The 144,179-nt window shown below is 39.9% G+C and overlaps 1 protein-coding gene across 1 annotated transcript; it reads right to left on the minus strand.

Annotated features, from left to right (window-relative positions):
* Positions 1-3,535: 3,535 nt before the first annotated feature.
* Positions 3,536-98,206, minus strand: LOC103241700 (collagen alpha-4(VI) chain-like). The gene is made up of 36 exons (XM_008009171.3): positions 97,592-98,206; positions 94,808-95,395; positions 93,511-94,116; positions 90,028-90,657; positions 81,202-81,747; positions 80,070-80,624; positions 75,717-76,051; positions 74,410-74,488; positions 72,303-72,448; positions 72,059-72,151; positions 70,422-70,475; positions 63,251-63,322; positions 61,912-61,938; positions 60,464-60,508; positions 58,131-58,184; positions 55,108-55,170; positions 54,687-54,752; positions 48,494-48,547; positions 48,341-48,376; positions 44,703-44,765; positions 42,689-42,751; positions 41,533-41,595; positions 40,969-41,031; positions 38,605-38,655; positions 34,239-34,274; positions 34,072-34,134; positions 32,731-32,793; positions 31,526-31,561; positions 30,169-30,205; positions 27,862-27,873; positions 27,279-27,772; positions 16,816-16,906; positions 13,355-14,038; positions 11,187-11,283; positions 10,314-10,543; positions 3,536-4,207 (listed from the first exon to the last, which is right to left on the minus strand). The coding sequence occupies exons 1-36, from the start codon at positions 97,938-97,940 to the stop codon at positions 4,035-4,037; spliced, it is 6,717 nt and encodes a 2,238-aa protein (XP_008007362.3). The 5' UTR covers positions 97,941-98,206; the 3' UTR covers positions 3,536-4,034.
* Between the last annotated feature and the right edge of the window lie 45,973 nt (positions 98,207-144,179).

The following is a 144,179-nucleotide window of genomic DNA, read 5'->3' on the forward strand; positions in this document are numbered from 1 at the left end:
TCTGAGAACTTGGATGGCACAAAAATGATTTTCACTGTGTCCTGTTGGATTTTGGAAGCTAGGGAAATTTGAAAACAATGCAAAAGGAGACTCCAGGTAAAGGAACTATGATGAGTGTGCTTTGTGCTCTGCCGTTCCTGCTTCAGGGAGGAACTTGTTGCACTACCTGCTAGGAGTGCTGTGAGCAGAAAGCCTTCAGCTGGTCCCCTTTAGAGCCTGCCGCAGTTTCAGAGCTGCCTCATCCACAGGTATGCCCTTCTGGGTGATGGAAGCAGGGGATACAGACCTAGTCAAGTCAGTCCACACTGGGGCAACTCACACAAGCCCCCTTAGGTCCAGAGATCCCTGTGGGGTTGACTGAAGCTGCCATTACAACTGATCTGCACTGCAGTTCAACTTCTCTTTCAGTCCATTCCTACTTCCACCCAGGCCAGAACCACAGGGGTGGGGTAGGGTGGGATGGGGTGGGGTGGGGGCAGCAGATGGAAGAGCAGGGAATCTGAGGCAGAGATCAAGCCCATCCTCCTACCCCTGTGGCTCTGACTTTCAGAATTCTTTGGTGGCAGCTAATGGTTTGGAACAAATGCAGTATAGCTCAAGGAGCCCTAGTCTCAGGATAAAAAGGAGTTCAAGGCCAGTTTCTGTAACGGCCTTGAACTCCTTTGACTTTGAGTCAAGTCACATCACTTCTGTAAGATAATTTCTTTATCCCAAAAAGGGGAAGAACAATGCCAACATTCCAGATTTAGTGGTGGGGCTGGGCAAATACATGACATAACATGGGAAAGTGCTATATAAACTGTGTATACCAGAGTGGGTATGAATATTAAAACAATAGACAATTGTTTCTGCCCTTGGCTATATTGTTGCTACCATGGAATTTATGGTGTAAGGTTTATGCTGAGAGTCAGAGGAGCTCCGTGAAGGGTTATACCGCCACCTAGTAAACACAGGGAGAACTGCAGTTGGATCTTGTGCATGTGTAAACTTGCACATGTGTAAACTTTAAAATCCTAAGCCCCTATCAGCTGAATTGACTCCCTCTTGGCAAAGGGAACCCCAGAAATACCTTAAAACTGAATTCCCAGCCACGACGGGATGGAAAGTCAGACATGCCTCGTTATACCCCCTCCCTTTTAGAGTTTAGACACAACTGACCAGCATTAATGTTAAAATAGGGATCATAAGACTGACAGAGGAGACTTTTCATGGCAATAAGATACCAAATTATAAACAGGACCTAAGACCATGCCAGGTAAGGGTTAAGTCATACACTCCTGCACTTAAAGAATCAACTATGTTCTAACTGCTAACTACCACAAGGTTTCTCTTTTTCTCTAGCAACTAAACAAACACTGGCCTCCAGATAAACAGCATTAAAACAATTACAACTCATCCAGCTCACAGGTGCTGATTCACTGAACTCCCGTTCCACCAACCAGAAACAGCTTTGACTGGACAAGAGGTTGATTTCAGTAACTTTCTGCTGATGAGAAGACCACCAGCCATGGACTGGTTCTTGCTGGTTTACAGAGACTGCACACCTGTGTGCCTTCATGTCCTGAAAAGATCTTTTGACATATAGGGGATAGATGTAATACATTTCATCTATTCATTTCAAAGTGAACATTGGTCGTAAGTTATGTGTATGTTTATCTAACATGCCTGTGTCAGGACCACTTTCTCGAATACTCAGCTCCTCCTGCAACTTGTTGAACGTGTATGTTTAGCCAACCTGTTCAGCATAAAACTCCTACCCCAAGCCCTCCTCCTTCCAAACGCCTATCTCTGGTCTTGGCTAGAGGCAAGTGGGACAACCTTGCCTCTAGCCAACCTGTGGGACAACCACCTTGCAGGCTGTCACCTTTTATAAGAATTAAATCCTCCTCTCTCCTAAATTTATAAATTATGTTTTTTCTTCAGTTAACAAATGGGGACAATCAACACACTTGAATGTTTCCTTCCAATGATTCTCTTATTATTGAACCTTAGCCTTGGTGTTCCCAACTCCTGGACATAGGAAGGGAAGAGTGGGAATAAGAAATAGAAAATAAATCACAGTTCAGATCAAATACCGTCTTCAGGATAGATCACTTTGGCCACTTTATGCTCAGGCAGCTGAAGCTTTTCCTAAAACAGAGAAATACATATACCCATTCATATGATGAGTGGCTCTGTGGGACGATGGAGCATCTGCCATTTAATTCCCATCGAAAATCAGTTACATGGACTGTGTTAAGGAAGAAAAAGAATACAATGAAGATAGTGTGTTCATTCATTAGAAAAAGCCTAGATTATATCAAAACGGTTACCTTTGAGAGAAAAGATGATAGGTGATCTTTATTTTTTCCAGGTGCATTTCTGTAACTTACAGATTTGCTACAATGAACACAGTCATCGTTTCGTGATCATATTAAAATGATTGTTGTAAAAATAGAATTTAAAATGTGCTTCTTTGAACACTTTGTATAAAGCTATTTCCATCCCACCTGCTATGTCACCAGACTGTGCGGAGGAACACACGGATTATAGCAATCACACTTACGGAACCAGGAACTTACCAGACAGCAACTCCACCCTGTGTCCCTGGAGGACAACCAGCTGCTTGTGATCAGTTATGGACTGAATGTTTGTGTTTCCCCAGAATTCATATGGTCCCCTAATGTGGCTATAGTTGTATTTAGGGCCTTAGGAGGTAATTAAAGTTAAATGAGATCATAAGAATGGTCCCTACTCCAATAAGAGTGATGTGCTTATAAGAAGAGACATCAGAGCCAGGTGCAGTGGCTTATGCCTGTAGTCCTAGCTACCCCAGGAGACTGAGGCAGGAGGATCATTTCAGCCCAAGACATTGAGGCTAGCCAAGGCAATACTGATATAGTGAGGTCCTGTCTCAAATGAAAAAAAAAAAAAAAAAAAAAAAGACACCAAAGAGCTTGGGTTTTTTCTCTTGTGCTGTCTTTATGAGCATGCACTGAGGAAAGGCCATGTGAGGACCCAACGGGAAGGTAGTCATTTGCAAGCCAGGAAGAGCGCCCTCGGTGCTGCGATCTTGAACTTCTAGTCTCCAGAACTGTGAGAAATAAATTTCTCTGGTTTAAGCGCATGGCATTTTGCTATGTCAGCCCCAGCTGATTAATGCATGATCTTACAAAGGCCCCAAGCCATGCATCTTCAATGCCCCACAGATCTCCTCCACGTAGTTCCCAATTCTGTCTGGAAGCTGGGCCCATGGTTAGAGGCCCAGAGAATCAAGCCATGAGGCAGAGGAAGATCTCACAAAAAACACAGTTGTCCTTAATGTATTTGCTGCAAAATGTTTCATCCATGGTGAATATAAACCTTTCATTTCACTTTTCATTAATAATGTCAGCCTTAATTGTTTAGTCACCATGTTTTGAAGGACAGTGATCACTCTAATGGATGCCAAAGGGTTGGTCTCATGGAAAAATCACTGCTGTCTCTTCATCAACCACTATGTCACAAAGTATAGCCCAGATTGCAGTGAGCAAGAATCACACAGTCTCATGCCAAATGATTTAATAAAGAATGCCTTTATTTATCTGCATTAAGTAGTAAGGATGAAGTTCATTCACATTAGATGTCCCTTTTTCCATGCCCTGTCTTTGACTAATATTTCCCTATTCTCTGGTGGAAAAAAAAAGTTTCAATTCATTTCTGAATTAGGTTTTTCTCACTCCTTACACTGATTTTTATTTTGCTACATAGCACCCCAAAATTTTTTGAAAATATCATAGGTCAAGTTCAAGTTTCTTTTTCATTCAGTTCTAATTCATTTAAATATCTTTCAGTTACTTTTTTAACTATTAGAATTCAGTCCTCAAGTCACAAATCATCTGGCCCAAGTCCTTGCTGGCAGGAAAACATTCAGGCGTTTAGGAATCTGATGTCCAAGGTGTTGGAACGGGCTGTGTCACTTCTGAGCTGTGAGGTCCCGCCTCAGCCAGGGGAATCTCCATTTCATCAGCATTAAAAGCTCTGCTTTTAGCAGTAACAGGGCTCTGCCTGGACTGTTACTGTATTGGGACACACTGAGCCTCACATTCTTCCTTGGTTTCAAACTGGTTGGCATTACCCCCACAGCCGCCATACCAGAACTGCTGGCAAACCCGTTCCTTCTTGTTGTAATACCACTTCAGGGTGTGATCCTGGCACTCACCTTCTGTTGGATCCATGGAACAAGGACCTGCAACAAAACAGAGAGAGAGCTGAATTTCCTGCATAAGCATGACAGAAAAAGAGCAATGGTTTGGAGTCACAGGCATGGGAATGAATCTCAGCCTCACCACCAACTAGTTCTGTGACCTTGAGCAAGTAATTTAACCCCTCAGAGCCTCAATTTCCTCAGCTATAAAAGCAATATTTTTAAAAACTTCTATATCACAAGTATGTCATAAAGTGTCATATAACATATGTGAAAGGTGCAACATAGTTATAGCTATGACTTTGCACAGTACCTAGAAGACATGCCACAGATAATCTATAAATGAGTGAATAAAGGAATGAACATTAATAAATCTTTCTGATACTGAGCACTCCTCACTTGCATATTATGCTGCTTTCCCTCCTTTTGCAAACCATCCCAATCCCTTGCCTCCAGTCTTCTAATGACCTAAGCAAATCTAGCTTATTTACTATTTACAGTACCCTGACTCTTGCCTGAAAAATTAAGACATCTATTAAAGGAAAAACACGACGTTCCTGAAAAATTAAAAACAGCATTGAAAATCAACACATTACAACAAAGCAAGATCTGGGACTCCCTGAATTTTACATGAGGCAATGATTTTCCCAGGTATATAACCCTCCCCACTTCAACTTCTAGGGAGAACAGATTTCCTTGGGTATCCTTTGTATCACGTAGAAGTATTTCTGACCCAGGTTGGCCCTGAAGCACAGAATGCTGCCATCCTCCCCGTAGTTCCTCCTAGGCCTTCCAAGTACCCTTAAATAAAGAGAAGACTGTCTTCGAAAAGCAAGCCTTAAAATTCATGGTTCATTTCTGTTAAACTATATGCTAACCTCCCAGTAGTATAATCGGCACAGACTAGTTTTCTAGGATAGGTGACCGGAGGTACTGTACCCACAGGGATGAGATATGCTCTTAGTATGCTAAGAAATTGATCATGGAAATCGCCCTATGCTTTGAGTAGTCATATTTGAATTTGCTCACTGCATGACACCTACTCTGGAGGGTATAAGACAACAAGCAGTACAGGCCCAGGAGAAGTAAGAGAAATACTTATTCAAAAACCTGTCGTTGTCAACAGAAAAACATTCCAATGGTGAGCTCTTTGCTATACTCTATAGAGCCAACAAACAGACTCAGGGCTCAGTTATCAGCTGGCACCATCCTCTGCCATTACAACTGATTCTGAACTGACACACCGAGAACTCATTCAAACATATCCGTCACTTTTCCTAGGGACACTCTGTCATCTTTAGAACCTCCACCCTTGCTTTGGGTCTGGGAGACAATCAGACAGGGACTGCTCTTCCTAAATTAGACTTCTAGAGTAGCACTGTCTATAATGATGAAATGTTTGAAATAATGGAAAATCTGTGCTGTCCAGTACAGTAGCCACTACTCCCATGTGGCTGTTGAGCATTTGAAATGCGGCTAGTGCAATCAAGGAACTGAACTTTTAATGTTATTTAATTTTGAATTATTTACATTTAAATGTAAATAGCCAATGTGGCTAGCAGTTACTATATTGGTCAGTATGGCTATAGGTGAATAAGTCCTTCAGGCTTTATGCTAATTGTCTCTAAGTTATCTTTGTAGCTTAACACTCAGAATACCACTAGTCCTAATTTTTCTTTTACCAGTATGTTGAGGCATTGAGGGCCAACAAATTTTTACCCAAGCAATTATTACCAGGCCCCAGTCTTATATTTGGCTTTATTTTTTACCATGAATATTAACCTTTGCTTCTTGGAAGAACCATGCAGTGGCAGTAACAATTTTATTCACAGTAGTTCATGGAAACCAGGAGTAAAGAAAGATAAAGGTGAAGAAAAAGAAAAGAGTTGGCAGATACGAAGAGGAGCTACAATGAAATTACAGTTTTGCTCCAGCTTATCCTATTTCCTGACATATATAAGTCTTATAGCCCTACTTGGAGGGGAAAACCAAAAAAATTGGTCTGTGTGCTTTGGATATAACACTGAAATTGAAAATGTACCAAGATCAGCCGGGTACCTATGAAGAGAGATAACTCATTTAATTCTTCACAGGTAGGCACAATGAAAGGTAGCAGGTGCTATGGCAGAATTTGGCTTAAAATTCAGGGGCACCAAGGAGGCTGTGAAAATTTAAAACTACCTGGGGGCATAGAAAAAACTCTAAGGAGAGGTGAAACTTGAGCTGAGTAGTAAAAGATGAGTAGATATAGTCCACGTGGACACTGCAGAGGAAATACAGACAGTCAGGTGAAGGTAAGCAATGGTACGGAGATTTGGAATAAATCGCAGGGCATAAGGGCCACGAAAGGCATATGCAGGGAAGTGGTGGCCAGTAAAGCCCCAGAGGACCAAAGCAGGGGTCTAATTGTAAAGGCCCGTGTGCCTTCCACAGGCACCTGAACATTATCTTATAAACAATGAGGAACCATAGAAGAGGAGAAGTGACACAACCATATTTGTGTTTTAGAAATGTCAATCAGCTGTTTAGAATGGAATTGGAAGGAGGACAAATTGGAAGAAAGGAGATCAGTTAGACAGCAGGAGGCAAGGGAGAAAACGTCAACTAGAGTAATACTGGGCAATCAGGCATTTTTTGAAAGAAGACATCCAAGCAGCCAACAAATGTGAAAAAATACTCAACATCAATAATCATCAGAGAAATGCAAATTAAAACCACAATGAGGTAGCATTTAGAGTAGTCAGAATGACTATTATTAAAAAGTCAAAAAACAACAGATGTCGGTGAGAATGTGGAGAAAGGGAACGCTACTGGTGGGGATGTAAATTAGTACAATCGTTATGGAAAACAGTATGAAGAGTTCTCAGAGAACTAAAAATAGAACTACTCGTCAATCCAGCATCTCCACTACTGAGTATCTGCCCAAAGGAGAAGAAATTATTCTATCAAAAAGACACCTACACCCATATGCTCATGGGAGCAGTATTCACAATAGCAAAGTCATGGAATCAACCTAAATGCTTATCAACAAATTATTGGATTAAAAACATGGTATATATACTATGGAATACTACTCATGCATAAAAAAGAATGAAATCATGTTTTTTGCAGCAACATGGATAGAACTGGAGGATATTATCCTAAGTGAAATGATACAGAAATAGAAAGTCAAAAACTGCGTGTTCTCACTTATATGTAGGAGATAAACGATTGGTATATGTGAACATACAGAGTGGAATAAGACATTGGAGACTCCAAATGGTGGGAGGGTGGGGGCGGGGGCAAGGGTGTGTAGGATGAGATACTATCTTTTGGGTACAATGTACACTATTTGGGTAATGAGTACTCTAAAAACCCAGACTTCACCAATATGCAATATATCCACATGTACTTGCACTCCTAAATCTAATTAATTAATTTTTTAAAAATAATACTGAGTTTTGGCTTTCCATTCCTGGGCCAGTGGTGGTTCATACCAATAAAGACAGTTGGTCTTGGACTCGGGAAGGGGAACATCACACACTGGGGCCTATCATGGGGAGGGGGGAGGGGGGAGGGATTGCATTGGGAGTTATACCTGATGTAAATGACGAGTTGATGGGTGCTGACGAGTTGATGGGTGCAGCACAGCAACATGGCACAAGTATACATATGTAACAAACCTGCACATTATGCACATGTACCCTAGAACTTAAAGTATAATAATAATAAAAAAAAAGTAAAAAAAAAAAAAGACAGTTGGTAAAGGAAGAGAAGGAGATTTGAATGGGAAAGACAATGAGTAGGGATGGTTGAACTAAGTTGGTTTGATGTAACTGCAGGCAAGTCCAGTGGAACGATTTGGAGGGTAATTGAATACACTAGGCTATAGCACAGGAGAAAGTTAAAGTGGAAGATATGGATTTGAGCATCACCAGCACAGAGGGGATAGTTGATGTTGTGGGTGGATTGGGGAAGCACGCCTAAGTAATGTGGTGTGTGCAGAGTGTTTGGAGAACCGAAGAATGAATCGTGGGGAAGGGTGTGGCAGATTCATTATAATATTAATAAAGCCTAGGCTTCAGAGTAAATCATTTGCATAAGCCTCTTCTAAATGAATATTCACTTTTCACTTAATTTTAATAAATTTTTAATTTTCTTAAAGAGGGCCCCAAAATTGTATAAATTCCACAAAACCTGAATCCCCCTGTGAAGGTGGATCTGGGAAGAGGTGCCCACAAAGACGGACTGGCCAGAATAGAACAAGAGGAAAATGTTGTCTCCAAAGCTGTGAGAGGAGAGGCTTTAATGAGGAAGGTAGTGGCCAACAGTGCCAAATCCCAAGGAGTGCAAGTCAACAAGGTCTGGAAGAGCCCTTTGGTCTTTCATGACAATTCAGAATAAGAGAAGGGCCAGTTCTTTTCTCCAATGGGAGGGCAGGAAGAGAGGCTTGCAGAAATATAGGAAGTTGCAGGATGTTGTGCTTAGTCACCTTTATTTCTTTTGAAAAGAATAAAAAAAGAGGGGGCATATCTGCTAGAGGAAGAGGTGTGGAGGAAGGACCTTGAGGAGGTGGTGAGGGTTTTGAATGGCCTTGGAATGAAAACAGAAAGGAAACTGGCCAGAGCCACATACCAACAGAGCAGCTGAGTATTGGGGGCCTTCAAACCTCAGTTTTTGTCTGTGAATGGAATTGGATTAGTTGACTGGGAAGCTCTCCCCCATCCTTTCCATCTTGATTTTTATGAGAAAGAATGCCTTAAAGCAGTAGTTCTCACTCTTGGTTGTTCAGTGGAATCACTGGGTAAGTCCCACAACCAGAGATTGACTGATTTGGGCTGAGGGCAATCGTTAAAGATCCCCAGGTGACTCTAATGTACAATCAAGACGGAAAATCACTACCTTAGTAAGATTACCTGAGGATATTCTATACCGAAAACATAAGAACCAACAAGGTAAGTTCTTCTGTGTTTAATATTCTAGCCTAAGGAGGTGGTATTCCTATGTCTGTCTAATTTTGTTATTTATTTTGGACGTGTGTTTGCTTTGAAATCTGAAAGGTTGCCTGTATCATCAGCATCTTAACAACTAACTTGTGTGGATATATACTATGTGGCAAACACATGAATTATCAAGTTGTATTCGCACACCTATGAGGGAGGGACTCATATAATCCCCACTTTACGGAGCAGAAAACCGAGTCACCGAGACAGTAAATAACTCCCATGGCCACTTAGCTAGTAGCCCCAGATGGAGAATCATCTAGGCACATTCAAAACCTCAGATAAATGATCTCTCCCTTAAAGTCACCAGGACTAACCACACCCCTCACTAGAAACTCTTTCAGCTATCTTGAATCACTTTCCAAAACTTCACAGAGAAGTTTTCCTGTATCTCTTTCTCATGTGTTTAGTGTTCTGCTTAATTTGTTGATCACATATAAAAAGTAACTTGGTGGCCCAGTGCAGTGGCTCATGCCAGTAATCCCAGCACTTTGGGAGGCTGAGGTGGGAGAATCACCTGAGGTGAGAAGTTCGAGACCAGCCTGGCCAACATGGTGAAACCCCGTCTCTACTAAAAATACAAAACTTAGCCACACTTAGCTGGGCTCTTGTAATCCCAGCTACTCAGGAGGCTGAGGCAGGAGAATTGCGTGAACCCGGGAGGCAGATGTTGCAATGAACCGAGATCATGCCACTGCACTCCAGCCTGGGTGACAGAGACTCTGCCTCAAAAAAAAAAGGAACTTGGCATTTGCATTACTGCATGCTGTAATCCAAAATTGAAGCTACAGTTGTTTTAGATGTATCCAAAATGTAGAGCTTTTCTCCAGGTAGGTGCATTTCAAGGTCAGGAGTGTCTTCACCACTTCTGCAATAACTCATTGCTTCTCTGCAAAGGTAGTGCAGACCCTTCATAGAGTGTGCCTTCATAATATGCCCTGAAATAATTTCCATCCAGCTCCAGTTTGACAGCAGGTGAAAGTTAGCCTTTGTTTGCCTTCTTAAGCTATTTTCTTTAGCTGCATACATGAACCTGTGGATTTGTAAGCAAAGTGAATAAAAAAAAATTGCATGCTAACACAGTGCACAGGATTTTTTTTAAAGAAAAAGTTAAAAATGAAAAAAATTAATCCAACTTAAGGGCCAAAAAGTAGTTTGGTTTTTACCATAGGTAGTGCCTGCATTTATTTCTTTTCCAGTTTCTTTTTGTTTTGCTGGTGTTTCTTGTTCGTTTTCTTCAATGTCATATTTGTTATTTTCATAATTTTCAAGCACTTCTTGCCGAGTTATAGATGTTGTCATGTCTTTTCTCTTCTCTTCTAGAAAAATGCCTGTTGCTTCAAGTGCTTCCAAATCATCAGCCAAGCCAGACATACCAAACTGGTGCCTGGGCAACCTGTTTGGAAACAATCCATGTCAAACTGCATGAAAAAATCTCAAGAACTGAGAGGCTCAACTCCCAATTGTTATTGCTGTGATTTGTAAGCCTTATGTGTGGGCATTTCCTAATGACTGTGTTATTGCATTAACTATTTTCTTAGCTTTGTAGACATGTTTGAAAAATCAGACTGATATGTTTAGCATTATTATTTTTACCTCTGGGATATGAAATTCAAGCTTGGGGTGATATGGTAGAATGGAAATTGGTAGAAATTGGTAGAATGCCAAGACCAGCCTTGGCAACATGGTGAAACTATCCCTACAAAAGGACAAAACCAGCAGGGTGTGTTGGCATACACCTGTAGTCTAAGTGACTTGAGAGGCTAAGGCAGGAGGATTGCTTGAGCCTGGGAAGTCAAGGCTGCAGTGAGCTGAGGTTATGCCACTGCACTCCAGCCTAGGCAATAGAGCAAAACCCTGTCTGAAGAAAAGAAAAGAAAGACAATCCATATCAGAACTGTCAAACCCAGGAGCACCCCAGGCCCAGTGGTTTAGGTCAAGTTGAGGACTAGCATTGCATGTGACCTTTCTTTAGGGAGAATGTCTCTTCTGCCTTGGGGCAGAAGTATGGACCAATCTCAACCCTGTCCTCAACCCACCTGTTGACAGGCGTGACTAATTGCAGCAGAGTGTCCCCACGGTGTAGGCCCCTACATTCTTCGGTGAGTTCTGGGGGTGGGTACTGGTTTGTCCCACCTAAAAGTAAAACAAAAAATCAAGTCAAATATAGAATAATATAAAATTCTAAAATAAAACAAAATAAAACAAAATATTATTCATAAAGGCATCAAATTCAAAATATAAAATCAAATAAAATAAAGTATAAAATATAACAAATAAAACAAAATGTAATAAAACATAACAATATAAAAATAAAAGCAAATAAAACATTAATTTTTTTAATCCTAGAAGACATAAAATCAAAAAGACATAAAATATATTCACATAAAGCATAAAATAAATATAAATGTAAAAGCAAATAAAACAAAATAAAAACATAAAGTGTATCCTATTATGTAAATAATGCAAAGTAAAATCCAACCTAAAAGAATAACAAAATACAAAATACAATCTAACATAATACCACATAAAAAGTAAAGTAAAATTAAATTAAAACAGATTAGAAAAGTGATTCCTTCGGGCTGCTTCTCCTTCAAAGAATCTCTAAGCCATCAGCCTTCTGTTACCGCTCCCTACATATGTAAGAAACCTAAGGTTCAGAGACATTCATTGACTTTTCCAGGATCACATAGTTCACTAGTGGCAGATCCAGGACTGGAACCAATTCACTGATCTTTGTACCTCTCAAATTGGAGAGGTACAAATGCTGTGTTCGTACTTCTAAGATGTCCATCAGACTCCTTTATTCTTGGAGTGAAGGCACAGATGTCCCTCAGGGCTCCCAATAGGCTATCACAACCACCTATAAACTGAGAAACTAATGTCTCCCAGCAACGAGGGCAAGGGGGCGTCACATGTTACAGCAAAGCACCCCGCACATAAGTTGAATTATGCACAGGAGGATGAAACCCGAGACAAACTACTAACAATGTGACCAGGATAATACCCACACCATCCCAATTCTAAATCTCCATTATCATGTTAGGGATACAGATTGGCTGCCCACAAATTTAATTCATCTAGTTCTTTTTTTTTTTTTTTTGAGACGGAGTCTTGCTCTGTCGCCCAGGCTGGAGTGCAGTGGCCTGATCTCAGCTTACTGCAAGCTCGGCTTCCTGGGTTCACGGCATTCTCCTGCCTCAGCCTCCTGAGTAGCTGGGACTACAGGTGCCCGCCACCACACCTGGCTAGTTTTTTGTATTTTTTAGTAGAGACGGGGTTTCACCGTGTTAACCAGGATGGTCTCGATCTCCTGACCTTGTGATCCGCCCATCTCGGCCTCCCAAAGTGCTGGGATTACAGGCTTGAGCCACTGTAATTCATCTAGTTCTAAGAGAAAAAACAATAACAATTCCACTAGTTCTAATTGGAGGTGAGGATGCTCAAGCAGGGGAATGGGAAAGAATTCCGGCTAGGACCCATTGGCACAGCCCTTGCCCCTTAATCTTCACGGTTGGTTTCATCCACCCAACCTGAGATGGAAGACCCTAGACTTTTGTCCTGTCTCCCTTACTTTCTAGTGAGTCCCTGAAAATCCCTGACTCCACACTGCCATGTCAACCTCTCTTTAAAATAAATATCAAATAAACTAGGATCATTGATATCACTCTCAAGCTTATAAGAAACGCAACTCTTGTCTCCAACGCAGACCTACCATATCACAATCTACATTTTAACAAGATCCCCAGGAGATTCACGTACATGTAAAAATTTGAGAAGCACTGTCAAATACTATTGGAAACTGTAGTAATAAATAGTAATAGCAGTAACTATGCCCTAGATGTGTACAATATTGGTGTTTTCAAAGCCCCTCCATGAACATATGGCTTCATAATTAGGGAAAAGACTGCAATTCTCATTTTGACAAATGAGAAAATTGAAAAGTTACGTGGAAGTCTGAGGCTCCCAGCCACCAAATGAGAGGTTCCGGACAAGAAACCATCACTAGGCTTGACACAATGTCAGGGCAATAATAGAGCAGGCTTTTCAGAAAATGGGGTGCTCCCTGGCACTTCCCAGGGATGCTGGGCTGCAAACATTAGGCAATAGTGAATGTGCAACAGGCACCTGCATGCCCAAATGCCAGGCTCTGTAAATTCCTCTCCCCACTCCACCCAAGGTGCCCCAGTACCCGGGGACTGCTCACTTTTTAGGACGGTCAGGAAGGCCCGAGTGAATCCCCGAGCGTAGTTAACCTCTGGCTCCGAGACCCCTTGTAGGCGCAGTAGATGCTGCTCAGAGGGGGCACTGACCAGCTCGGCCAGCTCGGCTAGCTCATGTGTCCCCACACCCGGACCCAAGGCCAGCACAAAGAGAGTGATGCCCTTGCATTTGGCCTCCAGGGACAGAGTCCATAGCTTCTCCCTGTCCCAGCTACTTGTCTCGCTGGCCACGATGGCGAAGAGGACTTGTGCCCTCCGCGGCAGAGGGGCTGCCAGGAGCACATTCTCCAGCGCCCACTCCAGGGCGTGGCCCAGAGCGGGGGTTCCCTGTAAGGGGCGGGCTGCAGCCTGGCGCACAAGTCTCTGCATCTGCTTCCGGTTGCTAAAGGTAGTCAGGCGGAAGCCCTCGAGCACAGGGCGGCGACCCACACCCGGCCAGAAGCTGGGTGTTGTGTGCATCACCAGGGCCACGCGTGCCCCACGGTGGGACGCGCTCGGCTGCTCAGCCACCTCCAGGTCTTCTAGCGCGGCATCCACTAGACTCAAAGACCCGCGGTACACGTCGGCATCCACTCCATAGGAGCTGTCCACCAGGAACACCAAGTCCACGTCCACCTCCTGGGGCCCCGGCGCGCCAGCCGGGCATTCTGGATCTGGTCTGCATTTGTCTAGGAAGTGCAGGGAGAGGCCGGAGTTAAACCACGCATCCCCTTCTTTTCCATGCAAAACACAGTTCCAGACCCTCAATAAGGACAGCTGTCTCTGAGCACTATCTTCCCGGCATTGTGGTGAAGTGGCAAGCCAATGGGCACTGTAAATGAGCTTATTTCTCATAAGAAGAATTGAGATCGATTGCACACTAAATATTTTCAACCACTAGGCCACATGGCTTCCCAGTCTCTGTGTTCACAGACATCACCTCTATTTCCTCCTCCAGAAAATAATTGTAATCTAATAATAGATTATAATCTAACAATAGATAAATCAAGAGTAGTGGGAAACCACGTAAAAAAACATTGATTGCTAGAGCTGAAAGAGACCTTAACAACTACATGAAAGTGCCTTTTTTTTAAGGTTAAGAAAAAAAGATCAAACATTGCCAATTTTAAATGAGAAGCTAATAGTGTAGTCTTAGAGCTCTCAAGCTGGTTCAGCATTAAAATGGCATGTAGAATTTTTTTTTTCTTTTTTTACTGTAGATTCCCAGGCTCTAGCCACACCAAGATTCTGGTTTGGTAGTGTTGGGAGGGAGTTCAGAATCTATCGTTGAAGTGTACGCAGGTATTCTGATGAACAACGGTGTTAGGGACCCACTGCTCAGGCAAAATCTTTCATTTAGAACTGGCGGGAGCAGGTGTTCTTAACCTGGGAACCACAGTCCCCCACAGTGTCTGTGAATGAGGATGGGAAAAAATTACATCTTTATTTTCACTACCTCTATTGAAATGACTTTTAACATTTCTTTTCACTGTGCATAAAGACAACAAGCAACTATAACACTAGTGATTCCGACACCAATAGAAATCACTGATTTCCTTATCAGTGGTTGCAAATGGCTCAATATTATTTGAACTCATTAATACTTTGAAATAATAGTTATTAGACCTGCTAGATCTTATCGTTTAAAATGCTAATAAAGAAGCACATGACAAATGGGTTAAGAATGTGGTATATATACACAACAGAGTACTATTCAGCCTTTTAAAAAAGCAGGAAATTCTGTCATTTGTGATGTGGATCACATTTGTGATGTAGAGGACATTATGCTAAGTGAAATAAGCCGGGTACAGGAAGACAAATATTGCATGATCTCACTTGTATGTGGAATGTAAAAAGTTCAAACTCATAGAAATAGAGTGCAGGGAGCGGGGGAGGGAGGTGAATGGGGAAAGGAGGTACATTAGTCAAGGGTACAAAGTTTAAGTTAGACAGTAGGATAGGTTCTGGTGGTCTGTTGCACAGCATGGTATTACAGTCAATAATAATGTATTGTAAATTTCAAAATAGCTTTAAAAATGGATTTTAAACATACTCACCATACACAAATGATAAGTATTTGAAGCAGTTGTTATGTTAATTGGCCTGATTTGATCATTCGACAACATATACATGCATTGAAACATCACCGTGCCCCATAAATTTATATAATTATTATTTGTCAATTAAAAATAAAACTTTTAAAAGTATATATATTACTATATCAAAATTTTTGAGTATCTCGATAATTTCAATGTAATCATTTTCCTTTGTAATCCTCTGTTTCTTATTTTATGCATTGAAAAACAATATTCTAAGGAGAGCATAGGTTTGACCAGATACAGAAGGGATCTATAATACCAAGAAAGGTTAAAAACTCCTAATTCAGTCATTAGCAAAGCACAGGGGTAATAGTCAAGAGTTCAGCAAGCTGGCTGCCTGGTTCAGTCCGGGTCTATTCCTTTACTCAGCATGTGACCTTGGGTAAATTGCTTAGTCTCCCCAGAACCTCAGTTTTCTCATTTGACTCATGGAGGTAATGATGACAATAATAATAGTACTTCCTTTTGAGGTTGTTTATGAAGTTTAAAAGAAAAATTGAGTTCATATATATGTAAGTATTCAAAACAATGCCTGATGCATAATAAAACCTCGATGAACACTAGCTAGGTTTAGGTTTCTAGAGGACAGGGAACTGAGGCCCGAAAAAGCAATATGTCAGATTAGATGATGGATGTGAAAGCAGTTCATCACTTGTGACATACTCACAAATGGCAGTTACTACACTTGACTTGACCCAGTTGTCATAGCTGAGTATCTTGTGGTAGTACTAGGCTTAGTGTGGATCAAGGAGAGAAAACTATGACATCCCCTCAAGTTCACCCACTCTGATGCTGGGTAAAATGGATGTGGACAGGAGCTCTTCACATATGGGCATGCATGCATTTCAGCAGAAACTTCTCTCCAGCACAGGTTGGTGTGGGATATAGCAATGGGGCTTGGGAACCAAGACAAACTGGATGACTGGCCAGTATCCCACTGCTGGCCAATGGTGGTTCCAGGCCTAGAACCCATCACTCTTAATTCTTAGTTCAGTGGCCTGCCCATCACAATAAGGTGCACTAAGGCAGGAACCACAAGCCCAGCCGACCCCAGCAGCTAGCAGGACAGATAAATGAGCAGAGCATGCCAGAAGTAAGATAGGGTGGGGTGAGGACTGTGAGACTCCTCACCCCATTAAGAGAGGTCAGGCCCAACTCAGCTCTGCTGACTGTGCCTAATGGGAATGCAGTATCCGTGACCCTCAAGACAAGTCTGACTTCCTAAGAAAAACCAGAAATCCAGACTTCATAGGAAATTCTCTAGATTTTAAAACCCTGCACATGCCAAGTAAATACACATCTGCTGAGCAGAGCTAGCCTCTGGCCACCAGTGAATTAATCCTGTTTTAAAGGCTTTCCTGGCTTACCGTAGCAGAGAATGCAGCGGGCCACGTGCTCCACATCCTGCTGGCGCTCTGTCTCCCAGATGAACAAGTAAAATCTGTTGGTTCCATCCATCTAATTCAAACACACACACACACACACACACACACACACACACACACAAGTTTATGATTAGCTGGAGTAATTTCAGGCCATCTTTTTCATGTGTTTTCTCATTCAGATGAGAAAAACATGAATATGATTTTAAAGGATATATAATTATATAAATATGTGCACAAATAACTCAGCATTATACATTCCAGTTATTTATTGCTATTTAGTTCCCTAGTTCTAACCTGGAGGTTGGACTGTCATTGGTGTGGGCTACGTGTATCGTGGGTCTTCAGGCTCCCAATATGTGTAAAACTCAGCCAACATCATGCATCGGAATGGGAGTAAGGAGACAACATTAAATCATTTGTAAACTTCATAAATCTTTATTAATTGTTCACAGGATGCAGTGTGGCGGGAGCTATTGACCCCAGTGGCAGACTCTTCAAAGGGGCAGTCATAAATGTCAAACACTATTAGAACGGAAACAGTAGACGCCACGTGGGAATCCCCTCTAGAGAATTCCTGGTGGTCAGAGCTAGACATATCACAATCAGAATGTAAGAGTGAAGAGGGATCAGGGAAGGCTTTATAGAGATACAAATTTATCTCCTTTACTTAGTTTGCATCCTTTACTTAGCCTTTTCAATTATGATCAATTTAACAACTAATAATAATGCTTAAAAGTGAAATATTAACAATAAATTCAACAAGGTCCATGGGTCAACTAGTTAGATGATCAGCAAACCCCTTCCTTCTCCTTCCTAGGGCACAGTTGGACTATATTTCCCAGCCCCTCTTGCAGCTAGGTGATGCCTACTGACTGGGGTCTGGCCAATGGGATGCAGGTGGAAGTGACGTATGTCATTTCCAGTGCATGCACTGTACTCCATTACTCCCTCTCCCCTCATCTGCCAGTCAAGTGTAGAGGATCCAGAAAAAGGCTTTGAGGCCCTAGGGTATAATGGGGCCACTGACAGAAGCAGCCCACATCCCAAAACAGTGGCATGCCGCAAAACATGCCTTCTCCCACATAAACATATGCAAGGGCCCATATCCACTTATGACAGGTGGCAGAAATAACCACTTATTATGTTAAGACACTGAGACTTGGAAAAGAATGGTTTCACAGTTAACCTGCCCTGACTTATACAGACAATTTGCAGAATGTCAAACTCATGATGAAACTAGAAATGCTTTCAGAATGCTTCTCTCATGATCTGAGGTGTGGTTTCCAAAGAGGTGGATGTCTGAGCCTAGTCATGTCCATCTTTGTATCTACTCTCTGCCAAAGCATGCGGAAAAGAGCCCCACTGAGGGTCAGCTTCTCCTCCTTCATCTGTGTGGGCAGGAACAAGCAGGCTCTGGGCCCTCCTCCAGGTAGCAACATGCTGAGGATGTGAAGATGTTAGATGCTGAGGATATGAAGATGTTAGGCTAGACCTCAGCAAGATAGATAGTCAAGGGTTAATTTGCAAATAAATTTTCTTAACATTACAGAGCTCTTCACTCTTGCTGTTCAGGAACACTTATCTTTTTAAAAACTTTTCTCACAAACAATAATGTGTATCCCAAACATTGTTTTTCAGAGTCAGCTTACTTGAAGAAAAAATCCTAGTGGGAAATGAAATATGAAGAGTTCAATGTTTATGCTAACGTAACACAAAAAACCATGGGAACAGTCGTAAGTCTCCTAAGAATAAAAGCAAAAAGCATCCTCTCTTGTTCCTCATATGGCCAAAGCAACCTTAAATTAGGCTTTTTCCTAACTTAGAAATCCAAATTAATCAAGACTGATGAAACAGATACTACATGAAAGCATTAACAAGCCATTTGGAGATACAAAGATGACATGGCTACATCTTCAAAGAGATTAAAATCCAAGTAGAAAGACAGATAAATGATTTTCAGACAAGAAAGAGCTCCAATAATATATTTTAGGAGCACAGGAAGAGGAGATTCATTTCAAGGGAAAGGAACAGAGGGAACCTAATGAAAATTATGGCATCTGGCACTTTTGAGATAATAAGTCAGATACTTAACTGGCAAAGAGGCAGGGAAATGCATTCTAGTGTGAAGGAACAGCATGTACAAAGGCCTAGAGGCGGACTGTGCTTATCTCTGGAATTCTGCTCAATGTTCTCGCTCCCACAGTTTAGCGTACACCCACCTCCAACCTGCAGCTGCATGGCGCACATCTGTGGAACTCCTTGCCACGTGGAGAAAGCTGGCATGGAAAGTGAGTGCAGCGCTGCCAACATTCAACACTCAGATCTACTTCACATGATTATCAGATCTGAGGACTGACCAAGACAAATGGACCTAATTAATCACCAAGGACTGAGAAAACAGCGTAGGGAGGAATATGACACATTGCTAGCCATACTGGAAATCACACAAGGCAATCTGGAAGGCTTCTGAACCCAGAATCCATGGCAACGTGTCAGGAGATATGAAGAGGCTGTGATAACTCTGGTGCATCAATTTTACCCCAACAGTTGTAGGGAAATGCTAAGTTAGTGTACATTATTTTTTAAGCACAGGAAACACGGGTGAAGTATATTATAAAATGCAAAATTTACTTCACATGGGTGAAGTATATTATCAAGTGCAAAATTTCGGTGACTTTTAAAAGTAATATGAAAGACTTCAAACAAATTTGAACATTCCCCCAAGTCTGTGTAAATTCATTCTCCTTTATCTTAGAGATGGTTCATAGGGAAACTTCTGTGCAACACTAACAGATTAGAGGTCAGGAACCTGGGTCCTAGTCCTTCATCTGCCATAATTGGCTATGTGGCCTTGGATAAACCTCAGGCTTCAGTTTCCTCAGCAACAGAATTTTAGGGAAAGAGTCAATGCCCCTGAGTTCTCTCCCTTTTCCAACACAGCCTGGTCCTAGGTTACTACCTTCTCTATTTGCTTCTTGATCAGGACAATGTGCCAACTTTTCCACTTTGAGCAGCTCAGAGCACATAACTCTTCTATCTTTGTTCTATTAGTATTTGCTGGAAAACTATCAGATTCAACTGAATTGGAACACTTACCTTTTTAAAAACTTTTCTAACTAACAATAATTTTATGATTATGTTTAAAATTTGTACTGTTCTTGCAAAAACAAAATTGTGGGAACAAAAGCACGATAAAAGTCCACAGGGAAGCTATGATTCAGTATAGATTCATCTGTACCTAGTTGTTATTAATAAACATTTAATTACTTTGACTTTGGACTTGCCAGCATGGTCCTTGTCACTGATAAAATAGACAAGATACTTCCTGAGAAAGTTCAAGCAGAGCGATAGCATGGAGGAGAGGAGAAAACTGTGTATGATTCCTACTGCAAAGTCCCATCAACACCAGAGAAGGAAATATCAGTAGAGTATCTTTAACATAAACCAAGAGGTCTGCTTGGGGTTACTATAGTTTGAATCAGCACCTATAGCAATTCTCTCAATCAACTTCATTCCTAAATGTTCAGTTGTGGTTTGTTGGGACTAGTTGTGTACTAAAGAGAGGAGTATGTTGAGGGTAGAGGATATGGCAAAGAGGGTTATATTAACATCCTTTTTTGTTTGATAGACAGAAAGACATTTCTCAAGGAGTACAAGGATGACTCTCAAACTTCAACTCTCAATATTTAAAAACCTCCCCATGATCCCTGACTCAAATTTAACCCTGTGGGTTAAAGTCAATGCATCAGCTGTTGTACTAAGCTGTCAGAAGCCATGGGATAATGTTGATCTCTGGGACTGAGTTGGGGGAGTCTCTTGGCTTGGAAAGATGGAAATGGAGTGGAAAGAAGCAAGTGCTAGAAAGGAGGATTTGCCTTGGACAGAGGAAGAGCTAACTGGACCCTAAGGAGAGAGAATTAGAAACCATCTGTCATCAAGTTTAAGTAAGGCCTTGAGAAACAAGGACAGCAAACTGGAAAAAGTAGGGGGAAGGAGACAGAGTGAGAGAGTAGCCAGGTAACCCGTCACTGACCCCAGGAGCTTGAGTCCAGTTTCAGTTCCTTCGAGTTGACATGATCCCACCAAAGACTGCTATGAAACAGCCAACTCTTCCTAGATTCCTTGGAAAACATTAGGTGTCAGCATTGGGTTAAGGGTGTAGGTTGCATAGTGAGACTTAGGAACCAGCCATATCTGAATGCAAATTTCAGGACTGTGTAGCCAAGAACAAGTAACTTCACCTCTGGCCTTCACATTTCTGGGAAATGTACAATTATCATTATTAACTTGTAGCATAGCTATGAGGCTCAGACCAATACTCCTAAAACTTTAACATTTAGGCAAACCATCTGAGGCTCTTGTTATAAATACAAATCCTGACTGCTTCCATCAGGGGAAAGGCATCGCATTCTGGGTGATGCTGCTGCTGCTGCTGGTCCCTGAACCACATTTTGAATAGGGAGGGGTTGGGATGATAAGGCATGGAAAGCATGTGGCATGGTGGCTGGAACTCCATAGGCACTCACTATCAGATTTAATAAATAGTGGGCAAAGGGCATTCTTACAGAACTCAGGAAGATGGTAATAGAGTGACCCATCTGAGTAAACACATAGAAAGTGTCAGATATCCCTGTGGGTACCATGCCTTATAATTCTCACAACAATCCTGTGAGTTTTCCCCCATTTTACAGAGAATAAATTAAGGGGGCCCCATTGCCAAATAACATACCCAGATTACATAAAGGACAAAACCAGGGTTTGAAGTCTCATTGCCTAATTCTTTCCTTTGGTGCAGGTCCTGGCCTTAGGGCATTAACAGTCTAGCGGAGAACAGAGCAGCCATAGGCCTCCTCTGAAAGGGCCTAACTGCATAACCCAAAACCATCTTACTTCAAAAGAAATGTTCCAACTTTAGACATGTTGATTCCTCTGATTTGATTGTTACATGATGTATATATGTATCAAAATATCACTTTGTACCCCATAATTATATGCAATTATTTGTCAATTAAAAATAAAATGAATGTGTATATTTATTGTCTCCCCAAAATAGAAAAGAATGTCCTACTGAAATTATCTGAATTTTGAAATTATAGAAAAATATGCCCCAAAAATTCATTTAGCCTTTCTCTTAATGTTTTCATCTTCTAAAGGTGAATTTTTTTTTTTTTTTTTTTTTGCTTCTCATTATAGCTGTAATTCCATTGCTTGGCCTTCTTTTTTAAGAGCAATACACATAAACAGAAATAGGGCCAATTCATAGACCTATATCATTGTGTTATTATAAAGATAAAATGCATAAATACAGGGAAAGAACTTAAATCTTCTAAAGTCTCTCTTCTTTTGCTGTTTTTGATTTTTGAGTTGAAAATCCCATTGCTAATGAGAATTCCAGACCTTGAGCAAGTTATTTAACTTCTCTGTGTCTCAGTTTCATCATCTGAAAAATGGGCTCATCATAATACTTATCTCATTGGACTGCTGTGAGGATTAAATGAATCAATAAGATCTTAGAACAGTGCCTAGATCAATAAATGTGAGCTATTAGGCATTGTTTCAAGGGAGCATGGGCTAGACTTTTTATAAAGAAAAACAAAATTTGAAAGCTGGCCCACAAATTGCAAATTGCATTTTCCTTGTAATCCTCTGCTTTTTAACTTTAAAAACATGGGTCTAATGAAGTCTTGTTTTGAGACATAAGGCAATTAGACATTTCTTAACAAGGGTACTAGGCACAGAAAGTTCAAATGTTATAATGTAGTTTTATTTAGGTCTGAGACAACTCAACGGATGGCTTTATAAACCTTTTCAAAATGCACCACAGCTTCTAAGCATGTTTAAATGGACTGGGAAGTTAGGACATCTGTTTACATAATTGCTTCAAATTGAACAACCATCATTTTTCCACAAGCAGCATGTGGGTGTTGTTCGGAAAATCAAAATAATATAGAGGTGAAAGACAAAACCCCACACATAATCAAACAAAGCCTTCAGGCAGATAATTCAGAAGAAAAACCACAAGATATTTCCACTCTCCTAACTGAATTCCCCTAAGGCTGAGGAACAGAGTAGGGGAGGTTAAGTGCTGAATTTTCTGCCCAGTTGTGAAGAAATGAGGATTTTCTGAAAGGTCCTGAGAATGCAGTTGTCATTTTTACAGTTTCTCTCCTTACCAGTGTCACCAGAAATGAGGTTACTCATTACAGCTGAGCTGGCAAGTATCATTTAACATCCTTTGTAAACTGGAAAATTTAAAGAACACGAAGTTGTCTCCCAGCATCCTGGGGTAAGAATATGTCCAATAAATGAAGAGAAGAGCAGATATGTACACAAATCAATAAATGTAATCCAGCACGTAAACAGAACTAAAGACAGAACCCACATGATTATCTCAATAGATGCAGAAAAGGTCTTTGACAAAATTCAACAGCCCTTCATGATAAAAACTCTCAATAAATTTGGTATTGATGGAACATACCTCAAAATAATAAGAGCTATCTATGACAAACCCACAGCCAATATCATACAGAATGGGCAAAAACTGGAAGCATTGCCCTTGAAAACTGGCACAAGAGAGGGATGCCCTCTCTCACCACTCCTATTCAACATAGTGTTGGAAGTTCTGGCCAGGGCAATCAGGCAAGAGAAAGAAATAAAGGATATTCAATTAGGAAAAGAGGAAGTCAAATTGTCCCTGTTTGCAGATGACATGATTGTATATTTATAAAACCCCATCATCTCAGCCCAAAGTCTCCTTAAGCTGATAAGCAACTTCAGCAAAGTATCAGGATACAAAATCAATGTGCAAAAGTCACCAGCATTCTTATACACCAATAACAGACAAACGGAGAGCCAAATCATGAGTGAACTCCCATTCACAATTGCTTCAAAGAGAATAAAATACCTAGGAATCCACCTTACAAGGGATGTGAAGGACCTCTTCAAGGAGAACTACAAACCACTGCTCAATGAAATAAAAGAGGACACAAACAAATGGAAGAACATTCCATGCTCATGGATAGGAAGAATCAATACTGTGAAAATGGCCATACTGCCCAAAGTAATTTATAGAGTCAATGCCATCCCCATTAAGCTACCAATGACTTTCTTCACAGAATTGGAAAAAAACTACTTTAAAGTTCATATGGAACCAAAAAGAGCCCACATTGCCAAGACAATCCTAAGCCAAAAGAACAAAGCTGGAGGCATCATGCTACCTGACTTCAAACTATACTGCAAGGCTACAGCAACCAAAACAGCATGGTACTAGTACCAAAACAGAGATATAGACCAATGGAACAGAACAGAGCCCTCAGAAATAATACCACACATCTACAACCATCTGATCTTTGACAAACTTGACAAAAACAAGAAACGGGGAAAGGATTCTCTATTTAATAAATAGTGCTGGGAAAACTGGCTAGCCATATGTAGAAAGCTGAAACTGGATCCCTTCTTTACACCTTATACAAAAATTAATTCAAGATGGATTAGCGACTTAAAGTTAGACCTAAAACCATAAAAACCCTAGAAGAAAACCTAGGAAATACCATTCAGGACATTGGCATGGGCAAGGACTTCATGTCTAAAACACCAAAAGCAATGGCAACAAAAGCCAAAATTGACAAATGGGATCTAATTAAACTAAAGGGCTTCTGCACAGCAAAAGAAACTACCATCAGAGTGAAAAGGCAACCTACAGAATGGGAGGAAATTTTTGCAATGTACTTGTCTGACAAAGGGCTAATATCCAGAACCTACAAAGACCACAAACAAATTTACAAAAAAGAAAAAAAAAAAAAAACCATCAAAAAGTGGGCAAAGGATATGAACAGACACTTCTCAAAAGAAAACATTTATGCAGCCAACAGACACATGAAAAAATGCTCATCATCACTGGTCATTAGAGAAATGCAAATCAAAACCACAATGAGATACCATCTCACACCAGTTAGAATAGCGATCATTAAAAAGTCAGGAAACAACAGGTGCTAGAGAGGATGTGGAGAAATATGAACACTTTTATACTGTTGGTGGGACTGTAAACTAGTTCAACCATTGTGGAAGACAGTGTGCCGATTCCTCAAGGTTCTAGAACTAGAAATACCATTTGACCCAGCCATCCCATTACTGGGTGTATACACAAAGGATTATAAATCATGCTGCTATAAAGACACATGCACACGTATGTTTATTGTGGCACTATTCACAGTAGCAAAGACTTGGAACCAACCCAAATGTCCATCAATGACAGACTGGATTAAGAAAATGTGGCACATATACACCATGGAATACTATGCAGTCATAAAAAAGGATGAGTTCATGTCCTTTGTAGGGACATGGATGCAACTGGAAACCGTCATTCTCAGCAAATTACCTCAGGAACAGAAAACCAAACATCACATGCTCTCACTCATAGGTGGGAATTGAAAAATGAGAACACTTGGACACAGGAAGGGGAACATCACACACTGGGGCCTGTTGTGGGGTGGGGGAGCAGAGGGGGGAGGAAGAGCATTAGGAGATATACCTAATGTAAATAACGAGTTAATGGGTGCAGCACACCAGCATGGCACATGTATACATATGTAACAAACCTGCATGTTCTGCACATGTACCCTAGAACTTAAAGTATAATAAAAAAGAAAAAAAGAAAGAAATGACAGAACTGAGGTTCAAGTACATAAGCTGGCATGTCCTTCTCACATACCATTATATCCCTTTACTCAGAACCTACAGCAACTAAGAGGGCAAGAACATCACAACAAAGGATCATCTATATGCAAGATCCCAACACTGTCTGCCCAGGATCCCCTCTCAGAGAGCAGCACTGATGAGCATTGGAGGGATGTGATCACACCCCAGGAGTCACTCTCCAAATGTTAAGGAAATCCCTTCCTCAGAAATAAATGCTTTGATAATTACACTTGGAAGGGAGCCTGGATAATAACTAGTTGCAACCCCCTCTCCATTTTTGAGCTGAGTAAAATAAGACCAAGAAAGGTGAAGAGACTTGTCCAAAGGCACCTCATTATTGATGAAAGAATCAAAGACAAAAGCTGCATCTCTAATTTAATTAGTTATTTGTTTATACCCTGTCTTTATAAATCCATTCTAGCAGTTGTTGAGGATTTACCCTACCAACCCACCCTGTACAGACATCACACTAAGCAACAGGGATGTAAGGATGAACGAGGAACTCATCCTCTGCATTTTAGCTTCCTCAACTCAAGATATTTTGTCCATCCTTCCCTACAGTTTGCAAGCTGTCACAACTTTATTGATTCTTAGATGCATATTCAAAGCTATCGCAACAAAATCTCTCACCTACCACTTCTGCTGCACACTGAACCTTCAGAGAAAATTAAATGGGCTGAATTGATTAGCTATTATGTTGAGCCACATAACATTTCAATTTCTGCAGCTCAAAACTGGTGAAATATTGTCAACATCCCATAATCCAACCTAACATTCATAAGCAGCCTGGAATCTCTTAAGAAGAAAATCGCCCTTCGTTCTGATAAATCATCCCAGATCTTCCACGAAAGTGTGTTGCATGGGTTTCAATTAGGAAAGTAAAGTCTGGAGAATAGATAAGTAAATAAAGGGTTATGTATACATACAATGGAATACTGCACAGGAATAATAAAGAACGAACTACCCACACACACAACATGGAGGAACAAGAAGACATGCCATGTCCGCTGGAAGAAGCCAGATACAAACAAGTACATGCTGTATGACCCAATGTATATGATGGTCCAGAACAGGCAAAAAGTACTTGATTGTGATAGAACTCAGAGAAGCAGTTACCATGGGGAGTTGCATAAAGAACTTGAAGAAAACTTACAGGGCACTGAATGCTGAATGTGTTCTATGTGTTGAACTACGTATCAGTCACAGGGATTTAAACATACATAAAAATTAATCCATCTGTATATTTAAAATCGCTGCACTTTGTCCACTTTGTTACATGAGTATGTATGATATACTCTAGTTTTTAAAAAGGAAGAAAATTATATTCTCTGGCCCCCAGTGATATAGTTTAGCATAGTGGTTAAGCACAGGCTCTGGAGGCAGACAATATCTGCTGCTAACTATTTGGCCTTTGATGATATATTTAACCTCCATAAGCCTTGGTTTTCTTATCCCTGAAATGGAAATAAACAATAACACCTACATTACAGAGTTGTGGGACTCATTAAGTAAGATAATATTTATGAGGCACATAGCACAGAATAGGTACTCAAGAATAGCCAGTGGCTACTAGGAGTAGTACCAGTATATGGGCCATACTGAGAGCCCTTACTCCTGGCATACACATCAATTCCAGGGAAATTCTTTCCCTGAACACCTCTCATTCCTCATGTGGTCCTTGATGGAGAGGTAGAAACCAAGTGTTAGGGCCCCCAGCTCCCTGTCCACTTGTGGTTCCCCCTACATACCAGCAGAGTGTCTGGGAGGTTGTGTCTCTTTGTGAAGGTGATGACCGCGGGGGTGACGTCCACTGCAGCAAGCTCCAGTGTGGCTGTATTGATGGAAGCTGCATCATAGGCCCAGCCCGCCTGGAAGAACACAGCCACCTTCCTCATGAGAAGACCTGAGCGTACACGTTTGAACACGTGTCTCGCCATAAACCTCATGGTGGCCCCAAGGTTCCTGTGGCCAGATGAGTGCTCCAGGGGGATGTTCCTGACAGCCTCCAGGAGTGCAGCCTTCTCCTTGTAGTCTGAGAAACGAACCAAGTAATTGGTTTTGGCATTGTAGGAAACAATGGCCACACGGGCACCTGTTGGGCAGTTACTGTCACTTATTTCCATCTTCATCAACAGAGACAATAAAATGTTTCTCATCCTCTCAAAATCCAACGGGGAGACATCATTTGACATGTCCAAGGCAAAGGCCACTTCGGTTGGGAACACTGGGCATTTAGAAATACCTTGAGACAACAGATATACAGATTTAAGATGTTCTGTAATGCCTCAAAAAAGGTAAGGATTAAAGTGAGTAAGAAGGATTATTATTTACCTCTTGAACAAGCTGGAAGGGAAATTATTTTGGAGAGAAAAGAAGACATTGTTAGCTTATGTAGGCAGTGGCACCTTTCTCATGTGTGTGCTTCAATATGAAAAACCATCTCCTTTGAGAAATTCAAGCATGGCCTTCTCAGGCTCCTGCTGAGTGTGGCAGAGACCTCTAGTTGTCCCCCAGAATCCATTCTCCCTTTTTTTCTATAGTCATGGAACCCCCAGTTTTGGATTGGCCCTATGGATGACTGGAACAAAGACAGCATTTCCCAACTTAGCCATCTTACAAGTTCTAGGTAAGAGAATAGGAAAGATGATAGGTAAAACTTTGAAAAAATATTCTTCTCCTTTCCCTTCCTTTCCCTGGTGGCTGAAATATAGATGTGATGACTGAAGCCTGATGTATTTTCAGACCATGAAGTGATTTGAGGAATAGAACACCCCATATACACACAATGGCAAAGCAGGAAAATATAAAGGGACTGATCCCTGACCACCACAGGCTCCATATCAACCTGAACTGACTAGTTCCAGCCAATGGTTTCAGAAATAACATTTGTACCACTGTTACTGAGGATTTAGGTCACATTCAACTGAACTTAAACCTAACAAATACGTTGAGTTATTCTGAAACTATATTATATACATGTATATAATATATACACATATAAAATTACATATATAAATTATAAACTATATGTATTATATATAAGTGTGTGTATACAAGTAACATATTTTCAAAAAATACTAAAAAAAAAAACCCAAAAAATTAGAATTACCCTTAATTCATCATGTGTATGTATGTATATAAATAATGAATATAGAATTATTTCATTTCATTTTATAAAACTTGGAGCTTAAGATATATTTATTCTGAATCTTTATTCACTTAGTATGTAATGATTTTTTCCATCAATAAATTTAGAGCAATATCATCTATACTACTATATAGACGATCCTTTATGAGGAGCATACTTGTACATGTATCTGTGCACATTTGTCCAATCATAACCCTATAGAAATCTCTATAAGTATTGATTTTATATGCATGGTCCAGCCAATTGCTCTTCAGAAAAGTTGTATCAATTTATACTCACACCAGCAATGTGTAATCTTATACATTTCTCAATCTGAATAGGGATTTTTCTGACATTTTTAAAACATTTCCAATCTGAGAAACAAAATGGGTATCTCATTGTTTTAATTTGTATTCTATGACTTCTGGTGAAGTTGAACATTTTTACAGGTTTATTGTACATCTGTATATTTTCTTTTCTGTCTTTTGCCCATTTTCAACTTAAAAGTACTGTTTGTTTTTTTGTTTTTACATTTAAGTTTAGCCATTATGCAATGTCTGTGTTTGTAGATAAAAATGATTGAGCAGTAGCAATTTTTTGTATTTCAACATGTTATAGTAAGGAAGTTAGTTCCTTTGCCTGTGTCCTTTGCTTATATTGCAAATTATTTTTTCTGACTTTTCTGTTTACTTTTGACTTCATGGTATCCCTCAATGTAAAAGGGTTTTAACTTTTTATATGGTCAACTCTGACACTCTTTTAATTCATAATCACACTGATGATATTATTCTTTATGATTCTGAGGGAAAAAAATTCCAGAATCTCCCTGAACAGCCACTGGATGGGAACAGAGAGAACATAGAAGGGTTAGGGTAAGAAAGGCAGGATGATTGTAGAGAAAACTCAAACTTCCAAACCAAGCAATTTGCCAAATCAACATTCTCGCCCCATGGCCGTTAGTAGATAAACGTACACATTCTAGGACACAAATATCCTGGAATGCATTCAACATAGTAAATAAATTCCAACTTGGGGATGTGACAAAACATTACTTAAGATTGGATTCTTCATAATTCCATTTTTCAAACACAACTGTAACTAAAATAAGACAGATTTCTTCTCAAAGGGTGACTATTGATCCCTCTTATTTAAAAGGGTTACATAAGAAGAACAAAGCTCCTCTGTTTTGTTTTGTGATAAGAAGCAGCGAGATGTAGGCACACAGGTGTGCAGTTACAACATCTCCTGGGGCACAGCGCTGCTCAGTGGAGCTTCTCTTCATTGTTGAGATGGCATGCTCTCAATCCATTTTATTTCTGAGACCACACTGGGAAAGACTACTTACCTAAAGGGGAACTGAGCCCACTGTATGAATTTATAAGAGCCTTTCACAATGAATAAGGCATCTTCCAAACCTCAGCCAAAGCCTCAGGTGACTTACGCCCCTAATCCGTAATCCGTCCCCAGCTCATGCCACTGGCTCCTTTTAGGCCTTTTTCAAAACAACTTACGGCAGTTTTCACGTGTGAAATCAACAATTTTGCAAGGCTGTTAAAAAGATGTGGGAAAACAGGAAAAAGGAAAAAGTATTTAACTTGAAGCATATTTTTATTCACACTTGTCACTTAGGAATGTCATATGGATGTTATCAGTGCCTATCTGAAGCTTTTTAATCTACAACAGAAAACCCCAAAATTGTCAGAGCAGATGAGACTATTCTACAATGACATTTCTAAATCCAGTCGATATTTTAAAAGATTTAAAAGATGTGCATGCAATATAGTGCCCATACTTTTGGAGACAGGTAGATAAGGGGTACCCATTTTTAAATCTGCCTTACAAAGTAATGGAATCAAACCTGATTTTGAAGAAGTTGAAATCAAAGAATCTCAGCAGAGAATGCACGGAAATGCCTTCAATTCTTGGCACTCTATATTATAGTAGCAATTCCTATATCACTTCTTTAGAATGACTGCCAAGACAGGCACTCCTAACACCTCACCTAGTCATTATGCTTCTTTCCTTTGATCCCTTCCTATCTGTTCTGTTCTTCCCTCCATCCCAGACCTCATCACTTCCTGCTCCTCAGTTGCCTCCACACCCTCCACCCCCTGCCTAATAGTATTTTTGTACTTGGGAGATGAAACACTATCATAACTTTTGAGACTGTTTTCAAGTGTTCCATGAAACACAAAAACCTGTGCTATACAAAAGTCTGTGTGTGGGTTTATAAATACTTTATAAGCAGTTTTTGAGCTTTACAAAAAGTCACATTACAGAAAGGTAGTAGCCTCAAAGTCTTTTCTTTTTTTAACATCAACTAGTGTTGCTCCAAAACATCCCAATTCCCTGCTGGATTTAAAATATCATTCTACTATTTTTATTTGACTTGGTGATAACATTTCAAAGTAAAGTCTATAAACTTAAAGTACTAACAGAATTTGTAAGAGGAAAAAACTAAAGAATCTTTAAGATTAACAGATTTCTATTTTGTGAAAGTGGAAAGCTTTGTGTTCTAAGAAGAATAAAGTTTTGGCTGGGTGCAGTGGCTCATGCCTGTAAAATCCCAACACTCTGGGAGGCTGCAGCAAGTGGATTACTTCAGGTCAGGCGTTCAAGATCAGCCTGGCCAACATGGTGAAACACTGTCTCTACTAAAAATACAAAAATTAGCCAGGCATGGTGGCACACGCCTGTAATCCCAGTTACTTGGGAGGCTGACGTAGGAAAATCTCTTGAACCCAGGCGGTAGAAATTGCAATAAGCCAAGATTGCATCACTGCACTCCAACCTGGGCGACAGAGCGATATTCCACCTCAAAAAAAAAAAAAAAAAAAAAAAAAATTTGGAATTAAAATCTTCACCTACCGTCATTTCTACCAAACCTCTGGGGCCCTTGATACCCTGGAAAGAATGGAAACTTGAGTTTAAAATGCAAAATTTTGAGATCCAACACATCCTTCTACGGAGTTGGCAAAATAACTCCACCACACTACATAGACCATCTTCTGTCCTTCACTCCCAGCCCCAGAGTTCTGTCTGACTCCTTTAAGAAGTGCCTAAGAAGTGTATCCAAGACCTCTGAGTCCAGAAGGCCTAGACAGAAACACTTTTAGAGGACCAGGTCATTTTGAAACCATAGCTTAGGATCACATTCAGAAAAAGGGCTATCCCAGATCCCAGGACCATTCATCAATAGTTCTAAAGTAGACCCCAGTTCCTCCCTTATCTTCTCTTCAGGCCATCCAGCACCACCCTTTTTCTGCCCTGATACTGAACAAGAAGTCTTCTCTGCAAACCTTCAGATTAGAGCTTCATGGCTCCAACCTCTGGGAGTCTAGAGATCATTGTTCTTATTTAGAATCTACAAGGTTATAATTTGTGACCTCAGGCAGGTCACTATAATTATCTCAGCATCTCAGACTTTGTTTCCTCTTCTGTAGAAATACTATGAATGGTCCTTTTAGCACTAAAATTTTTATTTTCTGACTTTGTCACACCTCTCCAGTAAACCCTAGACTGCAGTGAGACCACCAGGTTCAATCCATGGCTGACCTACTGTGCCATCCCTCGTGGATTGATAGTCTGGCCTCCTAGGACAAGGCATAGAGCAGAAGAATCATAGCCTCAAAGTCTTTCCTTTCATATCAAATGATGTTCCAGGGAATTTTAAAAATATTCATGGACTTGCAACATTGTTAGTTAAGATTATATAAATACTGTATTTTGTTAGGCTTTCCTGCTGGTTTTTGCATAAATATTGTTGCTCATCTTGTTTGCAATGATAAACTCACTCTCCAGTGAGTTTTATGAATCATTTTATTTATTTACACAGGTTCATAAATCTCCAGCCACTCTAATATCTTCCCCATGTTCAAGTAAAAATATATATTGAATAGATATACTGTATAACGACTTGAAGCTAATATGCTGTAGGAAAATTTGCCCCATTCTCTATGTCAATCCCACTGTATATCCCAAATGTTCATTTCTTAAGAGATGCCTCTTATCAAATCTTTATTTATTTTTATACAACAGTTGAAAACAAAAGGAAAAAGAAGGGTACATGTTACCATTTGTCCTGGTGGGCCTTGGTAACCTAAAGTTCCAACTAATCCAGGAAAGCCAGCATTACCCTAAAAAAAGACCAAGCCAGAAGAATAAGATTCCTCCTTGATTACAACCATCAGATCCACTTTGATATGTTATTATTCCTAATACCAATGAGTCTGCTATTGACCAGTTAGTTTATAAACTATATCTCTGTGGGATAAGACATGGAGAATAGAAAGAGAGGGAGGTCATTTTATGGGAACCATCCAAATTCCCCCCCATATGCTCAACCTCAGTCATGCATATGTGTACATACACACACAAATACACACTTCTAGATAGATCGTTAAAAGATGACTCAATACACTCCGTTGAGTCTTGAGGTTATATAATAAAAATAATGCAGGACGTCTACATTAAGGGCCTGACATCAGGAAAAAGGAAAAATTTCCCTACCACCTTCTGATTCTTAGTGTTTCAGAAAAGGCACATGGTGGCCATAGGTTCACTGCTCATCTTCCAAGTATTTGAAATGACACAGTGTTATCTAAATACAGTGAATCCTTTATCTTTTTTTATTTGAAACTAGAAATAAAAGTTAGTTGATTAGAGCAACCATAGCCAGCAGCAAGCCAAGTTAGGCACAGATCAAATATTTCTTTACGTCCTTGCCAATGTATGAAAATACTAATTCTTGAGTACCTAGAAAACATACATTCTCTTTCCTTTCCTCTTTCCTGCAGTAAACACTAGTCCATTTCCTAGAAGACCTTGGTGTCTAACAATGATCAACTAAACATTACCAAGATGTTAGGTATCCACAGGCTTACTCTTTTCAAAAAGAGCTGCCAGTGATTGTGGCCATTCAAGGCTGACTGTTCAGAACATAAAGGAATTGGTTTTTAATTGGAGACTGTATAAAGCACAGTGGACTCAAAGTCCACCAAGATGGCAACTACATTCTCAAGAATCTTTTCTAAAAATAGCAAGAGAAAGTTAAGGCTTGGAAGAATCCTAAAGAAACAGCAATGTTTGCTCAACAGCTAAAACAATATCCTTCCACCTGATGTCTAGACTTACCAAAGACAGAGGTGCTCCCAAACTTGGTTTTAAAAGCTTGGTATTGTAAAACCAAAACTCCCAACTTGGATTTTCTGTTGTTATGGCTTGGTAAACTGTATTCGTATTCAGAAGATAAATGAGAGTGGGATTAAGTGGGGAGTAGGATAGCCAAAGGAAGGTGTGGAATGAGCATTGACTGAGCAGGAATAGGCTTCCTGCTAAGAAGTCCTAACCCAGTGAAAATGTACTTCCGTAATGATATAGGCTTCTGTAGATCTTAGGAAGTCTCTGATTCTTACCCTCTTCCCTCTTATTCCCTTTGCCCCCTTTTCTCCTTGTTGGCCCGGGTCACCATCTTCTCCCTTAATAGAATCAAAAGCAGAATTTTGAGTGTAAAGAAAAACAAGCACAAACAAATGACACATGCTGCCTACCAGTTGCCAGGCCCAGAAATATATCTTCTTACTTGGACACCAGGATAGCCAGGGAATCCACGTTCACCCTAGTGCCAGAAATGAGATAAAGTCTTGCTTAATATCATGTGATTAAGAAATTTCCTTGACATGCCTTGGGGGAAAAGAAGACACTATAATCCAGGTTCACCCCAGTGTCAGAAATGAGATAAGGTCTTGTTTAATGTCATCTGATTAAGAAATTTCCTTCACATGCCTTGGGGAAAAAGAAGACGCTATAATTTTGAGGAAATACACTCAAAACAAGTGCCAGGAAAAACAACTATAGCAACAGTTGTTATCTTGAGCTGCTCTCAAGTGGCCATATTTCATATCTCTAATTCAACATGAAACAACTCATTAATAATTTTTACAAATTTCCCCCCTCTCTAGTATATTGTGTAATGAAACTTCTTCTGTAGGGCATTTTTATCTCTCAGCTTAAATAACCTGAGGTTTAATCCAACAGAAACCAAGTGCGAGGGCACCACATTGAGTGTTGGGAAGCAGGTGCTCATTGTCAGAACCAAAGGCATACTACAAAGCAATCATTCATTCAACAAATATCCATTTGCATGTCCTATCTTCCAAGCACTCCTCTAGGCACAGGAAATTCAGCAGTGAACAGAACAAAGACCTTGCTCTCATGGAACTTACATACTAGAGGGGAAGAAAATGAACAAAGAAATATATAACATGTGAGAAACAGATCAATGTTATTCCAGAAAGGGGATTAAGGAATAAAGAATTATGTGTATCAAAGGATGAGGAGGCACTATTTTATATGAGGTAGTCAGGCAAAGCCTTTTTATAAAGGTGGCATTTGGGTGAAGACCAGCATGAAGTGAGAAAACAAGCAGACTTCTGGGAGAAGAGCATTCCAGGCAGAGGGAGGAGTATGTGGAAAAAAAAAAAAAAAACCCTGAAGTAAGAGGAAGAGTATGTGCTGCCATGTTTGAGGAACACTGAAGCAGAATGGAGCGAGGAGGGCAGGCAAGAGGAGATGAAGTCAAAGAGTTCACAGAGACCACATTGTATAAATTCTTATAGGCCATGTTAACAGTGGGTTTTATTTTGAGTGACATGGAGAATGACAGAAGGGCTTTGAATAAAGGAATGACTTGATCTGACTATGTTTTTAAAGATGTCTCTAGCTGATGCATGGAGAACTAACTATATGAGGCAAGGGTGGAAGCAGAGACACCAGTTCAGTGGCTATTGCAATAACACAGATGGAAAATTATGTTGGCTTGATCCAGAGGGTGGCAGTGCAGTTATGGGAAATGATAAAATGCTGGTTGTACTTTGAAGATAGACTTACCACTATTTCTTGATGGATTAAATGTGGGAGTGAGAGAAAAAGATTTATCAATGACAGCTGCAAGTGTCTGTCTTGAGCAACTGCATGGATGAAGTTTCCAGTCCCTGAGATAGGAAAGGCTGGAGGAGGGGCAGGTTTTTAAGGGAAACAGTTTTGGCTGACTGGATATTTGATAATATTAAAGGATTATTATTAATTCTTTGGTGTAAGAATGGTATTGTGGTTACATTTTTAAATAATCTTTTAAAGATGCAACCTGAAATGTCTATGCATGGAATATATGTCTATCTTGAAGTAAATCCCATATATCACATGACCTACAGTAGGTGAACATATGTAGAGGTTCTCTCCTCACTCTTATTTTCTTAATGAAATACGAAGCATGATCATCTGCTTTAAATATGGACGACAAAGCAGATCTTGGAGGTTTGAGGAGGAAGGAAGGGTATGAAATCAGCATGGTGGGAGGATAAGTGAGTGGGAGTATAAATAAAACAAAACAAAATTGGCCAGGGGTTGTTCATTGTTTGGATTAGGTGATGGGAACATGGGGTGAGGAAGGAAAGTGTCATTATACTAGTCTCCACTTTTATTTATTTTTGAATTTTTCTGTAATAAAAGGTTAACAAACAAAAAAACTAGAAGAAATGTGTTTGGGGACATGCCGATTTTAAGATGCCTGTTAGATGACCAAGTGGAAATATTTTTAGAGTTTGGGATATTGGTCCAAACTGGAGAAATAAAGTGGAGATAACAGGATAGATGGTTATTGATGACATGGAACTGGATTTCCCCAAGAAATGCCACCTGAGAGGTGAGTAAAGAAGGAAGAAGGTATGAGAATAGAGCTTTGAGTCTTCCAATACTTAAAGGTCAAGAACATCCAGAAGATCTAGCAAAGCAGGATGAGAAAGAGAAGACAGTGAAAACCAGGAAAATAGAATGTACTGGAAGTTGAGTGAGGGAAAAAATCAGGAATAAACCCATGATCAATCTGTCAAATGCTGCTGAGAGATGGAGCACAATGAGGGCAAAGAAGTGACCGTTGAATTTAGCAACATGGGGTTTACCTCAACTAAAGCAGATGTAGTTGAGTGGGGAGGGTCAAGAAGTGAAGGCTCAAGTGTCAGTTTTTCAACCTCAGCGCCACTGGTATTTTGGGCCTGATGGTTCTTTGTTGGGAGGGGCTGTCCTGAGTATTGTAAGATGTTAAACAGCATCTCTACCCAGGAGATGCCAGCACTCTCTCCTTGAGTTCTGACAACCAAAACATCTCCAGACATTGTCAAATGTCCCCTGGAGGGCAAAATGTCCCCTGTTGAGAAGCACTGGTATAGACTGCTCCTTCAGTGAGTTTTCCCCAGGGGGAAAAAAAAAATGGACGGAGAGCCTCGGAAAGCAAAAGGGAGTGAAATCCAGTCTAGGAGGCAAGGATTAGTCTTAGATAAGACTGTGGACCCTCGTCCATAGCAGTAGGAGAGAGGGCAGGGTGTATGGGTACAGAGGCAAGTAGGTTGGCCTACTTGGTGGTGAACATTTATAGAGGTTCTTTTCTCACTGCTTCAATTTTGTTCATGAAATAGGAAGCCATGATCATCTGCTTTAAGTATTGAAGACAAAGCAGATTTTGGAAGTTTAAGGAGAGAGGAGAGGGTGTAAAATAGTCAATTCAGAGAGAAGGGGAGTGAACAGATTAAGAAAATGTAGTCAACTGGTCAATCAGCATTTTAAATGTCCATTACATCTTGGACATTTAAAATGAGGCCATTACATCTTACAAAGAAAAATTCATGCAAATATGGACTGAATCTGTGTTCCATAATGTTAGCTGTATCACGATAAACAAAAACTACCCTTGTGCTTAGCTCCAAATTGACATGTAGCCCAAACAATGCACATTTGAATTCTACCCAGAATTTGCCTGCTATGCAAACTTGCCCAAAGCAAAGAAAAATTTAGTTTACCTGGATGGGATTTCAAGGGACTAGCTTCCACATTCAGCTCTGCCTCTAACTAGCTGTGCGACCATAGGCAAGTTATTTCACTTCTCTAAGCCTCAATTTTCTGAAATGTAAATTGACAAAGCTAAGCTAGATGATCACTGAGGTTACCCATAGCCCATCATTCCATAGTATTTACTGAGAACTTACTATGTTTGAGGCATTTTTCTGCTCAATAAAATGGCAGTGGTGCCATCTTGCAGCCACAGGGAAACAAGAGAATTGGAGAGAAGCCAGCCCAGAATCCTGACATCATTAAGCAACTAAGCATCACTAAACATCCTAGTGATTTCTTATTTTGTGAGGCAATACATGTAACTTGAAGACTAAAGCATCCAGAATAACAGTGGGTATTAAGATTTGATTTGCTCAACAAGTTCCATGTGACCTCCATGCTTTAAGACCTGTCAGTGACCAATTAACTACATATTAAAATACAAGCTGCTTATGAGAGTGGCACTCATTCATTCAAATACACTTATTGAGCACCTACTCTCTGCCAGACTCAGTTCCAAAAAAACAAAAGTGCAATGCTACTGTCAGGTTTACAGCCTGGGGGATACAAGAACAAATTATAATACAACCTTGACAGAAAGGAGCTACTGCAGAAATATGAACATGCTTTAAGAACACAGAGTATAGGACAGCAAATTCTGTCCAGGGAAGACCAAGGCTGCTTCCACAAGGAGAAGTTGGTACTTGAGCGGGTCTTAGAAAATGAGTAAAAATTGACCAAGAGATGGAGATCAGGAAGCACATTCCAAATGAAAACACGAGCGTTTGTAAAGGCAAGGAAGTTGAGAAAGGGTCTGGCACTCCCAGAGCTGAGGTGGGAATATCTGATATATATGTGGAAGATGAGAGAAGAAATTTGACTTTTAAATAAGTGAGCTACAAAATCAATTTTTACTTTTTAGGGAGGGAGCTCTGGTGGCCAAAACATTTTGTAAATATGTACAAACTGTTCCTGGCATACAACTTGGAAAATAACACTTATTTTAACAAAATAAAATAAAACTATAGTCCTTAGTTCAGAATGTCCTGTAAGGTTACCCTCACCTTTGTTCCTTTTCTTCCTGGATGTCCATATCCATCAGAACCAGGAAGACCCTAAGAAAATGACATATAAGATGAATTGTAGAGTCATGCAGACCAACACTTGGTTGATAATAGTATCTGAACCCTTGGGTAAATCAACAATGCAAAGAAGTAGGGATAACAATGGGGCTTGATGGAGATTGGGAGACTACCTTCATAGGACAAATACTCAGATTTGGAGAAATCTTTGAAAGACCACAATAGAAGGAAGTTTTTAGGGTTTTTAAACCCCCATCTGTACATCAGCAAGATGATACCTTGGTTGTAGGAAGCTATACACAACTGTACAAAGTTTCCCTTGGGCCAAACTTGCTTTCCTTGTAAGATAAAGTAAAATAGAAGCTTTAGAATTGGTAAATCATCAGACAAAAGCACAGACTTTGGAGAAAAAGATTGGAATATAGGCAATATAGTTTAGTGGTTAAATGTACAGACTATAAACCCAGACAGACCCGAATTTTTATTCCAGTTCCAATGTTAGTTGTTTGAGTCATCCTAGGGAAGTTGCACAACCTCTATAAACTTCAGTTTCCTAATCTGTAAAATAGGGATAATAGTATCATCTGCATTGTATACTTGTTGGGAAGATTGAGATTGTGTATGAAAAGTGCTTAGCACAATGTCAGGTACAGAGGCAGTACTTGATAAATGGTAATTAGTCTGCTGCTGGTGGTAGCAGTGGTAGTGATGGTGTCGGCAGGAGGGCAGTAACAGTAGTGGTGCTGATAGTAATAATGAAGGTGGTGGTGATGATGGTAGTGATAGTGGTAGCAATGGTGATTGATGATAGTGATGGTGATGGTAATGATGGTGGTGGTGGCAATGGTGATGATGGTGTTGGTGGTAGTCGTGATGGTGGTGGTAATAATGAGGATGATGGTGATAGTGATGGCTGTGGTGGTGGTGATGATGACAATGGTGATAGTGATAGTGGTGGTAATGATGGTAGTGGTGGTGGTGGTGATGGTGATGGTAGTGATGGTGATAATGGTGATAGTGATGGTGGTGATAGTAATGATGGTAATGGTGGTATTGATGGTGATGGTGGTGATGGTGATGGTATTGATGATGCTGGTAATTGTGATGTTATTGCTGAAGATATTGATGATGGAGGTTGCAGTGGTGGTAATGATGATAATCATGAAAATGATGATACTACAAGGAGCTTAGCATCTGTGTAGACAGATAATGAGCTTCCTGTAATAAAGAGTAAATTCAAAACCTTATAGGTGTTTTATCTGAATGAATAAAGAATTCCCCTACCAGGTAGATCAGTTGAGAAGAAAAATTAAAAATTTGAAGACACAAAAAGATTCCTATGGTCTAAACAGGAAAGTCTGAAAGACTAGAAAAGAAAGAAAAATAAGAGAAAGAAGATCGCCAAAAATGAATTATTGGCAGGGGCTGGTGGGGGTGATAATGAAGTTTATTTGCTGTTACTCCATCTTCTCCTTGCTGAAGGATGTGCAGAAACTCCAGCATCTGCAACCCCCAAGACCCAAACTCTAATTTTGGAGATGTCTGTTGAAAATAGTCATAAAATAGCTAACTTGTTCTCCTGTTCACGGTGATAACTAAGGTAAAAATGCATAACCCTGTGTTTGAAAGTGTTATTTTGTAGAAGGAAGTCTTTTATGATCTTTGGTCTCCAAAGATTATTTCTATGCTCTGAATAATCAAACCCATACTCTTAAAAGTTTGCTGATCTGGCTCTCTTATTTGTTGCCCTGGAAAAAAAAAAAAATGTTTCACTGAACATCTCTGTATTCCTAAAAGGCTCAAATGCTCATAAAATATCATTGTCAAACAGATGAGAGACATTGGCACTTTGCTCTTTGATATGTGAGAAGGCAAAATAAATTCCAAGTCATCTTTGGAGTGTTAATTTATACAAGAAGTCTGAGAAACTTTGACTATTTCAATTCTTAAGAACTCTGGTGATCATGTCATATTTGTAACCACGAGTTTAACTCATCAAGAATATTAAAATTTTGTGTTCACAGCAATGATGTTAAAGCCATTTCAATTTATTACATCAAGTTGATGCCATTTTTGTTTATTAAACCTTTTTTTCATAATTTCTTACTGGAATCTAAAAGACACTTTAATGCTGTGGTAGATGACTCCATCAAAATTTGTCTTGGTGCACACTGAGATTTTTCAGACTATATCTCCCTGATTTGCCTGATTTCTTGTCTCTGGTATCTATATTCTGAACTAAATAAAAGTGGTTTCATACATTTAAAAAGTTAGAATTTTATGTAAAATAAGAACAAATGGCAAACAAATTTAATCAAGAGTCCAAAACAGAGAAACTGGACTTACAGGTTGCCCTCTTGGTCCTTGTCGACCCTGTGGGCCTCTTTCTCCTGCATCACCAAGCTCTCCCTTTTATTATAAAGAGAAAAGATCAAATTAATTTTCTTCTGTGAGATTATGCAATTTTGTGTCATTTTCCTCAGAGATTTTACAGTCACTGTTTTCAAGTTTTGGTAGCATACCATACAGCCTAAGGAAAACACTTTTCTCTAGGCTTTGTTAAATATGAATAACAAACAGAGATAGTCACAATTTTGGTTCTGCAAATTAGAAACACCAGGTATGTAACATCAATTACAGAATTTTATATTACTATGGCTTTTTCTAAATTTGGATGTGCACATTTATATTTGTGGTTAATCCATATGTATATCTATCTGTTGATACATCTTTGTCTACTTATACATGTGATTCATTTTTCTATATGTATGCCTTGCCTTCAGTCAATAGAATCACCAACCTATCAGAAATGTATGCTGGAAATGATGATATAAGTAAAGATTTGCTTAAGAAAACCCAAGGGGTTCTCCCAAGCTACAATCAAGAAAGAGCGGGTTCTCTGACATTTACCTTCACTCCTCTTGGTCCAGCTTTTCCTTTTGAACCCTTTGGCCCTGGAGGCCCAGGATTCCCCTGAAACAAGATCAAGGCCAAAATCACCACTAGGGCCACAAAGTTAACTGTCTGTCTCTCTTGTTATTATTGAAATAGTCTGTAACTGGAATATGCTCATGAATCACCTTAGAGATGGAAGCTTAGCCTTTAATATTTAATACAATTAATTAATTCTATCCTCCAACATACAAAATGCATAATATGCACACTTACACTATGGGCTGGGGGATTGGGATAGGGGAGCAGGAGGCCACATCTACCACATACTGAGAATTGAAGGAATCATTTCTATGCGACAGGGGGAAACATTATTTGATTAAGAGATTCAGAAAACAAAAGCCTAGACTTTCACCTGCTCCAAATTGAGAATATTTTCAGCTGAGATTGACAACAATATAATCAGTTATGAGGCTAGATTTTTTTTCCTGATTAAGACAGAAAAGAACAGAGCTATGGCTTTGGCCATCTTCGAGCTGCTCTTTTCAGTTTACTGATGGAGACTCATTCCTGACTCTAATCATGCTGCTCATGTTTCTAAGCCATCTCAAATGCTCACTTCCTCAGGAAGCCACTCTAATCATCGGTCTCAATCTATCTGAGCATCTTATGAATCATAAGACATTCCCCCAAGATATTAGGTGTGGAGTACAGCAGGCACTAGAAAGAACCAAGTTGGAGGTCATCAGTTCAGACACTTACTATCTGGATGACAAGTCATTTAATTCCCCTTAACCTCAGCTTCCTTATCTATAAAATTGGTATAGTAATGCTTCCTTACGTATTTGTGAGGAGCAGATTCGTTACTGATACTTTTATATGGTACTATTATTTCATCTTTTACTATAGCTAAATATGAACTTGTATTACATACCCTTGAGGTTTAAACCCATATCTCATTGGTCACTATATCCCCACAACTTACCTAGAGTAGAAGGAGACACATAGCAGATGATCAATATCTACCGCATCAAATTAGCTCTTCTGGAAATTCCTGATATCCCCATATCCCGAACAAACAGTGTGGCTTTATGTTATTTATCCAGGAACACTCAGGGGTATGAATCAGCCAGTGTTAATGACTAGCTGCATGGTAGCTGTTTTACAAACCTACCTGAGCACCCACTAAGCCTTTTTGTCCAGAAGTTCCTGGTGGTCCTTGCCTTCCTCTTGATCCCTGATCCAAAGATGAAATTAAAATTCAACCAATTTTTAAAGAGTCATTTATACTCCATGTAACCACAAAATCATCTTGGATGCCAATGGAAGCACAAATTAAGGTGCCCTGACCCATCACAATCTCATTTATCAAACTTTAATCAGGGAGCATCTGCACTCTGAAGCACCCCAGAACACTCACTTCAAACTCACTCCATCTGAAGCAGAGGGTGTGAGTCCTCAGCGCCTCTATTTTTAGCAATCTCTCCAGGTGAATCTCATGAGTACTAAAGTTTGAGAATATTGCTTTTATATTTGAATTCACTCAACTAATTTTAAATCCTAAAAGGGTGGTGAGAGGGCAGCGAAGCTATTGATCTCCATCGAAGAATGAACCTTTTCCTTGTACACACAAGGGTTAAGGACAAGAGATCGTGTTTTCGATTTGATCAAGAGCCAAGGGTGCATTTAAGTGGCTTAATCTCTCTGACTACACTGCTGGGGATTTGCTCATTTTCTCTCCAATCTATTTTACTTTGCTGATTTTTGACACTTTAATATTTTTCCAGCTTTTCTGAGAAACACTTTCCTATTAGAAGTATTGATTGATCATGGCTTCTACTCTCCTAGGTGAGGTATTGACAATCATCTATTTAAATAGACCGTCACTCTCGCATCCCAGCGGGAAGGTGAGAATTAAGGAGAGGTTTTATTGATTATCTTGCTCATGGTTCCCAGCATTCCCAGCATGACTTGCTTCCCTTCCAACCAGCTGTGTAATGAAGTGGATATAGACAGGAAAGCAGGGACACAACTGTGGTGGGGGGTCCTGAGCTAGTCATCAAAAATAAAAGGGAAAAATATACATCTTTTTGTTGCTTTCCCTTCAGTTCAGATACTATTTTCCATCATAAAATAAGCACAGTCTCTAATTACACGTTGACTACCCATTTTTTTTCCCTCAGTTCCTTTAGCAAGTCTAAGAGCAGCAGATACCTTCTGAAATTATCATCTGACACTCATAGGATTTTTAATTATGGAGAATGATTCGATATGTTAGTAAAATTTATTGTTCCAAAGTTCTTCAATTTGAGTATACTTAAAAACAATTTGACTTTTAAAATAAATACATATAAGGTGTTCCAGGAGGGCTATAGAATGACAGGTTTGGGTTATGCTTAGACAACGCCAAAAGAACTGGTTGAAAGTTTAAATTTCCAGTTATCATTTGACAACCTAACAAAACCCCACTGGATGAACTTCTTGAGGGCAGGACCTTTGCCTTAATGGTATGAATGTCCCAGGTCTATTAGCAGAGTGCCCTGTGCATAATAGATACTCTGTAAACACTTTGCTGATTTTTCCTACCAAATTGAATGATGGGGGTCTCACTGTGTTGCCCAGGCTGGAGTGCCATGGCACCATCATAGCTCACTGCATCCTTGAACTCCTGGACTCAAAGTGACCGTCCTGCCTCAGCCTCCCAAGTAGCTGGGACGACAGGTGCACACAACTATGCCAAGATATGAATACAATTTTAGTAAATTAAATAATATTTGAATACACAGCTTCAGCGGCAGTAATCAAGAGCACTGATTTTGTAACTATACTGCCTGAGTTTGAATCCCAGCTTTATCACCCACTAGCTGTGTGACCTTTGTCAATTTACCTAACTTCTCCATTCCCTCTTTATTTTTCTCCTGTAAAATGAGGATAATAACCTCCCTCTCATTGAAGAATTAAATTAGTTAATACAAGTGTTTTAGGCAGTGTCTAGAACATGGAGGTCAATAAATATTAGCTATTGTGGTTTAATCTTTTCAGAAAAGGGGCTGTACAATTTTCTTTGGGAGGCCCTGGAAAGGAGACATCCAAAGCCATTCTGATTTACATCAAATTATGATCAAACAATGAAGTTAAAATTTCAAACAAATATCCTTCAGCACTAAAACCAAGCTCCCAGATACAACCTGTGAGCCTGGATACCCAAGCTCTCCTTGGTAACCCTGTTCACCGGATTCTCCAGGTACACCCTGTCAAAATAAATAAAACTTATAGTGAGTTCACCAGCCATTTTTAGTGTTCATATTGAAAGTAGCTTTTTCTGCAATATATCACTTGAAACCACAACAGAAAGATTCAAACAATATTTGACTGGTTGTGATCAATCCTCTTAGGAGATGAAGTTGAAGAGGAAATGTGGGTGTTTACACTCATCTTGGGAAAAGGCAAGACCAGATTCTTAGGGCCTTTCTCAGTCTTTACACATCTCCTTCCAATGTCTCAGCTAGTGATGGGAGCAAAAATACTTTGTTTAAATGACCCAAACTCGGCCGGGTGCAGTGGCTCAAGCCTGTAATCCCAGCACTTTGGGAGGCCGAGACAGGCGGATCACGAGGTCAGGAGATTGAGACCATCCTGGCTAACACGGTGAAACCCCGTCTCTACTAAAAATACAAAAAATTAGCCGGGTGAGGTGGCGGGCGCCTGTAGTCCCAGCTACTTGGGAGGCTGAGGCAGGAGAATGGCGTGAACCTGGGAGGCGGAGCTTGCAGTGAGCTGAGATCTGGCCACTGTATTCCAGCCTGGGCGGCAGAGCGAGACTCCGTCTCAAAATAAGTAAATAAATAAATAAAAATAAATGGCCCAAACTCTTATTTTGTGTAATAACTGGTTACTAAACAGTCCTTCCTTTTAAGATATACAGACTAAACGTTCAAGGGCGCTAAGGTCTTTTATTTCATACAAGGAAACTCAGAATGTTGATCACAGCAATAAACATGACACTCTGAGACAAAGGCACACAAAGTGCTCGAGAAAATAACAGAAAACTGGCTTTAAAACCCTACAGACCTTTATGGCAAGAAGCTAGCTCTCTAGGCAAAGGGTGAGTTGTTAAAATGATTCATTCTATAACTGATTTAATTTATCCTGCAAATTAATATTTTCATTTCTGCAGAGAAGATATGTTTTCCAAGATTGAGGATAACATCTATTTTGTGAATTGTTCTGCCTTCTTTTTCATGTTGCTCACATGTTGACTAGATTATTAATTATTCATAGATATGCAAAGAGCAAAAACTTCAAAGTCAGAATTCAATCAATATGTGGATCAATTACTTGTGCTTCATCAGTTTTTGAAACTATGCAGTACTTCTATTAATCATTCCTGTTACATTATTCCACTCTTTAAGGTTGATTTCTAGATTTATAAATATGAACCAAATTTTAAAAGGAATACAGCTAGAAATTTTGAACCAGGTTATGAAATGTGGTCTAATTTGCATATCACATTAGTGATATTCATAGTGCAACATTTATAAAAACAATATGGCTATATATAGCAATGTTCAGACTCTATCATAACTCTATGCTTATACATTTATATTAAAAGAATAATTTGAGTGGAGCAAAAGTGAAAACAAAACAAAAAAACCTATAACACACATCTCTGACGTTCTTCACATCAATTACCATGATACCCAACAAAACAGAAATTACCTAAACGCTCAATATAAGAAAGATTAGTAAATCATAGTACTTCAATAGAGTGAAATATAATGTTCTAAAATGATAATAGGGAGATTTGGAAACAGGAAAAAGCAGAATATAAAACGTTACATACACTGTAATAATCCTCTATTTTTTATACAAGAGAATAGAAAAACGTGAAAATACTGGCACAGGGGTGGTGGGTTTATGTACCTTTAAAAAAATTAATAATATTCTCAATTTTATCATCAACAGCAAATTTAAAATCTTGCCTTATTGCCAAAAAATGTATGCATCAATTTGTTTGGCATAAATATAACCTTTTCCATAAATAAACGTTTATTTAGAGTTCTACTTTATTATATGTCTTGCAAAGGCCAGCAGATCTAATTTTGTAGATAATACTGAGCCATATTTTCCCAAAGTCCAAGGAATGCTGTAATTTCGAGTTATGGGCCTATATGACCAGTGCTCCAATGTTGAGTCAACTAGCAAACCACTGACATGGTGGATAAACCCAGTTCATCCTAAAGCCTGCAAATATTTGTAATTATATCTCTTATTTTAAAAATCAACTATACTATAAGGCCATAGTCACCAAAACAGCATGGTACTGGTATAAAAATAGGCAGATAGAGCAATGAAACAGAAATAAATGAAATAAAAAATAGAAATGAAAGCCCTACTCTAAGATATTAGGATATTAGCTTCTTTTCAATCTAAATGAAACTTTATAGCAGAGTAGGGAGGAGGCAGAGAACCATACAAACTTTCCCTTTTGCATGGAAAAAAAATCGCCATGGAAACTTTCAGTGAACCTCAAGCAACCTCAGATAGCCCAGCCAGCACTCCCCTTGACCTCAAAGAGAACAATTTAAAGCCACAAAAGATAGACAAATGGGACTATATTAAACAAATATCAGAAAAGCTTCTGAACCGAAAAACAAAAACAAAATAAACAAACAAACAAAACAAAAAAAACAATGAGTGGAGTGAAGAGACAACCTGTTGAATGGGAGGAAATACATGCAAACTATTCACCTGACAAGGGACTAATACCTAGCATATACAAAGAACAAACAATTCAATTGCAAAAAAAGCAATCCCATTAAAAAGTGGGCAAAATATCTGAACTGACATTTCTCAAAAGATATACAAATGGCCAATAGGTATATGAAAAAATGTTTAACATCACTGATGATGAAAACCACAATGAGATATTATCTTATACCAGTTAGAATAGTTTTTATCAAAAATACAGAAAACGACAAATGCTAGCAAAGATGCAGAGAAAGGGATACGTATTTTTGGTAAGAATATAAGTTCATACAGTCATTATGGAAAACAATATGGAGATTTCCCAAAAAGTTAAAAATAGAACTACCATATGATCCACAAATCCCACTAATGGGTATTTATCCAAAGAAAAGAGAGTTAGTATATCAAAGGGTTACCTGCACCCCCGTGCTTATTGCAGCACTATTCACAATAGCAAACATGTGGAATCAACCTAAGTTTCCACCAACAGATGAGCAGATAAAGAAAATGTGATACATATACACAGTGAAATAATGTTCAGCCACAAAGGAGAATGAAATTCTGTTATTGGCAGCAACATGGATGGAACTAAAAGTCATTACATTGAGTGGATAAGTCAGGCACAGAAAGACAAATATCACAAATTCTCTCTCACACGTGGGTGCTAAAAAGGTTGATCTTATGAGGTAGAGAGTAGAATGATAGTTATCAGAGGCTGAGAAGGGTATTGGGGGTAGGGAGAATGAAAAGAGGTTGGTTAATGGGTAAAACATACAGTCACATAGAAGGAATAAGTTCTAGTGTGTGATAGTACAGTAGGGTGACTATAGTTAACAACAATATATTGTACATTTCAAAATAGCTAGAAGAGAATATTTGAAATGTTCTCAATATAAAGAAATAATAAATGTTTGAGGTGATAAATATCCTAAATACCCGGGTGTGATCATTATATGTTGTATGTATATATCAAAATATCACATGTACCCCATAAATACATGCAGATATTATGTATCAATAATAAATACAGTAGTCATATGTGTGGAAAAAAAAGCAACTCTTTCCAGAAAGCACTGACCTTTAATCCTGGCAGACCTCGCCTTCCTATTGTCCCCTAAGAAAAATGGAAAGCAGAGACCTTAGAGAAGGATATAAACCAATTTTCACCCCAGCCTACCATCCTCTTCCACAAAGGCAGGGGAAATACATCCCTCCAGCTGTTAACACCTACCCAAGGGCCGACATTTCCAGGTTCTCCCTGAGGTCCATCAAAATTAGAACTTCCCTGAAAAGTAAAAAATAAAGGGAAGATCATAAACAAACACCAACAAATGCTAGCAAAACTTTTTGTCCAATACAGAAGGCACTAGGTAGACGTAGCACTTAAATTCGCACCAAATTAAATTACAGATGTAGTTTCTTTGTTATGCTGACCACATTCCAAGTGTTCCATAACTCCATATGGCTAGTGACTACCATATTGGACGGCACCGACACAGGGTATTTCCATGATCTCAGAATGTTCTGTTGGTCAGTGCTCCCCAAGAAGCAAATGGCATTAAATTCTGATGTTTCCAAATATCCGTGTCGTAGGCATCTTTTCCCAGAGACTGCTCCTTTGATGACTCCTTACAGTTCACCATGCTGGGACCACAGTCACACATAGTCTCCAACAAGCCATGCTTAATATTTGAAAATATTGGCACTTCTTTTTCTACCTGTATCATTTAGGGTCCTGAGTGGCAGATAGAAACAGAAGGTAGAAAAGCGTCTCTCTGAAGACATGGGTGATCAATATATACAGATGCTGACAGAGAGAGAGAGGTTATACAGTCACAGTGAGGAAAGATTCCAGTGTTCTCACTTCTTCGGGGTCAGAAGTGGAAAAATGAGTATTGTCCAGAGAAAAAAAATGAGTCTATCTTTTAAGAAAAATTGAAACCATGTGAGATCCCAAGTAGAGGTACTTCAGATAATTATTTCATAAAGCTACATGCTAACTCAATAAGAATACAGAGATAGGGAAAGAATGTGAAATAACAGAAACAAAAACGTTTTGTGCAAAGCTGTTCACCCAACTGTTATTCATAATGGATTAAATTATGGGGAAACAATCATACAAATCCTAATTGAGGGGTGTTTAGCAAAATAACTGGTGTACACTGTCAGTGCCATGTAAACAAATAACTGAGCAAATGTGATGAAAGGGCACTGATGACACAGGACAGCTAAAGGCACCGCTTGGTCCTCAGCTGGATACTGGAACCACAGCAGCAGCCACAGAGGACATTATTGGGGTGTCATGGACTCAAGGTTTGTGTTCCCCCCCAAAATTCGTATGTTGAAATCCTAACCCCCAATGTGATGTTATGAGGAGGTGGGGCCTTTGGAAGGTGATTAGGCCATGAGGGGGGAACCCTCACAGTAGGATTAGTGCCCTTATAAAAGAGGCTTGAAGGAACACTATAGCTCTCCTTCTGCCACGTGAGGTTGCAGCCAAGAAGATGGCTATGAACCAGGAAGCAGTTCCCCACCAAACACTGAATCTTCCAGGACCTTGATTTCGGACTTTCCAGCTTCCAGGACTATGAGAAATAAATGTTTGTTATTTAAGCCACCCAATCTATTAACTCTGTTACAGTAGCCCAAACTGCCTAAGACATGGGGCAAGTGGGAAATTTTGAATATGGACTGCGCATTAGAAAATAATATTGGCCGGACATGGTGGCTCACGCCTGTAGTTGCAGCACTTTGGGACGCCGAGGCGGGCAGATCACTTGAGGTCAGGAGTTCGAGACCAGCCTGGCCAATACGGTGAAACCCCATCTCTACTAAAAATACAAAAATCAGCCAGTGTGGTGGTGGGCGCCTGCAATCCCAGCTGCTCTCAGCAGGAGAATTGTTGAACCCAGGAGGTGGAGGTTGCAGTGAGCCATTGCACTCTAGCCTGGGCATCACAGTGAGATGCCATCTCAAAAAAAAAAAAAAAAGAAGGAAAGAAAGAAAGAAAAGAATATTGTATAAATGTTTAATTTCATGAGGGTGATGATTGTATTATGTTTATATAGAAGAATATCTTTTGTCTTACTTGTTGAATATTTAGAGGCAAAGTGTCATGAAGCCTTTAATTAATCCTCGATTAGCTCAGTCACACGCACATACCCGTAAGTATTTGTATAGAGAGATATAAAGCAAATATAGCTAAAGGATAAAAATTGGTGTTTAGACTTATAACTACATTTTTCTGTAGATTTGAAATTTTTCAGAATGAAGAGTTAAGATAAAAGGTAACAGGTTAATCATGGACTATTTCAACAACACAGAGAATAAAATTAAGGTAAAGAAACACTAGGGGCTGGCATGTTGCTGCTACAAACAAGTTGATTTTTCGCTCTCCTTTCACTTCCTTTCTTTCTTCCTTCCCTCCCTCCCTTCCCCTCTTTCCTTCCTTCCTTTCTACATTCCTTCTTTCTTACTTCTATTCCTTCCTTTTTATCTCTCTCTCTTTATTCCATACAAGGGAATGGATACAGGCTGCCAACTGACAGTACCCACAGCCTCCACCATAAGTGAGCTGAAGGCAAACCGAGTTCTACTAAATACTGAAAGAAAATGTAACCCACTCCTTCTGAAGGAACTGAGGGTGCTGACGATGGACACTGTGTCCCATGTAAAGCGCACCAAATACCACATGTTCTCACTTATAAGTGGGAGTTAAATCTTGTGTTCACACAGACATAAAGATGGGAACAATAGACACAGAGGACTCTGAAAGGGGAGGGGAGAAGGGGGCAAGGAGTGAAAAACTCCCTATTGGTTACTATGTTTACTACTTGGGTGACGGGATCAATAGAAGCTCAAATGTCAGCACCATACAATACACCCTTTTAACAAACCTGTACATGTATCCCCTGAATCTAAAATAAAAATGGAAATTAATAAAAAAGAAATACATAATTTTGGTGATATAGAAATATTCTACAAATTTGGACTCACGTTAAATATGGGGTTGTAACCTGCTTTTTTCACTTAATATTACATCATGGATGTTTTCCATATCATGAAATCGTCTTCTACATTATGTTTCATGGCCTAACACTAGTCCACTGTGTGGAAGAGCATTGTTTACATAAATGATCCTTTATTATTAGGTATTTAAATATTTTCAATGTTTTACTACCTTAAAAATCACTGCAATGATGATCCTTGGAGCTAAATCTTTGTGTTGCACCATGATTAGCTTCCAGATAAATTTCTAGGACTAGAAAGGGTAGATCAAATGACATACACATCTTTTTTTTTTTTTTTTTTTTTTTTTAAGACAGAGTCTCACTCTGTCACCCAGGCTGGAGTGCAGTGGCCAGATCTCGGTTCACTGCCAGCTCTGCCTCCTGGGTTCACGCCATTCTCCTGCCTCAGCCTCCCTGGTAGCTGGGGCTACAGGTGCACGCCATCACGCCCGGCTAATTTTTTGTATTTTTAGTAGAGACAGGGTTTCACAGTGTTAGCCAGGATAGTCTCAATCTCCTGACTTTGTGATCTACCCGCCTTGGCCTCCCAAAGTGCTGGGATTACAGGCGTGAGCCACCGCGCCCAGCTGACATACACATCTTAAAGCTGTGACAGACTCAGTTGGTGGCCTATCAAACAGGCCCTCCCTTCCTCTGTGCTAAGAAAATCTGTTTGGTCTTTTTAGTTTTGTTTGGGGCAACAACATACCCGGCTCCAAGGGATGAATTACGACAGGCCTAAGCCAACTGTGAGGATCCCATTTCCTTTTGTGGGAGACTTGCTTTCTCTGGATCTCTTGAAATGGGTCAAGGGCTGGTGGGGAGCACAGGGCCTATTTTAGCTAATGAGCAATAGAGAGAATATTGCTGGCAGTAATTTGATTAAAGGAAAGCCCCTTTTCTCCTGGCATTTTATGTAAAGGTGAAGACAAAAACACGTGGAGCTGCTAAACCTAGGGACCCAAGGCTGACATGCTGAGGATGGCAGTATGGGAGGAAAGGCGCCAGGTCCCTGACGACATCACTGAGGCTCAATGGGACCATCAACTGATGTGCCAAAGTTGTCATCACCTATGCCTGGGGTTATAAAACACGTGTATTAGCTAAACACTGCTAGTCAGGCTTTCTGTCATTTGTATATTTTAAAACACTAAAAAAAAAAACAACAGTAATCCTAACTAATGACTGATGTGCATTGCCTATTGCCTTCCAAAAAGGTTGTATTGATTTTCCTTCTTCCCAGAAGTGTTACTTTCTCACTTCTGACTGGCATGATTGGTTCTCCAAGCTTTCTCCAATATTAGGTATATAATAAAATTATTCTGCTTGGTCAGCAAGACTGCTTCATCAGGAAACCCTCTCCAACCAGACTGCAACATTTAATCCGCTCTTTGGTTCATATCAGAAAGGAGCGGTTGCCCCCTGAAGAGCTATCTCCCAACAGCACTTAACAGGCTAGAACAGGGGTGTCCAATCTTTTGGCTTCCCTGGGCCACATTGGAGGAAGAAGAATTGTCTTGGGCCACACATAAAATACACTAACACTAACGATAGCTGATGAGCTTTAAGAAAAGAAAGAAAGAAGGAAGGAAGGAAGGAAGGAAGGAAGGAAGGAAGGAAGGAAGGAAGGAAGGAAGGAAGGAAGGAAGGAAGGAAGGAAGGAAGGAAGGAAAGAAAGAAAGAAAGAAAGAAAGAAAGAAAGAAAGAAAGAAAGAAAGAAAGAAAGAAAGAAAGAAAGAAAGAAAGAAAGAAAGAAAGAAAGAAGAAAAAGTAAAAGAGAAGAGAAGAGAAAAAAATCTCATAATGTTTTAAGAAAGTTTACAAATTGTGTTGGGCTACATTCAAAGCCATCCTGGGCCACGTACTGCCCATGGGCAGTGGGTTGGACAAGCTTGGGCTACAATGTCAGCATCTACCAGCTGCAGGGTAATACAGCTGGTGGGAGTGATTTATGTTATGTAAGTCTATTAAAAGACTGTTTAGTTACTACCATTTTTTGGCCCAGCATGGGAGCAGAAACCAGAGGGAACACAAATGGAATATGTCACGGCACTGCCCCAGAGGGTTGCAATTTTTGTTTGCATGTACAAGTTAGGGTTCTGGTGCTCAAGGTTAACCCTTGGCTAAACTCAGTGATGGAGACCTCAGAAAGCCGTGAACATGCAGCTCTTGCTGTGGCTGCGGTGCTGTGGTGTACACAGCGCTGTACAGTTTGTTTAGAGGCTTAGGTTCCTTCCCAGCAGTAAAACCTTGAGCAAATCAGAGAACTAGCCTGAATAGACAGATCATGATGTTTCTTCTCACGACAACCACAACTCATGGAAGTTTTGAAATGGTTTCTCTATCTTCCTTCCCTCCTTCCAGATGAGTAAACTGGGGCCCACATGGGTTAAGGGTTGCTGTCCTGCTGCTCCCTTAGCTCAATTCCGTAGCCAATTAAGTGGCTATTCATGGGGCTGTCTGATGTCAACTCACAGGAGAGGGTCTCAACAGGAAACCCTCTCAATGGGGTTTGTCCAAAACAACTGCAATTAACAACAGGATGAGATTCTTGCAGCAAGTCATGCTGGTTTTCTCACAAAGCAACATAATAATGACCTTGTTATAAACGGTATTTAACTCAGGCTCTAGACATATATAAAAGGAATGCAAACTAGCTAGAGAAGAGAGCCTGTGTCCTTTGAGCCTATAGTTTTGTCAAAGGATGAAAAACTGGAGTTCAAAGTAATAGAGGTTCCTCTCCAACTGCAAACATTTTGCTATGCAGACCTCATGCTTGGAAATTAGGAAAGATATGAGGACTGAAGCACTTGGGTTATTTTAGTCATTTTTCAGAATCATACATTTTAATGCCTAGGACATGAAAATCTAAAACTGGCTGCCAAGAAGTTAACATCGATCAAAGTTAACAAGTCTTTTTGCTTCTGTGATGTCTTCTATCACAATGCTTCTAGTCTTCAGAACTAGACAAGGATTTCACCTTAAAAAATGGCTAATACCCAGTTCACATCAATCAGCACTGCCTGTGACAGAAAGCAAGCCAGCACTGTAATGACCTGGAGTACCTTTTAAATCAATACATCATTATAAAGATAGAGAATTTAGGAACTAGAAATATCTTAGGCATTATTGAGTCTGGTGCTTTCATTTTGGAGATGAGGAAACCAAGGACAAAGGGTGTAATGTTGTAGGAGATAGGATTCGTATAGAAAAAAAACAAAAACCTATGAATTAAGTATGCAAGGACGAGGATGTCAGTGGAGACTGGCATTCAGAGCTTCTATCTCCATAGACAGTGGATTCCCACAGGCTTGCTCTCTGGTTTTTTATGCTGATCCTACCAGAATGCCCAAGTCTTCTGCCCCAGCTAGCATCTGTTCCCAGGTAGCCCCCCAAGGAAACAGACCTTCTTACCTGATGCCCACGCCTTCCTTTTTCTCCCTTAGGGCCTTGGACATAGCTATTAGTTCCAGGATCCCCCTGAGAAAATAAAGGGTTCATTACCTCAAATGGACAGAAAAGAAAAGAAATTATAGGAAGAATTATTTATAACAAAACAAAACAAAAAAATAAGGTACAACTAAAGTGGACCCTTTTTATTATCTGGACCTGCTCAAAAATCTCAGACATTTAATGCCATTAAAATTCCAGCCTTTTTAAGAACTCAACTTTTCTGTAAGTTTTTCCCTCAAATCTCTTATTTGTTGCAATACTAAGATAAGGTGAGCAGATGCTTTATTAATGAATAATTAATTGCTCTTTGCCTTTGTACCATGAGCAAACAGTTCTCCTGTCCCTGGATTTAAAGCAGCAGAAATCCCCCAACATCACTCACAGGATCTCCCCTTAATCCAGGCTCTCCACGCTCTCCAGGTTGTCCTGGCGGTCCCGTCAAGCCCTTAAATCACAAAAAAAAAAAAAAAAAAAAGTGTCACTTTAAAAAATTACATATTGCCTAGGGAGAAGAGAACATTAAGAGGGAAAATAAGAATCAAATGAAAAGAGCAACTTAGTACCTGAATTTTAAAGCATTCACTGCCAAGAAGGTGAGATTGAAAGGTAAAGAAGGACATACTTTTACTGGCTATCTGCCACATGCTTGGACCTAGATATGTATTACCTCATTTAACCCTCACAACTCAGGAATTCACCGATTTGCATTCTGCAGGACCTGAGATTCTAGGAAGTTGGGCCTAGGTCTCCCTACCATCAAATTCCTTGATCTTTCCACCCCTTGGTGATGCTCCACACAGAAACACATGTTGTTGTTGTTGTTGTTGTTGTTGTTGTTGTTGTTTAAAAAGGGGGTGGTGGTGAGCAGGGCTTTCTCCATCATGAGCATGGGTAGCAGCAGTAGAGCAAGATCTCATGAAAAAGAGAAAGGAGAGAACGATGTTTCCAGAGCTCCTGACTACTGCAGATAGGAAACCAGAGAGGTGAAGAAACTTGTCATAGGGCTGTGACATACTAAGTAAACGATGCTTCCCTTAAACCCTGCCGTGATCAGTGCCATTCCTGTGTAGTAGTGCCTACAGAGCCATGAACTGGGGAGAAGCTCCACCACAGTTGCCTTCCTCAGATGACACCACGTGCCTGGAGCTGGAGGGTGCACATGATGAATAGATGGGATCACTGTTCTATAGCTTTCAGACACAAAGGAAATAAAATGTTCTCTAGACTCCAAAAGAAGCCACCTCATAATCTTACTTGAGATGCCTCCTTATCTCTTTCCTGGCCTAATATAATGGTAAAAGGAAGCTAGATAACTCTAGGTTCCAATCCTGCTATTTAATTTCCTACATAGGCAAATTTCTTTGACTTCTCTAAGACTCCATTTTCTCATTTGTGAAACAGATATGCCTAACTTACAGAAACAGTGTAGGGATTAAATAGAAGAATAAATTCAAATGGTTAGGCATATGGTTCCTATTATGATTCACCCTACTTCTAGACCCCCCTTTATCTGACCCAGTCACTGGACTCTCAGAGTAATCTTCCAAACCTACAGCTTCCAACATGTGTCTTCCTTGCCTATAAACCTTCGATAGCCCTTGATTACTCAACAGAAACAAAACTCCCAAACGTAGCATTAAATTGACTTCAAATTCCCTTTCAGGCTTTCTCCCCACTCTTTATACTTTTTATTTTATCCTCCATTCCTATGAAATTAGGATCCTTATTTTTCCAAACCTATCATGATTTCTTCTAACTCTAACCCTTTCCTTGAGCCTTTTTCTTAAGCTAGAATACCCTGTGTCTCTCTCCCAGTCCCTCTCACAGAGGTCTGAGTGAAAAATGTCTTGATTTCCTGCATTGTCTGGAAAGCTGGAGTCCTCCCCACTCTTGGGCACCTGCTCAAATGCCACAGAGCCTTAGTATAGAAGTTGTTCTCTTGCCTCCTTCTGTCTTCCTTAATTGTTACCTATCTTTTAAATTTCATCCCATCTTCACGTCCTCAATGAAGTCTTTCTGACTGCACAGGCTGGGTCAAATCCCCTGTCATATTCCTCTCCATACCCTTATCTCAGCAGTAATATTATATCTATTTCCAGGATTATTTCATTCATGTCTATCTTTTCCCATAGGGGCCAATCTTAAGATACAGAGCCCATGTCTGTTTTGTTCCCCATTCTAGAATCATGTCTTGATTACAATAGATGCTCAATAAATTCTGATGATTGATCAAATGAAGAAAAGGGAGTCTACTTTAGTTTCCTCTCCAAGTCACTGTGCGCCCATTGGTTCTTTATTTGCACCATTGTTATATCCTGTAGCTTATCGTAAACACTTAACAGGTGTTTATTGAATTTAACTAAATGTAGCTGAAACTGAAGGCTCTCCAGCGTTAAGAAAGTATGGTATCTCCCACCTTTCCAAAGTCTGATCCATAAACTTCAAGTTAGAAATTAAACCTCAATAAAGAACCATGTCCTCTGACTCTCCCTGTTTCACCCATCAGGAATTCAATCCACATCACTAATTGTGCACCCTTGGAGTAAAAGCATTAGTCTAATTTCATGAGGAATACAAAGAAGCATAAGCAAACGAATTACACCCTTTATGTCTAATCCTATCAGTCAATAGAAGCTGACTATAGTACTGTGTTGAGATGAATCCTTCAGCCATGTTGGATCCCATAATTGGTTAGTATGTCTGCTATGGGCACAGGAAGGGAAGGTTGTGGGACATATGCTAGGTATCTGCCATCCCTTACATGGAAACAGAATTACCATCAGGAGGAAGTGTGTAATCACTGTCAAACGATAGTGTAAATAATTGCAAGGATGTAGAGAAGGCAAAGATCACTACAAACTGACATGCCAAGGAAGCTGTTGTGAGGAAGAAAAAGAGGAACTGGGCGTTGAGGAAAAGGTGATATTCAGATTAAGCACTGAATATGGAAGCAAGAAAAAGGCATTCCAGGAAAGGCAGCTGGCATGAGCAAACACACAGAGGTGCGCATGCATACGCAACATTTCGGAGACAGTGAGCCTGGGAAGATATTTCTTGACAGAGATTTGTAAAGAATGTGGTTGAAAGGCCTTGGATATAACACTAAATCATTGGCAACAGGGAGCCATGAGAAGCTTGAGAGATAGGGAGTGACATGATCACTGTTCTCAAGCACAAGATGTTAAGTCACAGGACTTACATTACTCATTCCACCATCAGCAGAGTCAGACCTTAGGTGAAGCTTCCAAACAGCTATCTCATATTAATTGCCCTTTAGCTCTCCATTTAACTCCATAGGATTTAAGCCACTAGATGATTTTTTCCCACAGTTTCCCACAGTTTAAAAATAAACTATCCATATCGGGTTACTCAATAGGAAAATGAAAGAATATCATCATACTTTACCCGATTTCCCCTATTTCCTTTTTCTCCAGATGACCCTGGGATTCCACGATTACCCTAAAAAAAGAAAAATGAACATACAGACAACCTGTCTTTTATTAGTCCTACTAAAACTTTTCTTTATGTATTTTCACAATTCTAGCCAAGAGTAGAAAGTACCTTTACTACTCTATTTCTGACAATGTGACAGATTAGATGTTTTGAATAACCCTCCCACTGAAAATTTAAAATTCCAGATAAATTAAAATATATTTCGTATACATTAAAAATCTGATTTAAGGCCGGATGCGGTGACTCACGCCTGTAATCCCAGCACTTTGGGAGGCCGAGGCAGGTGGATCACCTGAGGTTGGGAGTTTGAGACCAGCCTGACCAACATGAAGAAACCCTGTCTCTACTAAAAATACAAAATTAGCCAGATGTGGTGGCACATGCCTGTAGTCCCAGCTACTCAAGAGGCTGAGGCAGGAAAATCACTTGAACCCAGGAGGTGGAGGTTGCAGTGAGCCAAGATCGTGCCATTGCACTCCAACCTGGGCAACAAGAGCAAAACTCCATCTCAAAAAAAAAATCAGATTTAAAAAAATCCTTATGGTTCATAATAAGGAGAAAGCAAAAATGCAGGCAAGTAGCTCATGGCAGTCCTGAGAGCTTCTTGTAATTGTGTGTGTGTGTGCATCTGTGTGTGTGCGTCTGTGTGTGTGTGTGGTGTGTGCATGTGTATGTTGGGGGGAGCAGTGTGAAGGGCCTCAAGCTGACAATTTATTTTAGGGTGGTCCCAGAATGTAGTGCCACTAGGAACACATGACAGAAGCAAACAACCTCAACTCAGGCCCTAATGATGTCTCACAGACAATGTTCCATCAAAAAATGAGTTTAAATCAAAAGTCACAACACACAGGAGGGAGATGCCATGAAGGAGAAGCCAGTGGAAACAACATACAACAAAATCGGACCTGCAGTGACTGCAGATATTGGGATTATAATATACTGAATATAAAATGAGGATATTTAGTATGTTTAAATAATTAGAAGAGAATGAATAAAATAACCAACTATAAAAGGAGATCAAGTAGATTTCAGAAAGGATCAAATAGAACTACTTGAAGTGAAAAATATAATTAAAATTAAAAGTTCAATTGACAAATTAAATATTATATTAAACACAAGTGAGGTGAGAATTAGTGAACTAGAAACTATACAGAAATTATACAGAATGCAGCACAGAATGACAAAAAAATAGAAATATAAAAGAGCAGTTAAGAGACATTGGGGGCAAAATGAGAAGTTCTCACAAATTTCTAATGAGATTTCTGCAAAGAAATAATACAGAAAAAAGGAAAAATAAAATTTCAAAATGATAATTTCAAAATTAAGTCCTGAAGATTTCCAAAATTTGTAAGAAACATAAACACTCAGATTCAAAAGACTGACAAGTCCCAACCAGAATACACAAAAAGTAATCCACACCTGGACACATCATATTGAAACTGTCAAAAACTAAAATCAAAGGGAACGTTTTAAAGCAGCCTTATGCATTTTAAAAAGTTGCTTACAAAAGAACAATTATTTTGACAGATAATTTCTTAATGGCAATAATGAAAGGTAGAAGACAATAGAAGCCAGAAGACTATGAAATTACATTTTCCTTTTTTTTTTTTACACTCTGAGCAGCAGCATTTACGTATTTTTTCCAAGTCTTTTCTTCTTTTCTTTTTTATGATACTTTAAGTTCTGGGGTACATGTGCATAACGTGCAGTTTTGTTACATAGATATACACGTGCCATGGTTGAAATTACATTTTCACGGTGCTGAGAGAAAGTAACTGTCAACCAGAATTGTTTACCCACTGAACTATCTTTCAAAGAGATTTTTAGAAAAACAAAAACAAGAAGAGTTTACAACGAACTAACCTTTAGAATTTCATTAAAGGAAATTCTAAAAGTTGTGCCTTAAGCAAAAGAAACATGATTTTTTCATGTTCTTTGAAGGTATCAGTGACTACAAGGAAGGCATCAGTCAGATGAGTAAACATGAGGGTAAAGCTAGATGAGTATTGACTATATAAAACAACAATAAGAATGTGTAATTGGCAGAATTTAACAAAAATAAGATGGAAATAAAATACTATACAATAATGTAATATGGAAGGGAGTTGATTAAAGTTTCTAGAGTCCTTGTATTTTGAGGATGAGAAAAAATACATAGATTAACATTAAACATTGTTCAGTATGCATGTTAAAAATTCTAGCTAGTCATGAAAAGCTGTACTCTCCACAGGAGTATAAATGCCAGGTTAATAGAGAGGAAGACATTAAATGAGAAACTTCTGCACCTGTTCTCCATCCAAGCCATCAACTCCTTCCTCACCAGGGTTGCCCTGTGAAGCAGAGGAGAAACAGGTGCATGTGAATATTTCTTTGATGTTAATTTCTTTGCTAATATTTTTTCAATTGATACAGAATCTAGACTCTGTAACACTTATATACTACACCTAGTTACTAAAAAGTAATGATTATTTTCTTCCTGAAATAGTTATTAGGGTTATATGCTGTTTTACCTCATAGCTTCAGTTGCTAAAAATGTATATGTATTTTTTAACCTTAAAATTTGAGTGGATAAGAAAGACTCCCTTTAAACTTTTGCACTTGGAACAAGTAGCTGTTTCACAAGACCAAATGAAACACTGGTCGTCAAATGCTAAAAATGGTCTTTTTGTCATTGACCTTCTTTAAAAAGATGGCAAATAGGCCTGAATTAATTAATTTAATGGAAACCTGGTAGTTCACAGATTAAGGAGGAACTAAATGGGTGTGTGTGCATTTTGGGAGATAAAATTTTAAAACAAAAAAGGAAGTGAAAAACTGAGGTTAATTAGGAGACAAAGGTAAAACTGGGCAGTGGCATGATGACATCTCGTCAAATATTCCATCACTTTCAAATTGTGGGCCCTTCATTTTGCCAACTATCCCAAAATGACCAATAATATATTCATTACAAAGAATCTTTTAAAGAAAAAGCCAGAGTTTCGCAAACAAAATAAAATGCATTTACATGTGTGAAATAGTTGATTTACTCCTACTGTCTACAAAAGAAAATCAAGTTTCAGGCATTTTTTTAACCAAAGCACAGCTGAGTTATACATAAAAATAAGTACACCAAACTCTTGGACTAGAATTACAAGGAAGGCATATTTGCCACAGGCCGCAGGAGGTTAATCGATGGTACCAGAAAACATGGATAAGGAAGCTCCATGAGCCCTTGTCTGTCTTGTTCATCATTTTGTAACTACTCCCTAGGATAATGTGGGGAACAGAGTGGGTACCTAATAAATATTTTTTGAGTGAGTGAATCAGCAAATGGATACTATGGTTCTGAATCTGAGTGTAAATCATTCCCTTCTCCTGCCAACTCCTTTCCTAACAACCTCATCCCAGCACTTCTCTTCCATTTGACACCCATCTTGACCAGACCCAACCCACTACACCCTAGATTCAGGACCAACACTTTTAGACCATCATGTGATGAATACGGTGGCCCAATTCGTACATAGAGTCAGTGAGGCTTGAAAACAATATGTCATTGCCTTAAACCTGAAATACATGTCTTACAAATAGTCACTCATTAGCATGGAAGGTTGGCTATTAATATCATCTGACAAATTCTCTTGTCTAAAAATCTGAAGCCTCACCTCACTCAGGCAAAGAAATGTGATTGAAATAAGTATTGCATTTCCCAAAGAAAGTGCTATCCAGTTTAAGAAGGGTAAAAGAGATAACCTACCTTCTCTCCTGAAAATCCTCTTGCTCCCTAAAGTTAGAGAGAGATCAAAAGAATTGAGCTTGAATGAGATTTTTAAGCCTTGTTTCATTTAGGAAACTGTATGTTCCCTGGTTTGAAGAAAATACAATTACAATACTAGACCAAAATGAAGATGCCTTGTCTGGCAAGTGTGGTGGGCATTACAACATCCTGGTTACTACTACCCTCCTTTGCATGGAACCTGGAGAAAATTGCACTTTGCAACTCCTCGCATAGTAGGAATGAAAGGGAATAACCCCTTATTAAATGCCCCTTATTAAAGTGATGATATTTTTCAAACAAAAGTGAGAATACATTGGCTAGCAAACATGAGAGGGCTTCAAGGAACAACAGGAAAAATTAATTGAAAGAGTATTTTGATAGGTATACAGGACATGGTCATTGTGGTTAGGAAAATTCTCTTTAGGATTCTTAGATTGTAGAATTTTTTTTTTTTTTTTACTTTATTAAGAAAGATTCTCCAATCCTGGGCAGTTGAGGGACATTTAATGCAACCAGCTGAAAAAGTACACCTGTATCCCTTTAGCCTTTAAAACTTTAGTGTTCTCACATGGACACAGGGAGGGGAACAACACACACTGGGGCCTCTGTCGGGAGATGGGGTTGGGGAGGGAGAGCATCAGGAAAAATAGTTAATGTATGCTGGGCTCAATACCTAGGTGATGGGTTGATAGGTGCAGCAAATCACCATGGCACATGTTTACCTACGTAACAAACCTGTACCCCAGAACTTAAATTAAAATCAAAACAAAACGAGAAAAACCTTTAGTGTTCTCAATCCTACTTCCAACTACCAGCACCTGTCACTCTTTTCTGAGGGTTTTTTCAGGGACCAGGGCCTGCTCTACCCACATGCAAGACAGGCTAAAAGTGCTAGGAACTAATACCCCCTGGAAGCTGCCATTAACTAATTCCTGATGGGATTTAGTGTATAAACACCCCAGCTCCCTCACCCCTTAACTGGGGTACATTGAGATGCTTGTTCAACTCTGGCTGCCAGAGTTCTTCAGTAGGATTAAGCTCCATCTACCCACAGAGATGATGTGATTGATAATGTACCCTTTTCAGGCCTCCTTTCCTCCTTATCTCACTTCCTTACTTCCCTACTAATGCTTACTAGAATTATCTCCCAGTAAAATACTTGCAATTGACACTTTTTCTCAGGCTTTACTTCTGGGAAACCTTTAATCTGAGGAGGAGCTAAGACTCCATAGCTATGTTGAAGAATTATGGTTTTCCTCAAACTCAAGGGATGAAGCCAAGAAAGAGAAGGAATCCCACAGCTCAAGCTCCCACTCACCTTAGGTCCCCTCATACCAGGGCATCCTTCCTCACCTCGGAGTCCAGGAAGACCCTGGGGGCCTCGTTCTCCCTGTGGAAGAAGAAGACATATAAATGCATACAAACAACTGTCTCTGTCACCACCAGCCAATTCAAGCCAGCAATAAGGACCTTCAAAATGACCAAAAAAAGACTTGGTTCTTACGGTTGCTTTTACAACCTCAAAGACCTGCTCAGGTCACCTCCAAGGCACTCAGATTGTTAATCCGTCAACTGCTCATAGAGATGACTCCAAACCATACAAACTCAAACTATCTGCATTTTTAAATCAATTCAGTTAAGCCATATGGGCAAAACTTCAGAATTCAGATAAAACAGAAGATCTGTCTGAACATTTTCTTCAGTCAGCTGAAATTGGATGGAGGTTTCATTGTGGTCCCTCAAGGAATAAACCATTATTTGACCCTTTCTCTTCCAGGTGAATTCCTACCCATTCCTAAGATATAGGTCCTGTGTCACCTTCTCTCCTAAGAAGCTTTTTCTGTTGACCCCACCCAACTGTCCCTTCAGATTCCTTGTAGTATTTGGAGGATACAAATCAGCACATATCATAGTGAAATGTGCTTTTACACATCAGAATCTCCTGCTATATTGTGAGGTTCATGGAGACAAAGACAATGTCTCATTTCTTTATCGCTGCATTTCTAGCCCCAAACACAGCATCTGTTATCATACAATAGATATTCAACCAGGATTTGAAGACTGACTTACTGAATTATGTTAATAAATATAACCTTTTCATCTCGGTATTAGATTAGGAAGGGAATGGTAGATATCATGCCTTTTGCCAAGTTGATTAAATATTAACTGGAAAGTACTGCACGTCACATGAGCTTTAATCAAAAGACAGTCTACATTTGTAATATCTAACTTTGACTTAATTAGGTTGGTAACTACATATGCTGTTCAGGCCAGTAAAAAGGCACACAATAAAATGAGAAGAACTACGGATCTAGAATGAAAGGGCGTGTATTTGAGTCCTAGTTCTGCTTCCAGCCTGTTGTGTGAGCTTAGACAAAAGCATATGATGTCATGAATCACATTTTTCACCATTTATAAATGTGGATCTAGATAATACTGACTCTAGTCATCTCATAGGGTTGTTCATTGAATGTACGAGATGCTGTATTGGAAATACAAAAGTATATGGATTGAACAAATGAGGTATTTTATACTTAGATAGCAATAGATGATGAGAAAAGCACAGCTTCTGGCATCAGGAAACAGTTTTGGACACATCTCCAACCCTCTCCAACCTTAACAAGGCCCTTACTCTCTCTGAGTTTCTACTTTCACATCTATAGAACGAAAGTATTAACACGTACTAGCACGGTTGCGATGAAGATTAAATGTGATAATAAATACAAAATGCCTAATGCAGGGCTTCACACACAGTGGATGCTAAGTAAGTGTCTTTTCCTCCCTTCTTCCTAGTCTATCTGTATTTTTAGCTTCAATGTGTGGTGTTTAAGCTTCATCTGGAAAATGTGATCCTAACATATCTACTGTACTATATTGCAACGTATAGTGCTATCAGTTGTGTTTATTAGAAAATAGTTGATATATACAAAACAAACGTTCTTGATAAAAGCAGAGATATCGAGGAAAAATTTATTTTTAACAAAACTAAAAATAAACCCACTCGGCATGGCTACTATTAAAAAAAAATAAAACAGCAGAAAATAACAAGTGTTGACAAGGATGTGGAGAAATTGGAACATTTGTCCACTGTTGGTGAGAATGTAAAATGGTGTAGCTGCTGTGGAAAACAGTATGGCAGTTCCTCCAAAAATTAAAAATAGAATTATAATATTATCCTGGAATTCTACTTCTGGGTATATATTCAAAAGCATTAAAAGCAAGGTGTGGTAGAGATATTTGTACAGCCATGTTTATAGTAGCATTATTCATAAGCAACCCAAGTGTCCGTCAACAGATGAATGGATAAACAAAATGTGGTGTGTCTATATATAAATACAATTGAATATTATGTAGCCTTAAAAAGGAGGAATATTCTGACACATGCTAGAACATGGATGAATCTTGAAGACATTGTGCTAAGTAAAGTAAGCCAGTCACAAAAATACAAATACAGTATGATTCCACTTATGTGAGGTACCTAGAGTAGTCAAATTCACAAAGACAGAAAATAGAATGGTGGTGACAGAGACTGGAGGAAGAAGGAGTGAGTGTCTGATGTATACAGAGTTTTACTTTTACTAAATGAAAAGATTTCTGGAGATGGATGATGGTGATGGTTATACAACCATGTCAATGTACTTAATACCACTAACCTGTACACTTAAAAATTGTTAAGATGGTAAATTTTATGTTATATATATTTGACCACAATTAATTAAAAAGAACATAGTGAAGAAAAAGAAATGAACCCACTCTTGCGACTTCTATTCCCAGTTTCTAAAATTTCAGTTGCTATGCACACATAATTATATGTTTACCCAAAGTTAGTCCTCAGGAAAAAAATATATATATATAGCAGTCTGAAATTACAGTCCCCACAAAGCCGTCACAATTTCTCATATTTCAGAGTGCTCTCTCCATTAGTTTACTTTGAACAGCATGGTACTGATGCACCATCAGTATCAATTTGAAATGTTTATGAGATGCTATGAAGGTCACCCTTCAGGTCAGTTACAAAAAAACGGAGGTGAAGGAATCTAACAGAAATGTATTTATTATACTTCAGGGTGAGACCTTACAATTGCAAATGTTGAATGCCATGCAAATAGGACTTTTAAAAGTGACTTTTATAGGCAACTGAATTCATGATTATATTGTGGCGACCATAAAGAGAGAGTTCTACAAGCTAAATGAGGCAATGGGTTTTTGGAGCTGTAAATAAAATTTGCAGTGACAGACTTCATAAATAGACTTAAAAGTATTTTATCTTAAACAATTTAGGCAGAAGTAAACACAAAACACTATAGAAAACTGAAATGTTTCCAAAATGTGGCTCTAGTAATAATAAAGAAGTTAATATAGAAACTACATGGGAAAATTTTTTAATAAATTGATTTGATAAAGTATGAAAGAGAGAAAAGCAGTTTTTCTAATGTAATATATAATTACACCTAATGAAAGACTTTAAAATGCTTACATATAACTAAATTAAAATATAAATATTTTATTTATATCAAAATAGACATTTGCCTGTTTTACCTATATCCCTAAAGGTTTATACATTCTAATTGAGCAAAAACATTTTTTAGGATGTTCATATGAAGAAATGAGAACTTTATTTTATATATAGGCCTATATGCTAAATGGTTTGGAGAACAAATTTTCAGTTTATTGTATTTCTAATTCAAATACTAAACTCTATGATGTTTAAAAATTGGTCTCTCATCTACTCACAGTATTTGCTTAAAGCTATAAATCATAGCCATGATTTAATGGAAAGACTAACACCACTTAAAGGTTTTCAAACGCTTGGCTATTTTATGACAAATGGGAATAATAATAATAACATATATACATATGTGTATATATAACATATAGAAATATAATAAATATATAATATATTATAAATATCTAATATATTATATATTATATATTATATATACATAATACATTATATATTATGCATTATATAATATATATTATATATAATAATGTATAATAAGTATATATGATATATATAACATATATGTGACAGAGAGAGAGAGAGAGAAGAAACTAAGAATGTTTAGCCCTGTGTCTGGCATATATAAAACTGTCAACAAATGTTAGATGTTTTTGTTACAACAAAGTTACATAAATATTTTTGTGACCTTAGAAAATCTGACTTTGTTCTATAAATAAGGTTTTGCTGTGTAACCAATGCATAAGTTATTATTTAAACCACCCATTCATAACACATATATTTTTAAAGCCAGACAACAATCTCTCCCATTCCACATGCTCTGTGACCATGCCTCTCCTCCATGCTGGGGAGGAGTCTAAGTCTCCTCCTCTTGAATAGGGTCTGGACTCAGTGACTGGCTTGCAACCAACAGCATGAGAAAGCCATGTTACAGCCTGACTTCTGAGGCTGGGGCAGAGGCCTTGCAGCTTCAGCCTTGGTCTCTTGGAGCACTCAGTCTCAGGACAGACCCTCCCTGCCGGAGTGCTTCCTATCGGTTCCAGCTCCACCTGTCCTTGTGCAGTTCCAGCTAAGATGCCAGAGCAGCAGACATGTGAGAGAAGGGGCAGTGGGTTCTCCAACTCCTGCTTCTAGAGCCCAGACGGTCTAGTCAACCCAGCTGAGACTTCAGGCATGGAGGAAAGAGGCCCCTCTTTTGCTTCTTTTCCAGTGTCCCCACCCACAGAGTCTGTGAACATAATAAAATGATTATTTTACACCACTAAGTTGTGAGGGTTGTGGAGGGCAGTGGGACTGTAAGTTATGGGTAACTGGAACAATGATTTAGTTATTTGTCCTTGTGCGCTTTCAACTTGAACCTACAAATTTATGGGCCCCATTCTGAAACTGCTCTACATCTGTACAGAGATGTCTCTGCTGTTGAGTAGACCAATCTGACCAGCTTTTCAAGCCAACAACATTAAAAGCCATTCAGAGGACAACACATTGTGAAGTCACCTTCTCTTGTGAGAAATGCATTAAAAAGAAACTAGAACTACTAGAGTTGTTCTGTCAAATACAGGGGCTATTGAGCACTTGAAATGTGTCTGGTCCAAACTGAGATGTGCCTTCAGTGTAAAGTGATATTTAGAAGACAGTATATAGAGAAAGTAAGATGTCTCATTAATTTTTATATTAATTACTAATGAAATGATAATATTTTAGATATATTGAGATAAATAAAATATATTATTAAAATTAACTTCACCTGTTTCTTTTTACTTTCTTTAAGATAGCTACTACAAAATTTTAAATTATAAATGTCATTTGCATTATATTCCTAGCCCTGTACTAAAGGGTCTTTACAAAATATCTTGGTTGTATAATGTTGGCACAGTAAAGAAGGGGAACAAAACCATCTTTCACTCTAGACAGACAAGAATTTGGTTTATCCTGTTTGTCTGAAATTGGAGTCAATGGTCCTAATGGGTGGAATGGACCTTACGTCATTCTCCTAAAGTTGACTGGGCTCATTGAACCACAGACCAGGCAGAAAAAATAAAATAACACTTAAAGGACATTTTAAAATATAATAAAAATGGGAAGGAATATTTTCATTATTTCTAAATAAAATAGCAAAAATTCATCAATCACGTTCCTGAATGTATTTCTAACACCTAAGACTACGCTTTTACGAAAAATAAATAGAAAAGTTGAACAATTATCTTGTAAACATAAAGAAATGTGACTCCGTCTCAAAAGAAAAAAAAAAAGAAATGGATGAGCTTACATGGGTTTCAGCAGCTACATTTTCCTCTGATTTCTGCTTATTTTCCAACACGCTAAATGTTCAGAATAATAAAACAATGTGCCACTCTAAGTGGAGCAATGACAACATAGATACCAGTGGTTCAGAAAGCGTGGTCAAAGGGCCCCTTCTGTTTCTAAGATACTTTTGGGAGGGTCACAAAGTTAAAGTTATTTTTCCAATTACACTAAAATATCTTTTTTTTTTTTCATTCTTATTCTCTCCCAAGTATGTGGTAAAGTTATCAAGAAGCCACATGGCAAGTGGCATCACCACAGACTGAATACAGAGACAGATTGGAAATTCAGCTGCCTCCTAATAAGCTAAATATGCCAAACAATGCTGCTTTCTCACTAATATTTTTTGTTTGGGAAAATACAGTTATTTTTCATAAAGAAATATGTCATGAATGTTAACTTTAGTGAGTTTATTGTTGTTATTTTGTAATAAGAAACAATTTTTAATATTCTTAGTTCTAATTTCTAATATGGTAAATAATAACACAGGGAAACTACATAAACAAAAGCTCTTCAAGGTTCCCAATAATCTTTAAGAGTGTAAAGGTTGAGGGGTGCAGGAAATGGAGAGATTTTGGTTAAAAGGTACAATCTTTCAGTTACAAGTTAGTAAGTTTGGGGGTTGTAATGTACAAGATGATAATTATAGTTGATAATACTATATAATATACTAGAAATTTGCTAAAAGAGTAGATGTTAAATGTTCTTGCCACATACAAAAAAATGGCAACTATATGAGGTGATGGACATGTTAACTGACTTGATTCTAGTATCATTTCACAATGTATACATATATATCAACTCATTATATTGTACATCTTAAATTATACAATTCTATTTGTCAATTATACCCCAATAAAGTTGGGGTGGGGGGAAGAATATAATGGCATCCTTAGGTCAAAATGTTTGAGAACCAGTGGTATATACATGAATCAACCTTAAAATAGGAACCAGTGGCAAAGTGGTTTTCCGTAATTCAAAATTAACTGAAAACCATGGGATTTAAAAATCCTTCCATTTATATTATGTATCCATTTATATTATGTAATAAAGATGGATATTTATAAATAAATATATCCATTTATATTATGTAATAAAGATGGTCCCTATCACATCCCAGTCCCCTACCTCACAATTCTCTCTATAATATACATTTTCTCCACAGACAATCACATGACTGATAGATAACTTGTGTTTGCCAAGCATATCCCCAGGGGTGTGTCCAGAGTTACATGCAAGCCATTAGTGGCTAACTATAACTCCACCACCTTCTCAGCCACACAGGGAAGCATCTGAGTGTCCTGTAGTAAGAATGGTCTTAGATTCTCTCCAATTATTTTGTTAACCATTTACAAATATAGACAGCTTAGTAATAGGAACAAATTATCTGCAATTTAGCTCATGATTAACAACTACTTTGACATCCATGCACACTAGACACAGACCACATTTTCAGTTAGTTCAAATTCACTGATTAAAAAATAAAACAGCCATACTGAATCATTAATGCATTCCAGAAACTATATCTTTAAAAAGCAGATCTGCCTGGAATTTATTATAATAAATGTCTATTATATATATATATATATATTTTTTTTTTAGACCCACTTTAAGTGGCATAGATGAGAAAAGCTTCCACGACTTAGGTGCAGTTAAATATTGCTAATATTTGATCCGTTTTGCCATGTTCTTTCAAAGTAAAAAAATAACATTCAATACTTACATATCTGCCTTCTTCACCAGGATGACCAGGTAACCCATCAAAACCCTTCTCTCCCTGAAAAGACAAGAAGTCAAAATAAATAACTTGGCCTCTAAATTATTTGTTTCTCAAATCTATGTGAAATAAAAATTGTTACTAATAGATACCTTTGTCTCACAGAGTTGTCATTTTATAGAGAATCTACTAAATATCAGGCACAATGTGCAGAGATGTACAGAAACAAATATTCTTGTCCAGTGTTACAGTGAAAACATGCATACCTGTTGTCTTAATAGTCAGTAATCAAACTATTCTTATTTTCCAAAATCCCTTCTTAAGTCATTCTGTTGTAAAAATCCAAATCAAGACTAGTTTCTAGTTAAAAGCTTAAGGAAAACTGTTACTCTTAAAGAAGCTTTCAACCTTGTTTACAAAACATCAGTAAGCAAAGGTCTTCCTGCCTATCTTATTCATGAGAAATGGTTGTTTATTTCTGTGTGACTCAACTGTCCAGTTTTGTTTTGTTTTTTACTTCTTCTTACACACCGAAACACACAAACCATTTCCTCTCAAGGAAGTTTGGCTGGCCATGTTATAGTCAGATGTGTCTATTTAGTCTAAAAGCTGGTCAATAAGACCTGGAAGGCGTATTTTATTTGTGATCAACAAAGATATAAAAGTCATTATGACCATCTACTGAATTCTTGCAAACAGAAACAGCAGAGAAGTCAAAAAATTAAAATACTCCCATCTTTGGCCTTAGAGGCACAGGCACAAGCTGCAAAGAAACACATCAAGAAGGTCCCCAAACTCGATTTTCTGATTCTCCAATCCATCCCTGTTAATGAATAACAACATGACAGGGAAAAATCTAATGCTAAGGCATGATTACAATTTATTTTTCAAACAGTAATTATAAACTTTATACTATTCTAAATTCAAAAGATTGATCTGCAAAGCCCTGAAGAGTTCATTCCAACAACCTCATGGAAAATCTTCCAAAGAAAACGTGTAAAAAGATGACACAGAGCCAGCGGGTATAACTTAACCTTACCTGTGTGTTTGTGATTATACCCTCATCATAAAGCTTCAGTCCCTGTGATTATGGAACCTTGACAGCCCTGAATATCTGAGGACCATTTCTAACGAGATACTCTCCCTTAGAAGTGTTAAGTAGTAATTTTCCTCTTGGTTAACCTAGAGTTAACAGAGATGCAACTCTTTTCTCAGAGTTTGATGCTGTAGAAAAGAATGTTAGATGGGAAAGAGGTATTTACTACTGTAAAGAAAGCAGATGTTGGACAAGTGAAAATATGGTCGAAAAGTGAAAACTCCTGTGCAGTGGCAGATTTGTGACATTATTTGTCAAACGACCACAAGAAGGTAGCATAATATGGTGGAAATCATGTGAGACTTAGAGTCAGGGAGACAAAGGGGCTTAATTTCCAAATGCATCTTCACAATGATGCAATTTTGGAATAGTGATGTCACCTCTCTGAGCCTCAATTTCACACATGTAAAATAACATCTACCTGAAAGTGTTTGTTAGATGGGTAAAATTAGAAAATGCTGTTAAATACATAACAGAGTCTGGTATGTAGTGGGTACTAAAATATCGTCTCTCTCCTTTCCCCTACTCACATCTGACAAATTCTTACCTTCCTCCCAGAACTCCCATAATCACCTCTGTACCCATCCTCTCCAAAACATTTTGCATATATATTGCAGCATGTTCTTTCCACAACTGTATCCTGAAAAACAGATCCATATCACATACTATTTTCTCATTTGTGTTAGTCTATATCACATTACACACTAAGAAGACAAAATTATCTCAACGTTTTTAAAATTATTGTAATTAATAGAACTTAGCAAAGGATGACGTTTTTAAAAAGTACTTACAAGTTGCTTCAGTAAGACGCTTGGGAGGGATTGCAGTGTGATGCTCAGAGGTTGCTTATATGCAAACCCTCTGCCAAATTCCAGCTCCTGGAGCTCTTCTAATTTATGGACACCTTCCAGGCCAATGATTAGGAGTCCAGAGAATCCTTCACAATTTCAACAGGTGGGAGATTACGTTCATGTCTTTTGAATGGTCTATCATTGTCCCAGCCCCACGTATTCATCCATCATTCCACCATTCCCATAGCCTTCACTTGTCTTGTCTCAAACTGCATTTTGTTACAATTAAAAGTTTGTGGCATGCCTTCTTGAAGAATTGGTCTGATACCTTTCAATCCCACCAGCTGAAAGTTAAGCAGAACCACAAAGGACTCTCATAGCTCTCTTATAGCCCCCATTTTGTCATTTCACAGATGGTTTTCAGCCCTCATTGTAATAGATTACTTCCTTCTAAGCCTATCCCTGAAGTTGACTTTTGGTTTACACTTAGGAATTGTGGCAGTCACTGTGACTGTTCACAAATATGCTGTCTCCCCTTCTTAAGGGCACATGATAGGACTGCACTTCTTCAGTCAGATTATCAACACTCATTGAACCTCAATTCCTTACCTGTAAAATATTATCTATCTCATGAAAGTTAAAAGTGACCATATGGCTCACTCTAGCTAATTAAATGCGAGCAGAAGTGACATATGTTAATCCCCAGGAGAAATTTTAAGAGTAGTACACAATTTGCCCCATTTCCTTTCCCTTGCCACAGCAATTACAAAAACAGCTGTTGGGATATACCCTCCTTCAGCCTGGGTTCTTGAACGGTGAGCAGGAGGCAAAGATGAACCACTTCTTGCTACTTTAAGTCACTGAGATTTGGAAGTTGTTATTGCTGTATAATCTAGCCTATCCTACCAATGCATGCATTAAGAGATCATCTGGATTTGTCCACAAAACAAAAATACAAATGAACAAGGGTATTTTGGAAATTCAACTAGAAATCACCTTGTTCGTCAAATTTCAAAACAAATATTACTGTTAATAGTTTGAACAGTAAGTTCTTGGCACGTACACACAAATCAGCTTTTTGCTATGGTAAACAAGCTGCTTGAAAATTGTGTGGTTAAAAGTTGAGTGCATATTCTTAATTATTCCTTAAAACTAAATTCTTTGAAATGTAATTTCTGATCTAGTATAGCATGTAAGCAAAGTTTAGTCTCTTGTTGCATACTCCCAAATCCCCTCCAGAAAACATGCAACAACTTAAACTTCCAGTGGCAATCTATGCAGTGAATTAAGATGGGAGTAAGTTGTCATAAAAAATATTCTAGCACATTATTAACCAATGGTAAACATCATCCCCAGCAAAATATGTTGAATATACTCAAGAGGAAAAGGGGTGAAAGGAACTTGAACAAGTTGCTGGTTGTTCATCCTTAGATTGCTTTAGAGCCTTTACATGGCACAAAGTGGGAATGGTGAGAGCCATAGTGTACAGTTGGACAAGTTGTGCTGTGCAAGACCACCCATCTGAGAGAGCTGATGAATGGCCAAATCCAGCCAGCATACCCCTCACCACCCAGGAGCCCAATACACTTGCATCCATGCAGTGTATTGGATGTCTTTCTCTGATTGCACAAAGATGCCATATAGACTAGCAGCAGGAACTCTTGGAGATGGAGAAGGAGGAATAATTAAGAGCAAAGAGAAGGGAACTACAATGCAAAGAGCAGGGCCCAGCTTTAGACTGACTCCAGAGTTTAGGAGAAAATGATATATGGACCCCAGATTGGCCTAAAAGAACAAACAGCCCCTCTCACCATTGAAGTAGGAGGTGTACCTTCAACCTCCCACCCTCAAAAGCTAGTCCCGTCTGAGTCAGAAGACCCCTGGTCAGTGTCAGGGACACTGTTGAAGAAGGCAGAGAGTCTCAGCCCCAAAACATCCTCTGGCCCATACGAAGAAGGAGACGGGGCATCAGCCTCATGAGCACGGAGCCCCACGCACTGGGTGAGCACACAGGAAGCTTCATAGAGTCCAGTGCCATCTGGAGAGCTGAGTGCCTCAGTTCCAGTGGGAGGAGGGAGGCCCACACTGGGCAACCCTATGCACTTACCTCTGCTGTGGAGAAACTCCGATGTTTTTTTCAGTCTCTTTAAATCATCATCCAGTCCATCTGTAAACACTAAAAGAACCTGTTGTTTATGAGAAAGGGGGTTGACAGAGCCAGATAAGGAGGGAGGGAGAAAAGAGGAGTAGGAAGGAGGGAGGGTGGGGAAGGAAGAGAAAAGGAAGGTAGTAAGAGAGTGAGAGCAGGGAGGAAAAGGGAAGGGAGGGAAGGGAAGGAAGAAAGGGAAGGAGGGAGGAAGAAGGGAGGGAACAGAGGGGAAGGGGAGAAGGAATGCATAAAATGGATATTATAAATTGTACATTTACTTAAAATGCAAGAGTGAGTTTTTCTGGTTATGCCTAGCCTTTCACCCTGTTCCTTTTTACTTATTCTTTTATTACACATTCATCTTTATTTCAACCTCCCCATCCCCCTGAAAAAAAAGAGGATTTGAATCAGCTGAACTTATTTAAAAATACCTTCCAAAAATGCTTACAATATTTATCCTTATCAACCAAAAATACCAAAATATTAACAGAGAGGTGTGTGTGCATGTGTGGTGTATGCAGTGTGAGCGGGGGTGGAGGGGAGGAGATGTGGGGGTGGTTATTGCTATTTTCTGTTATACTTTGTAATGTATTTTCTACAATTGAAATGTGTTTATTTGCTCATAAGAAATTTCTTATTTAAAACAGGAATAAAAAATAAAACATGGATGATATTAGTCAAAAAATACATCCATTAGATGCATGACTAAAGGAAAAGCTAAATGTAAGTTATGAAGTTTGGGGATGTCATTTCCTAACAAACATCACATAAAAGCTTTCCATCTCTGTGGGCTTTTGTGAGTATATAGTTCAGAGAACAGCAGAAGGGAGGGAGAGGCTTGAGGGGTGAGCTGTACTAAATAGCTGTTACTAAAGACAGTTCAAGATGCTGACTAGAAAAATAGCAAGCCTACTCTAAATGGTAATGAGTGACCATAAAAAGCTAAGGAGTCTTAAAACACCATCCAAGTTGTCTTGGAATTTATATTATGGAAGAATATGGATCACTAAACTGTGGGCAATTTGAGAGCAGGGACTTTATTCTTATATTCCTACTAGCATTATTGAGCATAGAATCTCTAGGGCTTAAAAAATATTTGTTGTTGAATGAAAACACATCTCTTGTTGGTTCTTATTGGGTAACAGTATGGTTTTCCTCTGTGTAAGATCACCAATTAAGAACAATTTAGTTGGCCTCAGTCACAAAGCCTTGTCCATTCTACCCTACTTGATGGCTCCATAGCAAGGGTTCTCAGCATTTATTACCTTTACTTTAGCAGAAGAGAGATGAATAGCATTATCTCCCAAGGACTGCAAAAAGTTCACATCCATATTGTTATTCTTGGCAGCCTGATGAACCAAGAATTTCTGGATGATCTCATAACTGTATTTTTCAAAGCCTGAGTCAAAGATAAGTTTGCCATTTGAGCCAGGAACCAAGTAGCGGAATCTTGGGTTGATCTGATTAGGAATGCCACAGCTGATGTTAGAAAGCAAAGTCAACTGTTGCATCAGTTCTGGCAGTAACCCTTGAAGCTTCTGCTGAACTTGCTTTGAATGGGTTGAGATATCAATTCCTACAGACAAATCCAGGTTGCATCCTTTGAAGGTGAAGAAAATAAAATTAGTCATCTGCAGATGCATAGCTGAGCCTAGAAGATATCAGCCAGTCTAGCCCTAAAAGACAAACCCACCAACCCACAGTAATATAAGCTAAATAGTGGTAGTTTAAGTTTTGGGATTGTTTGTTACACAGCAAAAGCTAACTGATACAATACATACTGTTTCATAGTTTTATGCCTCTGCAGATCCTATTCCCTTTGCCTAAAGTGTCTTTTCCCATCTTCCCACCCCAGTCTGGTCCTTCAAGTAGTAGTTCAAGTGCCTGCCCCACCCCACTCCCCAAGCACTCTCTGGTTCTTGTCCCCACCTCCTCATGTTAAGTTATTAAATGCCCCCGCATGTCCATTGTTACTTTACTTGACCTTCTTCCCTACTAAACAAGGATTCCTTGATAGTAAGGACTATGCCATCTAATTTTCCAATTGCCCAATACAGATGTTCATTAAATGTTTGATAAATCAATGAAGAAAAGCAATGAAGAAAAATCAAAAAAAGAAAATATAAACGAGCCTTGAGTCTCTTTCAACAATAACTGGAATTATCTCCTTCTTCCCTGAAAGTGTTTTTCCTCATTCACCACCCATTTCAGCAGCATGGGAGCATATTAGAAAATGTCAGGAAAAAAATCACTCCCAATTTTCTGTATCTTATGTCTAAAAATATTTAAGCCCTCTTGGGAAGGTTTTCTCTGGAATTTGAAGGCCCATTAATATTTAAGGCTGTACCTATACACTTACTAGTACATAATAAAATTATGCACAAAATTCCACTACAGATCAAAAGTTGATGGTCAGAGACACATCTGAGTTAGAATCTGGTTGGATGAATTAAAATGTAACAACCATAAAAGGGCACCTATTAATTACTTCTGCACAACAAGTATAACTTAGGACTGTCCAAGGCAATCCAGGACATGCAAACATTTTCTCCTTAGACCATCACACACTAGATTATATGATGATGTAAGGATCTGTGTCTGTAACAGAATCTGTATACCTTTATCGGAATCTGCAAGAACAGAACTGCAGATGGGGAGGAACAATTTGAGGGAAAATAAATATGTAGTAGACCATTCACCATGGACACTAGCTTCAAGTTTCCCAAAAACCTGAGATCAGAGCTGAGTCATGAGCATTCAATCCCCTAAATGTCATACTCCACGCTAGCTGGTAAGATATATTTCTGTAATTGCCAAGACAGAAAATGCCTTCCCCTCCTCATTTCACATAAAATATCTTGGTTTGGTTTGGTTTGGTTTTTTAAATATGTAATTCAAATTTATAAAAATGAGCTTTCACAGATGTAAATCCCATTTCTATATTGGACCTAATTTCAGAAAAAAAGGAATTTCCTTTTTGTAGTATGGCATATTATTCCAACATTTCTAATTCACATTTTCACCAGGAACATTTCCAGCTGGCTCTGTTCTATAATTGACAAATGCAAGAAGCAATTTCCCTCCCTTTTAATGGAGAGGATTAAATCTTGCCAGGTAATCTCTAAGGTCTTTTTCAGGTTTATGATTCTAGAATTCTATCATTAATGAGAGTCTAGCCCTTATTAAAGTGTCTAACTAATTTCATCAAAAAAGTTAAAGACAAAGTTGAAGATAAACATAAATCCTAACTTACTATATGGGGCAAAATAAACTGAAAAAAGAAGCTAAATCCTATATCTCTTCTCCCCAGTGTAATATCTACCCACATATAAACAAAAAATAGGACTTTGATGACTAAAAAAATCTGAACTACTTAATGTAGGACATACCATAATTCATGCTTCTTTTAAAAATAATTGTCTATGTGCATTCTTTTCAAATGATTTTCAAATTTGGCTAGACTACTGCAAAGTAGTTATATTTTTTAGTCAATATAAGCAAAGATATTAATTTAATGTCCTAGAAAATTGGACTTCAAAGAGTTGGTGGAATGCAGGGTTCTCATCTTAGTCCTCCAAAACTGAGTCTCTGTTTCCAAAATAAGACCTGGCCCAAGCCAGTCACAGTGGTTCAAACCTATAATCCCAACACTTTGGGAGGACAAAGAGGAAGGACTGTTTGAGTCTAGGAGTTCAACCAGCCTGGATAACACTGGGAGACTCTGTCCCTACATAAAATTTTTTTTAAAAAACGAGCCGATGTCCACTCCCCTGTGGTCCCAGCTAGAGGTGAGAGGATTGCTTGAGCCTGGGAGGTTGAGGCTGCAGTGACCTGGAATCATACCACTGCACTCCAGCCTGGGTGACAGAGTGAAATCCTGTCTTAAAATTTAAAAACAAAACAAAACAAACAAACAAAAATCTTGGCCCAAGTATGGCCCTAGTTTCTCATAGAGAGGCTTCATAGGCATACATAATGCTTAGTGGTTGGACTTTTGACACCAAACTGCTGGGGAATTCAAACCCTGCCTCTATTATTTCCTGTCTATTTTTCTTAACCTCTCCCTGCTTGTTTTTTCTTAATCTGAAATTGAGTATCATAATGATAGCGGCTGCTTCACATGGGTTTGATGTGCATGTTAGATGAATGTATACCATCTAACACATTAGAAATAGTGCTTTGCATTCAACCTTCAGTTAAAAAAAAAAAAAAGGAAAAAAATAGTGCTACATACATAATGGAAAAAAACAAGTAAGAATCTTAATTGTGCCCCACCTGGAGCCTGCCCTGCCTTTAGAGTGCCAGTTAGATGGAATAAAATGTGTCCTTCTTACTTAAGTTTTCTATTACTTGTAGGCAAAAACATCCCACCCGATAAAATTATTTTTCTTAAAATACTGCTTGTTATCTCAGACTTGTGAGAAATCAAGTAAAATAAAGGATGAGAAAGTGCTCTGTAAATGTCAAAAGCCCATATTCTGCCTCCCAGCAGAAGGCTGAAGGTGGCAGGACCTCATCAAGAGGTACACAGTTAAGTAAGAACATAGAGGCGAGTAGCCTCTTCTTTTCAGCCTAAAACTACCAAAAAAAAAATCTAGATCCAATTAAATGCACATCTATTTAGCGACATAACAACAAAATGATTTCCTTGTACACATGTTCACTTGAAGGAATTTTGAGTTTTATGGGTTCCATTATATATCCTTTGATACAATTCCATACTTTGCTATATTATACAAAGTTATACCATTCTATCACATCCTGTGCTATCCTGTACTATACCATACCATACATACTGTATTTCACTATACTATGCTTTATTGTGCTTCATTATACTATACTATACTATACTGTACTATACTACTACTCAAAGTATGATGAGGACCTGCAAAATCTGCATCACCTGGGAGCTTGTTAGAAATGCAAAATGCTGATCTGCTGAATTCTGGATCTGCGTTTTAACAAGATCCCTAGATGATTCAAATGTATGTTTAAGTTTGGGAGGCCCTCAATCAGCCACTGAAAGGCAAGTCCTGGGGAAGAAAAGCAGACCCAGACTGTCAAAAGGAACAACCCCTGTCTTTGCCCCTTGCAGATAAAACTTTGGATAAAAACTTGAGGAGATGGAATGGGATTAAGGATGACCTTGGCCATATGGAAGAAGATTGGCAACAAAGTAGACAGACCCCTGTACAGAGCCTCATAGAGAAGACCCCGTATTCTGTTTCATAAGACTGACTGTCTAACTGACATTATTCTCTGCTTCTATTTCCCTCTTGACATGGCCAAACCTTCAGCACATTGTGTTTACACATTACAATCTGATTTTGCCTATGCTATAAGGTACAAAAGGAGGAGCTGTGAGGACTTCCTAGAGACAGAGTTCTAAGAAGCTTCAGGTCTTCAGAAGCCAAAATGATGACAACCATGGGAATGATTAAAAGAATCCCAGGGGAGGGTGAACAACAGCGTCAGCAACTCAGGCCCTACAGGGTGATCTCCTGCTCCCCTCCTTGCCTAGTTAGAAGGATCATAGTTTTACTTTATTAAGAGAACCAATAGCATCTCTAACACCTACGATGAGCTTGTGGATCAAATAGCAATTCTCTGTCACTCACCTTGTGGATCACAGACCTTAGAAAGAATTTCCTTCTCCAGGTTCTGCAGGGCCTCAAAATTTACATCATGGTACACTTTGTTCTCGTCATTAGTGATCTCCAAAAGTTGTGATTTTTTGGCTTCTCCCACCCCAATGGCAAAAATAATTATGTTTTTGTCCCTGAGGGCTTTGGCTGGTATGATTACATTATCTTGGGCGACCCCATCGGTGATCACAATCAAATATTGTTGAACACTGGGTCTCCCTCCTTTTGAACTGTCAAAAAAAGGCAGAGTGAAATTCAGAGCTTTCCCAGTGCGGGTGCCATCCCTCATCTGCTGAACATCAAAGATGGCACTGTAAATGTCCACCTTTGAGGAGTATTGGTTGAGCCTGAATTCTTCCCGGGGGATTGAGCTGAACTGCAAAAGGCCAATTTGAATTCCATCAGTACCAATATTAGATTGGTTCACCATGCTCGCCACAAATCTTTTCATCTTTTCAAAGTCTTCTGGGGAGATGGATTCTGAACCATCTATCAGGAAGATAATGTCAGCTTTACTAGTCTTACAGGCTGGGGAAAAAGGAAATAGAACAGAACATTCATTAGGAATCTGAAACCAAAAAAAAAAAAAAAAAAAAAAAAAAAACGGAAAGAATCTGAAGCCAATTAAGTACAAGTCCCCAGGGACAGTCTGGAATGGCATATACACAACATGAAAATATTTTAGAAGGGAGTAGAAGAGGAGTTCGATGAAACAAATATTCTGCAACCCAGAAAAGTTGCTCTGCAATTCAGAGTAGTCTCAAAATAAGACACAGCTGTATGATAAATATATAAAACTTCACCATCTTGCTTCATTCTAAGTTGTGGTAACTTTGAGTGTCCAATACTAAGCTGCCAACCAGTGAATCCATGATTAAAGAATGAAGCTGGCTGGGCGTGGTGGCTCACACCTGTAATCCTACCACTTTGGGAGGCCAAGGCAGGAGGATTACTTTGAGCCCAGGAGCTCAAGACCAGCCTGGACAACACAGTGAGATCCTGTCTTGGGGAAAAAAAATGCGTAAAAGAATGAAGCTTATTTAAATAGATCACGTACATATTCTTGGAGAGGTGGGAAAGGAGATTGAAGAAGAAAAAGTCTTACCCTCTGAAGAGCAGATGTCCTGTACCACTTCTTTTTGGATGTCCTTCAGTAAATCAAACTCATACACAAAAAATATCTTGTCTTTAGCTATTTCCTTAAGCTCATCAATGTTAGCTTCTCTTACTCCAATGGCATAAATGATAACTCCATTTTCCCTCAATCTCTCTGCAGCCTTAGCCACCGGGTCTGAAGATTTACCGTCAGTGATGACGATAAGATATTGAGCAACATTGATTCGGCCAGTGTCTGCAAAAACCTGAGTCATGTTGTTCAAGGCCTCACCGGTTGAGGTGCCACCTCCCCCCTGCTGGATGTTATCAATGGCTACCTTCAGCTCTGCCACACTGGGATACTGGCTGAGGATAAATTGACTTTGAATTTTTTCTGAGTACTGAATGACTCCAAACTGTACTCTGTTGGGTCCGATCTGGAACATTTTTATCACTTCTTTCATGAACGCCTTCATCTCAAGAAAATCTTCTGGATTGATGCTGCCAGACCCATCAATAAGGAAGTAAATATCTGCCTTTTCGACGTGCACACAACCTAGGCAATAAAAAGAAGCAAGAGCCCATCATAACAGAATCTGAGACGGTGAAGAACCTGAGCAATTGATCCCAATCTTCCCTCAGTACTCATTGTTCCATTGGCAGCACCTGTGACTCTGCCTATGGGTACTCTTTGGCCAAGAGCATGATCAGCTGGCACACTAGGAAGACCAGAATGCCTGGGAGTGAGTCTAGAAGCAGCCACCACCCAATAACTCAAAGAGGTTGATGGATAAAGACCCCAGCTCCCTTGTTCTTTGCATAGAACCACTCCAAGGTAAGTCCTGCATGGTTTCCCTGAGTCTCCAGTTGCCTGTAGCTCACCCCAAATTGGTTCTTAAATCTCCACTTTCCTATCAGCATCCCCTGGGATCACCACCCAGATAAATAATTTGCATCCAAATAGTTGTCTCAGAGTCTGTTTCTGATGAACCCCACTTAAGACATGAAGGAAATATAACTTGACATTTCTCAAATGGGGAAGTTAAGGAAATGAAAGTAAAATCAGAGCACATTTGAAGCTATGAATTGTTTCAGATTCCATTATTTTCTGCCTCCCATCCAAGTTGTACTTTTTAAGGACATGGGCAAAAGTGTGTACATCCTAAAATTTAATTTAATTTAATAATTTGACTTAAGTTAACTTAAAACATTCTCTATTAAATGAGTCTGAATTAGGAAACAACAGATGCTGGCAAGGCTGTGGAGAAATAGGAATGCTTTTACACTGCTGGTGGGAATGTAAATAAGTTCAATAATTATGGAAGAGAGTATGGTGATTTCTCAAGGATCTAGAGCCAGAAATACCATTTGACCCAGCAATCCCATTACTGGGCATATACCCAAGGGAATATAAATTATTCTACTATAAAGACACATGCACGCACATGTTTATTGCAGTACTATTGACAATAGCAATGACATGGAACCAACCCAAATGCCCATCAATGATAGACTGGATAAAGAAAATGTGGTACATATACACCATGGAATACTATGCAGCCATAAAAAGGAAAGAGATCATGTCCTTTGCAGGGACATGGATGAGGCTGGAGCCGTCATCCTCAGCAAACTAATGTGGGAACAGAAAACCAAACACCGCATGTTCTCATTCATAAGTGGGAGTTGAACATTGAGAACAGATGGACACTGAGAGGGAAACAGCACACACCAGGGCCTGTTGAGGGGTGGGGGGTTGAGCAGAGGGAACTTAGAGAACAGGTCAATAGGTGTAGCAAACCTCCATGACACACATACACCTATGTAACAAACCTGCACATTCTGCACATGTATCCCATTTTTTTAGAAGAAATTGTTTTAAAAAAGAGTCTGAATTAAATGAGTCACCTTGTGTTAAAGCCCAGTCTCCAGGGCAAGTGGCTTTACATTTAATCCTGTCTCCTTGGTTACTAGCATGCTTGGACCCCTTGCATCTCAGTTTCCTGATCTATCAAATGAGAATATTGACAGCTACTCAATAAGCTTATTGAGAGAAGACAGTAATATCATGTAAACAGAGCAGAGTTCAGTATTAAAGATGTAGAGTTAAGAGTAGCTGGTGTTTTATTTTTGTCATCTAGTAGATTCCTCTAAAAAAAAAAAAAAAAACCTTTTCTCCAATCCCTCTCAATAAGGGCAGCCCAGCCTTGAGTCGTTAATCTCTGGATTCCCTTGACCCCAGGAACGGCCTTTTCATTTTCTTGGCTGAAAGGTAAGTGGTCTGAGGTGAGAATTGGGCTCCTCTGCTCAGGTCTTCATGTGGGAGGACCTGGGTCCATGCAATATGTGGGGCATACTTAAAAAACCCTTGTTGTTAGTCTCTGATAAAACAGACTTTAAACCATCAAAGATCAAAAGAGACAAAGAAGGCCATTACATAATGGTAAAGGGATCAATTCAACAGGAAGAGCTAACTATCCTAAATATATATGCACCCAATACAGGAGCACCCAGATTCATAAAGCAAGTCCTTAGAGACTTACAAAGAGACTTAGACTCCCATACAATAATAATGGGAGACTTCAACACTCCACTGTCAACATTAGACAGATCAACGAGACAGAAAGTTAACAAGGATATCCAGGAATTGAACTCATCTCTGCAGCAAGCAGACCTAATAGACATCTATAGAACTCTCCACCCCAAATCAACAGAATATACATTCTTCTCAGCACCACATCGTACTTACTCCAAAATTGACCACGTAATTGGAAGTAAAGCACTCCTCAGCAAATGTACAAGAACAGAAATTATAACAAACTGTCTCTCAGACCACAGTGCAATCAAATTAGAACTCAGGACTAAGAAACTCAATCAAAACCGCTCAACTACATGGAAACTGAACAACCTGCTCCTGAATGACTACTGGGTACATAACGAAATGAAGGCAGAAATAAAGATGTTCTTTGAAACCAATGAGAACAAAGATACAACATACCAGAATCTCTGGGACACATTTAAAGCAGTGTGTAGAGGGAAATTTATAGCACTAAATGCCCACAAGAGAAAGCAGGAAAGATCTAAAATTGACACTCTAACATCGCAATTAAAAGAACTAGAGAAGCAAGAGCAAACACATTCGAAAGCTAGCAGAAGGCAAGAAATAACTAAGATCAGAGCAGAACTGAAGGAGATAGAGACACAAAAAACCCTCCAAAAAATCAATGAATCCAGGAGTTGGTTTTTTGAAAAGATCAACAAAATTGACAGACCACTAGCAAGACTAATAAAGAAGAAAAGAGAGAAGAATCAAATCGACGCAATTAAAAATGATAAAGGGGATATCACCACCGACCCCACAGAAATACAAACTACCATCAGAGAATACTATAAACACCTCTACGCAAATAAACTGGAAAATCTAGAAGAAATGGATAATTTCCTGGACACTTACACTCTTCCAAGACTAAATCAGGAAGAAGCTGAATCCCTGAATAGACCAATAGTAGGCTCTGAAATTGAGGCAATAATTAATAGCCTACCAACCAAAAAAAGTCCAGGACCAGATGGATTCACAGCTGAATTCTACCAGAGGTACAAGGAGGAGCTGGTACCATTCCTTCTGAAACTATTCCAATCAATAGAAAAAGAGGGAATCCTCCCTAACTCATTTTATGAGGCCAACATCATCCTGATACCAAAGCCTGGCAGAGACACAACAAAAAAAGAGAATTTTAGACCAATATCCCTGATGAACATCGATGCAAAAATCCTCAATAAAATACTGGCAAACCGGATTCAGCAGCACATCAAAAAGCTTATCCACCATGATCAAGTGGGCTTCATCCCTGGGATGCAAGGCTGGTTCAACATTCGCAAATCAATAAACATAATCCAGCATATAAACAGAACCAAAGACAAGAACCACATCATTATCTCAATAGATGCAGAAAAGGCTTTTGACAAAATTCAACAGCCCTTCATGCTAAAAACGCTCAATAAATTCGGTATTGATGGAACGTACCTCAAAATCATAAGAGCTATTTATGACAAACCCACAGCCAATATCATACTGAATGGGCAAAAACTGGAAAAATTCCCTTTGAAAACTGGCACAAGACAGGGATGCCCTCTCTCACCACTCCTATTCAACATAGTGTTGGAAGTTCTGGCTAGGGCAATCAGGCAAGAGAAAGAAATCAAGGGGATTCAGTTAGGAAAAGAAGAAGTCAAATTGTCCCTGTTTGCAGACGACATGATTGTATATTTAGAAAACCCCATTGTCTCAGCCCAAAATCTCCTTAAGCTGATCAGCAACTTCAGCAAAGTCTCAGGATACAAAATTAATGTGCAAAAATCACAAGCATTCTTATACACCAGTGACAGTCAAACAGAGAGCCAAATCAGGAATGAACTTCCATTCACAATTGCTTCAAAGAGAATAAAATACCTAGGAATCCAACTTACAAGGGATGTAAAGGACCTCTTCAAGGAGAACTACAAACCACTGCTCAGTGAAATCAAAGAGGACACAAACAAATGGAAGAACATACCATGCTCATGGATAGGAAGAATCAATATCGTGAAAATGGCCATACTGCCCAAGGTAATTTATAGATTCAATGCCATCCCCATCAAGCTACCAATGAGCTTCTTCACAGAATTGGAAAAAACTGCTTTAAAGTTCATATGGAACCAAAAAAGAGCCCGCATCTCCAAGACAATCCTAAGTCAAAAGAACAAAGCTGGAGGCATCACGCTACCTGACTTCAAACTATACTACAAGGCTACAGTAACCAAAACAGCATGGTACTGGTACCAAAACAGAGATATAGACCAATGGAACAGAACAGAGTCCTCAGAAATAATACCACACATCTACAGCCATCTGATCTTTGACAAACCTGAGAGAAACAAGAAATGGGGAAAGGATTCCCTATTTAATAAATGGTGCTGGGAAAACTGGCTAGCCATAAGTAGAAAGCTGAAACTGGATCCTTTCCTTACTCCTTATACGAAAATTAATTCAAGATGGATTAGAGACTTAAATGTTAGACCTAATACCATAAAAATCCTAGAGGAAAACCTAGGTAGTACCATTCAGGACATAGGCATGGGCAAAGACTTCATGTCTAAAACACCAAAAGCAACGGCAACAAAAGCCAAAATTGACAAATGGGATCTCATCAAACTAAAGAGCTTCTGCACAGCAAAAGAAACTACCATCAGAGTGAACAGGCAACCTACAGAATGGGAGAACATTTTTGCAATCTACTCATCTGACAAAGGGCTAATATCCAGAACCTACAAAGAACTCAAACAAATTTACAAGAAAAAAACAAACAACCCCATCCAAAAGTGGGCAAAGGATATGAACAGACATTTCTCAAAAGAAGACATTCATACAGCCAACAGACACATGAAAAAATGCTCATCATCACTGGCCATCAGAGAAATGCAAATCAAAACCACAATGAGATACCATCTCACACCAGTTAGAATGGCGATCATTAAAAAGTCAGGAAACAACAGGTGCTGGAGAGGATGTGGAGAAATAGGAACACTTTTACACTGTTGGTGGGATTGTAAACTAGTTCAACCATTATGGAAAACAATATGGCGATTCCTCAAGGATCTAGAACTAGATGTACCATATGACCCAGCCATCCCATTACTGGGTATATACCCAAAGGACTATAAATTATGCTGCTATAAGGACACATGCACACGTATGTTTATTGCAGCACTATTCACAATAGCAAAGACTTGGAATCAACCCAAATGTCCATCAGTGACAGATTGGATTAAGAAAATGTGGCACATATACACCATGGAATACTATGCAGCCATAAAAAAGGATGAGTTTGTGTCCTTTGTAGGGACATGGATGCAGCTGGAAACCATCATTCTTAGCAAACTATCACAGGAACAGAAAACCAAACACCGCATGTTCTCACTCGTAGGTGGGAACTGAACAATGAGATCACTTGGACTCGGGAAGGGGAACATCACACACCGGGGCCTATCATGGGGAGGGGGGAGGGGGGAGGGATTGCATTGGGAGTTATACCTGATGTAAATGACGAGTTGATGGGTGCAGCACACCAACATGGCACAAGTATACATATGTAGCAAACCTGCACGTTGTGCACATGTACCCTACAACTTGAAGTTTAATAATAATAAATAAATTTAAAAAAAAAAAAAAAAAAAAAAAAAAAAAAAAAAAACCCTTGTTGTTTATATGAATGAAATTCAAATGTAATTGGGTGTCCTATATTTTATCTAGCAGTGCTATCCTAGAGGGGCATGCATTGGAAAGGAGTGTAGCTTAGAGCAGGTAGAGAAAGGAGTCATTTACCCCATGGTAAGTGTTTGTTGAATTCTGGAGAGTAAGGGGAAATTGTGGAAAAGTAAGGCAAAAACCCAAACTTTGCAGGGACCTAGCATCCACTGGTGACACAAAGATGGCTGCCCAGCATCAGAGAAAAGGACCACTGTGCAGGAAAGGGCATCTCTGCAGCCAGCCCCTACAGGAGCAGCCCAAGGGGGCTTCACTATAGTCCAGGACCCTTTGATTGTCAAGAGGAGCTGAGTGCCTTAAATATTGCCTGCACTGTACATTCTTGTCAGTCTTAGCAGATTGAGGTAAAAGAGAAAGAGAATACTTCTTACAGTCTGGAGGTTGCCGAGCATTCACATCAATCATACACATAAAGTGCTTAGCAGAGTATCTGACACATGACAAATGACCAATAAATGGTAGATATTATGATTATTGTGATCATCCAAGACAAAATTCTGGTAAAATCATCATAGCTTCTATTTACCTCTAGGCTATCCCCTTCCCCAACCCTTCTAGACTCTGGGCTACTTTTTCTGATTGCAAGTTTCTTTTTAGCTTCTCTGCAGTATCAAAAACACACACACACACACACAAAACAAAAACAAAAACAAAAAACAACTCTCAGCTCTTTCATACTGTGAACTACTAGTGCTCCTCTTCTGTCCTTCTCATGTACAGAATATAGGCAGGTAGGCACACGGAAATGAAATTCACATTCAACAATTTTGTTTCTCATTCCCAGAACAGAGAAAGGAACTAAAAATATAGGTCAAAGAGAAAGATAGAAATTTGCTTAGATGTTTCAAATTTCTAGACCTCAGCACAAGTAATCAAGAAATTACCAGATCACTCAGTGTTTGTTTAACAAGAAAAAAAGCTCAGTGATTTTCCCTTGAAGACATGATTATAGCCTTGAATTTTTACCTCAGTTATGTACATTTCAACGATTCTAATTTAAATCTATGATTCTAATTTGAATCTAAGAAATACTAGCATGGGTAAATAAAAATAGATAAGAAGACAGACAGACACAAAGATTTTCATAACAGCCAGTAAGTGCCAAATCTAGGACTTAAAATTTGGACATTTATATGCCAAAGTACATACGCTTAACCACTATGTTTTTTCTGCTGTGTGTGTTTTTTTGTTTAACTGCATATGTAGTAGGAACTCTACTGAGCAACCTCCACTTTAGTGACTTACCAGATAAACCAATATTCTCCCTTTCCTTTGTAAAGCATGAGTGATGCTCCCATAAAACACTGAGTGCTTGAAGTTCTGCTTCACCCAGTGAAAGAACAAGCTTACCAAGATGAGCGGGTTTGTCCCCAGCTTGTTTATGGTAGTCTTGTTGTTATAATTACATAATCAATCAAATATCATGCAAATGAACAGGATTTGAGTGTGAGTAAAAGAGGTTTATTGCATCTATGAAAACCAGTTTAACTGCTTAGAAAAAGACTCAATAAAAGTTGTTTTTAAAAAAATTGCCAGTGTACTAGATAGCAATACAAAAGATGGCATTTTAAGATTATAAAAATCAATAGCTATTTCTGTTTCTGTTTTGAATTGTTTCAAAAGTCTTTCTCCTTTAAAGAAACTGAAACGAAATTACTGATAATACAATATTGGATAGTTTATAAAGAAAATACATGAAATCCAATCAGGAGGGCTCATAGTCAAAGAAGCCTTGGCCCTATCTTTTGCCAAAAGATTGGCAAATTAACATTCATTTATATATATTAAGTTAATTTTTTAAATTTCAAGTATGTGAGAAACAATAGTTTCTGAGAAGAAAATAAATAAAAAAGAAAATAACATTTTAAAAATTCAAGTATGTTTGTATCCTTTTTAAAGTAGTTGCCTGCTTCAGTGACTTAAGATTTGATCAGTCCACACTCGGTTCCTTAGGGCTTCTACTGTAAATATACACAACTCTTCTTCAAACTGTTAAAACGGAAGGGGGCCAGGTATAGTGGCTCACACCGGTAATCCCAGAGCTTTGGGAGGCCAAGACGAAGGATCACTTGAGGTCAGAAATTCTAGACCAGCCTGGGCAACATAATGAGACCCTGTCTCTGCAAAAAAAGTTATAAAATTAGCCGGGCATGGGGGTGCGTACCTGTAGTCTCAGCTACGTAGGTGGGTGAGGCTGGAGGATCACTTAACTGGAGGAGTTCAAGGTTACAGTGAGCTATGATTGTGCCACTGCACTCAAGTCTGAGTGACAGTGTGAGATCAAAATTTACATATTTTTTTAAAGGGAAGAAGGATAAGATAGGAGGTGCTAGAAATGTTGCCTTTTTACTTCATTTTCTCCTGCATTGTTTGGCATCAAGATAAACAAAGTTTCCATTTCTGGTTTTTTAATGAATTGACTTCAAAATCTTTTCTTTGTTGGAGGATAGAGGAGATGGGTACATGGAGCAACTAAAAAAAACTTAAGAAAAGTTTTTTATTTAAAAATACCAAATTTGGAAAAGACCGTCCTACCTTCTTGTAGGGGATAGCTCATCCCTCTAAAGGAAACTTTACTGTCCACCATCTCAGAGCAGAGCTGGTTTATAAGCTTGCTTCGTACTATGGAGAGCTGCAAAAAGGATTCCAGGGGGACTGAATACTTCCAATGAGGATATGATGCTATCTTCTCCAGGTCCTTACTCTCTGAGACATTCTGGGTGCCCACTGCATAGATGGTGATGCCTGCCCTTCGGAGGTGAGAAGCGGGTCTAGATACACTGTCTTGGGAGAAGCCTTCCGTGATGACCACAGCTATCTGCTGCACACCGTGGTTGGACCGGCTGCCCTTCTCCTGAATGAAAACCTCGTTTCTCAGGAAATCTAATGCAGCACCAGTCTTCGTCCTTCCTCTTCTTTCCCGGTAGGTTAATTTGTCCAAATGCTCCAAGATTTTGGCTGGATTCTGAAATGTGTCCAGTGAAAATTCGAGTCGTGGTTCCTCACTGTAGAAGACCAAGCCAAATCTCACAGTATCAGGATGAATGCTTAAAGAACTGACAATGGTCTTCAGGAAATTGACAACTTGTTGGAAATTGGGTTGCCTAACCCTGCTAAATTCCTCAATGAGGAATACTAAGTCAGCCCCGATAGCAGTTGTGCATGCTGCAAACAAGCAAAATCAGAAAGAAGGGCTTTAGCATAAGAACAGAATAATAAAGACAACATTAATATATAAAAGCTGTATTATGATATATTTTATATGTTACATAATATATTTATTATTATAATTACAATAATATATATCATATGAACTTATATTTCTACATTTTAGAATTCAATAGAAGCCTTTATTTGGCATGACCGTCAAAGAACATCACAGGGTTCATACCTATTTCAGAAATTCTCACATGGAAGAGTATTCACATCACTTGCAAAATATTTAAATATATGAATATCGACAATAAAGTGCTTCAAGATTGCTTCTCAATTTATCTAAGTCCATCACAAGAATCTGAGTTTTGACTAATTTTTCTTCATTTTTCTAGTTTCAAGAGACCCTGGGTCAAATTCTCATTTATAGGCCTGAAACCTCCTAAAATTAACTGTGGCTGTTAATTTCTAAAGGTTTCTCTGATCAATGTCATGTCATTTTAACAGAGGCAGCCTGAAATGTTGCAAGTTTCTATGAAAAATCTTTATCCAAATATTAGGCTAGCTGGCTGTTTCATTTTGCTACAGAAGAACCTTCCCTTCCACTTACCTCATGTGAAGGAATAAAACATAAACTTGCTGCCAAGAAGAATGCAAACACCACTCTCTCTATTTGAAATAGTGCCTATTGCAGGGAAACCCACTGTGTCCACATAGTGTCAAGGTCCATATCTGCTTTGATCTGTGAAAAAGGAAATCTCCCTAGCAGAGAGCCAAAACCATTCATGCAGAAGCTTGAAACCACTGTGTAAACAACTGACTATTGTGAAACAAGGTTTAGGGGCAATAGAATAACCTTTTAACTTTCTCTTTTGTCTCTTGGTGTCCTGAAATGTCCCCTGTGGTCCTTTTTCATAAAGAATCAAAATTCAATCCTAGATTTTAAAGGAGGATGTTGTCCACAATTTTAGCAAGTCTAAAACACAGACTCTAGAAACTCCAGACATCTTTGACATCTCCCTTCCTTCACCTTCTTGTACCAAGTGCTGTTATTCTCCTTTCAAATTGTCTTCAGGGTTCCTTCCTTTTCCTCATTATCAGAGTCACCCTTGGGCTGGGCCCAGACATCCTTTCCACGTGGCCAGATGACAGCTCAGCCTTAAAGTCCTTCTGAGTCTGAGGTGCCATTTGGAACCCAGCCTGCCTGCTGTAGGTTTCCTGAAAGACTGCTTTGGTCATGTCATATTTCTTGTTTAAAAGTAATTTCCAATTACTTCTAGTGTCTTTGGGATCCTGTAATCAGGGTCTATCATACCTAATCCAATCTCATCTCACTAATTTAATACTCTTCCACTGATCCAAATTGGCTCCATTTTTAAACTTTCTTCCACATTCATCCAGACCATTCCCATTTCCACACCCTTACCAGGAGCGTAGACCCCTTACATGGTTCTTCCCCTTGCCCAGAGTACCCTCCTTCCTTCTCCTGTGTATTAAAATAACACCTGTTATTGAGGGACCAGCACAATTCCTTCCAGCTCACATCTTCTAGTATGCCCTCCTTTTGTACTATCTATCTCTACTTAATGTAGTATCTCCATAAGGTGCTTCTTAGTTCCTTATTACCTCTGTTTGGATTTTCCTCTTCTTGTCGTATATGTGTTTGCCTTTTTTCTGCCCATAAATTTCCAAGGACCCCAAGCTCTAGATGTTGATAGGTCTGGGCAGAGTTCAGAGAAAGGAAAAATTGGCCACTTCTAGTTGTAGGGCTCAAAGGATGCTTCATCAAGAGGGTAACTTAAGAACTGAAGGGTAAATTTTGACTGTGGGCATCACAGGCTGATATTATAGTGTATTCAAGAGCAGAGACAGAGGTGGGAAAGCATGATATACATACAGCAAATGATGAGTAGCTCAGCTTGGTTGGTGAATAGAATGTGTACAAAGACTTAGCAGGAGATAAGGCTCAGTGGTTCTCAGCCAAGAGTGGTACCTATCTACAAGGGGCATTTTGGAAATGTATGGGGATGTTTTGGATTACCATAATGATTCAAGGATGATGCTGGAAGAAACTAGGGATATTAAACCTCTGACAGTGCACAGGACAATTGTACACTATGAATTGTCCTAACCAAAACGCCATCAGTATCTCTCTTGAGTGTCTTGGATGCCAACATAAGGAAGTACTTTATCTAATCTGTGGGAGAAGCCTGAGTGCTCCTTCTCCTGGACAAGGTTTATGGTAATTTAGATTCTTACTCAGAAATATTATCCCCTTACTCCTTATTCCATGGGAAGATACACTTTTCTACTCTACTCATTTCAACATAGCCATATGACTTGCTTGAGTCAATGAAATGTTAGCAGATGATGGAGCAGAGGTTTGAGAAATGCTTATGCAATTGGTTTTCTCTCTGGTACCTCTGCAATTACCAGGAGAAGAATATGCCCAGACTAGCCTGCTGATCCCAGGAATAAGATAAGAGATATGTGGAGCAGAGCCAAACCTAGATCAACTAACACCCAGACAAATCCCAAATCTGTGAAGAGGCCCAGACAATATCAGCAAAGCCATTTGTTTGGGCCCAGCCAATATCAGCTGTTCCTCAACCATCTGTGAGAATAAATGATTCTTCTCAGTCACTGACTTTTCACCCGGTTTGTTATGCAGCATCATTGTGACCATAGTTAACTAAAACAAAATTGTGCCTGAGCCATCCCATGCTTCCTACTCTTTCCTGTCTGCTAGTGCTAATGCCGCAGTACTGAGGAATCCAGAATACCCACCTTCTCTGCTCTTTCCCCAGACTTTCCTCTTACACTGAGATCTCCCAGTGACTCACATATCCTCAGACCAAACCTTACCTCCTACAGCCTCCTTGTTGGCTGTAATCCTGTGCTGCTGCTGTCCAGTGCCTTGGATCACCACGTTCATATCTTCTACTATGTGTCTGACTTCATCTTCTCTCTGCATATCATAGACAAGGTCTGGAGACCCCATCTCTTCCAGTTCTCTCCTGTCAAAGTCCTGCACACCCACAGACATAACTTTCACGCCTTTCTCTCTTAGTCTCTGTGCAGCATCCTGGACTTCATCCTTGGATTTGCCTGAGTTAATGACCACTGCATACTGGGGAATGCCCTGGAGAAACCGACTTCCTGCTTTCTCCTGGAAGAATGTCTGAAGAAGGTATTGCAGTGCTTTGCCTGTCCTCCTGGAGCCACCCAGGGGCACAAAACGCTCATGAATGTGAGCTATCATCTCATTCTGGTTCTTGTAGGTATTGAGCAAAAACTCAGTGTGACCTTGATCACCATACTGAGCCAGCCCGATTTGGTACTTGTCCCTGCCAACCTCCAGCATGCCAACCACTCTGGAGAGGAAATTCTGCATCCTCTGGAAACTGGCCCGTGATGTGTCCTGTGATGCGTCAGCAAGAAAGACCACATCTGCATAGGCTTTGATGAATTCTGGAAGTAAAGGGAAAGGGAGACCAGGGGGCCAGAAAAAGACAAAAGGAGAAAGTGAATCAAATCAAACTTTCATGAAAATTGAATACAAGGATGGTTTTGTGTGCCCAATGTGAGAGGTAGAGGTACTACAACTCTCTGTATATTGTACTTCCCTTCCTCTATGTGGGACTCTATCACAAGGCTTTTACTCTCGTATAGCCTGCTGCCTTATTGTCTGTTTTATTACACTAACGTACCTTTCAATTACTCTTGTTCAAACAACAGAGGAGGCAAGGGAAGTTAACTGAGGACACACTTTATGCTAGAACTTTTTATACACTTTATCTGATTAAATCCTCATAAACCATTCTTCTAGACTAGTATTATTTTCTTCGTGCAGATACGAAAATTGAAGTGAAAAAGTGAAGCCACTTGTCCTTGCTCACATAACTAGAAAGTGGAAAAGACAGGATTAAAAAACAGGTCTTCCAGCTTTCAAAACCCATGCTATTTCCTTTGAACAACGTGGTAAGATGTTCCTTTACCCACAAGAACTCCATCCAGCCTTCAATGCCTTCTCCTAGGAAGTCTCCCCAGGTTCTCCAGTGATGCCGGGCACTCCTTGCCCTCCCATACACCCAGCATATTCTAGGTTATATTGTAGTGAGCTGGCATGGTTGGAATCTTGGGTTCTAACACAGCTTCTTACCTTTTATCTTACCCTCCACTGCTGAGCACAGAGTCTGAAGAATACTTCCTGAAAAATCCTGCAGGATATTGAAGTTTTCGGTGTTGAAGAGAAACTTCTCAAATGGTTCACTGGCTATTTTTTGCAACTCTTGGACATCCTGGACATTGACCCCTACCACATACACAACAACTCCATCTTCTTTCAACCGGTCAGCCACCTCCTGTACCTCATCGTTTGACTCCCCGTCTGTCACCAGGATAACTATCTGAGGAACTCTGTCCTTGGCCCGACTGCCAGACTCCTCAGTCAAATAGTTGGTCCTGATAAACTCCAGGGCACTCCCTGTGTTTGTGCCTCCTGTGCGGTATGGCAGATTCTGGATCTGCTCCAAGACCATGCTTTTCAGAGGGTGCTGGTTCAGTTGGAAGGCTGGGTAGATGTTGTCATTATACTGGGCAAGTCCCACTCGGACATGGTCACTGCTGATGTCAAGCCCCAAGACGACGGAGTAAAGGAAGTTCTTGACTTTCTGGAAGTTTTGGGGTCCGATGCTAGTTGAACTGTCTACTAGAAACACAATGTCTGCCAGGGCTGCTTCTCTGCAAGCTATAAGAGAGATGGCAGAAAGGACTGGATTACTGGATCTTCACTCAAAATGCTTTGAACCACTGAACCAATCGTTCAAACTGCTTGGAACCAATGCAGAAAAGAGTAATGACAGACAGCCTATACTCAGTGGTCCTCAGACACTACCCTCACCCCAAATGACAGTGTGCTCAGAGCAATAACATTAACATCCCCCCATACCTTTCCTTCTCTCTGCTCCATCACCTTCTGAGATTTCAGACCTGCTCTACTGATACTTCCAACCTTGAAATCCACTTAGACAATCCCTTAAATTTTATTAAGAAGAAAAGCACTCTGTAAATTAAGCAACATGCTAAGAAAAGGAATGCATTCTTTCCAGTCAGAAAAAGCCATCAGCCTCCTATCTTTTGACAAAGAAACCTCGTATCTAGGAGTGTGCTGGCACCAGCAGGTCAGAAAGCTAGAATATACCCCATGTTCCTTGACACATCTTATTGCAGCTCTATCATTTAATAGCTCTGTGACCTATTTATCACTCACCTCTTTGGGACTTAATTTTCTTCTCTGCAGCACTGAAATCTTTACACCAACCCTCATACTCTCCCAAGGTTGTTTTGAGGATAAAATAAGATAATCTACTATAGCAGACAATGTCATGCTTTGCTCAGTCCTTTTGGATTTCTTTTTTACCATTCTATGCACTGCTTTTTGGAAAACTACCCTCCAGCTAATGAAGCTACTTTTCTCACAATATTTAAAAGCCCAGATCCTTGCTTGACCCAGATTCAGGGTCAAGACAACTTTGAGACATAATGTACACCAAGTTCCCCTGCAGGATCAGGCTAAAACCTTTTACAGAATTTTTGCCTGAAATCATACCCTTCCTTACTTTTCTCTACTGCTCTGTCCTGAATACCCCACATCCTTACTGACCATTGCCCCGGGAGCTCTTCCTTAGCAAATCATGTGTACGCAAATTCTTGTTTCAAGCTCTGCTCCCCAGGAATACAACCAAACAGCCCTGCTCTAGTGGAATGGGTCTGCTCTAAAAGATCTGGGATCAAGTCCCTAGTTCTGCAATCCACTTGAGGTACCTTTGGCCTAAGTTTTTCTCATCTGAAAAATGCAAACAATAATACTAATTATGCTATGTATCTAACAAACTTGAGATGATCAGTCAGACGAGCAATGTAAATAAGCTTTGAAAACTATGCAGCGCCAGACAAATAGTAGCTATTATTACTATGAATATAAAACCTCTTTGTAAACCTCAAAGTGCCGTACAAAAAGAAGATATATAATATACCACACACCTGCTGCATCAATGGGTCAAAAGTTTTAGCGCTTCTTCCAATTAACATACCCTATACAGAAATACCAAAATAATGAATAAAACATGAAGAGTCTGTCCTCTTGTGGGTTTTGATGGAACCCACAAACATTCTTCTCTTTCTCTACTCAAAGTTGTATGCTTTATTATGGAGTTTAGTAATTAATTTGTAAAGAATTTTCACCATTTTATGCCCTATTACCAATAGAAGCACAAGGTTGATGACAGGTATATCATCATCACAGGTTATGATAGGTAATAACAGGAAATGCTTACGAGTCCCTCTGGTTGGCCAGGTATAGTGCCAAGCACTTTACTTGCACAATTTTGTTTAATGCTTTTAACAACTCTCTGAGGCAGTTACTATCATCCTAGGGAGAAAATTTAGGTTCAGAGAGGTAAAGTAACTTGTCTAAGATGACCCTTTCTCTACTTTGTAAGATTTGAACACAGATCTTTATTTTCCCTAAATTAATCATCCTAACCAGTATATTAAACCAACAGACTTGCAGTTAAATTAGCAAACATCCTAGGGGAACTACTGCCCCTCTCCCTTCTCATCCTTCATCCAGGCAACATGGGTAAGTTAACCTAGGAATAATAATGTCATTCTAGAAACAAATAAATCTTCAATCAAAAAAGGAATTATACTACATCAGTATATAGAAGCAGCATAAGGCCCACATGATTTATAAAAAGAGTTGATGAGGCTTTGGTCAGTGATTGAAGAGGAGCATAGGGTTGACTTCATGAAATTTTAATTTTAAAATTAAGACATGCACACATATGAAAAATAAAAAGGATGGGCAGAGGGATGAATAAGAGATCAAGCTTTGAGTTTCATGACTTCCAGATCAGAAACTAAAAAGAAAAAGCCTTTGTACCTGGAGAGACGTGGTCAACACGTGGAGCTGCCTTTGCCAACATATCACAGAGCTCCTGCCGCAGCTTCTGGGCGAGATTGCTCAGACCAGAGAAGTAAGGAACAAAGGAGGTAAAATTCTCCTGAGGACTACTGGCAATTTCCCTGAGCTCTGCCCAAACTGCATCTCTGACGCCAATAGCATAAAGCAGGATGCCTGCCCGCCTCAATGCCTCCGCAGGTCCATGGACATGGTCCTCAACTGGCCCACTGCTGATCACCACGGCAATCTGAGGTACCCCTTGGCTTGCCCGGCTCCCTGATGCTTCCTGGAAGTGGTGGTCTAGAATAAACTTCAGGGCCAGGCCCATCTTCTTGCCCCCAGGCTTAAATTTAAAGTGCCGAATGTGTCTCAACACATCAGCTTTGCGGTGGTAGGTGGAAAGCAAGAACTCTGAATGGGGCACATCGCTATACTGGGCCAGACCCACACGGATGGTCTTGCTGCTGACATTGAAGCTGTTTACCAGAATGTACAAGAAGTTCCGCACACTGCGTGCATGTTGGGGGTTGATGTTGGCGTCCACCAGAAACACAACATCTCCCAGAGAGGCCTCCCTGCAGACTGGGAAAGAGAATCACTTTCAGATAAAACATCACAAATGACAGTTACTGGATGGAATCCCATTGCTCCAGACTCCGTGCCTTTACCCCCACAGATCCGCCTGCACAGCGTGCAGCCTAGACACACCATCATCTTCCCTTGTCTTCCTATGGCTACCATCTTCCCCTGCTCACCTGCCACTCTCTGTTCCATTCTGATAGACATTTGGCCCTTCAGTTAGATCACCCATCCTGCTTTCCATTCATCCCTTGACTTAAACAAAAGGACCCCATTTTCTACCAGTAGTGGATGTTATTGGTACCCACCTAGATCGCCTTTACTCGTTGGCACACCTATCCCCCAGCTGCTTCAAGTGCTACCTGTGACTTTCCCCAGAGTCCTAACCTTGACTGAAGGGAGTGACCTCAATTGGAGACACCTGAGAAGTTACACCACTACCACCACCCTGCGTGGCCAATGTCTAATCAACATGGAGATACAAATGCCTGGCCCACTTGCCTTCAGTGAAACAACCCTGCAGTGTTATTTAGACTCCATCACCACTTCTCATGACTCAGGCCAAGGCTTAACTTTACCTATCATCTTCATCCCCTACTCTAACCTACTTCTCGTACTCCTTTACAGACTTTTTTCCCTAAAGAGTACTTTCTCAAAATAATGCGTTCAAATCCCTATTCCAAACTCTGCTTCCAGGGAACCTGACCTAAGACATCAACTTTCCAGCTTTGACTTCTGTACTCCCTGGCCACCCACCAGCCCCTTTTAGTTTGATCCTTGGCATTCCTGTAGGTATGGTTCACATTTGTCTTTTGGTTCCCTGAACTCAAGCTGCACTATGCAGCTACTTCTCCCCAACCCCAGCTACAAGCCTGGAAACTACCAACTCAACAGTGGCCAGGTCCACTGGTACCCCACCTGGGCCCATCCTGGCCTCCAGCACGGAAGAGATCAGACACCAAATGGCTGCAGGACTGGAGCAAATCTCTAATCCTCTGTGTCTCAAATTGTGTCTCTCTAGACTTAAGAGTTGACCAGATGCCCTGCTGTCTTCCAACTCAAACTTTGCTTTTCTATGATAAGAAGTACAATGTGGATTAAGTACAGTGCATGTGTAGATAAAAAGAAGAGGTGATTATGATCGATCTATTTGTCAAGAATCACTATGATTTCTCCCCACTCCTATACCTCCCGCTTTGATTATCTATGATGGTGGGAGGAGAACATAAATTAGTAATGAGAATAAAAACAAAAGCAGAAACCAGCTAAAAATGACTTTAGTTCAAAGCAGCTGAAAAGCCAAAAAAAAAAAAAAATGATTTTCCCACATTGGTTAAAAATGTCTTGCACTTGGTTTTGTGCCAGGAGGGCTAAAATACTGAGCTAGGCTGGCCCTGCACTGTCCCTGCAGCCTCATCTCTCTGCCCTCCCTACCTGGCCTGGCCCTGCACTGTCTTTGCAGCCTCATCTCTCTCTGCCCTCCCCACCTTGCTATCAGTTCCAGGCTCCCTAGTCCAGTGTCTCCAGTTTTCCATGTTCCCACTTGCCACTGGACTTTATTATGCTCCCTTTCCTCCAAGTTTCTCTCTCTCTCTCTTATTTATTTCTTTATTTATTTTTGGTAAATTCTCATAGGATCATGTTCTTTTATCTTCGTTTGTAATGTAATGTTCATGATTGTGCTTATTTAATTAATGGCAATTTCCCCAACTAGACTGTGAGCTCCACGAGAACAGATAACCATGTATTTTGCTTGTTTGTTCACCACATGAGCATCTAGCATAGATACCCAAAAATATTGAGGAAGGAAAGAATAGAGGAAAAGAGAGAAAGGAAAGATACAGCACTTATAAGGATGGAAATCTTGAACATTAATGAAAACAAATAATGGAATTGAAATTTTAGTGCTAGAAATAATTATGTGAGACTGTAGCTGCTGGACACGTGGCAACTGAGCACTTGAAATGTAGCTAATATAATGGAAACTGAACTTCATATTTTACTGAATTTTGATTTATTTTAATTTAGAGAGTCACATGCAGCTAGTGGCCACCGTATTGGACCACACAAGTATAAAATAAGGAATCCAATTCAGCTATCTCACAGAGAAGGAAAATAAGACCTGGAAAGGCAAGGTAACTCATGTATATCCATTCAAAGAGCCAGAATTAAGACCCAGGTCTCCTCATATCTAGTCCACACCCTGAACTACCATGAAGATTAAATTAGAAATCCATACTACAGAAAGGCAAAGACCAAGTGAGGGTCTAGGCAGAGAGGGTCTGGGGAAGTTGGTATAATCCAGAGACACTTAATCCACTTGTCACTTCTGGAGTCCTGGGTCCCACCTCTCAGAAGTTTGCATAATGTTGGCCATAAAGCCAAGTGGAACCTGATCATGGGAAAGGCAGACAAGAAATGAACTTCAGGTCCTTTAAGCTTTATTTCCCTTCAACCCTCCAAAGTGCAGTCTTACTGGGAGGAGAGAATTCAATGACTGTTCCAGGGATGGCTGACTGGCTTGTCCCCTTAACATCTCTTTCAGGGGTGATCAAATGCAAACCACAAAGTGTTCCCCTGATCTTTCAAATCAGAGGAAACCACACAGCTGTAGAATATTTTCCAGGCAAGTAAGTTTCAGTTACATCATATACAACTTGAGATATGTACTATATTTTCATAGATTGTCACTTTCTTAGCCCCTCCACTAGTTCTTTGTAGTTTTAGAAGGTGTTTGAAACATGAAAAGACTGTCACAGCTTCTGTTCACAAGTGAAGGGAGCCACAGCCAAAAGGAAAACAGAGAGAGCTTCATGGGTTTTTTTTTCCCCCCAACAAATAACAGCCTGTGTAATTATATTTGAATATTTAAACCTCAATATTGTCTCACTGGGACTTCAGGCTACTCAAACAATCTTCTCCTGATGAGACTTTCATCTTGAAAAGTCCCAACAATCTATTAAAATAGCTGCAAAAAATTGTAGATGTGTCACTAGCACTCAGTAAAGCTATCCATCTTGTGATGATAATTACTCCTCAGAACAGCTCTGCCAAAGAGAAAAGACAGAATGCAGAACAGGCTCCTGTTTACAAAAGCGTTTGAGAACCTGGTAATACATTTCAGAGTATGGAACTTTTTAATATCTATTTTTTTGTCATTTGGGGTTAAGTACTGAAAAAACAAGTGCCCACCATTCACTATAAGCTTTCAGATTCTGACTAAATTCTCCTTCAAGGAATCAGTTTCCTCTTATTAATTACAAAGCTTCTGTAATATTTCCTTTTAAGATGGTCACTACCACTAGATCGTTTTCAGCTTAAAGAAACCCAGGTATTACCAATACTCTGTGACTTGATGAAGCCAAAACCAGTTTCAAGGAGGATGATCCCCCAAAATATCTTCCAAGTCTCCATTCTAGATGTGGACCTAGGGAAAAGAAGAAACCTTGTAATTAAAAAATGTGCCTTCACGCGCTTAAAATGTGTCCATCACATTGACTAAAAATTATACCTCATGAAGCTGATTTTTTTTAAAGCATAAGGATGTCTTTCCCCACATCAACATAAGCTTTATCAAAATAAAGAGGGAAATGTTCCCACAGTGTTTCAACTGGGCAAGGAAAATGGTCTTGCTGATCCAACTCAGGAAGAATTTTGTAAACACCCAGAGTATACACCTCAGCCTTCACTATTTAAAGTTGTCCAGATGTGGCTATAAAAGGAGAAAGCATACAGGACATGGCATAGAACTTCCATTTCACACACTGCATTCATTTGGTGGGTCATAAACATTTCTGAATGATTTTGTTTGTATATTTATGCAACAGTCGAATGACCTGGTAAACAGCTGTGGCATGCTAAAATATTCAAGTATCTCAGGAGCACATCTGCCTGCTCGAATAAGCCTGGTCTGACAATAACTCATACGTTCTCAAAAAAAAAAAAAAAAAAAAAAAGCAGAACATCAGACCTCCCTCCCCAAAGCTTAAATCCATTTCCAAAGGGGTCCATGGAAATTGTCTATTCTCAATTCCATTTCTACTTTTTTTACTCTAAGAAAGTCCATCTGTTTGAAAATAAGAACGTAATAATCCCATTGAATGAGAGGTTCCAAGTGGAACAGGGAATACCCATCTTTATAATCTTGGTCAGCCAACCTCACAGCTGTCTTCTGCAGAATGTATGTGGTTAAAAAGCAAGGACTCTTGGAGATAGACTGCCTGGGTTTGACTCTTTGATCCATTACTTAATAGTGGATCTCAGCCAAATTGCTTCACTTTTCTGTACCTTGGTTTCCCCGTTTGTAAAATAGGGGCAATAATAGCACCTACCTTATAGTGTTATCAGGATTGAGTTCATTATTGTCAAACACTTTACCCATTCCGGGCACACAGAAAGCACTCTTTAGGTGTTTGTTAAATAAAGTAAACCTTCTTGGAGCACCAATATTTTGTAAAAGTTCAAAAGAATTCCTCCATGTCTTTGCTATTGTGAAAAGTTAAAGCACATTCTTAAACAAACCAAAGAGTTTAAGCAAGAATCTCTAGCACGTCTAAATCACTTCCTAGTCTTGGGTTCTTTAAATAGAATATTGTGTGGCAGTGATCATCACAACACCCAGGAATAGCAGACACCCAAAAGCTGCGTTTCTCTTTCCAGAAAGTGTTAAGCGCAACCACCCCAACTCCCTAAAAACACATCTCTACTGTTCATGCTCAACTTACTCCTTAAGAGGGATTCAAAAATCTCAGATAACCACATTTATTTTATTCGCTTTATTATTTACACTAAGAGAAAATACTGGGAGAAGTCTTGACTTTAAAGGAAGACCACAGGCCTTGATTCTGGTTTGGGCTTGGCTATTTTCTCCGCAGACCTGAGCACGCTGTTTCACCTTTCAGGTTTTATGTGATGAATCTAGAGGGCTTAGCACTGATTTGAGCCAACTACTATACTGACCACTATATTACAAACATGCCTCTGGGAATTGGTCCAGTGTTTTTCCAGGAAATAGATGTGCTATAATTAGATTTCTCTGTTCCTCAGTTTCTACATAACCTCCTACTAGTGCCTCCTCCCAGAGGTGTATAAGTAATTAAAGGAAAGATACTTTAAGACTTTAGATATCCGATCCTTCAGTAAAATTTTACCCAAGGGTTAAAAAAAAAATGCATGAATCTTAAAGAATAGATTGTCCTAGTTAATTAAGAACTGTATGAGGGTAAAGAGCTTGAGAGTCTGAAGGTGCGAAAAATGATCCAAAATAAATTAATGGATCATCGTCATGTGATCATTGCAACAAAATATTACACTTCCAATTTTGAAACACTTGGATTAATAAAGTTACTGGAAAAATAAAACCTTTAAGTAAAGGTTTTATTATATAAAACCTAAATATAGATGTTATGTCTACATTTTCATTTTCCATTATGTCCCAATTATTACTATTCATGTAATTAGTCATAAAAAAATAAGTATTTTCAGCTAATTGCAAATAAAGCTCTAGAGCTGTTTATGAAACTAGTGGGAAACTCAAAATGATAAACATTTATAAATAGTTGTAAACATTTTACAGCTGTGCATGTCTGTGTTATATCAATGAAGAGTTAAGTGTCTATGTATTAAGGATTTAATATCTACATGATATGTACTATTTCATTAAGATGTTTATATCTTAAGCTGCGGAAGAGATTTTGCATTTGAACACATGGGACTCCTTATGGAGGCAAGAAATAAAGTCATTAAATTAAATGGAATTAGATAGGGATAGCATAGAATACTGATTTTTTTCTGGAAATAACTTTAATATAGTTTTGCAATAGAAAGGATTTCTCTCAAAAATATACTGCTCAAGTAGTTAACTAAAACAGTCTATTTTTTAAGCTTTATTTATTCAGTTTGAAAATTACTTCACAACTGCCATAGTAACAATTGACTTAGGAAGAATCATCAGAGATTGCTAAAACCATTGGGTAAAAGTTTATTACATAACAGAATATGAATATATTTTCAAAGTATCTTCTGAAAAACTACCTAGAAATTACAAAGGGCAAAAAGTACCATTACAATGGAGAAACCTGATGGATATGACTTAACCAAGTGATCAATTACATCAATAATAACAGGATAAACCAACATCATCTACCTCCTGATGTTATGCATGAGAAAACTTAACACCACTTATATAGTATTTCTCCTTAAAATCCATGACCTAAATCTGATAATGAGAAAACAATCACATAAACCAAAACTTGAAGACGGTCTAAAAAAAAACCAGCTTGTGCATCTCAAAAATATTAATGTCATGAAAGACTAAGCAAAGGAATTGATTCAGATTATAGGAGTTCAAAGAGACATGACAGGTAAAGGCAATTCATAATCCTGATTTGGGGGGAAAATGCTATAAAGGCCATTGAATGAGACAGTAGACAAATTGTTAATATGGGCAGAATATTATATAATAATATTGTATCAAGATCATGGTGAAACCTGGTTTCTACAAAAAAATACAAAAAATATTAGCTGGGCATGATGGTGCATGCCTGTAGTCCCAGGCATGAGGTGAGAGAACAGCTTGAGCCCAGGAGGCTGAGGTTGCAGTAGTTGCACCACTGCACTCCAGCCTGAGCAACAGAGTGAGGCCCTATCTCAAAAAAATACATATATATATACTGTATCAATGTTAAATTTAATAAATTTGATTACCGTGTTGTAGTCATGTAAGAGAATGTCCTTCTTATTTAAAAATACACAGTGATGCGTTGTGGAGCAAAGGGCCATACTATCAGCAACTTACTCTCAAATGCTCAGCAAAATTATAATGATTCATAGAGAGAGGAATAAAGCATTGCAATACATTTGCAACTTTTTACTAAATGTTTATTGTTTGCCAGACAAAACTTCAGGCACTAGAAACAACAGACTAAAAGAAACCATTATTTTCCTCAGAGAACTAGTGGAAAGAGAGATGGATAAATTGTAATATTGTGGGATAAGCAAATAATATAGAAAGCTATACAAAGTGCTGAGGAATATGGTGGGTGAGCACCTGTGTTCACCTGGGTGAAGAGTTTACAGAGCAGATGATGCCAGAGTGAAGACTTGAAGGATGAGTAGAAATTTGCAAGTGAGAATGTGAAGAAAGGGAGTTCCAGGAAGAAGAACAGTAGGTACATGCAAGGACACTGGAGAGGTACTAGACACTCCAAATACAGCCCGCCCACAGATTCAGGAGCTCAGGTTTAGGAGTGCTGGGGATGTGGTTAGGCCTTCGTTAGAGCTCGTGACCTACGCTGCCCAAGCTCTTAAGGCTTGATAAGTCTCATGGAGATCTTTGGTTTTCTGAAATGACTGAGCTTAAAAGATGGGACAGAAGAGGGGACCTGAGCAGAATTCCTCAGTCTTCAAAAATAAACCTTCTTAACTTCATTTAATTAAATTAGCAATGATTTATATACCAGTCTCCTTCAAAGTTTTTGTTCTTCCTCTGTGGAATGCTCAACTATAAAATATGAAGATTCCATCTGTAACATCCTATGCCAGTAACTCTTAAACTTCAGTATTGCATCAGAGTAACCCAGAGGACCTGTTAAAACCCAGTTTGTTGGACCCTACCTCCAGAGTTTCTGATTTAGCAAGTGTAGTGTCAACCCTTAGAATCTGCCTGCTGAGCTGGTCTGAGGAACCATATTTCAAAAACCATTCTTTAGACCGGGCATGGTGGCTCATGACTATTAATCCTAGCACTTTGGGAGACCAAGGCAGGAGGAGTGCCTGAGCCCAGGAACTGGAAACCAGCCTGGGCAAAATAAGAAGACCCTGTCTCTACAAAAAGTAATAATAATAAATAAAAAATAGCCTGGTGTGGTAGTGTGTGCCTGTTGTCCCAGCTTCTCAGGAGGCAAAGGTGGGAGAATTGATTGAGTCCAGAAGTCGAGGCTGCAATTAGCCATGATCATGCCACTGCACTCCAGCCTGGATGACAGAGAGGGAAGGGAAGGGGAAGAGAGAGAAAAAGAGAGAGAGAGAGAGAGAGAGAGAGAGAGAGAGAGAGAGAGAGAGAGAAGAGAAAGAAGGAAGGAAGGAAGGAAGGAAGGAAGGAAGGAAGGAAGGAAGGAAGGAAGGAAGGAAGGAAGGAAGGAAGGAAGGAAGAAAGGGAGGGAGGGAGGGAGGGAGGGAGGGAAGGAAGGAAGGAAGGAAGGAAGGAAAGGAAAGAAGGAAGGAAAGGAAAGAAAGAAGAGAAAAGGATATTTGACAATCAAATGTAAACAGAATGGTAGTCAAATTATATGAATCTTGGTAAACTAAACAGAGGAAATCCACTTTTAACTTAGAATTGCCCCCATAACCTCTGTGACTACTCTGAGAAGGAGAGTCATTTTTTATCTGAGTTTTATATCTCTACTATGCCTGTTTAGTCATTAAATCTTTAATGTTTTCTTCTTCCTTTGGCCTTACCGTTATAAACTAATCTCCAATTTTAAAGTCTCCCAAGGTTTTGTATCAGTGAAATAACTCATAAAACATGCAAGAGTCCCCATAACATAAGTCGAGTTCCCCTTTCCGTACAGATGGTAAATGCTGGATGCATTTCCAAGTATTTCATGTCTTCCTGATCAATAAGTGTTCAAAGAGTTGCAAACCCCCTTTATCATAATTTTCATTTTAAGTATTACTCTTTCTCTTTTATCTAACAAACATTCCTTTTTGTTGAGGGAGGTGTGGTTTCTCTGTATCTTTATCCTTATCTCAATTTCTCTCCATCTCTTTGCTATTAATGATGTCTCTTTCAGACTCTCTTTCTCATCTGTCTGTATATACTTCTGTATGGCTTTGTCTCTTTCAGCATATGAATGAAAGATAAGAAATGCATTTGCAAAAATAAATAGAAATAAACTAAAAAACACCCACCCATTCTGGGAAAAGGAAATTCCTCTTACCTGTCAAAATCTTTCAGGCTGGTCCTTTCAAGTTCTCTTTCTTGTCTTCATTCCTTACACCCACCCATAAAACTATTCCTGGGAAAAGGAAATTCTTTTACCTGTCAAAATCTTTCAGGCTGGTCCTTTCAATTTCTCTTTCCTGTCTTCATTCCTTAAGAAGCTATTTTCCCTAGAGCACAGGAAGGCTGAAGGGCACAATGACACTTCAGCTTTTCCAGTGTTTAATACTCTCCCGGGACCATGGAAGGACAGCAAGGGGAGGAGCAAGGGCTGTGTTTATGGCAACTGACACATTGCTCACACTCATACGTGCTTTATTGCCATTAAATAAAAATTATCATTCACTTTGTTAACACTGGTCTTGAAAATGAATGCAAAAACATAAGAGACAGCGTTGTCCAAAAGAGTAATAATAAAGTAATATAAACGAAACTACCTTTATTCTATTTTAATTAAAATTCCCAAGAATTCATCATACTTATTCCTATTTCAATGTTTTAGTTTTCCTCTAAAGTCTCTAGACTATAAGTTCCCTGAAAGCAGGAACTGGGTGTCATTCATCTTTGTGTCATTCATATTCCCTAGGTATCCCATAGTAAACAGTCTTGCACATATTGAGTCTCAACCCACCATATATAATGGATGAATGGATTAATGAATGAATGGATTGATGGATGAATGCATTGATGGATGGAAGAACGAATGAAGAAATAACTTAATGAATTAAACAATGACAAACGTTCCCTGTATTGATAAGCTTTACCTAGGCAGGGAACCTCAAGTGTCCACATAAATATTGGGTACTCTAACCTAGCTCAAGTCAATCAGATTAGAGTTGAGGGTATATATTTATATGCATGAGTTAGGGTAAGAGTTAAGCTGCTATAACAAGAAACATAACAATAATATGGCTTAAAGGACAAAGAAGACTGTTTCTTTCTCACATGATTTAGTCAAAAGTAGGTATTCCAGGTCAGCAGAAGGCTTTCTCTCCATATTCATTCAGAGACCCAGGCTAATGCAGACATGCCATATTCAACACATGGCATCCGAGGTTCCCGCAAGTCTCACCAGAGTAGCCAGTGGGAAGGGTGAAACAGCTAAACCCAGAGACTTCCTCCTAAACAAGGAAGGCAGAAGTGGCCCACATCACTCCCACTACCATTCCATTAGTCAGAGCTTGGTCACACAGCCATGCCCAGCTGCAAGGAGGGCTTGAGATTTGGTTTCCAGCTGGGCAGCCTATGTTCAGTTCAACTCTATTACCACAGAAGAAGGGGAGAGAGGATGGATTAGGAGTGAGGGGGTCAGCTACCATCACCATCACATTTTGTATATGTGTTTATCACCACTATCTCAAAATCTGAGGACGGATACTTGGAATGCAGTGGTGTTTAGTTTCTGGCATAAGCATTCGAGGAAATGGGGTCAAACGAAGTTTCCTGAAATAAACTGTCGCTGAAAGATAGTCTGTCATTAACAGAGTTTAAATTTATGCTTCTCTGCGTTTTTCCAGGATTGTTAAATTTATACAGAAAACCTAGAGAGCCTCCTACTCAGAGAATAACTTTCCAAATGATAGACTAGTTCATTCTTCATCAATGTACCCTTCATTTACCTATAATGTAAAGATAACAGGGGCAAAATTTTGTTCTGCTTGGAAATAGGGTTGCTTAGCATATAGCCAAGAAACAGTGTGTTCTCCAAATGTTCTGATTTCCTCAAAGAAATTTATCATACATAAAATTATTCAGCAAAAACAGTTAAGCTCAGATATTTAATGCCATGCACTCACTCTTCTGCCCCTTTCTTCTCTTCTCTGACTCTTTCACCCAATAACATTCCCTTCCTCAAGTCTCCCTTTTATTCTTCCAGGGCCATCTGGAGTATCTTGGATACCAAGATGACCTTGGGTTCAAGGTCCTGAACTCTAAGACTGATCCTGGTTAATTGGTAAGGTCCTTATTTCTTCTATTATGTGGGGACTTTCACCACTTTTGTCTACTCTGTCTCCTCTCTTTGTCCCTCAAGACATCTTTCTACTCTCCCTGGTGTGCTATTCTCTCACAGGGGAGAAGCTAATTGGTCCAATTTAGGTCTCCTTTAAAGCCGATCCTGAGACAAGAACTTGGGTGTAGGTGATTTATTTGGAAAGGGATCCAAGGAAGCAAGAGAGGAATAAGTAAAGTAAGACCTGAAGAAAGAAAAGCCAAAAAAGTGTGCTTTCATGAGTGTATTACCTCTGTAAACAACTGGGATTCAATACCATTGGGAACCTCAGAGAAACTCTGCAGAAGGACCCTCAGAACTGTCCCCATGAGAGACAGTTGACATCCCTCAGTGGTTGAGGGTTGCCTTTGGGGCCGAGGAAGGGGGTAAACCCCAGCACATTCCAGCTGCCCAGGAAGGAGGCTAAGCAGGCTCCCTTCTCCATGGGAAAACCCCTCAGGCTGAGACGCTGAAGCTTGGACACTCGCCATGGGAGGCAGAGCGCATGCTCAGGAGTTGCCCTCAGGAGGTGAGCTCAGAGACACACTGTAGGGACCTGGACCAACAGAACCGGCCATACTTGCCAACTTCCTCAAAATGATGTTTCCACACCCCAAGACCTTACTCAGCCCCTGACTATTTTCACCAGGAGTGGGACCAAATTCCTCAGATTGGAGTCCACAACTCCATCCTCTTTGTTCTTGCAAACATTTAAATCAAAACCCACTACTGCCCTCATTAGGGATTACTGAGTTTGTTTCCCCCTTTGAGGTTTCCCTTCCTAGATTATGAGCTGCTCAAAGGTAGAAATGATATCTTCTTTATAATCATGGGCACATAGTAGGATCTCAACAAGTATTCGCAGGGTGAATCCGTGAGCAAATAACTTCAATCATATGTTTAAACTAAAAAATGACCTTCTTGCCCGGGCATGGTGGCTCATGCCTGTAATCTCAGCACTTTGGGAGGCCAAGGCGGGTGGATTACTTGAGGTCAGGAGTTCAAGGCCAGCTTGGCCAACATGGTGAATCCCCGTCTCTACTAAAAATACAAAAATTAGCTGGGTGTGGTGGCACACATCTTTAATCCCAGCTTCTCGGGAGGCTGAGAAAGGAGAATCACTTGAACCCGGCAGGTGGAGGTTGCAGTGAGCCATGATTTTACCACTGCACTCCAGCCTGGGCTACAGAGCAGGACTCTATCTCAAAAAAAAAAAAAAAAAAAAAACCTTCTCCAGCTTTCCCTTGAAACTGACATTGACATCACATTTCCACCTTAAATTACTTCTTGATGTTAGACTACAAAAGCTCACTGTTATTTCAAGAGGGACCCTGATCAAGAGCATATCTGACAGTTGTAGAGGGAAAAGAATTTCCTTTGTGAAGCTGTGAAAAAAAAAAAAACTGCTTTTGTTAATTAACAAAAAGACATGAGAAAACTTGTTTTCTAAAATCATAGACTGTCAGAAACTTTACTGTTTGAAATCACATTTAATGAGAATGAAACACCTCACTCTTGCCTGGAGGAGCTAAATCATTTTAACACAGAAAAACAGCCTAAATTTCCAGATGCAGAGCTACAGATAGAGGTTTTGCACACAACACTCCACATTTATCTTAACTTTGTAGTTTCTGATGAAACAGGACAGTTTCATCTCAGCCCAGGCTAGATGTCAAGACTTTTATACGCTGCTCTGCTTTGCTTTGAGCTGGCACACACTGCTTTGCTTAAATTTACCTAAATCCCACCCCTCCCACAAATACAATAACAAGCCTGTGTCTTCCTTTGTCAAGTGAGATGCCTGCTGGTTTCTCTGACATGTGGTCTCCCTTGATCACAAGTTAACCTAACATTGTTGAATGGCAGATATGCCCTTGGTAGTCTTTGTCAGATGGACTTTGTCACATCTAGTCAATTTGTTCATAACACAGATAAATCTATTGAAGTTGCTAGTCATTGCCATGAAAGGCACTTAGAGATAGACCCTGAGAAAGCTGGGCAGGTAAACTTCAAGCAGGAGCTAAGCCAGAATTTTTTAAGACCAAGAGGCTTTAAGAGTATGGTAGACTTTTGAAAAGAGCAAATGTATGTGGTGGACCTGAACCTAGAGTACAGGAAAGACAGCAACAGTGAAACAGTCATGTATTCTTTTCATGCTTTAAGTGGTAACTACTCAGCTTATGGGAAAATTCCATCCTCAGTTCCAGTGGGAGTTGCCAACCTCAGATATCAGTCCACATACCACAGTTGACCCAGGAATCAAGAATCACAGTTGACCCAATACTGGCCAATCAGAGTTCTTCCTTAGGTTTTTTTCCTAACATCTCTAGTTATGAAGCTTTACAGATGTGTGCAGAAGTTTCCTGTTCAGCTTTGTGGGGCAGCCAGCCTGACCCCAAAACACTGAGGAAGGCAGAGATGAAATCCTGAGAACATTCAAGTAACTGTATCCTGCCCTTCCCACACGTTGGTAGATTTTTAAATTTTGTTTTGTGTTGTTTTGTTTTTGGTTTTGTTGGAGTGTTGTCATTGTCGTTTATGAGAATCAGTACATTACCTTATTTGCTTAAACTAGCTCAATTTGAATTTTGGTCACTTGTAATCCAGGATCATCACTATGCATAGACACAATTTAAAACTTTCTCCAGGGTTCCATATTGAATGGAACTCTTACTTGAGTTTTATTCCATCTCTGCAGATGCAAACCTGCACTTCTTTTTGTCAGACAATGAGCACCATATAATTCAGCCGCATTTTCTATTTTCTTTTGCTACCAGGAATCCTAGAGCCAACTACAACACCCAGTTGCTTCAAATGTCTGTATATTCACTGAACTTATTCCTGGGAGGTATCTTACAAATTATCTAGTCAAACCCTTTATTTTTAAGAGAAAACTGATGTCCAAAATGGTGATATGATTTGCCCAAGGGAAACATAAGCAATTAACAGTCATTTTCTTGGGTAACTGACCAAGAAAATCACTACTCACTTTGCTCTTTTTATATTCTCTCGGCTCTTTTATCTGAAAACTGCCTCAAATAAAAGGGTTTCCATTTTCATCTTCAATGATGGGAGGGCAGAGGGTAGAGAACGAAGGACTGACCTCAGGAAAGAGGGGCAGAGATAATGAGATTTAACCCAGAAAGTAACACTATCCAGACCCTACCAAAGCCTGGAAGTTTATACAAGAAATAAAGTTCACAGTGACTTCCAAAGGGGAAGAGATTATTGAGGATCCAGGGAGTTTTAAGGCTGGAAAGAGAAGACTTGGTGCTAAACTCAAGAATTCCTAAGACTTGGTTACTGTTCTAGTGCTCTAAAACAAAGTTCTATGTTTCACTTGTGCCTATTAGAATGAATCCAGCAATGCTAGTCACAAATTTGTAACATCATGTATTCAATAAGAACTGTGTAAAAACCAGGCTGTGGCAGAATTTAAGATGTAAACCACCTCTCACAAATACTCCATGGGTGAGAAATGGCAAAAGGAGAAATGATGCAATAAACGTAGTCTGTGATTCAGAGCACCTCTTTGAGAGATAAGATACCAGCAGCCATAAAGAAGAAGGATAATTGTCAACTCCATGAGCCAATATGAGACCCCACCCAGGACGTGCTTATTAGTGAATAAAATTCTGTTGGTAATATCAGCCTGGTCACCCTCCCAAATTCCTCTTGATCCGGAAGCTGAAAGAGATACATAGGACCATACAGTCTTATTCCCCAACCTCACTCCCTGAAAACACAGAGACATAAAGTCCTTCCTCATTTTAGATCAGAGGGGAAGGCATCAAGGACGTTTAAACCATTCTTCTCCATCCCCACACCCCAAAACTGGATCTCTGGAAAAATGAAGAGCCCCAGTTATCACCAACAAATACTGGCTAAGTATTCACAGTGTAAGAGGCACTTCACTGGCCTCTGGGAATTCAGGATCCAAAAGCTATGTTCACTGGAGAGACAAGGTTTCCACACCCATGACAAAGAGAAGAACAAGAAAGGATTGAGAAACAAAACATAAATGACAGTAATAAAAGATAGCTAACTTTATACAGTTAAAGCCTGGGCTTTTAAATGGTCATTCATATGATATCATTATTTTCAAAACCATACCCAGAATGTTCAGTAATTCTGTTACACAACTTCATCAGAAAACAGGTCCAAACCCAGTGTGGGAAAAGATAATTTCCTGTGTGTCTTCAAACCCATTGTGGGGAAAAGATAATTTGCTGTATGTCATTATCTGCTAAATTTAGTAGTTAATGTTTACTTAGATAGAACTTGTGCAAGGATGAATACTTCTCTCTCCAAAAAATGCTCAATTTTTATACAATGATTAGTTAATTACAACAAAATCAAGAGGTCGTTGTCAGGAGATTAATGATCTCAGGGTCAGCCATAAAGTCAACCTCCAATGACAAACATAGCTTACAACTTAAAATAATAAACGCTTCTCTCTATAACAAATATTCTAACAATGTAATTCCTTAAAAGAAACTATCTCAAGGTTATTAGTCAATGATCTTTCAGAGGTTTATATTAAGTAAACTTTTGACTACCACAAGAAGCTGCCTTTTAATAAAATTGATTTAACCCAAAAATCAACTTTATTAGACAAGATCCAGGTTAAAAATAATTTTAACCCCATTTTTTCCCACTAGTGTGTAAATACTTTCCAATCTTCCTAATCTATGTAAAGCAGTGTATTGCCTTCTCAAAAGCACTGGCATTGACAAAGTGCCACCTTTTCAAATTTATTGGTATGGAAATCAACTTTCATTTTAATCAAGGTTAATTCAAAGAATTTATGACTCATTATTTAATTCCTACACAAGAGGAACAGAGCATCAGTGAAATTTTCCCATTTCATGGATACGATGTGGTGGGTAAATTCTTTAAAACATTTCTCCAGAAATAATATGGTATGTGGGCTTTAGCTTTCATCTGTGTCCTAGGAGAAGTGGATTGCCTTAATCTGAAAAGTCAAGCAGCATTTAATCAAAAGGCCACACAGTAGATATGGCTACAACCAGTGCTACAGCTATCTTTATCTCCAACATTTTTTTAATTAGCCTAATGGCCATTGGAAATTGATTTTCTTTAGTGAAATCTATGATGTTCTAGATATGTGGATTTGCTAGATATATTAGAGAAACTATCATTGCACAAACAGGATATAAGTACTTGGCCAGCCCAGTGTACTTTAGAAATATTGCCTAAGACTTGATTCTCCAAGGTTCTGTGTCCATCCCCTGATTTGGAAGGATTCTTGGTCCCTTCGCTCTACCCGGATGGTGATCCAAATCTTATCCCTAGAACATTGTCTCATTGCCTTCTATCAAGTCTTTATTTCATGCAGGCAGGGAACTATCGGATCTCCTATAAGACAAAGAACTAACACTTTCTTGATCTTGCTGAACAGGTGATCTATAAATTAACTCTAATTCTAATCCTACTCTGCCTGTTTGCGACTGCTTAAATGTAAGTATCTGGTTAAATTCAGTCTGAGACTTGCTTTATTGTAACACAATAGCAAAATTGTGAGCTAACAGACCTGTAGCTCCCTCTTCTAACTATTGGACACTACAGATACTAACCAAAATCTAAAATAAAATAAAAATAAAGAGCCTAATAATTGTGAACAACCACATCAATTTAAGTCAAGCTGCAATACTGAATTATATATCTTTATTTTATTGAGTGTTTCTCCCTGCTTATAAAATTCTGTTATAGCAGGAATTTAAACAGCTTATAATAAGACAGCACAATAATAGCCCAAATAATAAACCCAAAACAAAAAGAGAGACCAAGTAACAAGAAAGGAGGAAAAAATAAAAAACTGTTGGCTAAGGAAAGAAATAGCAATTAAGCATAGAACTTAGTTCTGAATGAAAATAAAAAGTCTAATAATGGTGAACAACTACATCAACTTAGGTCAGATTGCAATATCAAGTCATCGGTCTTTATTTTCTTGATTGTTTTTCCCCACTTAGTTATAAGAGGAATTTAAATTGCTTGTAGTAAGAAGGTACAATAATACCTCAAATAATGAACTCAAAACAAAAAGGGAGAGACCAAATAACAAAATAGCAAGAAAGGGGGAAAATAACAACGAAGACAGAAACACAACAAGTTATGTAATGGGTCCAGAATGGTGCCTAAAACAACCCCGGTCCACCCAGGTATGGCCATTTCCAGACAGAACGAGACTGAACAGTCTGAACTGCTCACCTCAGCCTTTCTAGAGTAACACTTCTCAGTCTGTTGCTAGTCAATTTGACGCTTGTCCCCCTGACTGGTTTCCTGTTTATTGCCTCAGTGATAAGGTTGCATGTGTGTCCCCTCCAAATCTCATACTGAAATGTGATCCCCAATGTTGCAAGTGGGACCTAGTGAGAGGTGTTTGGGTCATGGGGGCAGATTCTTCATGAGTGGCTTGGTGCCCTCCTCAGAGTAATGGGTGAGTTTTTGCTCTGAGTTCATTCAAGAGCTGGTTGTTTAAGAGTGTGCATAGGGGCCAGGCACAGTGATTCCTGCCTGTAATCCTAGCACTTGGGGAGGCCAAGGCAGGTGGATCACTTGAGCCCAAGAGTCTGAGACCAGCCTGGCCAACATGGCAAAACCCTGTCTCTACAAAAAATACGAAAATTAGCCAGGCATGGTGGCTGATGCCTGTCGTCCCAGCTACTGGGGAGGCGGAGGCAGGAAGATTACTGGATCCTGGGAGGCAGAGGTTGCAGTGAGCCAAGATCAGGCCACTATACTCCAGCCTGGATAACAGTCTCAAATCAAAAAAAAAAAAAAAAAAAAAAAGGAAGAAGAAGCAGAAAAAGAAGAAGAGTGTGGCAACTCTCCCTAGCTCTCTCTTGCTTCCTCTCTCGCCACTCACTATGTGGGCTCTCCCTTTGCCCTCCACAGTGAGTGTAGACTTTCTGAAACCCTTACCAGAAACTGGGCAGATGTTGGTGCCATGCATGTACAGCTGCAGAACTGTGAACCAAAGTAAACCTCCTTTCTTTATAAATTATCCAGCTTCAGGTGGTTCTTTACAGCAATGGGAAAAATTCACTAAGCTTACTCCTCAGACCTAAAAACACTTGGTATGCATTCTGAAGCATAATGTCCAGGTTATTCACACAAATAGATAAGCACATGGGAAAGTTTTACTCCACTCATTAATGAAGGAACTAGCAGAAAGACAAAGCCAGTTCCATGAGGATGAAAGAAACCTGGTTTATATGGTCAGTGGAAAAAGCATGCTGAAATAAGAGTTACAAGTCAGATACAACACTAATTAATTTCCTACAAGGCAACAAAATGAGAATCTTTGGGATTATCTTCTCTGCTGGACCAAAAAAAAAAAAAGTCCCTTTTCAATTTAATGCAACTTAATCTTTAACTTTTCAGAGCTGTAAAACAAATGGGCGCGAATTAATTCTGAGTACTCAGTCAAAGAAAATTACATTCCGTAAGAGTCAGAATACCCTGAGGCAGGCTTATTAGAAAGTGCTCCAGCATGGTATTAAAATGTCAGGTAATGATCTTTTTGCTTCATTCCCAAGTTTTAGATAATTTTCCTAAGCCGTTTCTATTTTTTAACTTCAGTCACATGACCCGCTTTGCCTCTGACACCACCACCATGGGTAAAACCCCAGAAACATCTTCCCACAAACACGCATTGCAACTGGGACATATCCATGAGGTTTTCTCTGGCCATCCTGATGAACTCTCTCTTGGATGGCCTAGCTTTCTTTGATGAATAGTAGGATACCAGTTCATGGATGAAGGAGAAATGTTTGGATTCTGCAGACCAAAGGATAGCAAACCTTAGTATGCATAAAATCCTCTGGGGAGTTCTGATTCCTTAAACTTGGAGTGGGATTCTGTCTGCAGAGTGCCTTCAAAACTCAGCTGTTCCAGCTGGTGCCAACCTGTGAACTTTCCACCTTGTGCCAGAATCTGCTATTGCCCAAACCACTTCCCAGTTTTCTTTCAGTAATCTTTCTGAAGGAGCCAGGACAATGGGGCCTGCTGTTTAGTTAATTTCTTTATTATTTTCAGCCTTTAAAATACATTTTCCGGCCGGGCGCGGTGGCTCACGCCTGTAATCCCAACACTTTGGGAGGCCAAGGCGGGCGGATCACGAGATCAGGAGATTGAGACCATCCTGGCTAACATGGTGAAACCCCATCTCTACTAAAAATACAAAAAATTAGCCGGGCGTGGTGGCGGGCGCCTGTAGTCCCAGCTACTCGGGAGGCTGAGGCAGGAGAATGGCGTGAACCCGGGAGGCAGAGCTTGCAGTGAGCCGAGATCACGCCACTGCACTCCGGCCTGGGCGACAGAGCGCCACTCCGTCTCAAAAAAAAAAAAATATATATATATATACACACACACACACACACACACACACACACACACACACATTTATTTATTTATTTTTGTTTTCCATCTCTTGCAATGAATTTGTTTCCCTTTTACTTTTTGCTTCATTTTGTTTAAATTGTCAGGTATTTAGCTCCCCTTTTATATTATTTTTAAATTTTTTATTACCTGTTTTAGGGTGTTCCTCCAGAAGCAAAGAGCAAAATTTTACTGTTGTGATGTATTGATTCTAACTAATTGTAATTTTTCATTTCATGCATTTAATAATTGTCTCTTCATTTTAAGACTTTTAGTAAAAATGTCATTTTTAAAGAAAAGAAATCACCCCCAAGTGATTCTAGGTCTTGTCTTTTTTACTTTCTAGTCCATAAATTCCCCAACTTCTGCTTCTTTTCACTACTGATTCATTTCACATGTTGGTTCATGAGAATTGGCAATAGGATAATGGATTTATAAACACATGTATGACATGAGTGTGTTCTTCCCCAACCCCACCCTGGTAGGAGGGCTCAATACTAAGATGCCTTTACCTCCCTTCCAGTCAACTCCAGGAACTAAGTACAAATCCTTCGTTTTGGTACAACAGAGAAAGATGCAGTTGGGGGTTCACAGGAAGAGGCGACAAAGCCTGATACCTGGGGCTGGGAAGGGAGCCGGAAATGTCCTGAGACTCTACCCCTGCAGTGCGGCTTGGGGTCTACACGTGGCACGCAGTCAAGGCCCTACATGCCCACTGAGTCCCCAGTGGATTGGGAGGCCTGGGGAGGGTGAGTCTGTTGCACAATGCAGCTCCAAAGAGGGCATGCTTCTCTGGAGGGCTGGGAGCCAGCGGGGAGAAACAGCTCTGAGTGTGGCCACCATTATGGAACCAGGAAGCCACAGCCCAGGTGGGAACATCTTGGACTCAGAACCACCGCCTTGACCCAAGCTGAAAATTCTTATTTGACCCTGTGGAGATGAGGAAACAACCTCAAAAATGCCTGGGTTTGAATACCCTAATGCCAGGTAGGGGAAATCTTAAAAGAAGTCATCACATGGAGAGAAAAAATTTACAGAGAGGAAATTTAAAATATATATCATTGACAGCAGGGACTCTGGGGCTAGATAGCTCTGGGATGAAATCCTGGATTATTAGCTGTGTGACCTTGGGCCTGTTACTTGATCTAACTATTCCTCAGTTTTCCCATCTCTAAAATGAGAATAGTAGTAGTCCTGGTCTCAGAAGATTGCTGTGAAGTTTGAATAACTTAACCTCAGCAAAGCATTAAAATCAGCCCTGGCACATATCAACTGCTACATAGGTTTTTGCTAATGTTATCATTCTAAAACCCAAATGATGATATAGGCTGGATGTGGTGACTAACATCCTGTAATCCTAGCACTTTGGGAGGCCAAGGCAGGAAGATTGCTTGAATTCAGGACTTCGAGACTAGCCTGGATAACATGGCAACACCCTGTCCCTAAAATTAAAAAAAAAAAAAAAAAAAAAAAAGAAGAAGAAAAGAAAAGAAAATTAATGCTGACATAGTTTGGATATTTATCCCACCCAGATACCATGTCAAATTGTAATCCCCAGTGTTGGAGGTAGGGTCTGGTGAGAGGAGATTGGATCATGGGAGCAGGTTTCTCCTGAATGGTTTAGCGCCATCCCCTTGATGCTACCCTCCAGACAGTGAGTGAGTTCTCTCAAGATCCAGTTGTTTAAAAGCGTGTGGTGCCTCCCTCCACCTTGCTACTGCTTTCGCCATGTGATGTGCTTGCTCCTCTTTGGCTTTCCACCATGGCTGTAAACTTCCTGAAGCCTCCCCAGAAGCCGAGCAGACATCGGCACATGCTTCCTAGAAAGCCTGCAGAACCGTGAGCCAATTAAACCTCTTTTCCTTATAAATTACCCAGCCTCAGGTATTTCTTTACAACCATGCAAGAATGGCCTAATACAAAAACTCAGCTGTAAAAGTCACAGCTGCTACATTTACAGGGTTCACCAATGAATGACTTCCTCAAGAACAATTTTACCCATCAGCAAAGGCATTTTACTTCCTGTTTCTGAATTTGTTCTTTGAAAGAAAGTTGAGATCCTAAGATTAAAGCTTGTTTCTGTAAAGTTGCTGTGGGGTCAGTGGTAGAGGTTGGGGTTGGCAGAGGGATTTAGACCAAGTATGCCGCGTCCTAGGAACTTAAGAACTGAGAAATGAAATAAGAATATGATGATATGCAATCATATATAATAAATATATGTCCCACTGTCTCTGTCATCATTGTATTGATGATTCATTTATTTATTTAAAGTACCTGTGCAGTTTAATTCATTTTTTAACATTTTATATTGTGCAAAAAAATACATGTTCCAGAGTATTAATAGAAAATGTAAAAAATTCAGAGAAGCCTGAAGGAGGTTGGGCACAGTGGCTCACACCTGTAATCCCAGCACTTTGGGAGGTCGAGGCAGGTGGATCACCTGAGGTCAGGAGTTCAAGACCAGCCTGACCAGCATGGTGAAACCCCATCTCTACCAAAAATACAAAGAAAAATGCCAGGCATGACGGTGCATGCCTGTAGTCCCAGCTACTCGGGAGGCTGATGGAGGAGAATTGCTTGAACTTGGGAGGCAGAGGCTGCAGTGAACCAAGATGAGGTCACTGTACTCTGGGGGACAGAGTGAGACTCTGTCTTAAAAAAGAGAGAGAGAAAGAGAGAGAGAAGCCTGAAGGAGAAAGAAATACCAACCACAACCCCACCACCTAGAAATAACCTCCAAAGTCCTTTTGTTTTGTTTTGCTTTTTTTTTTTTTTTTTTTTTTTTTTTTTTGAGATGGAGTCTCGCTCTGTTGCCCAGGCTAGAGTGCAGTGGTGCGATCTCGGCTCACTGCAAGCTCTGCCTCCTGGGTCCACACCATTCTCCTGCCTCAGCCTCCCAAGTAGCTGGGACTACAGGTAGGCCACCACGCCCAGCTAATTTTTTGTATTTTTAGTAGAGACGGGGTTTCACCATGTCAGCCAGGATGGTCTTGATCTCCTGACCTCATGATCCACCCACCTCAGCCTCCCAAAGTGCTGGGATTACAGGCGTGAGCCACCGTGCCCGGCCCAAAGTCCATTTTTACAAAGGAGGTATTCCTTCCTTTGCTCTTTGAAGACTGTTTTCCTTCTTACTGTGTTCAAGAGTGGTGTGAGATAGGTGGGTGCTGCTGAGAGAAAGATAAAGGACTCCTGCCCAGTGGGCAGAGATGAAGAGATGAGATGGCCACATGACCTGTCAGTAGCTGAGCTTATCTCTCTGATCTACATTGTGTGGGCCACAGACAGCATTTTCTGGACATGTCTTTGCTAAATCTGAAGGATAAAGATTGAATTTCCAACGAATTTTAGCCTCTGGCCCAGGCTTCTGAACATAAAAACTGGAGATAGAGATATCAGGCCCTCTGCAAAGCTCATTCAAAACCTGGAATGGATGAGCTGATCACCAGAAGAAAGGGAAAAACACTCTTGAGTTTCCCTATCCAATTAGAGTTTGGATCAGAATTCAGACTTCTGGGCATAGTTACAGCCCAAGAACATGGATCCAGCTCACCCTCCATTGGCCCAGATGTGCACCCTTGAGGCTGCATCCTTTCTAAGAAGTAACTTTTTTTCTAATTGGGAAAAAGATGAGTGTCTTAATTAAAGCCATATCTTAGACACAGGGAGTTGGAGGCAGGTAATTTATTTGGAAGATGATCCCAGGAAGCAGGAGTGAGGGTGTGTGGAATGTGAGACAAGAGGGAAAAAGGGCAAACTCGAGGCTGTGTTATGGAGATTATTGCTGCTGTAAGCAAGCAGGGCTTGATCCTATGATGACCTCCAGAGAAGTATACAAATGCCTCCTAGGACCGTCCATCTAAAAGACTGGAGGCTAGGATCTTTACTGCAGCTTCCCGTTCCTGTTTATTGAGGGTGGTTCCTAAGGCTCAACTTCAGGCCAACCTTACAAGAAAGCCCAATGGACTCCGTGAGCATTAGAGAAAGCCCTGGATTATAAAGAGGGAAGACATAGGGGACACACTTGTAAACCAAAAGTAAAACTGTAAGCCTCTAGCCGGGCACAATAGCTCATGTCTGTAATCCCAGCACTTTGGGAGGCCAAGGCAGGCAGATCACTTGAGATCAGGAGTTCAAGACCAGCCTGACCAACATGAAAAAAACCTGTCTCTACTAAAAATACAAAAAGTAGCCAGGTGTGTTGGCTTACACCTGTAGTCCCAGTTATTCTAGAGGTTGAGTCAGAAGAATTCCTCGAACCTAGGAGGCAGAGGTTTCAGTGAGACCAGATTACACCACTGCACTCCAGCCTGGGTGACAAAGTGAGATTCAAAAAAAAAAAAGTAAGCCCCTCAGCCACCTGAATGGATCCCTCCTCTTGGTCAAGGGCATTCCAAAGTTAACCTGAAACACTAGTTCAGGCTATGATGAGAAATAGGGGTCAGATATGCCTTATTATACCCTCCTCCCTTGGAATTCAGGCACAGCTGACTAGAATTAACATTAAAACAGAGACCTTAAGACTGATAGAACACACTCCTTAATTCTGATAAGAAACATTTACAATCTATTCTCTCTGAAGCCTGCTACATGAAGGCTTCAACTGCATAATAAGAGCCTTGGTGTCCACAGCCCCTTCTCTTAGCCCAGACACTCCATTTTACGGATTCCAGGTCTTGAGATAAACTCTTTCAACCAATTACCAATCAGAAAATCTTTGAATCTATCTATGACCTGGAAGCACCCCCACCCAGCCTGCCCTGCTTCACATTGTCCCACCTTTCCGGATCGAACCAATGTATATCTTACATGTACTGATTAATGTCTTATGTCTCCCTATAATGTATAAAATCAGGCTGTAGCCTGACCGCCTTGGGCATATGTTCTCAGGACCTCCTGAGGCTGTCATAGGCATGTCCTTAACTTTGGCAAAATAAACTTCTAAACTGATTGAGACTTGTCTCGGATACTTTTTGGTTTACACTCTTAAAGTGACAAGGTGTCAGGGTGGAGGGTTCTGGGCCCTTTCAGGGCTCTCCATGGCAGCTGCAGCTGAAGGTGGGGAGGGACTGAGGAGATGTGATGTGGGGCACCAACCATGCCTGCTTCGGGCTGACTGCAGCCCTGTCCTGTTCTGAAGTTTCTGACCCCAGCTTCAGGCCCATTTCACATATAAGGCAATCAGGTCCAGAGAGTTTGAAAGGTTTGCCAATTTTGCACCACCAGGAAGTGAGATAAAAGACTAAACCTGTATCTTCTGCTGCCTGGCACAGTACAGCGAACCTTTGGCTCCAAGCCCTACTCATGACAGGAATACACCAAGATCATCCCCTCTTTTTCCTATAAAAACTTCTACTTTCTTGACAGCCTGGGGCAGCCTGACACTTCCACTGTGGATCCCTGGTGCTGCTGAGAGGCAGTGTGTGCAGTCTGGGTTAAGCACCTGAGCGCTAGTTCCTGGCTTCTTCACTGCCTAGACATGGGACCTTGGGCTAGTCTTTCTGTCTCAAGTTCCTCAACTATAAAATGAGGTAATCATAGTACCTAATTCATAGCACTGATTGAGGATTAAATGAGTCAATGCTTGTAAAGCACTTAAAACGCTGTCCTGTATTTATAAAGCACTCAACAAATTCATTCAGTTCCCATTCAACACATATTTATTGAGCACCTACTTTATAACAGGCATTATTCTAAGTTCTCGAGATGCAGCAAATGAACAGACAAAGCCCTTTCTCATTCCTTTCTTAGACCAGTGTTTCTCCAACTTGAGTGTTCATCAGAATTACCTCAAGGGCTTATTAAAACACAGGTTAATAAGTCCTGCCTCCAGGGCTGAGCTTCTGATTCCACAGGTATGTGAGACTGAGAATTTGCATTTCTTACAAGTTTCCAGGCAATGCTGATGTTGCTGGCTCAGCTACGACACTTCAAGAATCGTTGTATAGATTTAGTTTCCAGAGTGAGGAAAGCAAAAATAAGCAAATATAGCACTTGTCAGATAGCAGTTAGTGATGTGGAGGAAAACACAGAAGAAAAAAGGAGGGTGTGGGTTCCTGCTTCTATAGGGGTAAGGGAAGATTTCTCTGACAAGGTAGCATTTGAGGGGAGGCCAAAAGGAAGTTAATGAACAAGTCAGGCACTCCAAAGGGAGGGAATCCGAGGCAGAGGCAAAGGAAAAGCAAGAGCAAAGGCCCTGAGGCAGGAGCCTGCATTGGGAAGTCAGGGCCACTGCCAGACAAGAAGACACCTTGATGTCAACCATGCTAGCAGCACAACATGGTAAGTACAGCCCGGGGAGAATTTCAGCTCTCCCTGCTCCTTGTCCAAGCACTTCCTGCAGGGCACAATCTACACAACAGAGTATAGTTGCTTTGGGAGGGTTCAGGGAACAACAAGGAGGTCTAAGTGGCTGGAGCTGAGTCAGGTGAAGAGTAACAGGATATGAGGTGAATCTGTAGGGTCTGTTAGGGTGGATGAAATGGGAGCCATGAGAGGGCTGTGAGCAGAGAAGGGACATGACCCAACTCCAAGTCATTCAGCCTGCTAGGGGGAAAACGGACTATTGGAAGGCAAAGGTGGGAGCAGACCAACCACTGAGGAGGCTGTAAATACTAGTTTGGTAGAAGTATTACTGCAAGGAGTGGCTTTCCATAATAAGCCTCGTAGTGCCCAGCTTAGTAGGGTGGCAGTTGTAAGAAATTCTTGTTTCTCTTCCCTCAGCTAACTACTACACATTGTGTCAACCACTATACATTGCATTTTTCCATTATATTATTTAAAGTTTCAAGAACCCTACGAGCTAAGTATCATCAATAGAGAGGAAGAAACTGAGGCCCAGAGAGATGAAGTACATTTCTCAAATTCTCACATCGAGGTCTCTTGGTCCCCAAAGATGGGCTTACAAGTCCTCGTACTGCCTCTTAGGTAATAGCTGAAGCATTGCAATTAACTAATAAATAATTTTTTTTTTTTTTTGAGACAGAGTCTTGCTCTGTCACCCAGGCTGGAGTGCAGTGGCGCGATCTCGGCTCGCTGCAAGCTCTGCCTCCCAGGTTCACGCCATTCTCCTGCCTCAGCCTCCCAAGTAGCTGGGACTACAGGTGCCCACCACCATGCCTGGCTAATTTTTTGTATTTTCAGTAGAAACAGGGTTTCACCGTGTTAGTCAGGATGGTCTCGATCTCCTGACCTCGTGATCTGCCCGCCTTGGCCTCCCAAAGTGCTGGGATTATAGGCATGAGCCACCGAGCCTGGCCTGAATAATTTTTATTAATATGAATTGGATCCAATTCAAGGTTGTCCCTACAATAATGCCATTCTTACTCACTTTCTCCTATGTTTTGGGGAGCTAGAGAGGACTGGAGTTGAGCCAATGTACTAGAAATTTCATCTACCCCTGGTAAACCGAGGGAACCTTCATTTGAGAGGTTTTCTGGGGAGACTGAAAATGAAGTTTAAGAAGCACTGTAAAGAAGTGTCCAGGTTACTACTGATGAATAATAAACCACTCCAAAATGTAAATGCTTAAAATAACCATTTTATTTTGCTCATGATTCTATGGATCCAAAATTCAGGAAGGGCTTAACTGTCAGTTTTCTCTCTCAGAATCTCTGATGCAATTACAGTCAGATGTTAGGGGTGGTCACTGAAGGGCTCCACCAGGCTGGGCATCCAAAATGCCTCACTCCTCCCATGGCCAGCAGTGAATCTTCCTTGTTGCTGGGAGCTCGGCTCGGTGTTTACTGGAGTGCCTACACATGGTCTCTCCAGCCTGATGATCTCAGGATGGTGGAACTTTCATAGTAGCAGCTTTCCATAGAGTGAGCATTCTGAGAGAAGCATCCAATGACCTTTTGTGATGTACCCTCAGAAATCATAGGGTATTACTTCTGCCACATTATCTGTCAAACATGAGCCAACATTCTTAGAGTCACAGGGGAGATAGACCCCCATCTTCTACTGGAGGGTGTGTCAAAGAATTTGCAGATATGTCCTAAAACCTCCACCAAGAAGCTGTCATCTGGCCTTATTCATCAAGCATCTGCCTAACTCATTCCCCTTACTAGCAAGAGGGTAAATTGCTACAATGCCCATAGGGGCCAACTGGAAATATTTATCAAAATTACAAATGCATATATTCTTAGACTGAGCAAGTCCACTTCTGGTAATTTATCCTACAGATATAGTCAACCCAAATCACTACAGGTTATCTTCAACACTGTAGAAATGTTCAGATGTAGGGCCAATATTTTCAATAAAAAAAGATAGGGCCATTTTCACAATTTAGGGAAACCACAAAATTACTAAGTATATTATATAATGCTAATAATTATTACTCATCCAGAATTATTATAATGCACCCAGCATGCTATCTCCTTTACATTGATTATGTCTAATCCTTCTACAATTCTCTAGGAGTAATTGTTTCTGTTTCTCTGGAGGTTTGGTGACTTGCCCTAGGCCATACAGCTGATACATAGGACGCCCAAAATTCAAATTCAGTTCTTCTTGATTCTTTGTCCTGCTGTAGCTCATAGTAGCGTCATCAGTCTTTAACATTATCTGCTTTTACTTGAGAATCTCTAATCTCTCTGCATTTCCAAACCACTACACAATATAAGAGACTACTTCATTACAAGTTGTTTCCTGTCTGAAGTAACAGGTAAAGATGTAAAGATGATTCCACACAATTCTTTGAACGAGAAAGACTTTGAGATTTATATTTGTACTGAACATTTCCTTAGAAATGGAAATTATCCTTGCGGTGTGTAAATAGAAAAAGCTTCAGTTTACATATCTTGTCAATAAATTCCCAGAAGTTGAATCTCAGCACAGTTTTTCCTCATCACCACACTTGACAACATTGTTCAAGGACACCTGGAAGATTTGAGAAGAACAGAGGTTAATATTTATCAGGAATTGCCCTTTCCTGTCCTAAAAAAGGGGATGGGAGAGTGGACATAGATGATGAGCAAAAATATTTTGTCTTATCAAGTTAGCCAACATCCTAGCCACTCCCTGATTCTTCACATATGCCATTGGAGGGAGGTGTCCATGGAAGAGGCTGCTCCATCCCAGTACTTTACACACACATATACACACACATGCACACATAGGCATATACATACTCTTTGCATCTGAAAGTTACCTCTGCTTTTTTCACTGAAATATAAGTGCTCAGAAAATCCTCCATCTTAGCAAACTCTCTCCTTTTTTCTAAAGCTAAATGGATTGCTCACCTGCTCAGACCTTTATAATTACTCCACAGTGCTCATTGAAACAAATTCAAACTCCTTCCATGAATAAAAGAAATAAATAACTTCCTTATTTGGAAGTTCTTATTAGGAAGCATCACTCACTCTCCTCAACTTTCTTTCCCTCTGCCTCAGCCCAGTCTCTGATACTTTTTCGTAAACCAGATCCACTCCTCTTACTGTGCTTTTTGTGTGCTGCTTCCCCCAGATTCTGTTCTCTTTACTCTCCTCCACCTTTCCTAGGTCTACCTATCTTTCTGTGTCTAAATCTAAAGGCAGCTCTTCCAAGAGACTGCCTGTAGCACTCTAGCCTATTATACCTCTCTCTTCCCCAGTGACCTGTAGCACTTAGGGGCTTTATGATCCAACTTCATATTTGATTGCCTAGGACCAACAGTTCTAAAATGTTAGTATGCATCAGAATCACTTGGAGCCCTTTAAACAGATTGTTTAGATCCATGTCAGTGTTTCTGATTCAGCAGATCTGAGATGGGGCCCAAGAAATTGTATTTCTTTTTTTTTTTTTTTTAAATTATACTTTAAGTTCTAGGGTATATGTGTACAACGTGCAGGTTTGCATTTCTTACAAGTTCCCACGTGCCGCTGATGCTGCAGTCTAGGGTCTAGAGTGTGAGAAGGACGGGTGCAGCAGAACAAGCACACTGCTTGCTAGCTCTTTGAACCTGGGCAAGTTCCTTAACTTCTCTGTGCCTCGGCTTCTTCATCTGCAGTAATATTGCTTCAAAGGACTGTTGTAAGAAACTGAAATAATGTATTTCAAAGCTTAGTACAGTTCTGAGTGCATAGTAGAAAACCAATAGATGGCAGTTTTTTTTTTTTCTAGCAGAGAAAAAACAGAACTTCCTGGGGGTTACATATACAACAAAAGTAACACCCAGACTATAGCTTCACAAAGCTCTGGGCTGGGTTTATTGGCAGGACTGCCACATCTTTACCAGGGAGGGCCAGGGAGAAAGCCACACAAATCTTTATTCACATATTTAAGTCTTAATCTGGGAGGGGTGAATGAGAATAACATTTCCCATGCTTATAAGGCCCCTCCCAACCCTAAACAGCTGTGATTGATTCAACTTTCAGCTCAGAATAGCTAAATTTCCCAGCTGATTATTCTGTAGAAATACTATTTTTACTTTACTGTAAATTCTAACAACTATTACAAAAGACAAAATATCCTATAGTTTTTCCCAAATTGTCTTACCTTGGCTCTTCATAAGAAAAAAAAAAAAAGGAAAACCAAAAAGAGAATCTTAATAAAACCTTAAAGAATAATTTATAATTGCAAAACCAGTTCAGACTACCTTTGTTGGCAAGAATATGTGAAAAGAATGCCAGCGTTCGTAAAATTCTGACCTGTGAGGAGATGCAGTGTCTGTGCACCTAGTCCAGTCAGAGGAAAGGGAGCAAGAAGGACAGAAGAGTTGACATCCAGCTTGGTCAGACTCTGCCTTACTTGCCCCCGGCATGCACAGAATTGAAGGCTGTCCTCTGGTTCCACGGAGTCAATGTTTGGTCAATACCCTAGCTTTGGCAGCTGCCATCCTGAGCCTGAACTTTTCCTGGGAACCCAGGAGCCAACAGGAGCAAAACCAGAAAGTCTATTATGTCCTCCAAAGCCCTCTCTTCACTGCTTCCTCTGCCAATCCAGATCTGAGTCTCACACTTCTTTGTAGACTTAGTATCTCATACATGGCACCTGGGGCATGATAGGTGCTCAAGAAGTGCTGATGTGGTTAATCAGGGCATTAAACAAAGTAATTGTTGAAAGCTCTTTCTATCTGATATGATGGTCATAGTAAATTCAGGCACCACTTTTAGTCATAAGAAATCAGTGTGTCAATACTGCAGAATGAACATTCTAATACAGTTGTGTATTCAATGATTGCTTCTTTGTTGTGTAATGCATATTATAATTTCAAAATATATCTGAGATATTTGATTTTAATTGTATAATGTTAATTTATAGTGTGTGAATGCATTTGTCTAAGAATCTGTGAATGAAACGGGCTCATCTCAAGGAAAGAACAGAATATTTCATTCTTCAAATTCTATCTGAATCAAAATGGCAAAAACATGAAATTTTTAAATGCATACTTTGTACCCTGAATATATACAAAGCATAAAAATATAAAGAGTGAAAATAATTTAAAAAACAGTGTGTAAATAGGCATCAAATTTGCCTGATTGTGTTGTTTTTCTTCATACCTGCATCAGTTAGGTGTGATGATCAGAGGAGCAGAACCATAGGAAAAATATAAATAAGAAAGACTTTAATAATAATAAAGGCTTTACACAATCATGAGAGCTGGTTACACATTTACACAATCATGAGAGCTGGTTACACATTTACACAATCATGAGAGCTGGTTACACATTTATGTAAGACTGTTATATCTGCATCTGGTACTGCAGACCAAGTCAGCAGGGCTGGACGTGGTGAAGGAAAGATGGACGTCAGGTGGGAGAGAGCAGGACCAGTTGGAACATGTGAGGCTGAGCCAGAACCCAAGAGGATGGATGGAGCCAGGTCAGTCTCTTACCATCTCCCAGTCTTCAATGATGCAAGTGACCTGCAGGCGAAGCTGGTGCCCTCCATCACAGAGGCAAACACACACCTGACCCAGGAGTTGAAGAAGCCAAAGAAAGAGATTCAGTAGAATGAAGAAAATGTGGGCCCTGTTGCTGCCCCGCGAATCATCAACAGCAAACGTGAGCTGCCAGTGTCCCACGACAACCTTCCAAGTGTTAAAGACCTCAGTCACAGGCTCACTCCTGCTTGCCAATTCTCACTCAAAATGTCTCATGAGGCCCACACTGGAGGAAGAGCACGCAGGGAAGGGAATTCTGGAAAACATAGTTCCGACTTAGATGAGTTGACACGATATGAATCCACTACAACATTAGGATAGCTAAAACCCCTTCTAGCTGTATGGCCAGAAGTCAGATTCTCCTGTACTGGGTGAGCTGCCTTGCTCTAGCTCAGAGAGGTTCTAGGTTTGAGAATCAGGCGGGCAAGCTGGCAATCAACCAACCCTGACTCTCAGTTCATTTTTCTCCACTGAGGAGAAGAGGAGCGGAGTTCAAATGGCAGCCTTATGTATTTTGGCACCCATAACTCAATTCAGAGGGTTTTAGTGCCAATTAGAAAATGAGATGACTAAGGATAGATTTCTGATGACTAGTGCTTCAGAGCAAATTGAGGAATACAACCTAGAGATGAAATTTAGAGATGGAAATAAGACTGCTTAAACACCCCCTGGTGTGTGTGAAAAAATGTAGATTCCGTCCTATCATGGAGGGTCTGGGAAAAATCCCAAAATTTTACATTTCAGCTAATACCCAAAGCCATTCTCATGCAGATGGGCCTTAGGTTCACACTCAAGAAAGACTTCTCTAGAGGCCTGTACATAAGATAAATTCCCGAATCAACCCCGTCTGCAAAAGTTGGCAACTGTGGGCTATTTAATTCAGCTGAGGGAACATCAGAGAACATCTTTATAGGAAGACAGCAGTGGGAAATAAAAATCTGCTATTTATTTCATCGTGATGTTCTACAGGTTATTTTCGAATTCTGTTTATTAAGGGTTCATAAATGTTGCTCTGTTAATAAAAATCTTGATGGTAGCCAAATCGCATCCTTCACTCCCTCAGCTCACACACCCGTGCCGCCTCAAAGCCGCCAAAAATGTGCTAGCGCCACCTAGAGGCCTCAGGAGCACAGGCTGGGTACAGAGCCGGGCGTCCCAAATCCGCACCTGTGGATGCCAGAACGTGACGAGAGCAGAGACAGCGATAAGTAAGAAACTAAACTGGGAACAGACAGTGGTTTGAATTTCATTTTTTTTAGTCATGACTAACTATCAGAACTTCCTGTGGTCCCTTCCCTGACTACTTGCGAGAACAGACAGATCATGGACTTTGGGATTTGGCCGACTTGGTCTAAAGCCCTGCTCTATCACCTAAAAGCTACACGGATTAGGCTCATTTTGTGCCTGACCTCACATCTTGTTGGCTCACCGGCTTCAGGCAGGGCTCGTCTCAGCTGCGGTGTTTCCACCCCAAGGCTTCTCTTCTCTAAGATGGGGAGGCTTGGGACAACTGTGGGAGCCTATGAGTCATTCACACCCAGGCACACACCCCCGTGGTAAGATTAGCCATGGGGACCCAGCCCCAGTCACAAATCCTTCACCCTCCTCTCCCAGGTGGACAATTCTGAGGAACATTCTACCCAGCTTCTCAGACGTTTCCAGGAGAAAGCAGAGGAAGCTCTTATTGCCCACAGCAACGACCAATTCAAGACAGTCCCCTCCCCCCCCCCACCACCGTGTTAGTTTGTCCTCTCTCCATTTGCATTCCCTGAGATCACGTGCCAGAGTAAACCACCTGCACGTAGCCCTTGTCTCAGGTTCTGCTTTCTCAGGGAACTCAGGCTGAGACAAGGTATAATCTTAGGCAATTCATTTATCCTTGCAAGTCTGTTTTCTTAGTTGCAATGTGTTTCTCACAGGGATATTGTTAAAATTAAGCTAAATCCTGTACATAAAGCACTTTTCCTGGTGCCTGATCCATGACAGAATCCCCTTTTATGGGAGTCTGTCTTCTATCTGGTAGGGGCAATCTCTTTTTAAAGCTTAGCCATCAGCAGCAGCATCACCTTCTCCACCATCATCATTACTACCATCACAACCATCACCTCCTCCCCCCATGCCATGTCACCGTTACCACTACCTCCAAGACTAACACTAACACTTCTTCACCACCACCACCATAACCATCACCATCACTACCACCCCACAACATTGTAACTATTACTGTCATCACAATCACTACCATCACTACCACTATCACCTCCACCACCACCACTCCCATATTCACCACTGCTACCAACACCATCCTTACCACACCACTCCTCATGCCACCATTACCTCCATTACCACCATCACCGACCACCACTTCCATCACCATCACCACCTCCATCACCATGATCTCCTCCACACCACAATTATCTTCACCATCACTATCATCTAACTAACTAGTCATTGGACAGGACTGCTCTAGCCCAGGTTGAGTCAATTCTCTTTAGCTAGAGAAAATACTAGACGTATCTCACTCTGTTGCAACTGTATGTTAGGCCATTCTTGCATTGCTATAAAGTACCTGAAGCTGAGTAATTTATAAAGAAAAGAGGTTTAATTGACTCACAGTTATGCAGGCTCTCCAAGCATGATGCCAGCATCTTCTCAGCTTCTGGGAAGCCTCAGGGATCTTTTACTCAGAGCAGAAGGTGAAGAGGGAGCAGGCATGTCACATGGCCAGAGAAGAGCAAGAGAGAGAAAGAGTAGGTAGTAGTGCCACACACTTCTAAACAATCAGATATCATGTGAACTCACTCATCACCAAGGCGATTGTGCTAAGCCATTCATGAGTGACCCACTTCCATGATCTGCCTTTCACCAGGCCCCACCTCCAACACTGGGGATTACATTCCAACATGAGATTTGGCAGTGACACACATCCAAGCCATATCAATCTGCCTCCGCGAAATCTAAACACTAACTAATGTCAAATGTTTCCAGCTAAACTTAACATTGATCAGAATGCTTTGACTAATTAAAATCTTGCAACAAAGTTATCGTTTTCTATAATATGTCTATAATACACTCCTGTACCTTTCTAGGAGTCAAAGTACATGTTAAATAATGATAACAAATAACAAATAAAATAAATAAATAAAAAATAACAAATAAAAATAAACATATAAGCTGTAGAAACCTTACAAATAAGTTTCTTTTTTCATTTAATGAATACTTTAGGACTACTATGTGGTAAGCATCCACTAGGCACTAAAACATAATGACAAGGCCTTTCTCTTTGCAGGCCTTTCTCTCAGAGAATTTTCTGGCAAATAAATAGAGAATTACAATGAAGTGTGGCCAGTTCCGTCATTGGGGAGTGCAAGGAGACCCTCATGCAGTCGGAGATGAGGAGTGCTCTAGGAAGCTTCCTGAGGGAGCTGACTAAAGAAAGAGAAGTCAGCCAAGTGGAATTGGGAAGAGGTATTAACAAACACTCCAAGGAGCAGAAACAGCATAGGCAGAGTCCCCAGTATGAGAGAATGCATGGCTTCCTAGAACCACGAGTAACTGACTACAGCTGCACCACGGCACACAAGGGGGCAAGTCAGGAGAGATGGCAGAAGAGAAACAAGCTGCGAACAGATCCTGAAGGGAGTGTATGAAACATTAAGGAGTTTAGACTGTTTTTCTACATAAATAGGCTCCCTAAAAACTTTTTTTTTTTTCCTTGAGAAGACAGCCTTGGAACAAAGCTAACTAAAATCAAATAAATGCTTCACAAAGGGAGGATATGTTTTCTGGAAGATTTTTATCCACAACAGAGTGTGGGGTTTGAAGGGTGTTAATGTCTATTGTAGGGCTCCTTCCCACGTATCTGGGGCTGAAACATGCTGAAGTCACCCTCCTATGTGGGCAGGCATGTGCGTGAATTCCTATAAATGTCTGACCACCGTGTCCAGGGCTTCCTGACAACCTCCTTCCTCCGCATACCCCGAAGCAAAGGCAACCAGACCTTTGGCCCTTACTGCCTCCTGGATAAATATCAAGGCTCATCAGCCCTGACTTTGAAATCATCTAAGGAAAGCAGTACTGCTAAGACTAAACCCAACCAGTGTTTCCAGGCCACTAATGTGAAAGCTCCTTACACACAAGAGTAGCAACTCTTTTTTGGATCTGCCATTGTCTAACCCAGTGTACAGCTGGTAGTAAACAGTCAATAAATGTATGTTCAATGACCGAATTTAACACTAAAATAGTGTCAAAGTCAGCATGGGTGTATTTGATAAATAAATGCTTCAGTATCTGTAAGCCAAAAGAAAGCCTCTATGATATTAGCCTCTTCTACTCATCAGGAATTAGTGGCTCAAAAGAATAATTTTTTTAAATACTCTCCTAAATCTTCTCCTTCACCTTTTATCTTCTTTAGATAAACAGGTCATGATACAGTAGAAATGTTCTTCTCAGTAAACGGAAAAAGAGAAACTAGGAAATACAAAGAGCCTGGGAGGACTGAGCCTTCCTAGGAGCCCTGGATGCCAATATAGACTTTTTCCTTTTTACAAAAAGACTCCTTAGTACAAAACTAACACAAAATCAATGCTTCATAGACTACATTTGTCATCCTTTCCCGGAATGAAGGCTCTGAACTGTTTTATTAGAAACTAATTTACAGGAAGATGTTAGTCACCACAAAGATTAAAGAGAGAAAAAACTAAAATGTTGGTGTCTATCTGAAAGTTCTGAACTTTGTCCCCCTGTAAGAATGAATGATCATAACAACTTTGGTAGATGGTGTTTTCCAAAGATGGCTGCAGCAAAAAAATCTCTCATTCCATCTGCTCTTTTACCTTACCACACCCCCATCCGGATGGGGTGTCCATGTCCCCTTGCCTTTGAACTTACTTGTAACCAATAGAATGTGGTGGAACCAACATAATGTGACTTTCCAGGCTAGATCATAAAAGGCCATGTGTCTTCTACCTTGTTCTCTGGGACACTTCCACACTATCAAACCACAAGCCCAAGTCAGGCTGCCAGGCTGCCAGGCTCTGTCACAAAGCCAGACCACATGGAGAGACCGTGTGGCACTCTGGTCAGTGGTCTTGGTCTTTGAGTCTTCCCAGTCCCGGTACCATGCACAGGAGAAAACAAGCTTCAGATGATTCTAGCTGTCAGCTGTTGTGCCACCCCAGCCTTTATTTAGTCTTTTAAGTTGAGGCTTCAGACTGTGTGGCACGTGGACGCACTGTCTCTGCTGTGCCCTTTCCAAAGTGCTGGCCCACAGAATCCATGAGCATAATGAAATGGTGGTTGTTTTATGCCACTAACTTTGGGGTGGTTTGTTTGTTTGTTTGGAGACAGGGTCTGGTTCTGTCAAGGCTGGAGTGCAGTGGCACAATCTCAGCTCACTTCAACTCGACCTCCTGGACTCAAGCAATCCTCCTACCTCAGCCTCCTGAGTAACCGGGACTACAAGCAAATGCCATTGTGCCTGGCTAATTTTTTGTACTTCTTTTAGAGACAGGGTTTCACCACATTGCACATTTTAGAGTAGAAAGTTTTTAACTGGCAGCTAGCTAAGAAGCCAGTGGGGGAATTCTGTTCTTGCATAGGCTGACCAAGCCTGTGGAGGAACACAATTTCAGTAGTGTCTTAATCAGCTCCGGCTGCCATAACAAAATACCGAAGACCAAGGGACCTAAACAACATAATTCATTTCCTCATAGTTCTGGAGGCCAGAAATATAAAATAAGAGTGCCAGCATTTCCAGGTTCTGGCGAGGGCTCTCTTCCTGGTTTGTGGATGACTGTCTTCTTACCATGCCCTCCCATGGCAGAGACCAGAGAGAGGAAGCAAGCTTTCTGGTATCTCTTCTTAAAAGGGCACTAATCCCATCAATAAGGGCCCCACACCTACGGCCTCATCTAAATCTAATTACCTCCTATAGGCTTATCTCCAAATAGCATCACATTGGGGGTTAGGGCTTCAAAATATGAATTTTGGTGGGACACAATTCAGTAATCCATGAACAATCCATGAACACAGCAAGTAGTTCAAGGATTATTCATAAAATCTTGAAAGTCTGATTGAGGATGCTCAAGACAGGTGTCTCTGTGGAAGGTCTACCAGAGTATCCAGTAGCACCTCCAACCTTAGGCCAGCTCTGTGACATTTACCACAACAGAATCTGTCCATTGTTAAGCACTCAGAGCTGCTTAGTCAACGTGCCCTCTTTCTGCAGCCTGGGAACCCTCCCCTGCCAAGAGCTGAGACACACCAGGAGAGGGGCGAGTTTGAGAAGGCACTGGTCTGCACACACCCTTGCTCAGGAATCCCCTTGCTGTTGATTGTTAAAATCCCTGGCCCTTCCTACAAATGGATTTATAGTTGGAAGCAGGAAGCACAGTTTGGAAATTCAGGCTTGGAGAAGACTTAATGGGAACAGCACTGTCTTGGTATCCTCCTTGGTAAGTGGGAGGGAGATCTGTAGGCTTCTCTCTTCCTCAACTCCCTTAGAATTTCAGCCACTCAATCTCCATCAGACTGTGGGGTCCCCGAGCCATTTCCTACAAGTTTGTGGAAAAACAGTGATGTTCAAATTGATTGGGCACACAGATGACATATACACATATATATGTTTGTGTACTCACACACATATACACACACAGAAAGAGGCAACATTCATTCTGCAGAATGATGTGGAAGGACCAGGAAAGAAAACAAGCCTAGCCCCATGCCCAACTTCCCACTATTTAGGTATCAGGGCCACACCCTGCACAACCCCAGGAAGCACAATTACTATCAGAGTTCAGGGCTTCTCAAACTCTAACATGTTCACAAATCACCTGGAGATACTAATTGTAATTAAAAGCTGACTGTGAGTCAGTAGGTCTGGGGTGGAGCCAGCAAGTCTGCAGTTCCAACAAGCTCCCAGGTGATGCTAAGTGGCCACACACAAGTAGCCAGGTCATAATGCGCATGCCTCATGCCCCTGAAATTGGGCAGTGCACAGCCTCAGAGGCCGTGGTCAGCAGCCCTGGAAGGCATGTATATCTGCGCCTCCAATCTATCTGCACCAGCTTTGACTGCCTTGCCATCCTTTCCCTCTCCTCCCTACAGGCCGCAGCAATAAGACCTTCACTCCAGCTATCCAAAACATTAGGCCCAGGATTTTCATTCCATTGCATCAATCCCCAGGGAAGCTCTAGGCTGAGTCCTAGTCGTAAACAATCCATCACAAACTAACCAGGTAACTTGGACAAGTCACTAAACTTATTGGAGAGGTGTTCTCGTCTTTCAATGAAGAGGAATACATATGTATATTTGTCCATCCATTCAACAAATATTTATTGAGACCTACATATGCCAGGCCCTTAACTGACAGATATCCCAGGTTCTGTAAAGCTCAGAGTATATGAAACTACCTAAAAAGCAGAAAGTACTTCCCACAAAAAGACTTGGTCATAAATGTTCATAGCAGCTTTATTCCTTTTTATTTGTTAAGTGACAAAAAATTATATGTGTAACATACAACATGATATTTCAATATATGTATAAATTACAGAATGGCTAAGTCAAGGCAATAAATATATGCAGCTTTATTCTCAATAGCCAAAAACTAGAAAAAATCTGAATGTCCAAAGACAAGTGAATGGATAAATAAACTGTGGTATAGCCATACAACGAAAGACTACTCAGCAAAAAGAGAATTCATTACTGATACACACAACAACATGACTAAATCGCAAAAATATTCTGAGCAAAAGAAGTCAGACACTAGAGAGTAAATACTGTGACTCTGCATTTCTAACTTTAGGAAATACAAAACTAACATATAATGACAAAAAGCAGGTTCATGCTCACCTCGAGTTGAGAGGGCACAGACATTGATTTTGAAGGAGCACAGAGTTCTCAGAGTAATGGTGCTCACATGGGTGCATAAATTTGTCAAAACTCATTGAACTGTATGCTTAAAACGTGTACATTTCATTGTTTGTACGTTTTAATTTAACAAAATTGATATTTTAATATTAAAAAGTCACAGGAAGGACTGCATAAATGTTACTTATTATTCATATCGCTATTCTTATTCTTTTTTAAATTGCTGCCCAAGCACTGGTAATTTATTATTTCATTCAACAAATATTCAAAATTTAATGGGCCAGGCACTGGGGATTAAAACAAAATGTCCAAGACAGCTCACACTGTGGTGAGCAAGACATTCAGCAGCCAATAGTTAAAAGCATCATTTGATAACTGCTAAGAGAGAGAAGGCAGAGGCTGGGAGGAGCACTATCTAAATTGGCTTGGGGAGTCTAACACAGTGTTCCAGAAGAAGGGAGGCTTGAGTTGAGTCCCAAAGGCAGAATAAGAGCAAAGCAGCAGAGGAAGAGATGGACGTTTCAGACTCAACTAGAGGCAGGAGTGTTGAGGTTCGTGTATCGGGAGGATTGGGATTCACCAGGTGTGGCTGTGGAAAGAGATGGAAAATGAGACTTTAGAGCAGTGGTCCTCACATTTAGCTGCTTTAGAACTACCCAGGAATCTGGTCATACATAAGTTTCTGGGCTCCATCCCAGAGTGTCTGGGTCAGTAGGGTTGGGCAGGGCCTGGAAATCTGCATTTCTGAGGTTCTGAGAGGTGATGCCGATGCTGCTGATGCAGAGACCACTTTGAGAACTCCTGCACTAGACTTAGAAGGGGGGTCACAGGAAGCTCAAGGTCCATTCCCAGCCAAACCTCTTCATGGCCTTGAAATTCGTCACTCAGGGGAAGAGTGGATCATGCTAATGACAGCAAGACAGGGGTGAGTTTAGTTCCCTCCCTGTGGTTCCCATCTCTGCTGCACTGGGCCCCTGGCCTTGAAGCTTTCTTCCTTCTTAATCTCTCTTCTGTGACCCTTCAGGCCATTCTTTGGTCCAGCAATGTGTGTGAGCCCTGCCTCTCCAGGCTTTGCCACTGCTCACAGCTTGGAAGGAGACAAGGCTTTTACGAGTTGTCTCATCCCAGGTGGATAATCCTCGAGGTCTCCCACGCTCCCTTCCAGACTCCATTCCTGACTTCTCATAAAAACTGTCAGTGGCCTTTTTTCCTTCCCATATAACAAAACCATGAAACAATCTCCCCATCACAAACACCGCCCTGTAACCCCCTACATGTGAAGAGGAAAAAATAACTGTTGGTCCTTGGTTTCTTGGTTATATTGGCTCACTTACTCCGAAAAGGGACCAATTTTTTATGCCACTGACAGATTTGGGACATTAGAATTAGAAATGCGAGAGAATGGAGTCATAGGTTTTAGGAAAAAGAAAAAAATAAAGAGAAATGAGAGAGAAGATCCTAGTAAAAGAGAACACAAGATAAGCTTTGTTTCTAATAGATACAATAACCTTGGCCCATTTGAAATTTAAATTCAACCGCATAAAACTGCCATTTTTGTAGATTAAAAACAGTGGAATATTTGCAAATTCATATGATTCAATGTAACTATATATTCTAATTATATTAAATATGTCCAATTTTACATGTATCTCAATTATTTAGAACATCTTAATTATATTTTGAATTACATATCTTACTTTTATATACTAATTGTATATTTTTATAGATATTGATTATATATATATATATATTTTTTTTTTTTTGAGACGGAGTTTCACTCTTGTTGCCCAGGCCGGAGTGCATGGCGTGATCTCGGCTCACCGCAACATCTACTTCCCGGGTTCAAGCGATTCTCCTCCCTCAGCCTCCTGAGCAACTGGGATTACAAGCATGCGCCACCACCCCAGCTAATTTTTGTATTTTTAGTTGAGACAGGGTTTCTCCATGGTCTTGAACTCCTGACCTCCAGTGATTCACCCACCTCGGCCTCCCCAAGTTATGGGATTACAGGCGTGAGCCCCCGCACCTAGTCAATTATATATCTTAATTGTATTATCTTCTGATTTTAAATACATTTTGACTATATATTTTATTTTACATCCTATACAATCATATAGGATATACATATCATATATATTAGGATATATTAGCTATATTGGAGATTTTATATATACAAAATCTCCAAATTATGCAAATAAGCTAATTATATATATATAAACCCAAGGATAGATCTTCTAATTTGAAACCTATTTTAATTATATGTGTATACATCTGTATATGTATAGATAGATACACATCAGGATAGATGTAAAATTACAGTATATTAGAAGATATGTGCACACATTTGTGCCCACTGAATTCAAACACTGGCCTATAATAAAATTAGGATTATTATTGTTGGTCTTTTGTGGTTGCAATGCAGAAGTATGTGAATTTCTAAGAGCATACCACCACCTTGTGTGTTTTTGTGGAAATACATGTGAGCATTATAGTATCTTGCCTTCGAAGGGACTTGCAGTCATTTATGTATTTATGTATATGTATGTACTTAAATTTTTTTCAGAGACAGGGTCTTGCTCTGTTAGCCAGGCTGGAGTGCAGTGACACAGTCATAGCTCACTGCAGCTTCCAAGTCCTGGGCTCAAGTGATCCTCCTGCCTTAGTCTCTGAGTAGCTAGGACTACAGGTGCATGCCACCATGCCCAGCTAATTTGTTTAATTTTTTTTTTTGAGAGATGGGATCTTGCTATGTTGCCCAGGCTAGTCTCAAACTCCTGGCCTCACAATTCTCCTACCTCAACCTCTGAAAGTGCTGGGACTACAGGTGCAAGCCACTGCATCCAGTCTACAGTCACTCATTTAATAAATATTTAGTTAAGATCTACTATGATCCTTGCACTGGGATAGATGCAGGGCACAATGATTTCCAGTCTGGGAACTTTTCATGGCAAATTATCTCCACCCTCCAGGCAAAGAATGTAAACATAAGAAGTAGGCTGGAGATAGGAAGTGAGTTGAAGAGTAAATGTCTCACATATCTGGGCCAACCACTGCTCAGTTCTAGATAGTTGCTCCAAGAAGGGAGTATGGGCCCAGTACTTTCTTCCAAGAGAAATCAAAAATTCAAACGTTAATGTGAAAATCCCTGATTTTTAAATAACAACTTATTCTAATTATTTCTAAATGCCATGAGCCAATGTCATGCATCTGTGGGCTACATTTAGCTCACATCCTGCCCAATTTGAACCCATGGGTTGCATTTTTTATAGTCTGTGCTATAGCCTGTACTGTACAAACTTTTTGTAGTTTGTACATATACAGACATGTACACTTATAATTAAAACCCATGGATTCCCTTTCCATCATTTTAGTGTGGCTTCACAAATGAGAAGAGGTATATGCTGATACCTGGATATCCAATGGTGAGCAAGAACTCAAAAACAGTCTTCTCATAAGGCCAATTTGACCTACAAAAATGGCAATTTCCTAATGCATACATTCAACCTAATATTTAGAAAGAGAATGTTTTAGACACGTAACAAGCACGTCACTCTAGCATACCCACTCTGGAATACTTGTGAGAGGCTGCCAGTCTTGACTGACAGATTCTTGCAAACCATCTCTATTTTTGCAATTCATTGCAAGAATAGAGATTGGGTGATAAAGAGGAACTAAAACAAGTCAGGCAGTCATAATAATCTCCTTACCAAAGAGTTCAGCATCTCCTTAATCACATGTCAGCATTCAAGGTAGATGTTTAATTGGTAGAGGGAAAAAGTGTTCTAACATAGAGATCAACTATATCCTACACAGTGTTGATGACTGGTTTACCTATTCACTGTGACAGGATAATTTAGAACTAACAAAACTAAATTAGAACCCACAATATGACTAAAATTAATAAGATTGACAGTATGAAGTGTTGGTGAGGATGTGGAGCACCTGGAATGCTCATACATTGCTGATGGGTGTGTAAACTAGTAAAACCACTTTGGAAAAATCGTTTGGTAGTATCTTATAAAGCTGAACATTCCCAAAGCTTCCTATTCAGCAATTCCACCCCAAGAGAAATGAGGACATATTTTCACTAAAAGACATGCATAAAAATGTTCTCAGCAACTTGATTCATAGTAGCACAAAACTGGAAACAATCAAATGTTCATCAAGAATAGAATAAATAGCTGGGCACGGTGGCTCACACCTGTAATCCCAGCACTTTGGGAGGCTGAGGCAGGCAGATCACCTGAAGTTGGGAGTCCAAGACCAGCCTAGCCAATATGGTGAAACTCCATCTCTACTAAAAAATACAAAAATTAGCTGGGGGTTGTAGCATACGCTTGTATCTTGTATTCCCAGCTACTTGGGAGGCTGAGGCAGGAGAATCACTTGAACCCAGGAGGCGGAGGTTGTGGTGAGCTGAGATCACACCACTGAACTCCAGCCTAGGCAACAAAGTGAGACTCTGTCTGTAAAAAAACAAACAAAAAACAAAACAAAACAAAACAAAACAAAACAAAAAACAGAATAGAATAGAATAAATTATACCATACTTATATACAATGGAATATCATACAGCAATTTTTTAAAAGGAGTGAAACATTGACGGTTAATACATTCAAAAACATGGATAAATCTCAAAGATATGTTTTAAAAGTCAGACTAATATAGTACATATTATAACTGTGTGATTCCAACTGTATGAAATTTAAGACCAGGTAAAACTAATCTACGGTGACAGAAGTTAGAATTGTGGTTATTTCTGGTTAGAGGGTGGTATTGCATAGGAGGTGACCCAAAGGAGCCTTCTGGAATGTTGAAAATACTTTCTAATTTAGGTATGGTTAAATACATGTACACAAATGTAAAAATGTATTGAGATATACAAGTGAGACTTATGTACTTTGCTGAATGATTACTATAACTAATTTTTTAAAGATTAAACAAATTAGAATCCTTAGGGGCATAGGCAATTTGGAGCAGGATGTCTTAACAAAATAGTGTCTCTTACTAAATCTTATATAAAATTGTTCAGGCTGTTAACCTTAAGAGAATGCCCCAGGACCTTAGAAACTGATCTATAAACTTGTACCACCACTGGACACTTTGTACCATCACTGTAACCTTTTAGAGAGAAAATGTCCCATCATAGCTGATCTGCTAAATTAATAGCGCATCAGAACTCAGAGTGAAAAACTTTTGGCTCACCCTGGGGAGATCATTTCTCTCATCATCACTGAAGGAAACGGCATTAGTTTTCCATTGTTACTGTGACAAATTACCACAAACTTGGTAACTTAAAACAACAGACATTTATTATCTTATACATCTGGAGCCCAGAAATCCTAAAAACCAAGACATTAGCAGGACTTCACTTCTCTGGAAACTCTACAGAAGCATCTATTTTCTTTCTTTTTCCAGCTTCTAGAGGCCTGCGTTCCTCGGCTCATGGTTCTTCAAGTCACTCCAAACTCTGCTGCAGTTCCCACATCTCCTACTCTGTGTCTGACCCTCCGGGCTCCCTCCTGTCTGACCCTTGTGATTACATCAAGCCCGCCTTGGATAATCCAGGATAATTTTCCCATCTCAGGATCCTTAATCACACCTGCAAAGCCCCCTTTGCTATATAAAGTAGCATATTCCAGGCTACAGGGATAAGGACGTAGGCATCTTGCAGGGGGCAGGTGATAGGGGACATTCATCTGTCTACCACAGAAACCTTCATGGGAAGTTGAGATTATTTACAGGTGGGGGTTTTTTGTTTTGTGTTTTTTAAGGTAACGTGGCAGATACAGAGATGTTCTGATTCGATCCCCCCTCAAGAAAGAACTCACTACTCAGCTGAGAGTATGGGAAGCTGACAGCCTCCAGATATTACCTCTTCATGTTGGCTTCAGCTTTCAGGTGGAAGCCATGCTCTTCTTGGGACAGCCCCTGCTATAGTTTGAATGTGTCCCCTCCAAAATTCAGGTTGAAAATTAATCACCAATGGGATAGTATTAAGAAGTGCGGCCTTTAGTAGGTGATTAAGTGATGAGGGTGGAACCCTTGTGAATAGGATTAAGGCCTTTTCTTAATAAAGGAGGCTTCTCACAGTGTTTGGCCCTTTTTACTCTTCCACTTTCTGGCGTATGAGAACACAGCAACAAGGCAACATTTTGGAAGCAGAGAAAAGCCCTCACCAGATACCAGTGCCAGGGCTTTGATCATGGCCTTTCATCCTGAGAACTGTGATAAATAAACTTACATTGTTTATGAATTATCCAGTCTGTGGTATTTTGTGACAGCAGCACAAACAGACTAAGACAGCCCGCAACCGATAATTTATTAGAGCAGTGATACAAGGGCCTAGCCATTTCAGCTTCTAAAGAACAACATGTGCTCCAGCGTTCCCCATTAGATTGGAAGAGACTTTGTCAGGTCCACACTGCAGGCCGGTGGCTCTCTTCCCTGTTTTTCTTCCTCCCACTCTCTTTTACAAGTCTTATTTCAAACAAGACTCCTTTTTGGACTCCTGAGTCCATTTCATCTGTGATTCCCAATATGTGATATATGACTAGAGAATATCATCAGGATGTTGCTTGAAAAGCAAATGTTGCAGCCTGAAATGCACTACTGGAATGTCTTAGAATAATGCTGCCAACCGAAATACAATGTGAGAGACCTATTTAATTTTAAATTTTCTAGTAGGCATGTATTTAAAAATAAAACAAAAGTGAAACTTATTTTTAAAATATATTTTAATTCAATTTATCTACTATATTACCATTTCAACATATAACCAATACAAAAAAAATAATTAATGAGATATGTTTTCTCTTGTACTAAGATTTTGGGATCTGGTATAAATTTTATACAGTACTAGCAGCATTCCACAATTTGAATAGCCACATTTCAAGTGCTTCCAAAAAGGAAAGGTATGCTA

This window comes from Chlorocebus sabaeus, chromosome 15, assembly GCF_047675955.1.
Source record: "Chlorocebus sabaeus isolate Y175 chromosome 15, mChlSab1.0.hap1, whole genome shotgun sequence".
Taxonomy (NCBI): Eukaryota; Metazoa; Chordata; class Mammalia; order Primates; family Cercopithecidae; genus Chlorocebus; species Chlorocebus sabaeus.

What these genes read in the sequence shown, in the direction of transcription:
- LOC103241700 (XM_008009171.3), bottom strand. Translation starts at nt 97,940, where the DNA reads ATGGGCCTGGCCCTGAAGTTTATTCTAGACCACCACTTCCAGGAAGCA. An exon ending in GGACATCTGCTCTTCAGAGG is followed by an intron (nt 80,625 to 81,201) that starts GTAAGACTTTTT and finishes CTTTTTCCCCAG; the next exon opens with CCTGTAAGACTAGTAAAGCT. An exon ending in TTGGGTATCCAGGCTCACAG is followed by an intron (nt 42,752 to 44,702) that starts GTTGTATCTGGG and finishes TCTTTGGATCAG; the next exon opens with GGATCAAGAGGAAGGCAAGG.